This window comes from Toxotes jaculatrix, chromosome 3, assembly GCF_017976425.1.
Source record: "Toxotes jaculatrix isolate fToxJac2 chromosome 3, fToxJac2.pri, whole genome shotgun sequence".
NCBI lineage: Eukaryota > Metazoa > Chordata > Actinopteri > Toxotidae > Toxotes > Toxotes jaculatrix.
Window position 1 is genome coordinate 9,235,546 of NC_054396.1, and position 121,896 is coordinate 9,357,441.

The 121,896-nt window shown below is 36.9% G+C and overlaps 7 protein-coding genes across 7 annotated transcripts; 2 read left to right on the forward strand and 5 right to left on the reverse strand.

Annotated features, from left to right (window-relative positions):
* Nucleotides 1-11,905: 11,905 nt before the first annotated feature.
* slc2a9l1 (solute carrier family 2 member 9, like 1) lies at nt 11,906-66,266 on the reverse strand. The gene is made up of 12 exons (XM_041034568.1): nt 66,216-66,266; nt 65,358-65,453; nt 64,979-65,139; nt 64,770-64,894; nt 64,540-64,669; nt 63,534-63,682; nt 63,109-63,296; nt 62,861-62,971; nt 13,465-13,566; nt 12,520-12,595; nt 12,235-12,362; nt 11,906-12,091 (listed from the first exon to the last, which is right to left on the reverse strand). The coding sequence occupies exons 1-12, from the start codon at nt 66,237-66,239 to the stop codon at nt 11,906-11,908; spliced, it is 1,476 nt and encodes a 491-aa protein (XP_040890502.1). The 5' UTR covers nt 66,240-66,266.
* Nucleotides 66,267-67,040: 774 nt separating this feature from the next.
* Nucleotides 67,041-69,704, forward strand: psmd6 (proteasome 26S subunit, non-ATPase 6). Its single transcript, XM_041033732.1, has 8 exons — nt 67,041-67,313; nt 67,782-67,987; nt 68,214-68,359; nt 68,448-68,667; nt 68,757-68,865; nt 68,979-69,147; nt 69,310-69,387; nt 69,481-69,704. The coding sequence occupies exons 1-8, from the start codon at nt 67,169-67,171 to the stop codon at nt 69,575-69,577; spliced, it is 1,170 nt and encodes a 389-aa protein (XP_040889666.1). The 5' UTR covers nt 67,041-67,168; the 3' UTR covers nt 69,578-69,704.
* Nucleotides 69,705-70,962: 1,258 nt separating this feature from the next.
* On the reverse strand, nt 70,963-95,306 carry LOC121179102 (ataxin-7). The gene is made up of 13 exons (XM_041033730.1): nt 95,164-95,306; nt 92,824-92,922; nt 88,767-88,979; nt 88,503-88,571; nt 82,818-82,922; nt 78,459-78,756; nt 76,832-77,160; nt 76,536-76,618; nt 75,561-75,841; nt 75,175-75,364; nt 74,928-75,049; nt 73,565-74,723; nt 70,963-73,031 (listed from the first exon to the last, which is right to left on the reverse strand). The coding sequence occupies exons 3-13, from the start codon at nt 88,969-88,971 to the stop codon at nt 73,014-73,016; spliced, it is 2,859 nt and encodes a 952-aa protein (XP_040889664.1). The 5' UTR covers nt 88,972-88,979; nt 92,824-92,922; nt 95,164-95,306; the 3' UTR covers nt 70,963-73,013.
* Nucleotides 95,307-96,056: 750 nt separating this feature from the next.
* thoc7 (THO complex 7) lies at nt 96,057-98,081 on the forward strand. Its single transcript, XM_041033798.1, has 8 exons — nt 96,057-96,106; nt 96,389-96,509; nt 96,630-96,757; nt 96,991-97,077; nt 97,328-97,385; nt 97,512-97,578; nt 97,683-97,752; nt 97,911-98,081. The coding sequence occupies exons 1-8, from the start codon at nt 96,088-96,090 to the stop codon at nt 97,970-97,972; spliced, it is 612 nt and encodes a 203-aa protein (XP_040889732.1). The 5' UTR covers nt 96,057-96,087; the 3' UTR covers nt 97,973-98,081.
* Nucleotides 98,082-98,637: 556 nt separating this feature from the next.
* LOC121179144 (interferon-induced GTP-binding protein Mx) lies at nt 98,638-102,881 on the reverse strand. Its single transcript, XM_041033796.1, has 12 exons — nt 102,683-102,881; nt 102,378-102,515; nt 102,089-102,243; nt 101,592-101,730; nt 101,223-101,421; nt 101,044-101,122; nt 100,820-100,942; nt 100,534-100,675; nt 100,301-100,459; nt 100,097-100,173; nt 99,740-99,991; nt 98,638-99,633 (listed from the first exon to the last, which is right to left on the reverse strand). Exons 1-12 carry the CDS (start codon nt 102,867-102,869, stop codon nt 99,409-99,411), a joined length of 1,875 nt encoding a protein of 624 aa, XP_040889730.1. The 5' UTR covers nt 102,870-102,881; the 3' UTR covers nt 98,638-99,408.
* A 4,800-nt stretch (nt 102,882-107,681) lies between these two features.
* On the reverse strand, nt 107,682-109,304 carry LOC121178939 (synaptoporin-like). The gene is made up of 5 exons (XM_041033446.1): nt 109,295-109,304; nt 109,043-109,208; nt 108,553-108,751; nt 108,171-108,362; nt 107,682-107,933 (listed from the first exon to the last, which is right to left on the reverse strand). Exons 1-5 carry the CDS (start codon nt 109,302-109,304, stop codon nt 107,682-107,684), a joined length of 819 nt encoding a protein of 272 aa, XP_040889380.1.
* A 2,554-nt stretch (nt 109,305-111,858) lies between these two features.
* Nucleotides 111,859-116,728, reverse strand: LOC121179143 (interferon-induced GTP-binding protein Mx-like). The gene is made up of 15 exons (XM_041033795.1): nt 116,557-116,728; nt 116,268-116,374; nt 115,850-116,025; nt 115,467-115,667; nt 115,116-115,253; nt 114,838-114,992; nt 114,341-114,479; nt 113,994-114,192; nt 113,815-113,893; nt 113,592-113,714; nt 113,316-113,457; nt 113,083-113,241; nt 112,895-112,971; nt 112,556-112,789; nt 111,859-112,431 (listed from the first exon to the last, which is right to left on the reverse strand). The coding sequence occupies exons 4-15, from the start codon at nt 115,651-115,653 to the stop codon at nt 112,207-112,209; spliced, it is 1,857 nt and encodes a 618-aa protein (XP_040889729.1). The 5' UTR covers nt 115,654-115,667; nt 115,850-116,025; nt 116,268-116,374; nt 116,557-116,728; the 3' UTR covers nt 111,859-112,206.
* Nucleotides 116,729-121,896: the final 5,168 nt, after the last annotated feature.

Consider the following 121,896-nt stretch of genomic DNA (forward strand, 5'->3'; position numbering starts at 1 on the left):
TAAATTCTGCTTAAATTATTGTGTAGCTTCTGTAGTTTGATTATGAGTGAACTGAGGCTTTATTCTGTGGCTGAACTTCCAGTGATGGTGTTACTCTCTTTATCCATGCTGTTTACTTTTATATGGTTTTATGCACACGTTTCTCCCAAATTGTCAGTTTTCTGTCTTTTAGCACCTTTTTCATATATGTTTTGGTTTTTTTGTTTTCATATTTATCGTTTTTCTTAAATTTCTTTGTCTTTATGAATTTATTTAACTTTGTCACTTGGATGAAGAAAACCTTGTACTCTGTAGTGCTTGATCTTTTTTTTTTTTTTTTTTTAATTTCTTACTTTACATTTGGACTTTTCTGTCTCTGAGCCCAAGACATGGAGCTGTCAGCCTGTTGATGTTAGTGTATTCTCAGACTTTCTCCATGTATGTCAGGACATTGGACTTTGCAATTACTTTTGAGCCTCTGTGGAAGGGTTTGCAAAGATCACAAGACCACGGCAGAACATGCTGAGGAGGAGTACCACAGGCAGTACAGAACTGGAATGTGATGAAGTTTCAAGTTAATGGACTGATGGATAGATGTCTTCGGAGACACCCAGCAGACTTTCCACCCCACAGGGATGGATGCACTGGGCTGTTCCACCACAGTCTGTGAAAGCGGCGGACACCAGAGTCAGGAGATGTGAGAGAGCAGCAACCAAAGGTAAGATCTGACGTCATGTTGAAGGTTTGCTTTAGTCTGTTTGCATTTTACTTATTACTAATGATCGTTTTTTTTTTCTCTGAGTCATATGTCCAACCTTAAGGAAGGCTGGAAGGGGAATGTTGTGTCCTGACCTGATCCACCAAGCCCTGGACACCGCCAAGATCTCTGGACCTCACCTCTGAAGGACTGTTGCAGCCCACATCGCACAAGTGTGCAAGCTGCTCTTCAAACTACAGGACACAACCAGGAAGTGTCTGCTGCATCTAGGAGGTGGATGGACTGATTTTCTGCATAGTGAAGCTCAAGTGCTGATTAAGCACAGACTGTGACCATTTACTAACTCTGTTTTTGGAACCAAAGTTTTACCAGCTCTTCACTCATGAAGTCTCTGGAAAGTGCAAAAAAAACACAGCTGGATCTGTGATACTAGCTTTCTGAAGTGGTTATTCAGCCCATGGATGATGTTTTATGAATGCATTTAAAATCTGTATTGGCATCTGAGATACATTTGTGATCACACTTTTTTGATATTGAGTAAAGTCATTGTTAGGTCAGTAAACTGATAAGTTTTCCATCATTAAATGGTGGAGATATACAGGCACTTCTGATGTAGATCTATTGGTCAGCCTGTGTCCCGAGCATATTTGCATTGCTGTCCATCATCACCAGCCAGATTTTCATGGAAACTTTATTGTACTGGGAGGGTGAGTTGGACTTTGAGGTCAAACACTGGCTCGTCACGCTCTGCCAAGTTCGTTCCAAGGGGAGACTGGAGTAGGACTTGTCTGGGTTGACGTAGGTGTGGTCAGGGAAAGTTTTGCAGTTCGTTTTTTTTGGCGTCGACACATAGGGAGGCCTCCCGACAGGGGAATTTTTCCCACCCCTGCAAAGCGCTACGCATGGTAAATCGCGGACAAGATTCACTGCAATATTAAGCGGCGTGGTTATTTGGGTCAGGTTTAAGTTTATGTGGGTTTGTATTTTTTTTTTCTCTTTTTTTTAATTGCATGGTGGACAGGGTAAGGGAAGGAAGCCTGGCAGAGAGACGACTCAGATAGCTCAGACGACTGTAAAGAAGCACCCAGTTTGGGTATATTTGCTTCCTTTTCCATCTAGTGGTGATGATGAACACAGTGACCACTGTGAAAACCTAATAGATGTGTCATGTTTACCAGGTTAAACAGTAATGATATTTTGCTCCTACTGAGCTACGTGTTATTGATATATGTGAAATGAGACATTCTCATTGTCTGAATTGAAGAGAAAGTCTAAAGGATAATAGGCTTTGTCTTGAAGTAGATTTGCTAATCTTTATGAACAAATGTGAACAGAGTGACAGCCATTTCAGAAGTCAAACCTGAAAAGATGTTTACAGATGGTAGAGAAACCTTTCACTGTTTTAGAAACCATGTCAAAAACACTAGAGGGGAAGACACAGTTAAGGCTTTGTTCCAGTGCTTGAAGAAACAGAGTGAGGAAGACATGTTGAAATTTGTCACTTGGATGAAGAAAACCTTGTACTCTGTAGTGCTTGATCATTTGTTTTTTTTTTTTGTTTTTTTTTTTGTTTGTTTTTTTTTTTTGTTTCTTACTTTACATTTGGACTTTTCTGTCTCTGAGCCCAAGACATGGAGCTGTCAAACTATTGTTATGATTAGTCTGGAAAAGGTGTAAAGTGCAGTACGAGACAATATCATCTTCTCAGACTGTCTCCATGTACGTCAAGACATTGGACTTTGTAATTACTTTTGAGCCTCTGTGGAAGGGTTTGCAAAGATCACAAGACCACAGCAGAACATGCTGAGGAGGAGTTCCACAGGCAATACAGAACTGGAATGTGATGAAGTTTCGAGTTAATGCACTGATGGATAGATGTCTTCGGAGACACCCAGCAGACTTTCCACCCTGCAGGGATGGATGCACTAGGCTGTTCCACCACAGTCTGTGAAAGCAGTGGACACCAGAGTCAGGAGAAGTGAGAAAGCGGCAACCAAAGGTAAGATCTGAGGTCATGTTGAAGGTTTGCTTTAGTCTGTTTGCATTTTAATTATTGCTAATGATTGGGTTTTTTTTTTTTCTCAGTTCATGTCATATGTCCAACCTTAAGGAAGGCTGGAAGGGGACTATTGTGTCCTGACCTGATCCACCAAGCCCTGGACACTGCCAAGATCTCTGGACCTCACCTCTGAAGGACTGTTGCAGCCCACATCGTTTAAGTGTGCAAGCTGCTCTTCAAACTACAGGACACGACCAGGAAGTGAGCCTGCTGCATCTAGGAGGTGGATGGACTGATTTTCTGCATAGTGAAGCTCAAGTGCTGATTAAGCACAGACTGTGACCATTTACTAACTCTGTTTTTGGAACCAAAGTTTTACCAGCTCTTCACTTGTGATGCCTCAAGAGGAGACAGTATTGAATAAAATCATTGTTAGGTCAGTAAGCTGGTAAATTTTCCATCATTAAATGGTGGAGATAGGGCAGGTCTGATGTAGATCGATTGGCCAGCCTCTGTCCTGAGCATAGTTGCACTGCTGTCCATCATCACCAGCCAAATTTTCAAGGAAACTTTATTGTACAGGGAGGGTGAGTTGACTTTGAGGTCACACATTGGCTCGTCTCGCTCTGCCAAGTTTCGTTCCAAGGGGAGACTGGAGTAGGACCTGTCTGGGTTGACATAGGTGTGGTGAGGAAAAGTTTTGCAATTGTTCGTTTTTTTTTGGCGTCGACACAAAGGGAGGCCTCCCGACAGGGGAATTTTTCCCACCCCTGTAAAGCTCTACGCACGGTAAATCGCGGACAACATTCACTGCAATATTAAGCGGCGTGGGTATTTGGGTCAGGTTTAAGTGTAGGTGATTTTGTATTTTTTTTTTCTCTTTTTTTTAATTGCATGGTGGACAGGGTAAGGGAAGGAAGCCTGGCAGAGAGACGACTCAGATAGCTCAGATGACTGTAAAGAAGCACCCAGTTTGGGTATATTTGCTTCCTTTTCCATCTAGTGGTGATGATGAACACAGTGACCACTGTGAAAACCTAATAGATGTGTCATGTTTACCAGGTTAAACAGTAATGATATTTTGCTCCTACTGAGCTACGCGTTATTGATATGTGTGAAATGAGACATTTTCATTGCCTGAATTTAAGAGAAAGTCTAAAGGATAACAGGCTTTGTCTTGAAGTAGATTTGCTAATCTTTATGAACAAATGTGAACAGAGTGACAGCCATTTCAGAAGTCAAACCTGAAAAGATGTTTACAGATGGTAGAGAAACCTTTCACTGTTTTAGAAACCATGTCAAAAACACTAGAGGGGAAGACACAGTTAAGGCTTTGTTCCAGTGCTTGAAGAAACAGAGTGAGGAAGACATGTTGAAATTTGTCACTTGGATGAAGAAAACCTTGTACTCTGTCGTGCTTGATCATTTGTTTTTTTTGGGGTTTTTTTTTGTTTCTTACTTTACATTTGGACTTTTCTGTCTCTGAGCCCAAGACATGGAGCTGTCAAACTATTGTTATGATTAGTCTGGAAAAGGTGTAAAGTGCAGTACGAGACAATATCATCTTCTCAGACTGTCTCCATGTACGTCAAGACATTGGATTTTGTAATTACTTTTGAGCCTCTGTGGAAGGGTTTGCAAAGATCACAAGACCACAGCAGAACATGCTGAGGAGGAGTTCCACAGGCAATACAGAACTGGAATGTGATGAAGTTTCGAGTTAATGCACTGATGGATAGATGTCTTCGGAGACACCCAGCAGACTTTCCACCCTGCAGGGATGGATGCACTAGGCTGTTCCACCACAGTCTGTGAAAGCAGTGGACACCAGAGTCAGGAGAAGTGAGAGAGCGGCAACCAAAGGTAAGATCTGAGGTCATGTTGAAGGTTTGCTTTAGTCTGTTTGCATTTTACTTATTGCTAATGATTGGTTTTTTTTCTCAGTTAATGTTATATGTCCAACCTTAAGGAAGGCTGGAAGGGGACTGTTGTGTCCTGACCTGATCCACCAAGCCCTGGACACCGCCGAGATCTCTGGACCTCACCTCTGAAGGACTGTTGCAGCCCACATCGCTTAAGTGTGCAAGCTGCTCTTCAAACTACAGGACACGACCAGGAAGTGAGTCTGCTGCATCTAGGAGGTGGATGGACTGATTTTCTGCATAGTGAAGCTCAAGTGCTGATTAAGCACAGACTGTGACCATTTACTAACTCTGTTTTTGGAACCAAAGTTTTACCAGGTCTTCACTTGTGATGCCTCAAGAGGAGACAGTATTGAGTAAAATCATTGTTTGGTCAGTAAGCTGGTAAATTTTCTATCGTTAAATGGTGGAGATAGGGCAGGTCTGATGTAGATCGATTGGCCAGCCTCTGTCCTGAGCATAGTTGCACTGCTGTCCATCATCACCAGCCAAATTTTCATGGAAACTTTATTGTACAGGGAGGGTGAGTTGACTTTGAGGTCACACATTGGCTCGTCTCGCTCTGCCAAGTTTCGTTCCAAGGGGAGACTGGAGTAGGACCAGTCTGGGTTGACGTAGGTGTGGTGAGGAAAAGTTTTACAATTGTTCGGTTTTTTTTGGCGTCGACACAAAGGGAGGCCTCCCGACAGGGGCATTTTTCCCACCCCTGTAAAGCTCTACGCACGGTAAATCGCGGACAAGATTCACTGCAATATTAAGCGGCGTGGTTATTTGGGTCAGGTTTAAGTTTATGTGGGTTTGTTTTTTTTTTTTTCTCTTTTTTTTAATTGCATGGTGGGCAGGGTAAGGGAAGGAAGCCTGGCAGAGAGACGACTCAGATAGCTCAGACGACTGTAAAGAAGCACCCAGTTTGGGTATATTTGCTTCCTTTTCCATCTAGTGGTGATGATGAACACAGTGACCACTGTGAAAACCTAATAGATGTGTCATGTTTACCAGGTTAAACAGTAATGATATTTTGCTCCTACTGAGCTACGTGTTATTGATATATGTGAAATGAGACATTTGCATTGTCTGAATTGAAGAGAAAGTCTAAAGGATAACCGGCTTTGTCTAGAAGTAGATTTGCTAATCTTTATGAACAAATGTGAACAGAGTGACAGCCATTTCAGAAATCAAACCTGAAAAGATGTTTACAGATGGTAGAGAAACCTTTCACTGTTTTAGAAACCATGTCAAAAACACTAGAGGGGAAGACACAGTTAAGGCTTTGTTCCAGTGCTGGAAGAAACAGAGTGAGGAAGACATGTTGAAATTTGTCACTTGGATGAAGAAAACCTTGTACTCTGTAGTGCTTGATCATTTGTCTTATTTTTTTTATTTCTTACTTTACATTTGGACTTTTCTGTCTCTGAGCCCAAGACATGGAGCTGTCAAACTATTGTTATGATTAGTCTGGAAAAGGTGTAAAGTGCAGTACGAGACAATATCATCTTCTCAGACTGTCTCCATGTACGTCAAGGCATTGGACTTTGTAATTACTTTTGAGCCTCTGTGGAAGGGTTTGCAAAGATCACAAGACCACGGCAGAACATGCTGAGGAGGAGTTCCACAGGCAATACAGAACTGGAATGTGATGAAGTTTTGAGTTAATGCACTGATGGATAGATGTCTTCGGAGACACCCAGCAGACTTTCCACCCATCAGGGATGGATGCACTGGGCTGTTCCACCACAGTCTGTGAAAGCAGTGGACACCAGAGTCAGGAGAAGTGAGAAAGCGGCAACCAAAGGTAAGATCTGAGGTCATGTTGAAGGTTTGCTTTAGTCTGTTTGCATTTTAATTATTGCTAATGATTGTTTTTTTTTTCTCAGTTCATGTCATATGTCCAACCTTAAGGAAGGCTGGAAGGGGACTGTTGTGTCCTGACCTGATCCACCAAGCCCTGGACACCGCCAAGATCTCTGGACCTCACCTCTGAAGGACTGTTGCAGCCCACATCGCTTAAGTGTGCAAGCTGCTCTTCAAACTACAGGACACGACCAGGAAGTGAGCCTGCTGCATCTAGGAGGTGGATGGACTGATTTTCTGCGTAGTGAAGCTCAAGTGCTGATTAAGCACAGACTGTGACCATTTACTAACTCTGTTTTGGAACCAAAGTTTTACCAGCTCTTCACTTGTGATGCCTCAAGAGGAGACAGTATTGAATAAAATCATTGTTAGGTCAGTAAGCTGGTAAATTTTCCATCATTAATTGGTGGAGATAGGGCAGGTCTGATGTAGATCGATTGGCCAGCCTCTGTCCTGAGCATAGTTGCACTGCTGTCCATCATCACCAGCCAAATTTTCATGGAAACTTTATTGTACAGGGAGGGTGAGTTGACTTTGAGGTCACACATTGGCTCGTCTCGCTCTGCCAAGTTTCGTTCCAAGGGGAGACTGGAGTAGGACCTGTCTGGGTTGACGTAGGTGTGGTGAGGAAAAGTTTTGCAATTGTTCGTTTTTTTTTGGCGTCGACACAAAGGGAGGCCTCCCGACAGGGGAATTTTTCCCACCCCTGTAAAGCTCTACGCACGGTAAATCGCGGACAACATTCACTGCAATATTAAGCGGCGTGGTTATTTGGGTCAGGTTTAAGTGTAGGTGGGTTTGTGGGTTTTTTCTTTTTTTTCTCTTTTTTTAATTGCATGGTGGACAGGGTAAGGGAAGGAAGCCTGGCAGAGAGACGACTCAGATAGCTCAGATGACTGTAAAGATGCACCCAGTTTGGGTATATTTGCTTCATTTTCCATCTAGTGGTGATGATGAACACAGTGATCACTGTGAAAATCTAACAGATATGTCAAGTCTACCAGATTGAACAATAATGATTAATTTGCCCCTACTGAGCTACGTGCTATTGACATACTTGAAGTTCAGCACCTGAACCCAAACCCTGGAGAAAGTGTCTAAACACATGCAGGTATCTGTGTTTTTTTAAGGGAAATGGTATCTCTAAAAAAAAAAAAAAAAAGAGGTTGAAGTCAAATGATTTTTTTTGCCCCTCTTCTCATATGTTTCTCATTCTCATTGTATTTTATATAATGCTCACATTTGGCACTAAGTGGTGTCATTAACAGGATTCAATTAGCCAGAACTTCTCCATTATATAGTGAATAAGGTCAAACTGAGGTGATTCATATGACAGAAGATGTGATACTAATATGACATAGTATTGTTGTTGTAAGTAGTTATTGTTCATTTTGACTGTTGCTGCATTTTTACCAAGTGAGTGATTTTATGAATGAATTTCAAATCTGTATTGGCATCTGAGTTATGTGTAAGTTTAAGAAACCAGAGCAAGTTATTGTTCTAACTTTAGGTTCCTATGATATGGGATATTCTGCTGTTTCCAAGGTTACCATTCTCAGTTTGTGCTGTGAGGTCAGTATTAGCTGTTATTGTGCTGTCTCCTGATTGTTAGCTGATGCTCTGTGTCATTTCCAGTCTCTGGTCAGTCTGTGTTGAACTGCGATAAGTATGTTCATGATATAACTGAATGTGATGTAATTAGAGACCCAAAGTAATTTGTTCATATTTTATTGAATTTTATTTAAATATTTTGAGTTGGTCTGAGAACTTGACTGTGAGAGACCTCTTGTTGTGAAGCCAGAAACAGCGTTTTGTTCTCTTTGGACTCAAACCAGGAATAAATCTGAGTTCAACACCACGTGTCAGCTTCCAGAGTCTGACTGTAAACCAGAAGATAGCGTGGTGTCGTCGGTACTGTGCATCAAACTGCAATAAAATGAGAGAATGACAGACTAGTGATGTGCGTGATGATGTGGAAAAAAATTGTTGACACCACCGCCTGTCGAAACCACAAATGAAAATTTGTGGTTTCAAATGGCTGCCATTTTCTGTCAATGATTGTAGCCGAGTTCATTTTTCACCCCAAACATCTTCACTGCCACCTGTACAACAGAACATGAATTTACAGGTGGTAATAAGCAGGACTTCAGAGATGTAACCTTAAACGTGCAGTATCACCTTCCACTGTAAAAATATGTAGAAGTTAACTGCAGTACTCAGCTGTCCCACTGGGTGGAGCACAGCAGTGTCTATAAAGTTCAGTTAAACTGAGTAAAAACCTCCTCTGGTTCCTCTGTGAGTCTCTGCTGGATGAAGCTCTCCTCTTCACTCTACCTCCCAGTAACATGGACCAGTTAGAGCTTCTCTACACACAAGCTGCTGCTGCTTCAACCTCTGAATCATCAGGATACAGCTCATTCTCTCCTAACACACACACACTCTTCACTTTCCTTTACAAAGATCACAGCCTCCATCTGTAGAGAGAAGGAGACAGAGAACAGAGGAGATAAATCAGTGTTTCCAGAGACTCAGTTCATCAACACATCAGGTATAAAGAGCAGCAGGGACTTCAGTCCTGTTCAGAGCAGAAGTGGAGCAGCTGTGTAGTGTAGCCAGCTTCCTCTCAGCCCTCATGTTAACGTATTGGAGTGAACACACTAAGCTGGAAGCTCACACACCTGCAGAGACTTTTAGCATCAAGTCTGTTTACTCTGCACATTTGACTCAAGTCCACAGTGGAAATTAAGAGCTGAGAGTCATGAAACTTCATTACTGCACAGAGAGTTTAGTGATGGATTTATTGCTGTTCCATTTAAAGACAGAGTCTCTGTGTCTTGATGAACATCTGATCTGCTTCTCAAATATCACCTGACAAACATACAGGCTGCCACTGACAGTCTCTGACAGATGGACAGACTGGACTGCACAGCTCCTGGTCTCTATAAAGACCACATGGTTCCAGATGGACTGATGCATCTCTGAAATCAGAGGCAGTGATTTGCTGGCTTTAGTCAGACTGATCTCAGAGCTGTGACAAAAATCAGGCTCATCAGTTTTTTAGTGTTGAAATGAGAGGACAAACAGTCTCAGAACAGATGTAATGGTAGGACAGTTGGACAAATGGACACTGTCTCTACACATCCTGTGAGGCTGTCAGCTGTGATTCAGCCTTATTTCCTGTTTACATGGACACAACAACAACAACAACAACAGTCGTCTTCACGTCAACTCAAACAGTCAATATTGTGCGGTGCTATTGACACAAAGACACACAGACACATTTAGATACACACACTCACACAGACACACAATAGTGTCAATACAGTACAGTATTGACACAGACTCACACAGACACACAATAGTGACAGAGATACACACACACACACACACACAATCACACAGACTCACACAGATTCACAATAATGTCAATACTGTGTCACACACAGACACACTCACACAGACTCATACAGACATACAATAGTGTCAGTATGACTAGCACACCGCACCACTCTTGCAATTTCCCGCAGGGGAATTGTCTAGTTTTTTACTTTTCTGTTTGGCATCTTTTTTGGTTTTGTTTTTTGCGTTTTGGCAACTGTAAAAAACAAATTGGATAAAGGAATTAGCCAGGTCTGCAAAAATAAACTCTTCATGATGGTTCCTGCACTTAATCCTCCAGTTAATCCTCCTCTAGTGTTAACAAGGCACAGCAGGACATCGGTAGAGGATGATCAGCCCAGCCAAGATACTGCCAATCACAGCCTGGCATCCCCAGAGCGCTGAACTGTGGGCCGAGTGGGTTTAGCGGCTAATGAAGACCTTGTGGCTGCTAGCAGCTGCCAGCTAGTGATAAGGAAAAGGAGACCTTCAAAGATTTAACTGTGTATCATTATAGGCAGTGAGCTACTCAAAGAGCCAACTGGAGGGTGTGGAGGACTCACAGGCCAGGACTTTGAGTTATTTGCAGAATTCACACTAATGAGGATGGGAAGACTGCAGGATAACACAAGAAGAAGACAAAAGTTAAGTGGTAAAAAAATATCCTGAGGTTAATAATGTACAGTAGGCAATTCTAATTTTAATGTTTTTGTTCTAAGAGTAGAGAAAATGCTGACATAATGTGGTACATTAACATAACATATTCTGCATACTGTAAGCAAGCAAGACTATGCATGGAACAAAAGACCTGATATCCAGAAAATTGGGGAAAAAAGTAACAACATGTAAAAAAAAAAAAAAAAAAAAAAAAAAAAAGCACTTGGATTTATAAGTCTATTTAACAGGCAACTCCAGACTAGCCTAGATCCTTCTTGAAAGAATAATGCTTCCTGTTACACATTACTCAATTCATTGGTTTTGCTGCTATCACTCTGTATGACCATGAGCTTTAGCGTGAGTGTGATGGTGCTCCAAAGTCACCAACATGTCTCCAAACACCCCTCCAAAAAATAAAATAAAATAATATAGCCACCACCCTGTGAACTCGATCAACAGGCCTTGAGAAGGAGAGAAAAGACAGAAAAAAGAATGGTGTTTTCACAAAGCTGTTGGACTTTGTGGGACAGTTTCCATTAATTTCACTCGCTGCAGGGGTCAAAGAAGGACCCAAAGGGGGCAGTGGATGATTTATTGCTGGAAAGATGCAGGAAGGAAACTATTGACCACTTGGTGACAAACACATTGCAGCTGCCGGTGCAGTTAAAAATGTATGCCAGGCATGGGCAACATGCATGACAGCACAGCAGCACTGATCTGGAACTGGTTGCTCTCATTTTGCATGTTGAAATAAGAATTATAAGAATACCATCAACACTGAGTAAAATTATTTGGCTTTAAACTCTCTGATCTTTAAAAGTTAAGTGTATGCGTTCGTCTGTTTTTGATAGTGCCTATTAGATATATGGAGAACAGATTTTGAAAGAGTGAAGACTAGACATCTGTGCAGCTTGTTTACCAGAAAGTGTTTTAAAAAGCTTCTTGTTTTTTAATACAAATTTTTTGTCATGTCATGAATTCAAAACCTTAAATATAATAAGCCATTGAAATATAAACAAACTCTTTGAAATATTCTTATATGATTTAATGTTATGATTTAATGTTTTTTTTAAAATATCAATTCTTCCTTGGCGTGTTAAGTTATAGCAATTGATAAACATTTCTTGAAAAAAAAAAAATCCACGACAATTTGACAATGTCACAGAGTAAAGCAGTACAGTTCATTATCATTTACAAGTTTGCCTCAATCATTTGGCTCCAGTTGGTGCTATTGCACCATTTTGCCCACATAAAGATAGGGTCTTTGTTGATTAATGGCTTTGAAATTAAACATTTAAAATACTCTCACAAAGTCTAAATACTGCCCCTTTGGACACAGAGTCATCCCATATCCCTCAGTTGGTTTCAGACCAAGTCTGTAGCGACTGTGTCTGGGCTGCCTCATAACTTGGTTTCCAAACTCTTTTTCTCTGAGAAGGATTTCCCGCAGAGAGTGATGGCTTTAAACTCCTCAGAGATCTCCAGCAGGGTCTTCCCTTTTGTCTCAGGCAGGAGGAAGAAGGTGTAAAGACAACCCAGCAGGCACATACATGCGAACAGCACAAAGCAGTATGAGCTGAGGGCATTCTGGGACAGAGGAAACAGAGAGTAAAGCATCAGCACGAGCTTCATCTTTTCAACAGCACAGCATGACTCTGTGATACTGTTAATGAAAATTTTGTTCATCCTCAAAAGCATCATTTGCAATTTTTCTTCATGGTCATACTCACAATCAGGAATGGAAAGACTAGGCCCAGCACAGAAAACAGTAACCAGCGCTGGATTCCCATGAGGACCAGAGCTGCCAGTCGATCGGACTGGATAAATATCTCACTGTTGAGAGTAGCTGTGGCTCCCGCTGGGCGAACCACAGAGAGGACACAGGTGATTTAATTAATTATCTACAGTACGCTTACAAACATCTTTTTTCCAATCATTTCATTTTATGAGGCACTGAATTTCCTTTTTGTTTCAACAGTCAGCTACTGCACATTAATAAACTGTAAAGCACATACCAGGTCCTCCACAAAAGCAGATGATGTAGAGGATGATAAGACCACAGGTAAGGTAAGGAACCCAATAGCTGGAATCCTGCATGAATGACAGTTTTGTATATATGAATATTAACACATGTATTGATAACTTTAAGGGCAATCAAGGCTGGTACCCATTTTGCCTATATGGAAATGAGTTGGTTTCAGTCCTGTTGGCAGTATATTTTCATTTTCACTTTAAGAGCATTACAATATTTTCTCACTTCTTTACCCTTAGTGGTATCAAGCCATGCAGATACACAAGAAAAAAAACCTTTGCAATCATAACAAATGCAGATACTCCCATACAGGGAACAAGGACTTTTAAGGAGTATGAAAATTAGCTATATGTTTCACGGCCTTGTTATAAAGGAGCACAGGAGGCAGCATGTATAGTGGTATATCTGCATGTGCCAAGTGAACACTTTCAAAACTTTCAAAAGGCTTAAAAGCCTCAGTGCTTCAGCAAGGCTTCATCAGTCCATCAATAATGGCTGTCATGGTCTCCAGATGTCAACCTAACTGAAAACCTATAGGAGATTTTGGGCTGACACACTGAGCAGCACTCACAGCACTTCCCTCCAGTATAGTTCAGAGACTTGGAGAGTCTATGACAAGAAAGCAATGAATCTTCTTTGGAGGCTCATGTTGGAATACTAACTTAATAAGACACTTTATGTTGTTTTTTCCATTAATTTGTTACCCATCTGTAGTTTCAGTTTCATCTGCTGAGCTTTTGAAATGTGTTTTCTAAGGTTTCTGCCTTCACCCCAATACATTGTAGGTCAATGGGATTTCATTTATGGTGTTTACTGCTCTTACTTCGGAAGTGAAAACTGGGGGAACTGACTCTTTAAAATGCATTGAGCATCTTCTATCCCCACACATGGCCACATCTGTATCAGTATTCAAAGGTGACAGGTTTACCTTCAGGTTCAGAGTGACTGTGACCAACACCCAGCTGGCAGACATGACCCCATAGCCCACCCAGAACAACGGCCTCCTCCCTGTGTGCTCAATCAGCAGACCCTGAGAGGAAAAAAGGTAGAACACACTAATAGAATTTTAACAGATTTTCTATAATGAGCAACACATCTCTCGTTTATAGAGATAAAGCTGCAAGCAGCGATGGGCGGGCCCTCGGACCCCTTGCGAGCCGCGGGAGTCGCAGCCAGTGCAGCCATGCACAAGAGTCCTCCTATGTCCTCTCCTCTCTCCTGCTCTTCTCCCCAGAGAAGCACAGCAGTATACAGCAACAGAAAAGACATGGACCCCTCCAAGCAGGGGGCGCTGTGAGTGTATCATCATATGGGCATATAAATGAGTTGTGTGAAGGTCATCCTGATTATCTGAGCAAACATGTAATTTGGTTTAATGGCGCTATTTGTGTATCATGATATCAGTATGTCAATCTCTTCTGCATCACATGATCAACATGACTGTAAAGTTTGATCCACATTGGATGAAGTATGTGGGAGATAAAGGCACAAATACATCCATTTCCTGTGTGTTGGGGAAGGGTCAATTTCGTGGCAGCGCCACAGCCAGACTGTGTAACCCAGACCAAAGCTTTTGACAACTTTTAGTCATCAAGTCCGTGGGTCTTACTTGGAAAATTTTCACTCTCTAGGGTGCACTACATAGCTGTTTGGCCGTTCTTGGTTGCACGGAAAGTGTCAAACAAGAACTTTCGTTCAAATTAGCCGACAAAGCGGCGGGAGAAAAATAAAAAGAGGAGGAGTGTAATAATAATCCCTTCAGTTACAATAGGGCGTAACACAAATGTCGTACTTGGGCCCTAATAAAAAAGGTCAGAGTATAGTAAAGCTTAAAAATAGGCCAAAAAAAGTATTTTTTTAGAACGGCCTCAAAATGTCATAAAAATGGTCATAGTATAGTAAGGCGTCAAAATCGGCCAAAAAAAGTCACTTTTTTTGTGGCCTCAAAATGTCATAAAAATGGTCATAGTATAGTAAGGCGTCAAAATCGGCCAAAAAAAATTCAAAATATTTTTTGGCCTCAAAATGTCATAAAAATGATCATTGTATAGTAAGGCGTCAAAATCGGCCAAAAAAAGTCAAATTTATTTTTGGCCTCAAAATGTCACAAAAATTGTCATAGTATATAGTAAGGCGTCAAAATCGGCCAAAAAAAGTCATTTTTCAGAACGGCCTCAAAATGCCATAAAAATGGTCATAGTATAGTAAGGCGTCAAAATCGGCCAAAAAAAGACAAATTTTTTTATTAGGTCAAAATGTCACAAAAAACGTCATAATATAGTAAGGTGTCAAAATCGGCCAAAAAAAGTCAATTTTTGGGGGGGATAAAAATGTCATAAAAAACGTCATAGTATAATAAGGCGTCAAAATCAGCCAAAAAATGTCAAAATTTTTTTTTGGGCAAAAATTTCATAAAAATGGTCATAGTATATTAAGGCGTCAAAATGGGCCAAAAAAAGTCCAAAATTTTTTTTGACCTCAAAATGTCATAAAAAACGTCATAGTATAGTAAGGCGTCAAAATCGGCCAAAAAAAGTCAATTTTTTGGGGGGATAAAAATGTCATAAAAAACGTCATAGTATAGTAAGGCGTCAAAATCGGCCAAAAAAAGTCATTTTTCAGAACGGCCTCAAAATGTCATAAAAAACGTCATAGTATAGTAAGGCGTTTTTTTCGGCCAAAAAAAGTCAAAGTTTTTTTTGTCCTCAAAATGTCATAAAAAAACGTCATAGTATAATAAGGCGTCAAAATCGGCCAAAAAAAGTCAAAAATTTTTTTGACCTCAAAATGTCATAAAAAACGTCATAGTATAGTAAGGCGTCAAAATCAGCCAAAAAAAGTCAAAATTTTTTTTGACCTCAAAATGTCATAAAAAACGTCCTAGTATAGTAAGGCGTCAAAATCGGCCAAAAAAAGTCCAAATTTTTTTTGACCTCAAAATGTCATAAAAAATATCATAGTATAGTAAGGCGTTTTTTTCGGCCAAAAAAAGTCAAAAAATTTTTTGACCTCAAAATGTCATAAAAAACGTCATAGTATAGTAAGGCGTCAAAATCGGCCAAATAAAGTCAAATTTTTTTATTAGGTCAAAATGTCATAAAAAACGTCATAGTATAGTAAGGCGTTTTTTTCGGCCAAAAAAAGTCAAAAAATTTTATGACCTCAAAATGTCATAAAAAACGTCATAGTATAGTAAGGCGTTTTTTTCGGCCAAAAAAAGTCAAAAAATTTTATGACCTCAAAATGTCATAAAAAACGTCATAGTATAGTAAGGCGTCAAAATCGGCCAAAAAAAGTCAATTTTTTGGGGGGATAAAAATGTCATAAAAAACGTCATAGTATAGTAAGGCGTCAAAATCGGCCAAAAAAAGTCAAAATTAATTTTGACCTCAAAATGTCATAAAAAACGTCAATGTATAATAAGGCGTCAAAATCAGCAAAAAAATGTCAAAATTTTTTTTTGGGCAAAAATGTCATAAAAAACGTCATAGTATAGTAAGGCGTTTTTTTCGGCCAAAAAAAGTCAAAAATTTTTTTGACCTCAAAATGTCATAAAAAACGTCATAGTATAGTAAGGCGTTTTTTTCGGCCAAAAAAAGTCAAAAAATTTTATGACCTCAAAATGTCATAAAAAACGTCATAGTATAGTAAGGCGTCAAAATCGGCCAAATAAAGTCCAAATTTTTTTTTACCTCAAAATGTCATAAAAAACGTCATAGTATAGTAAGGCGTCAAAATCGGCCAAAAAAAGTCAATTTTTTGGGGGGGTAAAAATGTCATAAAAAACGTCATAGTATAGTAAGGCGACAAAATCGGCCAAAAAAAGTCATTTTTCAGAACGGCCTAAAAATGACATAAAAATGGTCATAGTATAGTAAGGCGTTTTTTTCGGCCAAAAAAAGTCAAAAAAGTTTTTGACCTCAAAATGTCATAAAAAACGTCATAGTATAATAAGCCGTCAAAATCGGCCAAAAAAAGTCAAAAAATTTTTTGACCTCAAAATGTCATAAAAAACGTCATAGTATAGTAAGGCGTTTTTTTCGGCCAGAAAAAGTAAAAAAATTTTTTGACCTCAAAATGTCATAAAAAAACGTCATAGTATAGTAAGGCGTTTTTTTCGGCCAAAAAAAGTCAAACTTTTTTTTGACCTCAAAATGTCATAAAAAACGTCATAGTATAGTAAGGCGTTTTTTTCGGCCAAAAAAAGTCAAATTTTTTTTTGACCTCAAAATGTCATAAAAAACGTCATAGTATAGTAAGGCGTTTTTTTCGGCCAAAAAAAGTCAAAATTTTTTTTGACCTCAAAATGTCATAAAAAATGTCATAGTATAGTAAGGCGTTTTTTTTCGGCCAAAAAATGTCAAAATTTTTTTTGACCTCAAAATGTCATAAAAAACGTCATAGTATAGTAAGGCGTCAAAATCGGCCAAAAAAAGTCAAAATTTTTTTTGACCTCAAAATGTCATAAAAAATGTCATAGTATAGTAAGGCGTTTTTTTTCGGACGAAAAAAGTCAAAAAATTTTTTGACCTCAAAATGTCATAAAAAACGTCATAGTATAGTAAGGCGTTTTTTTCGGCCAAAAAAAGTCAAAAAATTTTATGACCTCAAAATGTCATAAAAAACGTCATAGTATAGTAAGGCGTCAAAATCGGCCAAAAAAAGTCCAAATTTTTTTTTACCTCAAAATGTCATAAAAAACGTCATAGTATAGTAAGGCGTCAAAATCGGCCAAAAAAAGTCAAAATTTTTTTTGACCTCAAAATGTCATAAAAAATGTCATAGTATAGTAAGGCGTTTTTTTTCGGACAAAAAAAGTCAAAAAATTTTTTGACCTTAAAATGTCATAAAAAACTTCATAGTATAGTAAGGCGTCAAAATCGGCCAAAAAAAGTCAAAATTTTTTTTTGGGCAAAAATGTCATAAAAATGGTCAGAGTATAGTAAGGCGTCAAAATCGGCCAAAAAAAGTCATTTTTCAGAACGGCCTCAAAATGACATAAAAATGGTCATAGTATAGTAAGGCGTTTTTTTCGGCCAAAAAAAGTCAAAAAATTTTTTGACCTCAAAATGTCATAAAAAAGGTCATAGTATAGTAAGGCGTTTTTTTCAGCCAAAAAAAGTTCAAATTTTTTTTTACCTCAAAATGTCATAAAAAACGTCATAGTATAGTAAGGCGTCAAAATCGGCCAAAAAAAGTCAAAAAATTTTTTGACCTCAAAATGTCATAAAAAACGTCATAGTATAGTAAGGCGTTTTTTTCGGCGAAAAAAAGTCAAAAAATATTTTGACCTCAAAATGTCATAAAAAACGTCATAGTATAGTAAGGCGTCAAAATCGGCCAAAAAAAGTCAAAAAATTTTTTGACCTCAAAATGTCATAAAAAACGTCATAGTATAGTAAGGCGTTTTTTTCGGCCAAAAAAAGTCCAAAAATTTTTTGACCTCAAAATGTCATAAAAAACGTCATAGTATAGTAAGGCGTTTTTTTCGGCCAAAAAAAGTCAAAAAATTTTATGACCTCAAAATGTCATAAAAAACGTCATAGTATAGTAAGGCGTCAAAATCGGCCAAAAAAAGTCCAAATTTTTTTTTACCTCAAAATGTCATAAAAAACGTCATAGTATAGTAAGGCGTCAAAATCGGCCAAAAAAAGTCAATTTTTTGGGGGGATAAGAATGTCATAAAAAACCTCATAGTATAGTAAGGCGTTTTTTTCGGCCAAAAAAAGTCAAAATTAATTTTGACCTCAAAATGTCATAAAAAACGTCAATGAATAATAAGGCGTCAAAATCAGCCAAAAAATGTCAAAATTTTTTTTTGGGCAAAAATGTCATAAAAATGGTCATAGTATAGTAAGGCGTCAAAATCGGCCAAAAAAAGTCAAAAAATTTTTTGACCTCAAATTGTCATAAAAAACGTCATAGTATAGTAAGGCGTTTTTTTTGGCCAAAAAAAGTCCAAAATTTTTTTTGACCTCAAAATGTCATAAAAAACGTCATAGTATAGTAAGGCGTCAAAATCGGCCAAAAAAAGTCAATTTTTTGGGGGGGTAAAAATGTCATAAAAAACGTCATAGTATAGTAAGGCGTCAAAATCGGCCAAAAAAAGTCAATTTTTTGGGGGGGTAAAAATGTCATAAAAAACTTCATAGTATAGTAAGGCGTTTTTTTCGGCCAAAAAAAGTCAAAATTAATTTTGACCTCAAAATGTCATAAAAAACGTCAATGAATAATAAGGCGTCAAAATCAGCCAAAAAATGTCAAAATTTTTTTTGGGCAAAAATGTCATAAAAATGGTCATAGTATAGTAAGGCGTCAAAATCGGCCAAAAAAAGTCAAAATTTTTTTTGACCTCAAATTGTCATAAAAAACGTCATAGTATAGTAAGGCGTTTTTTTTGGCCAAAAAAAAGTCCAAAATTTTTTTTGACCTCAAAATGTCATAAAAAACGTCATAGTATAGTAAGGCGTCAAAATCGGCCAAAAAAAGTCAATTTTTTGGGGGGGTAAAAATGTCATAAAAAACGTCATAGTATAGTAAGGCGTCAAAATCGGCCAAAAAAAGTCAATTTTTTGGGGGGGTAAAAATGTCATAAAAAACGTCATAGTATAGTAAGGCGTCAAAATCGGCCAAAAAAAGTCCAAATTTTTTTTGACCTCAAAATGTCATAAAAAAACGTCATAGTATAGTAAGGCGTCAAAATCGGCCAAAAAAAGTCAAAATTAATTTTGACCTCAAAATGTCATAAAAAACGTCCTAGTATAGTAAGGCGCCAAAATCGGCCAAAAAAAGTCCAAATTTTTTTTGACCTCAAAATGTCATAAAAAACGTCATAGTATAGTGAGGCGTTTTTTTTCGGCCAAAAAAAGTCAAAAAATTTTTTGACCTCAAAATGTCATAAAAAACGTCATAGTATAGTAAGAAGTCAAAATTGGCCAAAAAAAGTCAAAACCTTTTTTGACCTCAAAATGTCATAAAAAACGTCATAGTATAGTAAGGCGTTTTTTTCGGCCAAAAAAAGTCAAAAAATTTTTTGACCTCAAAATGTCATAAAAAACATCATAGTATAGTAAGAAGTCAAAATTGGCCAAAAAAAGTCAAAACCTTTTTTGACCTCAAAATGTCATAAAAAACGTCATAGTATAGTAAGGCGTTTTTTTCGGCCAAAAAAAGTCCAAACTTTTTTTGACCTCAAAATGTCATAAAAAACGTCATAGTATAGTAAGGCGTTTTTTTCGGCCAAAAAAAGTCAAAAAAATTTTTTACCTCAAAATATCATAAAAAACGTCATAGTATAGTAAGGCGTTTTTTTCGGCCAAAAAAAGTCCAAATTTTTTTTGACCTCAAAATTTCGTAAAAAACGTCATAGTATAGTAAGGCGTCAAAATCGGCCAAAAAAAGTCAAAATTTTTTTTGACCTCAAAATGTCGTAAAAAACGTCATAGTATAGTAAGGCGTTTTTTTCGGCCAAAAAAAGTCAAAAAATTTTTTGACCTCAAAATGTCGTAAAAAACGTCATAGTATAGTAAGGCGTTTTTTTGGGCCAAAAAAAGTCAAAATTTTTTTTGACCTCAAAATGTCATAAAAAACGTCATAGTATAGTAAGGCGTTTTTTTCGGCCAAAAAAAGTCCACATTTTTTTTGACCTCAAAATGTCGTAAAAAACGTCATAGTATAGTAAGGCGTTTTTTTCGGCCAAAAAAAGTCCAAATTTTTTTTGACCTCAAAATGTCATAAAAAACGTCATAGTATAGTATGGCGTCAAAATCGGGCAAAATAAGTCAAAAAATTTTTTTGACCTCAAAATGTCATAAAATACGTCATAGTATAGTAAGGCTTCAAAATCGGCCAAAAAAAGTCACATTTTTTTTTGACCTCAAAATGTCATAAAAAACGTCATAGTATAGTAAGGCATCAAAATCGGCCAAAAAAAGTCACATTTTTTTTTTACCTCAAAATGTCATAAAAAACGTCATAGTATAGTAAGGCGTTTTTTTCGGCCAAAAAAAGTCAAAAATTTTTTTGACCTCAAAATGTCATAAAAAAAACGTCATAGTATGGTAAGGCGTTTTTTCGGCCAAAAAAAGTCCAAATTTTTTTTGACCTCAAAATGTCATAAAAAACGTCATAGTATAGTAAGGCGTCAAAATCGGCCAAAAAAAGTCAAAATTAATTTTGACCTCAAAATGTCATAAAAAACGTCAATGAATAATAAGGCGTCAAAATCAGCCAAAAAATGTCAAAATTTTTTTTTGGGCAAAAATGTCATAAAAATGGTCATAGTATAGTAAGGCGTTTTTTTCGGCCAAAAAAAGTCCAAATTTTTTTTGACCTCAAAATGTCTTAAAAAACGTCATAGTATAGTAAGGCGTTTTTTTCGGCCAAAAAAAGTCAAAATTTTTTTTGACCTCAAAATGTCGTAAAAAACGTCATAGTATAGTAAGGCGTTTTTTTCGGCCAAAAAAAGTCAAAAATTTTTTTTACCTCAAAATGTCATAAAAAACGTCATAGTATAGTAAGGCATCAAAATCGGCCAAAAAAAGTCACATTTTTTTTTGACCTCAAAATATCATAAAAAACGTCATAGTATAGTAAGGCGTTTTTTTCGGCCAAAAAAAGTCCAAATTTTTTTTGACCTCAAAATTTCGTAAAAAACGTCATAGTATAGTAAGGCGTCAAAATCGGCCAAAAAAAGTCAAAATTTTTTTTGACCTCAAAATGTCATAAAAAACGTCAATGAATAATAAGGCGTCAAAATCAGCCAAAAAATGTCAAAATTTTTTTTTGGGCAAAAATGTCATAAAAATGGTCATAGTATAGTAAGGCGTTTTTTTCGGCCAAAAAAAGTCCAAATTTTTTTTGACCTCAAAATGTCTTAAAAAACGTCATAGTATAGTAAGGCGTTTTTTTCGGCCAAAAAAAGTCAAAATTTTTTTTGACCTCAAAATGTCGTAAAAAACGTCATAGTATAGTAAGGCGTTTTTTTCGGCCAAAAAAAGTCAAAAATTTTTTTTACCTCAAAATGTCATAAAAAACGTCATAGTATAGTAAGGCATCAAAATCGGCCAAAAAAAGTCACATTTTTTTTTGACCTCAAAATGTCATAAAAAACGTCATAGTATAGTAAGGCGTTTTTTTGGGCCAAAAAAAGTCCAAATTTTTTTTGACCTCAAAATGTCATAAAAAACGTCATAGTATAGTAAGGCGTTTTTTTCGGCCAAAAAACGTCAAAAAATTTTTTGACCTCAAAATGTCATAAAAAACGTCATAGTATAGTAAGAAGTCAAAATTGGCCAAAAAAAGTCAAAACCTTTTTTGACCTCAAAATGTCATAAAAAACGTCATAGTATAGTAAGGCGTTTTTTTCGGCCAAAAAAAGTCAAAATTTTTTTTGACCTCAAAATGTCGTAAAAAACGTCATAGTATAGTAAGGCGTTTTTTTCGGCCAAAAAAAGTCAAAAATTTTTTTGACCTCAAAATGTCGTAAAAAACGTCATAGTATAGTAAGGCGTTTTTTTCGGCCAAAAAAAGTCAAAAATTTTTTTGACCTCAAAATGTCATAAAAAACGTCATAGTATAGTAAGGCATCAAAATCGGCCAAAAAAAGTCACATTTTTTTTTACCTCAAAATGTCATAAAAAACGTCATAGTATAGTAAGGCGTTTTTTTGGGCCAAAAAAAGTCAAAAATTTTTTTGACCTCAAAATGTCATAAAAAACGTCATAGTATAGTAAGGCGTTTTTTTCGGCCAAAAAAAGTCCACATTTTTTTTGACCTCAAAATGTCGTAAAAAACGTCATAGTATAGTAAGGCGTTTTTTTCGGCCAAAAAAAGTCAAAAATTTTTTTGACCTCAAAATGTCGTAAAAAACGTCATAGTATAGTAAGGCGTTTTTTTCGGCCAAAAAAAGTCAAAAATTTTTTTGACCTCAAAATGTCGTAAAAAACGTCATAGTATAGTAAGGCGTTTTTTTCGGCCAAAAAAAGTCAAAAATTTTTTTGACCTCAAAATGTCTTAAAAAACGTCATAGTATAGTAAGGCGTTTTTTTCGGCCAAAAAAAGTCCAAATTTTTTTTGACCTCAAAATGTCATAAAAAACGTCATAGTATAGTGAGGCGTTTTTTTCGGCCAAAAAAAGTCCACATTTTTTTTGACCTCAAAATGTCGTAAAAAACGTCATAGTATAGTGAGGCGTTTTTTTCGGCCAAAAAAAGTCAAAATTTTTTTTGACCTCAAAATGTCGTAAAAAACGTCATAGTATAGTAAGGCGTTTTTTTCGGCCAAAAAAAGTCAAAAATTTTTTTGACCTCAAAATGTCGTAAAAAACGTCATAGTATAGTAAGGCGTTTTTTTCGGCCAAAAAAAGTCAAAAATTTTTTTGACCTCAAAATGTCGTAAAAAACGTCATAGTATAGTAAGGCGTTTTTTTCGGCCAAAAAAAGTCAAAAATTTTTTTGACCTCAAAATGTCGTAAAAAACGTCATAGTATAGTAAGGCGTTTTTTTGGGCCAAAAAAAGTCAAAAATTTTTTTGACCTCAAAATGTCATAAAAAACGTCATAGTATAGTAAGGCATCAAAATCGGCCAAAAAAAGTCACATTTTTTTTTACCTCAAAATGTCATAAAAAACGTCATAGTATAGTAAGGCGTTTTTTTGGGCCAAAAAAAGTCAAAAATTTTTTTGACCTCAAAATGTCGTAAAAAACGTCATAGTATAGTAAGGCGTTTTTTTGGGCCAAAAAAAGTCAAAAATTTTTTTGATCTCAAAATGTCGTAAAAAACGTCATAGTATAGTAAGGCGTTTTTTTCGGCCAAAAAAAGTCCAAATTTTTTTTGACCTCAAAATGTCATAAAAAACGTCATAGTATAGTAAGGCGTCAAAATCGGCCAAAAAAGGTCAAAATTTTTTTTGACCTCAAAATGTCATAAAAAACGTCATAGTATAGTAAGGCGTTTTTTTCGGCCAAAAAAAGTCAAAATTTTTTTTGACCTCAAAATGTCATAAAAAACGTCATAGTATAGTAAGGCGTTTTTTTCGGCCAAAAAAAGTCAAAATTTTTTTTGACCTCAAAATGTCGTAAAAAACGTCATAGTATAGTAAGGCGTTTTTTTCGGCCAAAAAAAGTCAAAAAATTTTTTGACCTCAAAATGTCGTAAAAAACGTCATAGTATAGTAAGGCGTTTTTTTCGGCCAAAAAAAGTCAAAAATTTTTTTGACCTCAAAATGTCATAAAAAACGTCATAGTATAGTAAGGCATCAAAATCGGCCAAAAAAAGTCACATTTTTTTTTGACCTCAAAATGTCATAAAAAACGTCATAGTATAGTAAGGCGTTTTTTTCGGCCAAAAAAAGTCCAAATTTTTTTTGACCTCAAAATGTCATAAAAAACGTCATAGTATAGTAAGGCGTTTTTTTCGGCCAAAAAAAGTCCACATTTTTTTTGACCTCAAAATGTCGTAAAAAACGTCATAGTATAGTAAGGCGTTTTTTTCGGCCAAAAAAAGTCAAAAATTTTTTTGACCTCAAAATGTCGTAAAAAACGTCATAGTATAGTAAGGCGTTTTTTTGGGCCAAAAAAAGTCAAAAATTTTTTTGACCTCAAAATGTCATAAAAAACGTCATAGTATAGTAAGGCATCAAAATCGGCCAAAAAAAGTCACATTTTTTTTTGACCTCAAAATGTCATAAAAAACGTCATAGTATAGTAAGGCGTTTTTTTGGGCCAAAAAAAGTCCAAATTTTTTTTGACCTCAAAATGTCATAAAAAACGTCATAGTATAGTAAGGTGTTTTTTTCGGCCAAAAAACGTCAAAAAATTTTTTGACCTCAAAATGTCATAAAAAACGTCATAGTATAGTAAGAAGTCAAAATTGGCCAAAAAAAGTCAAAACCTTTTTTGACCTCAAAATGTCATAAAAAACGTCATAGTATAGTAAGGCGTTTTTTTCGGCCAAAAAAAGTCAAAATTTTTTTTGACCTCAAAATGTCATAAAAAACGTCATAGTATAGTAAGGCGTTTTTTTCGGCCAAAAAAAGTCCACATTTTTTTTGACCTCAAAATGTCGTAAAAAACGTCATAGTATAGTAAGGCGTTTTTTTCGGCCAAAAAAAGTCCAAATTTTTTTTGACCTCAAAATGTCGTAAAAAACGTCATAGTATAGTAAGGCGTTTTTTTCGGCCAAAAAAAGTCAAAAAATTTTTTGACCTCAAAATGTCGTAAAAAACGTCATAGTATAGTAAGGCGTTTTTTTGGGCCAAAAAAAGTCAAAAATTTTTTTGACCTCAAAATGTCATAAAAAACGTCATAGTATAGTAAGGCATCAAAATCGGCCAAAAAAAGTCACATTTTTTTTTACCTCAAAATGTCATAAAAAACGTCATAGTATAGTAAGGCGTTTTTTTGGGCCAAAAAAAGTCAAAAAATTTTTTGACCTCAAAATGTCGTAAAAAACGTCATAGTATAGTAAGGCGTTTTTTTCGGCCAAAAAAAGTCAAAAATTTTTTTGACCTCAAAATGTCATAAAAAACGTCATAGTATAGTAAGGCATCAAAATCGGCCAAAAAAAGTCACATTTTTTTTTGACCTCAAAATGTCATAAAAAACGTCATAGTATAGTAAGGCGTTTTTTTGGGCCAAAAAAAGTCCAAATTTTTTTTGACCTCAAAATGTCATAAAAAACGTCATAGTATAGTAAGGCGTTTTTTTCGGCCAAAAAAAGTCCACATTTTTTTTGACCTCAAAATGTCATAAAAAACGTCATAGTATAGTAAGGCATCAAAATCGGCCAAAAAAAGTCACATTTTTTTTTACCTCAAAATGTCATAAAAAACGTCATAGTATAGTAAGGCGTTTTTTTGGGCCAAAAAAAGTCAAAAATTTTTTTGACCTCAAAATGTCATAAAAAACGTCATAGTATAGTAAGGCGTTTTTTTGGGCCAAAAAAAGTCCACATTTTTTTTTACCTCAAAATGTCGTAAAAAACGTCATAGTATAGTAAGGCGTTTTTTTCGGCCAAAAAAAGTCAAAAATTTTTTTGACCTCAAAATGTCGTAAAAAACGTCATAGTATAGTAAGGCGTTTTTTTCGGCCAAAAAAAGTCAAAAATTTTTTTGACCTCAAAATGTCGTAAAAAACGTCATAGTATAGTAAGGCGTTTTTTTGGGCCAAAAAAAGTCAAAAATTTTTTTGACCTCAAAATGTCATAAAAAACGTCATAGTATAGTAAGGCATCAAAATCGGCCAAAAAAAGTCACATTTTTTTTTACCTCAAAATGTCATAAAAAACGTCATAGTATAGTAAGGCGTTTTTTTGGGCCAAAAAAAGTCAAAAATTTTTTTGACCTCAAAATGTCGTAAAAAACGTCATAGTATAGTAAGGCGTTTTTTTCGGCCAAAAAAAGTCAAAAATTTTTTTGACCTCAAAATGTCGTAAAAAACGTCATAGTATAGTAAGGCGTTTTTTTCGGCCAAAAAAAGTCCAAATTTTTTTTGACCTCAAAATGTCATAAAAAACGTCATAGTATAGTAAGGCGTCAAAATCGGCCAAAAAAGGTCAAAATTTTTTTTGACCTCAAAATGTCATAAAAAACGTCATAGTATAGTAAGGCGTTTTTTTCGGCCAAAAAAAGTCAAAATTTTTTTTGACCTCAAAATGTCATAAAAAACGTCATAGTATAGTAAGGCGTTTTTTTCGGCCAAAAAAAGTCAAAATTTTTTTTGACCTCAAAATGTCGTAAAAAACGTCATAGTATAGTAAGGTGTTTTTTTCGGCCAAAAAAAGTCAAAAAATTTTTTGACCTCAAAATGTCGTAAAAAACGTCATAGTATAGTAAGGCGTTTTTTTCGGCCAAAAAAAGTCAAAAATTTTTTTGACCTCAAAATGTCATAAAAAACGTCATAGTATAGTAAGGCATCAAAATCGGCCAAAAAAAGTCACATTTTTTTTTGACCTCAAAATGTCATAAAAAACGTCATAGTATAGTAAGGCGTTTTTTTCGGCCAAAAAAAGTCCAAATTTTTTTTGACCTCAAAATGTCATAAAAAACGTCATAGTATTAAGGCGTTTTTTTCGGCCAAAAAAAGTCCACATTTTTTTTGACCTCAAAATGTCGTAAAAAACGTCATAGTATAGTAAGGCGTTTTTTTCGGCCAAAAAAAGTCAAAAATTTTTTTGACCTCAAAATGTCATAAAAAACGTCATAGTATAGTACTTTTTTGACCTCAAAATGTCGTAAAAAACGTCATAGTATAGTAAGGCGTTTTTTTCGGCCAAAAAAAGTTTAAATTTTTTTTGACCTCAAAATGTCGTAAAAAACGTCATAGTATAGTAAGGCGTTTTTTTCGGCCAAAAAAAGTCAAAAATTTTTTTGACCTCAAAATGTCATAAAAAACGTCATAGTATAGTAAGGCATCAAAATCGGCCAAAAAAAGTCACATTTTTTTTTGACCTCAAAATGTCGTAAAAAACGTCATAGTATAGTAAGGCGTTTTTTTCGGCCAAAAAAAGTCCACATTTTTTTTGACCTCAAAATGTCGTAAAAAACGTCATAGTATAGTAAGGCGTTTTTTTCGGCCAAAAAAAGTCAAAAATTTTTTTGACCTCAAAATGTCATAAAAAACGTCATAGTATAGTAAGGCATCAAAATCAGCCAAAAAAAGTCACATTTTTTTTTGACCTCAAAATGTCATAAAAAACGTCATAGTATAGTAAGGCGTTTTTTTCGGCCAAAAAAAGTCCACATTTTTTTTGACCTCAAAATGTCATAAAAAACGTCATAGTATAGTAAGGCGTTTTTTTTGGGCCAAAAAAAGTCAAAATTTTTTTTGACCTCAAAATGTCATAAAAAACGTCATAGTATAGTAAGGCGTTTTTTTCGGCCAAAAAAAGTCCACATTTTTTTTGACCTCAAAATGTCGTAAAAAACGTCATAGTATAGTAAGGCGTTTTTTTTCGGCCAAAAAAGTCAAAATTTTTTTTGACCTCAAAATGTCTTAAAAAACGTCATAGTATAGTAAGAAGTCAAAATTGGCCAAAAAAAGTCAAAACCTTTTTTGACCTCAAAATGTCATAAAAAACGTCATAGTATAGTAAGGCGTTTTTTTCGGACAAAAAAAGTCAAAATTTTTTTTGACCTCAAAATGTCGTGAAAAACGTCATAGTATAGTAAGGCGTTTTTTTCGGCCAAAAAAAGTCAAAAAATTTTTTTACCTCAAAATGTCATAAAAAACATCATAGTATAGTAAGAAGTCAAAATTGGCCAAAAAAAGTCAAAACCTTTTTTGACCTCAAAATGTCATAAAAAACGTCATAGTATAGTAAGGCGTTTTTTTCGGCCAAAAAAAGTCCAAATTTTTTTTGACCTCAAAATGTCGTAAAAAACGTCATAGTATAGTAAGGCGTTTTTTTTCGGCCAAAAAAAGTCAAAAATTTTTTTGACCTCAAAATGTCGTAAAAAACGTCATAGTATAGTAAGGCGTTTTTTTCGGCCAAAAAAAGTCAAAATTTTTTTTGACCTCAAAATGTCTTAAAAAACGTCATAGTATAGTAAGGCGTTTTTTTCGGCCAAAAAAAGTCAAAATTTTTTTTGACCTCAAAATGTCATAAAAAACATCATAGTATAGTAAGGCGTTTTTTTCGGCCAAAAAAAGTCCACATTTTTTTTGACCTCAAAATGTCGTAAAAAACGTCATAGTATAGTAAGGTGTTTTTTTCGGCCAAAAAAAGTCCAAATTTTTTTTGACCTCAAAATGTCATAAAAAACGTCATAGTATAGTAAGGCATCAAAATCGGCCAAAAAAAGTCCAAATTTTTTTTGACCTCAAAATGTCATAAAAAACGTCATAGTATAGTAAGGCGTTTTTTTCGGCCAAAAAAAGTCAAAAAATTTTTTGACCTCAAAATGTCATAAAAAACGTCATAGTATAGTAAGGCGTTTTTTTCGGCCAAAAAAAGTCAAACATTTTTTTTGACCTCAAAATGTCATAAAAAACGTCATAGTATAGTAAGGCGTTTTTTTCGGCCAAAAAAAGTCAAAAATTTTTTTGACCTCAAAATGTCGTAAAAAACGTCATAGTATAGTAAGGCATCAAAATCGGCCAAAAAAAGTCCAAATTTTTTTTGACCTCAAAATGTCATAAAAAACGTCATAGTATAGTAAGGCGTTTTTTTCGGCCAAAAAAAGTCAAAAAATTTTTTGACCTCAAAATGTCATAAAAAACGTCATAGTATAGTAAGGCGTTTTTTTCGGCCAAAAAAAGTCAAACATTTTTTTGACCTCAAAATGTCATAAAAAACGTCATAGTATAGTACTTTTTTGACCTCAAAATGTCATAAAAAGCGTCATAGTATAGTAAGGCGTCAAAATCGGCCAAAAAAAGTCCAAATTTTTTTTGACCTCAAAATGTCATAAAAAACGTCATAGTATAGTAAGGCGTTTTTTTCGGCCAAAAAAAGTCAAAAAATTTTTTGACCTCGAAATGGCATAAAAAACAGTATAGTAGTATAGTAAGGTGTCACAATCGGCCAAAAAAAGTCAAATTTTTTCATTGGGTCAAAATGTCATAAAAATGGTCATAGTATAGTAAGGCGTCAAAATCGGCCAAAAAATGTAAAAAAAAATTTTTGACCTCAAAATGTCATAAAAAATGTCATAGTATAGTAAGGCGTCAAAATCGGCCAAAAAAAGTCAAATTTTTTTATTGGGTCAAAATGTCATAAAAAGGGTCATAGTATAGTAAGGCGTCAAAATCCGCCAAAAAATGTCAAAAAAATTTTTGACCTCAAAATGTCATAAAAAACTTCATAGTATAGTAAGGCGTCAAAATCAGCCAAAAAAAGTCAAAAATTTTTTTAGTCTCAAAATGTCATAAAAATGGTCATAGTATAGTAAGGCGTCAAAATCAGCCAAAAAAAGTCAAAATTTTTTTTGACCTCAAAATGTCATAAAAAACGTCATGGTATAGTAAGGCGTCAAAATCGGCCAAAAAAAGAGTCAAATTTTGTTATTGGGTCAAAATGTCATAAAAATGGTCATAGTATAGAGAGGCGTCAAAATCGGCCAAAAAAAGTCAAATTTTTTTTTTGGATAAAAATGTCATAAAAATGGTCATAGTATAGTAAGGCATCAAAATCGACCAAAAAAAGTCAATTTTTGTTTTGGCCTCAAAATGTCATAAAAATTGTCATAGTATAGTAAGGCGTCAAAATCGGCCCAAAAAAGTCATTTTTAAGAACGGCCTCAAAATATCATAAAAATGGTCATAGTATAGTGAGGCATCAAAATCGGCCAAAAAAAGTCAAACATTTTTTTGACCTCAAAATGTCATAAAAATGGTTATAGTATAGTAAGGCGTCAAAATCGGCCAAAAAAAGTCATATTTCAAAACGGCCTCAAAATGTCATAAAAATGATCATAGTATAGTAAGGCGTCAAAATAGGCCAAAAAAAGTCATTTTTCAGAACTGCCTCAAAATGTCATAAAAATGGTCATAGTGTAGTAAGGCGTCAAAATCGGCCAAAAAAAGTCAAAAATTTTTTTGGCTTTAAAATGTCATAAAAATGGTCATAGTATAGTAAGGCGTCAAAATCAGCCAAAAAAAGTCAAAATTTTTTTTGACCTCAAAATGTCATAAAAAACGTCATGGTATAGTAAGGCGTCAAAATCGGCCAAAAAAAGAGTCAAATTTTGTTATTGGGTCAAAATGTCATAAAAATGGTCATAGTATAGAGAGGCGTCAAAATCGGCCAAAAAAAGTCAAATTTTTTTTTTGGATAAAAATGTCATAAAAATGGTCATAGTATAGTAAGGCATCAAAATCGACCAAAAAAAGTCAATTTTTGTTTTGGCCTCAAAATGTCATAAAAATTGTCATAGTATAGTAAGGCGTCAAAATCGGCCCAAAAAAGTCATTTTTAAGAACGGCCTCAAAATATCATAAAAATGGTCATAGTATAGTGAGGCATCAAAATCGGCCAAAAAAAGTCAAACATTTTTTTGACCTCAAAATGTCATAAAAAACGTCATAGTATAGTAAGGCGTCAAAATCAGCCAAAAAAAGTCAAAAAATTTTTTGACCTCAAAATGTCATAAAAATGGTTATAGTATAGTAAGGCGTCAAAATCGGCCAAAAAAAGTCATATTTCAAAACGGCCTCAAAATGTCATAAAAATGATCATAGTATAGTAAGGCGTTTTTTTCGGCCAAAAAAAGTCAAAATTTTTTTTGACCTCAAAATGTCGTAAAAAACGTCATAGTATAGTAAGGCGTTTTTTTCGGCCAAAAAAAGTCAAAAATTTTTTTGACCTCAAAATGTCATAAAAAACGTCATAGTATAGTAAGGCGTTTTTTTCGGCCAAAAAAAGTCCACATTTTTTTTGACCTCAAAATGTCGTAAAAAACGTCATAGTATAGTAAGGCGTTTTTTTCGGCCAAAAAAAGTCAAAAAATTTTTTGACCTCAAAATGTCGTAAAAAACGTCATAGTATAGTAAGGCGTTTTTTTGGGCCAAAAAAAGTCAAAAATTTTTTTGACCTCAAAATGTCATAAAAAATGTCATAGTATAGTAAGGCGTCAAAATCGGCCAAAAAAAGTCACTTTTTTTTTACCTCAAAATGTCATAAAAAACGTCATAGTATAGTAAGGCATTTTTTTGGGCCAAAAAAAGTCAAAAATTTTTTTGACCTCAAAATGTCATAAAAAACGTCATAGTATAGTAAGGCCTTTTTTTCGGCCAAAAAAAGTCCACATTTTTTTTGACCTCAAAATGTCGTAAAAAACGTCATAGTATAGTAAGGCGTTTTTTTCGGCCAAAAAAAGTCAAAAATTTTTTTGACCTCAAAATGTCGTAAAAAACGTCATAGTATAGTAAGGCGTTTTTTTCGGCCAAAAAAAGTCAAAAATTTTTTTGACCTCAAAATGTCGTAAAAAACGTCATAGTATAGTAAGGCGTTTTTTTCGGCCAAAAAAAGTCAAAAATTTTTTTGACCTCAAAATGTCGTAAAAAACGTCATAGTATAGTAAGGCGTTTTTTTCGGCCAAAAAAAGTCCAAATTTTTTTTGACCTCAAAATGTCATAAAAAACGTCATAGTATAGTAAGGCGTTTTTTTCGGCCAAAAAAAGTCCAAATTTTTTTTGACCTCAAAATGTCATAAAAAACGTCATAGTATAGTAAGGCGTCAAAATCGGCCAAAAAAGGTCAAAATTTTTTTTGACCTCAAAATGTCATAAAAAACGTCATAGTATAGTAAGGCGTTTTTTTCGGCCAAAAAAAGTCAAAATTTTTTTTGACCTCAAAATGTCATAAAAAACGTCATAGTATAGTAAGGCGTTTTTTTCGGCCAAAAAAAGTCCACATTTTTTTTGACCTCAAAATGTCGTAAAAAACGTCATAGTATAGTAAGGCGTTTTTTTCGGCCAAAAAAAGTCACATTTTTTTTTTACCTCAAAATGTCATAAAAAACGTCATAGTATAGTAAGGCGTTTTTTTGGGCCAAAAAAAGTCAAAAATTTTTTTGACCTCAAAATGTCATAAAAAACGTCATAGTATAGTAAGGCGTTTTTTTCGGCCAAAAAAAGTCCACATTTTTTTTGACCTCAAAATGTCGTAAAAAACGTCATAGTATAGTAAGGCGTTTTTTTCGGCCAAAAAAAGTCAAAAAATTTTTTGACCTCAAAATGTCGTAAAAAACGTCATAGTATAGTAAGGCGTTTTTTTGGGCCAAAAAAAGTCAAAAATTTTTTTGACCTCAAAATGTCATAAAAAATGTCATAGTATAGTAAGGCATCAAAATCGGCCAAAAAAAGTCACTTTTTTTTTACCTCAAAATGTCATAAAAAACGTCATAGTATAGTAAGGCATTTTTTTGGGCCAAAAAAAGTCAAAAATTTTTTTGACCTCAAAATGTCATAAAAAACGTCATAGTATAGTAAGGCCTTTTTTTCGGCCAAAAAAAGTCCACATTTTTTTTGACCTCAAAATGTCGTAAAAAACGTCATAGTATAGTAAGGCGTTTTTTTCGGCCAAAAAAAGTCAAAAATTTTTTTGACCTCAAAATGTCGTAAAAAACGTCATAGTATAGTAAGGCGTTTTTTTCGGCCAAAAAAAGTCAAAAATTTTTTTGACCTCAAAATGTCGTAAAAAACGTCATAGTATAGTAAGGCGTTTTTTTCGGCCAAAAAAAGTCAAAAATTTTTTTGACCTCAAAATGTTGTAAAAAACGTCATAGTATAGTAAGGCGTTTTTTTCGGCCAAAAAAAGTCCAAATTTTTTTTGACCTCAAAATGTCATAAAAAACGTCATAGTATAGTAAGGCGTCAAAATCGGCCAAAAAAGGTCAAAATTTTTTTTGACCTCAAAATGTCATAAAAAACGTCATAGTATAGTAAGGCGTTTTTTTCGGCCAAAAAAAGTCTAATTTTTTTTTGACCTCAAAATGTCGTAAAAAACGTCATAGTATAGTAAGGCGTTTTTTTCGGCCAAAAAAAGTCAAAAATTTTTTTGACCTCAAAATGTCATAAAAAACGTCATAGTATAGTAAGGCGTTTTTTTCGGCCAAAAAAAGTCACATTTTTTTTTGACCTCAAAATGTCATAAAAAACGTCATAGTATAGTAAGGCGTTTTTTTTCGGCCAAAAAAAGTCCACATTTTTTTTGACCTCAAAATGTCATAAAAAACGTCATAGTATAGTAAGGCGTTTTTTGGGGCCAAAAAAAGTCCAAATTTTTTTTTGACCTCAAAATGTCATAAAAAACGTCATAGTATAGTAAGGCGTTTTTTTCGGCCAAAAAAAGTCCACATTTTTTTTGACCTCAAAATGTCGTAAAAAACGTCATAGTATAGTAAGGCGTTTTTTTTCGGCCAAAAAAAGTCAAAAATTTTTTTGACCTCAAAATGTCGTAAAAAACGTCATAGTATAGTAAGGCGTTTTTTTCGGCCAAAAAAAGTCAAAAATTTTTTTGACCTCAAAATGTCGTAAAAAACGTCATAGTATAGTAAGGCGTTTTTTTGGGCCAAAAAAAGTCAAAAATTTTTTTGACCTCAAAATGTCGTAAAAAACGTCATAGTATAGTAAGGCGTTTTTTTCGGCCAAAAAAAGTCCACATTTTTTTTTACCTCAAAATGTCATAAAAAACGTCATAGTATAGTAAGGCATCAAAATCGGCCAAAAAAAGTCACATTTTTTTTTTACCTCAAAATGTCATAAAAAACGTCATAGTATAGTAAGGCGTTTTTTTGGGCCAAAAAAAGTCCAAATTTTTTTTGACCTCAAAATGTCATAAAAAACGTCATAGTATAGTAAGAAGTCAAAATTGGCCAAAAAAAGTCACATTTTTTTTTGACCTCAAAATGTCATAAAAAACGTCATAGTATAGTAAGGCGTTTTTTTTCGGCCAAAAAAAGTCCAAATTTTTTTTTTTACCTCAAAATGTCATAAAAAACGTCATAGTATAGTAAGGCGTTTTTTTCGGCCAAAAAAAGTCCACATTTTTTTTGACCTCAAAATGTCGTAAAAAACGTCATAGTATAGTAAGGCGTTTTTTTCGGCCAAAAAAAGTCAAAATTTTTTTTGACCTCAAAATGTCGTAAAAAACGTCATAGTATAGTAAGGCGTTTTTTTCGGCCAAAAAAAGTCAAAAATTTTTTTGACCTCAAAATGTCGTAAAAAACGTCATAGTATAGTAAGGCGTTTTTTTCGGCCAAAAAAAGTCAAAAATTTTTTTGACCTCAAAATGTCATAAAAAACGTCATAGTATAGTAAGGCATCAAAATCGGCCAAAAAAAGTCACATTTTTTTTTGACCTCAAAATGTCATAAAAAACGTCATAGTATAGTAAGGCGTTTTTTTGGGCCAAAAAAAGTCCAAATTTTTTTTGACCTCAAAATGTCATAAAAAACGTCATAGTATAGTAAGGCGTTTTTTTCGGCCAAAAAAAGTCCACATTTTTTTTGACCTCAAAATGTCATAAAAAACGTCATAGTATAGTAAGGCATCAAAATCGGCCAAAAAAAGTCACATTTTTTTTTACCTCAAAATGTCATAAAAAACGTCATAGTATAGTAAGGCGTTTTTTTCGGCCAAAAAAAGTCCAAATTTTTTTTGACCTCAAAATGTCATAAAAAACGTCATAGTATAGTAAGGCGTTTTTTTCGGCCAAAAAAAGTCCACATTTTTTTTGACCTCAAAATGTCATAAAAAACGTCATAGTATAGTAAGGCATCAAAATCGGCCAAAAAAAGTCACATTTTTTTTTACCTCAAAATGTCATAAAAAACGTCATAGTATAGTAAGGCGTTTTTTTCGGCCAAAAAAAGTCCAAATTTTTTTTGACCTCAAAATGTCATAAAAAACGTCATAGTATAGTAAGGCGTCAAAATCGGCCAAAAAAGGTCAAAATTTTTTTTGACCTCAAAATGTCATAAAAAACGTCATAGTATAGTAAGGCGTTTTTTTTCGGCCAAAAAAAGTCAAAATTTTTTTTGACCTCAAAATGTCATAAAAAACGTCATAGTATAGTAAGGCGTTTTTTTCGGCCAAAAAAAGTCAAAATTTTTTTTGACCTCAAAATGTCGTAAAAAACGTCATAGTATAGTAAGGCGTTTTTTTCGGCCAAAAAAAGTCACATTTTTTTTTTACCTCAAAATGTCATAAAAAACGTCATAGTATAGTAAGGCGTTTTTTTGGGCCAAAAAAAGTCAAAAATTTTTTTGACCTCAAAATGTCATAAAAAACGTCATAGTATAGTAAGGCGTTTTTTTCGGCCAAAAAAAGTCCACATTTTTTTTGACCTCAAAATGTCGTAAAAAACGTCATAGTATAGTAAGGCGTTTTTTTCGGCCAAAAAAAGTCAAAAAATTTTTTGACCTCAAAATGTCGTAAAAAACGTCATAGTATAGTAAGGCGTTTTTTTGGGCCAAAAAAAGTCAAAAATTTTTTTGACCTCAAAATGTCATAAAAAATGTCATAGTATAGTAAGGCGTCAAAATCGGCCAAAAAAAGTCACTTTTTTTTTACCTCAAAATGTCATAAAAAACGTCATAGTATAGTAAGGCATTTTTTTGGGCCAAAAAAAGTCAAAAATTTTTTTGACCTCAAAATGTCATAAAAAACGTCATAGTATAGTAAGGCCTTTTTTTCGGCCAAAAAAAGTCCACATTTTTTTTGACCTCAAAATGTCGTAAAAAACGTCATAGTATAGTAAGGCGTTTTTTTTCGGCCAAAAAAAGTCAAAAATTTTTTTGACCTCAAAATGTCGTAAAAAACGTCATAGTATAGTAAGGCGTTTTTTTCGGCCAAAAAAAGTCAAAAATTTTTTTGACCTCAAAATGTCGTAAAAAACGTCATAGTATAGTAAGGCGTTTTTTTTCGGCCAAAAAAAGTCAAAAATTTTTTTGACCTCAAAATGTCGTAAAAAACGTCATAGTATAGTAAGGCGTTTTTTTCGGCCAAAAAAAAGTCCAAATTTTTTTTGACCTCAAAATGTCATAAAAAACGTCATAGTATAGTAAGGCGTCAAAATCGGCCAAAAAAGGTCAAAATTTTTTTTGACCTCAAAATGTCATAAAAAACGTCATAGTATAGTAAGGCGTTTTTTTCGGCCAAAAAAAGTCAAAATTTTTTTTGACCTCAAAATGTCATAAAAAACGTCATAGTATAGTAAGGCGTTTTTTTCGGCCAAAAAAAGTCTAATTTTTTTTTTACCTCAAAATGTCGTAAAAAACGTCATAGTATAGTAAGGCGTTTTTTTGGGCCAAAAAAAGTCAAAAATTTTTTTGACCTCAAAATGTCATAAAAAACGTCATAGTATAGTAAGGCATCAAAATCGGCCAAAAAAAGTCACATTTTTTTTTGACCTCAAAATGTCATAAAAAACGTCATAGTATAGTAAGGCGTTTTTTTTCGGCCAAAAAAAGTCAAAATTTTTTTTGACCTCAAAATGTCATAAAAAACGTCATAGTATAGTAAGGCGTTTTTTTCGGCCAAAAAAAGTCAAAATTTTTTTTGACCTCAAAATGTCGTAAAAAACGTCATAGTATAGTAAGGCGTTTTTTTCGGCCAAAAAAAGTCTAAATTTTTTTTTACCTCAAAATGTCGTAAAAAACGTCATAGTATAGTAAGGCGTTTTTTTCGGCCAAAAAAAGTCCACATTTTTTTTGACCTCAAAATGTCGTAAAAAACGTCATAGTATAGTAAGGCGTTTTTTTCGGCCAAAAAAAGTCAAAAATTTTTTTGACCTCAAAATGTCATAAAAAACGTCATAGTATAGTAAGGCATCAAAATCGGCCAAAAAAAGTCACATTTTTTTTTGACCTCAAAATGTCATAAAAAACGTCATAGTATAGTAAGGCGTTTTTTTCGGCCAAAAAAAGTCCACATTTTTTTTGACCTCAAAATGTCATAAAAAACGTCATAGTATAGTAAGGCGTTTTTTTGGGCCAAAAAAAGTCAAATTTTTTTTTGACCTCAAAATGTCATAAAAAACGTCATAGTATAGTAAGGCGTTTTTTTCGGCCAAAAAAAGTCCACATTTTTTTTGACCTCAAAATGTCGTAAAAAACGTCATAGTATAGTAAGGCGTTTTTTTCGGCCAAAAAAAGTCAAAAATTTTTTTGACCTCAAAATGTCGTAAAAAACGTCATAGTATAGTAAGGCGTTTTTTTCGGCCAAAAAAAGTCAAAAATTTTTTTGACCTCAAAATGTCGTAAAAAACGTCATAGTATAGTAAGGCGTTTTTTTCGGCCAAAAAAAGTCAAAAATTTTTTTGACCTCAAAATGTCGTAAAAAACGTCATAGTATAGTAAGGCGTTTTTTTCGGCCAAAAAAAGTCCAAATTTTTTTTGACCTCAAAATGTCATAAAAAACGTCATAGTATAGTAAGGCATCAAAATCGGCCAAAAAAAGTCACATTTTTTTTTGACCTCAAAATGTCATAAAAAACGTCATAGTATAGTAAGGCGTTTTTTTGGGCCAAAAAAAGTCCAAATTTTTTTTGACCTCAAAATGTCATAAAAAACATCATAGTATAGTAAGGCGTTTTTTTCGGCCAAAAAAAGTCCACATTTTTTTTTACCTCAAAATGTCGTAAAAAACGTCATAGTATAGTAAGGCGTTTTTTTCGGCCAAAAAAAGTCACATTTTTTTTTTACCTCAAAATGTCATAAAAAACGTCATAGTATAGTAAGGCGTTTTTTTGGGCCAAAAAAAGTCAAAAATTTTTTTGACCTCAAAATGTCATAAAAAACGTCATAGTATAGTAAGGCGTTTTTTTCGGCCAAAAAAAGTCCACATTTTTTTTGACCTCAAAATGTCGTAAAAAACGTCATAGTATAGTAAGGCGTTTTTTTCGGCCAAAAAAAGTCAAAAAATTTTTTGACCTCAAAATGTCGTAAAAAACGTCATAGTATAGTAAGGCGTTTTTTTGGGCCAAAAAAAGTCAAAAATTTTTTTGACCTCAAAATGTCATAAAAAATGTCATAGTATAGTAAGGCGTCAAAATCGGCCAAAAAAAGTCACTTTTTTTTAACCTCAAAATGTCATAAAAAACGTCATAGTATAGTAAGGCATTTTTTTGGGCCAAAAAAAGTCAAAAATTTTTTTCACCTCAAAATGTCATAAAAAACGTCATAGTATAGTAAGGCCTTTTTTTCGGCCAAAAAAAGTCCACATTTTTTTTGACCTCAAAATGTCGTAAAAAACGTCATAGTATAGTAAGGCGTTTTTTTCGGCCAAAAAAAGTCAAAAATTTTTTTGACCTCAAAATGTCGTAAAAAACGTCATAGTATAGTAAGGCGTTTTTTTCGGCCAAAAAAAGTCAAAAATTTTTTTGACCTCAAAATGTCGTAAAAAACGTCATAGTATAGTAAGGCGTTTTTTTCGGCCAAAAAAAGTCAAAAATTTTTTTGACCTCAAAATGTCGTAAAAAACGTCATAGTATAGTAAGGCGTTTTTTTCGGCCAAAAAAAGTCCAAATTTTTTTTGACCTCAAAATGTCATAAAAAACGTCATAGTATAGTAAGGCGTCAAAATCGGCCAAAAAAGGTCAAAATTTTTTTTGACCTCAAAATGTCATAAAAAACGTCATAGTATAGTAAGGCGTTTTTTTCGGCCAAAAAAAGTCAAAATTTTTTTTGACCTCAAAATGTCATAAAAAACGTCATAGTATAGTAAGGCGTTTTTTTTCGGCCAAAAAAAGTCTAATTTTTTTTTGACCTCAAAATGTCGTAAAAAACGTCATAGTATAGTAAGGCGTTTTTTTTCGGCCAAAAAAAGTCAAAAATTTTTTTGACCTCAAAATGTCATAAAAAACGTCATAGTATAGTAAGGCATCAAAATCGGCCAAAAAAAGTCACATTTTTTTTTGACCTCAAAATGTCATAAAAAACGTCATAGTATAGTAAGGCGTTTTTTTTGGGCCAAAAAAAGTCAAAAATTTTTTTGACCTCAAAATGTCATAAAAAATGTCATAGTATAGTAAGGCGTCAAAATCGGCCAAAAAAAGTCACTTTTTTTTTACCTCAAAATGTCATAAAAAACGTCATAGTATAGTAAGGCATTTTTTTGGGCCAAAAAAAGTCAAAAATTTTTTTGACCTCAAAATGTCATAAAAAACGTCATAGTATAGTAAGGCCTTTTTTTCGGCCAAAAAAAGTCCACATTTTTTTTGACCTCAAAATGTCGTAAAAAACGTCATAGTATAGTAAGGCGTTTTTTTCGGCCAAAAAAAGTCAAAAATTTTTTTGACCTCAAAATGTCGTAAAAAACGTCATAGTATAGTAAGGCGTTTTTTTCGGCCAAAAAAAGTCAAAATTTTTTTTGACCTCAAAATGTCATAAAAAACGTCATAGTATAGTAAGGCGTTTTTTTTCGGCCAAAAAAAGTCTAATTTTTTTTTGACCTCAAAATGTCGTAAAAAACGTCATAGTATAGTAAGGCGTTTTTTTCGGCCAAAAAAAGTCAAAAATTTTTTTGACCTCAAAATGTCATAAAAAACGTCATAGTATAGTAAGGCATCAAAATCGGCCAAAAAAAGTCACATTTTTTTTTGACCTCAAAATGTCATAAAAAACGTCATAGTATAGTAAGGCGTTTTTTTTGGGCCAAAAAAAGTCAAAAATTTTTTTGACCTCAAAATGTCATAAAAAATGTCATAGTATAGTAAGGCGTCAAAATCGGCCAAAAAAAGTCACTTTTTTTTTACCTCAAAATGTCATAAAAAACGTCATAGTATAGTAAGGCATTTTTTTGGGCCAAAAAAAGTCAAAAATTTTTTTGACCTCAAAATGTCATAAAAAACGTCATAGTATAGTAAGGCCTTTTTTTCGGCCAAAAAAAGTCCACATTTTTTTTGACCTCAAAATGTCGTAAAAAACGTCATAGTATAGTAAGGCGTTTTTTTCGGCCAAAAAAAGTCAAAAATTTTTTTGACCTCAAAATGTCGTAAAAAACGTCATAGTATAGTAAGGCGTTTTTTTCGGCCAAAAAAAGTCAAAAATTTTTTTGACCTCAAAATGTCGTAAAAAACGTCATAGTATAGTAAGGCGTTTTTTTCGGCCAAAAAAAGTCAAAAATTTTTTTGACCTCAAAATGTCGTAAAAAACGTCATAGTATAGTAAGGCGTTTTTTTCGGCCAAAAAAAGTCCAAATTTTTTTTGACCTCAAAATGTCATAAAAAACGTCATAGTATAGTAAGGCGTCAAAATCGGCCAAAAAAGGTCAAAATTTTTTTTGACCTCAAAATGTCATAAAAAACGTCATAGTATAGTAAGGCGTTTTTTTCGGCCAAAAAAAGTCAAAATTTTTTTTGACCTCAAAATGTCATAAAAAACGTCATAGTATAGTAAGGCGTTTTTTTCGGCCAAAAAAAGTCTAATTTTTTTTTTACCTCAAAATGTCGTAAAAAACGTCATAGTATAGTAAGGCGTTTTTTTGGGCCAAAAAAAGTCAAAAATTTTTTTGACCTCAAAATGTCATAAAAAACGTCATAGTATAGTAAGGCATCAAAATCGGCCAAAAAAAGTCACATTTTTTTTTGACCTCAAAATGTCATAAAAAACGTCATAGTATAGTAAGGCGTTTTTTTCGGCCAAAAAAAGTCAAAATTTTTTTTGACCTCAAAATGTCATAAAAAACGTCATAGTATAGTAAGGCGTTTTTTTCGGCCAAAAAAAGTCAAAATTTTTTTTGACCTCAAAATGTCGTAAAAAACGTCATAGTATAGTAAGGCGTTTTTTTCGGCCAAAAAAAGTCTAAATTTTTTTTTACCTCAAAATGTCGTAAAAAACGTCATAGTATAGTAAGGCGTTTTTTTCGGCCAAAAAAAGTCCACATTTTTTTTGACCTCAAAATGTCGTAAAAAACGTCATAGTATAGTAAGGCGTTTTTTTCGGCCAAAAAAAGTCAAAAATTTTTTTGACCTCAAAATGTCATAAAAAACGTCATAGTATAGTAAGGCATCAAAATCGGCCAAAAAAAGTCACATTTTTTTTTGACCTCAAAATGTCATAAAAAACGTCATAGTATAGTAAGGCGTTTTTTTCGGCCAAAAAAAGTCCACATTTTTTTTGACCTCAAAATGTCATAAAAAACGTCATAGTATAGTAAGGCGTTTTTTTTGGGCCAAAAAAAGTCAAATTTTTTTTTGACCTCAAAATGTCATAAAAAACGTCATAGTATAGTAAGGCGTTTTTTTCGGCCAAAAAAAGTCCACATTTTTTTTGACCTCAAAATGTCGTAAAAAACGTCATAGTATAGTAAGGCGTTTTTTTCGGCCAAAAAAAGTCAAAAATTTTTTTGACCTCAAAATGTCGTAAAAAACGTCATAGTATAGTAAGGCGTTTTTTTCGGCCAAAAAAAGTCAAAAATTTTTTTGACCTCAAAATGTCGTAAAAAACGTCATAGTATAGTAAGGCGTTTTTTTCGGCCAAAAAAAGTCAAAAATTTTTTTGACCTCAAAATGTCGTAAAAAACGTCATAGTATAGTAAGGCGTTTTTTTCGGCCAAAAAAAGTCCAAATTTTTTTTGACCTCAAAATGTCATAAAAAACGTCATAGTATAGTAAGGCATCAAAATCGGCCAAAAAAAGTCACATTTTTTTTTGACCTCAAAATGTCATAAAAAACGTCATAGTATAGTAAGGCGTTTTTTTTGGGCCAAAAAAAGTCCAAATTTTTTTTGACCTCAAAATGTCATAAAAAACATCATAGTATAGTAAGGCGTTTTTTTCGGCCAAAAAAAGTCCACATTTTTTTTTACCTCAAAATGTCGTAAAAAACGTCATAGTATAGTAAGGCGTTTTTTTCGGCCAAAAAAAGTCACATTTTTTTTTTACCTCAAAATGTCATAAAAAACGTCATAGTATAGTAAGGCGTTTTTTTGGGCCAAAAAAAGTCAAAAATTTTTTTGACCTCAAAATGTCATAAAAAACGTCATAGTATAGTAAGGCGTTTTTTTCGGCCAAAAAAAGTCCACATTTTTTTTGACCTCAAAATGTCGTAAAAAACGTCATAGTATAGTAAGGCGTTTTTTTTCGGCCAAAAAAAGTCAAAAAATTTTTTGACCTCAAAATGTCGTAAAAAACGTCATAGTATAGTAAGGCGTTTTTTTTGGGCCAAAAAAAGTCAAAAATTTTTTTGACCTCAAAATGTCATAAAAAATGTCATAGTATAGTAAGGCGTCAAAATCGGCCAAAAAAAGTCACTTTTTTTTAACCTCAAAATGTCATAAAAAACGTCATAGTATAGTAAGGCATTTTTTTGGGCCAAAAAAAGTCCACATTTTTTTTGACCTCAAAATGTCGTAAAAAACGTCATAGTATAGTAAGGCGTTTTTTTCGGCCAAAAAAAGTCAAAAATTTTTTTGACCTCAAAATGTCGTAAAAAACGTCATAGTATAGTAAGGCGTTTTTTTCGGCCAAAAAAAGTCAAAAATTTTTTTGACCTCAAAATGTCGTAAAAAACGTCATAGTATAGTAAGGCGTTTTTTTCGGCCAAAAAAAGTCAAAAATTTTTTTGACCTCAAAATGTCGTAAAAAACGTCATAGTATAGTAAGGCGTTTTTTTCGGCCAAAAAAAGTCCAAATTTTTTTTGACCTCAAAATGTCATAAAAAACGTCATAGTATAGTAAGGCGTCAAAATCGGCCAAAAAAGGTCAAAATTTTTTTTGACCTCAAAATGTCATAAAAAACGTCATAGTATAGTAAGGCGTTTTTTTCGGCCAAAAAAAGTCAAAATTTTTTTTGACCTCAAAATGTCATAAAAAACGTCATAGTATAGTAAGGCGTTTTTTTCGGCCAAAAAAAGTCTAATTTTTTTTTGACCTCAAAATGTCGTAAAAAACGTCATAGTATAGTAAGGCGTTTTTTTCGGCCAAAAAAAGTCAAAAATTTTTTTGACCTCAAAATGTCATAAAAAACGTCATAGTATAGTAAGGCGTTTTTTTCGGCCAAAAAAAGTCAAAATTTTTTTTGACCTCAAAATGTCATAAAAAACGTCATAGTATAGTAAGGCGTTTTTTTCGGCCAAAAAAAGTCAAAATTTTTTTTGACCTCAAAATGTCGTAAAAAACGTCATAGTATAGTAAGGCGTTTTTTTCGGCCAAAAAAAGTCTAAATTTTTTTTTACCTCAAAATGTCGTAAAAAACGTCATAGTATAGTAAGGCGTTTTTTTCGGCCAAAAAAAGTCAAAATTTTTTTTGACCTCAAAATGTCGTAAAAAACGTCATAGTATAGTAAGGCGTTTTTTTCGGCCAAAAAAAGTCAAAAATTTTTTTGACCTCAAAATGTCATAAAAAACGTCATAGTATAGTAAGGCATCAAAATCGGCCAAAAAAAGTCACATTTTTTTTTGACCTCAAAATGTCATAAAAAACGTCATAGTATAGTAAGGCGTTTTTTTCGGCCAAAAAAAGTCCACATTTTTTTTGACCTCAAAATGTCATAAAAAACGTCATAGTATAGTAAGGCGTTTTTTTGGGCCAAAAAAAGTCAAATTTTTTTTTGACCTCAAAATGTCATAAAAAACGTCATAGTATAGTAAGGCGTTTTTTTTGGGCCAAAAAAAGTCAAATTTTTTTTTGACCTCAAAATGTCATAAAAAACGTCATAGTATAGTAAGGCGTTTTTTTCGGCCAAAAAAAGTTTTTTTCGGCCAAAAAAAGTCCACATTTTTTTTGACCTCAAAATGTCGTAAAAAACGTCATAGTATAGTAAGGCGTTTTTTTCGGCCAAAAAAAGTCAAAAATTTTTTTGACCTCAAAATGTCGTAAAAAACGTCATAGTATAGTAAGGCGTTTTTTTCGGCCAAAAAAAGTCAAAAATTTTTTTGACCTCAAAATGTCGTAAAAAACGTCATAGTATAGTAAGGCGTTTTTTTCGGCCAAAAAAAGTCAAAAATTTTTTTGACCTCAAAATGTCGTAAAAAACGTCATAGTATAGTAAGGCGTTTTTTTCGGCCAAAAAAAGTCCAAATTTTTTTTGACCTCAAAATGTCATAAAAAACGTCATAGTATAGTAAGGCATCAAAATCGGCCAAAAAAAGTCACATTTTTTTTTGACCTCAAAATGTCATAAAAAACGTCATAGTATAGTAAGGCGTTTTTTTTGGGCCAAAAAAAGTCCAAATTTTTTTTGACCTCAAAATGTCATAAAAAACATCATAGTATAGTAAGGCGTTTTTTTCGGCCAAAAAAAGTCCACATTTTTTTTTACCTCAAAATGTCGTAAAAAACGTCATAGTATAGTAAGGCGTTTTTTTCGGCCAAAAAAAGTCCAAATTTTTTTTGACCTCAAAATGTCATAAAAAACGTCATAGTATAGTAAGGCATCAAAATCGGCCAAAAAAAGTCACATTTTTTTTTGACCTCAAAATGTCATAAAAAACGTCATAGTATAGTAAGGCGTTTTTTTCGGCCAAAAAAAGTCAAAATTTTTTTTGACCTCAAAATGTCGTAAAAAACGTCATAGTATAGTAAGGCGTTTTTTTCGGCCAAAAAAAGTCAAAAATTTTTTTGACCTCAAAATGTCGTAAAAAACGTCATAGTATAGTAAGGCGTTTTTTTCGGCCCAAAAAAGTCAAAAATTTTTTTGACCTCAAAATGTCGTAAAAAACGTCATAGTATAGTAAGGCATCAAAATCGGCCAAAAAAAGTCAAAATTTTTTTTGACCTCAAAATGTCATAAAAAACGTCATAGTATAGTAAGGCGTTTTTTTCGGCCAAAAAAAGTCAAAAATTTTTTTTACCTCAAAATGTCATAAAAAACATCATAGTATAGTAAGGCGTCAAAATCGGCCCAAAAAAGTCATTTTTAAGAACGGCCTCAAAATATCATAAAAATGGTCATAGTATAGTGAGGCATCAAAATCGGCCAAAAAAAGTCAAACATTTTTTTGACCTCAAAATGTCATAAAAAACGTCATAGTATAGTAAGGCGTCAAAATCGGCCAAAAAAGGTCAAAATTTTTTTTGACCTCAAAATGTCATAAAAAACGTCATAGTATAGTAAGGCGTTTTTTTCGGCCAAAAAAAGTCAAAATTTTTTTTGACCTCAAAATGTCATAAAAAACGTCATAGTATAGTAAGGCGTTTTTTTTCGGCCAAAAAAAGTCAAAATTTTTTTTGACCTCAAAATGTCGTAAAAAACGTCATAGTATAGTAAGGCGTTTTTTTCGGCCAAAAAAAGTCAAAAATTTTTTTGACCTCAAAATGTCGTAAAAAACGTCATAGTATAGTAAGGCGTTTTTTTCGGCCAAAAAAAGTCAAAAATTTTTTTGACCTCAAAATGTCATAAAAAACGTCATAGTATAGTAAGGCATCAAAATCGGCCAAAAAAAGTCAAAATTTTTTTTTGACCTCAAAATGTCATAAAAAACGTCATAGTATAGTAAGGCGTTTTTTTCGGCCAAAAAAAGTCAAAAATTTTTTTGACCTCAAAATGTCATAAAAAACGTCATAGTATAGTAAGGCGTTTTTTTCGGCCAAAAAAAGTCAAACATTTTTTTGACCTCAAAATGTCATAAAAAACGTCATAGTATAGTACTTTTTTGACCTCAAAATGTCATAAAAAGCGTCATAGTATAGTAAGGCGTCAAAATCGGCCAAAAAAAGTCCAAATTTTTTTTGACCTCAAAATGTCATAAAAAACGTCATAGTATAGTAAGGCGTTTTTTTCGGCCAAAAAAAGTCAAAAAATTTTTTGACCTCGAAATGGCATAAAAAACAGTATAGTAGTATAGTAAGGTGTCACAATCGGCCAAAAAAAGTCAAATTTTTTCATTGGGTCAAAATGTCATAAAAATGGTCATAGTATAGTAAGGCGTCAAAATCGGCCAAAAAATGTAAAAAAAAATTTTTGACCTCAAAATGTCATAAAAAATGTCATAGTATAGTAAGGCGTCAAAATCGGCCAAAAAAAGTCAAATTTTTTTATTGGGTCAAAATGTCATAAAAAGGGTCATAGTATAGTAAGGCGTCAAAATCCGCCAAAAAATGTCAAAAAAATTTTTGACCTCAAAATGTCATAAAAAACTTCATAGTATAGTAAGGCGTCAAAATCAGCCAAAAAAAGTCAAAAATTTTTTTAGTCTCAAAATGTCATAAAAATGGTCATAGTATAGTAAGGCGTCAAAATCAGCCAAAAAAAGTCAAAATTTTTTTTGACCTCAAAATGTCATAAAAAACGTCATGGTATAGTAAGGCGTCAAAATCGGCCAAAAAAAGAGTCAAATTTTGTTATTGGGTCAAAATGTCATAAAAATGGTCATAGTATAGAGAGGCGTCAAAATCGGCCAAAAAAAGTCAAATTTTTTTTTTGGATAAAAATGTCATAAAAATGGTCATAGTATAGTAAGGCATCAAAATCGACCAAAAAAAGTCAATTTTTGTTTTGGCCTCAAAATGTCATAAAAATTGTCATAGTATAGTAAGGCGTCAAAATCGGCCCAAAAAAGTCATTTTTAAGAACGGCCTCAAAATATCATAAAAATGGTCATAGTATAGTGAGGCATCAAAATCGGCCAAAAAAAGTCAAACATTTTTTTGACCTCAAAATGTCATAAAAAACGTCATAGTATAGTAAGGCGTCAAAATCAGCCAAAAAAAGTCAAAAAATTTTTTGACCTCAAAATGTCATAAAAATGGTTATAGTATAGTAAGGCGTCAAAATCGGCCAAAAAAAGTCATATTTCAAAACGGCCTCAAAATGTCATAAAAATGATCATAGTATAGTAAGGCGTCAAAATAGGCCAAAAAAAGTCATTTTTCAGAACTGCCTCAAAATGTCATAAAAATGGTCATAGTGTAGTAAGGCGTCAAAATCGGCCAAAAAAAGTCAAAAATTTTTTTGGCTTTAAAATGTCATAAAAATGGTCATAGTATAGTAAGGCGTCAAAATCAGCCAAAAAAAGTCAAAATTTTTTTTGACCTCAAAATGTCATAAAAAACGTCATGGTATAGTAAGGCGTCAAAATCGGCCAAAAAAAGAGTCAAATTTTGTTATTGGGTCAAAATGTCATAAAAATGGTCATAGTATAGAGAGGCGTCAAAATCGGCCAAAAAAAGTCAAATTTTTTTTTTGGATAAAAATGTCATAAAAATGGTCATAGTATAGTAAGGCATCAAAATCGACCAAAAAAAGTCAATTTTTGTTTTGGCCTCAAAATGTCATAAAAATTGTCATAGTATAGTAAGGCGTCAAAATCGGCCCAAAAAAGTCATTTTTAAGAACGGCCTCAAAATATCATAAAAATGGTCATAGTATAGTGAGGCATCAAAATCGGCCAAAAAAAGTCAAACATTTTTTTGACCTCAAAATGTCATAAAAAACGTCATAGTATAGTAAGGCGTTTTTTTCGGCCAAAAAAAGTCAAAATTTTTTTTGACCTCAAAATGTCATAAAAAACGTCATAGTATAGTAAGGCGTTTTTTTCGGCCAAAAAAAGTCAAAATTTTTTTTGACCTCAAAATGTCATAAAAAACATCATAGTATAGTAAGGCGTTTTTTTCGGCCAAAAAAAGTCCACATTTTTTTTGACCTCAAAATGTCGTAAAAAACGTCATAGTATAGTAAGGTGTTTTTTTCGGCCAAAAAAAGTCCAAATTTTTTTTGACCTCAAAATGTCATAAAAAACGTCATAGTATAGTAAGGCATCAAAATCGGCCAAAAAAAGTCCAAATTTTTTTTGACCTCAAAATGTCATAAAAAACGTCATAGTATAGTAAGGCGTTTTTTTCGGCCAAAAAAAGTCAAAAAATTTTTTGACCTCAAAATGTCATAAAAAACGTCATAGTATAGTAAGGCGTTTTTTTCGGCCAAAAAAAGTCAAACATTTTTTTTGACCTCAAAATGTCATAAAAAACGTCATAGTATAGTAAGGCGTTTTTTTCGGCCAAAAAAAGTCAAAAATTTTTTTGACCTCAAAATGTCGTAAAAAACGTCATAGTATAGTAAGGCATCAAAATCGGCCAAAAAAAGTCCAAATTTTTTTTGACCTCAAAATGTCATAAAAAACGTCATAGTATAGTAAGGCGTTTTTTTCGGCCAAAAAAAGTCAAAAAATTTTTTGACCTCAAAATGTCATAAAAAACGTCATAGTATAGTAAGGCGTTTTTTTTCGGCCAAAAAAAGTCAAACATTTTTTTGACCTCAAAATGTCATAAAAAACGTCATAGTATAGTACTTTTTTGACCTCAAAATGTCATAAAAAGCGTCATAGTATAGTAAGGCGTCAAAATCGGCCAAAAAAAGTCCAAATTTTTTTTGACCTCAAAATGTCATAAAAAACGTCATAGTATAGTAAGGCGTTTTTTTCGGCCAAAAAAAGTCAAAAAATTTTTTGACCTCGAAATGGCATAAAAAACAGTATAGTAGTATAGTAAGGTGTCACAATCGGCCAAAAAAAGTCAAATTTTTTCATTGGGTCAAAATGTCATAAAAATGGTCATAGTATAGTAAGGCGTCAAAATCGGCCAAAAAATGTAAAAAAAAATTTTTGACCTCAAAATGTCATAAAAAATGTCATAGTATAGTAAGGCGTCAAAATCGGCCAAAAAAAGTCAAATTTTTTTATTGGGTCAAAATGTCATAAAAAGGGTCATAGTATAGTAAGGCGTCAAAATCCGCCAAAAAATGTCAAAAAAATTTTTGACCTCAAAATGTCATAAAAAACTTCATAGTATAGTAAGGCGTCAAAATCAGCCAAAAAAAGTCAAAAATTTTTTTAGTCTCAAAATGTCATAAAAATGGTCATAGTATAGTAAGGCGTCAAAATCAGCCAAAAAAAGTCAAAATTTTTTTTGACCTCAAAATGTCATAAAAAACGTCATGGTATAGTAAGGCGTCAAAATCGGCCAAAAAAAGAGTCAAATTTTGTTATTGGGTCAAAATGTCATAAAAATGGTCATAGTATAGAGAGGCGTCAAAATCGGCCAAAAAAAGTCAAATTTTTTTTTTGGATAAAAATGTCATAAAAATGGTCATAGTATAGTAAGGCATCAAAATCGACCAAAAAAAGTCAATTTTTGTTTTGGCCTCAAAATGTCATAAAAATTGTCATAGTATAGTAAGGCGTCAAAATCGGCCCAAAAAAGTCATTTTTAAGAACGGCCTCAAAATATCATAAAAATGGTCATAGTATAGTGAGGCATCAAAATCGGCCAAAAAAAGTCAAACATTTTTTTGACCTCAAAATGTCATAAAAAACGTCATAGTATAGTAAGGCGTTTTTTTCGGCCAAAAAAAGTCAAAATTTTTTTTGACCTCAAAATGTCATAAAAAACATCATAGTATAGTAAGGCGTTTTTTTCGGCCAAAAAAAGTCCACATTTTTTTTGACCTCAAAATGTCGTAAAAAACGTCATAGTATAGTAAGGTGTTTTTTTTCGGCCAAAAAAAGTCCAAATTTTTTTTGACCTCAAAATGTCATAAAAAACGTCATAGTATAGTAAGGCATCAAAATCGGCCAAAAAAAGTCCAAATTTTTTTTGACCTCAAAATGTCATAAAAAACGTCATAGTATAGTAAGGCGTTTTTTTCGGCCAAAAAAAGTCAAAAAATTTTTTGACCTCAAAATGTCATAAAAAACGTCATAGTATAGTAAGGCGTTTTTTTCGGCCAAAAAAAGTCAAACATTTTTTTTGACCTCAAAATGTCATAAAAAACGTCATAGTATAGTAAGGCGTTTTTTTCGGCCAAAAAAAGTCAAAAATTTTTTTGACCTCAAAATGTCGTAAAAAACGTCATAGTATAGTAAGGCGTTTTTTTCGGCCAAAAAAAGTCCAAATTTTTTTTGACCTCAAAATGTCATAAAAAACGTCATAGTATAGTAAGGCGTTTTTTTCGGCCAAAAAAAGTCAAAAAATTTTTTGACCTCAAAATGTCATAAAAAACGTCATAGTATAGTAAGGCGTTTTTTTCGGCCAAAAAAAGTCAAACATTTTTTTGACCTCAAAATGTCATAAAAAACGTCATAGTATAGTACTTTTTTGACCTCAAAATGTCATAAAAAGCGTCATAGTATAGTAAGGCGTCAAAATCGGCCAAAAAAAGTCCAAATTTTTTTTGACCTCAAAATGTCATAAAAAACGTCATAGTATAGTAAGGCGTTTTTTTCGGCCAAAAAAAGTCAAAAAATTTTTTGACCTCGAAATGGCATAAAAAACAGTATAGTAGTATAGTAAGGTGTCACAATCGGCCAAAAAAAGTCAAATTTTTTCATTGGGTCAAAATGTCATAAAAATGGTCATAGTATAGTAAGGCGTCAAAATCGGCCAAAAAATGTAAAAAAAAATTTTTGACCTCAAAATGTCATAAAAAATGTCATAGTATAGTAAGGCGTCAAAATCGGCCAAAAAAAGTCAAATTTTTTTATTGGGTCAAAATGTCATAAAAAGGGTCATAGTATAGTAAGGCGTCAAAATCCGCCAAAAAATGTCAAAAAAATTTTTGACCTCAAAATGTCATAAAAAACTTCATAGTATAGTAAGGCGTCAAAATCAGCCAAAAAAAGTCAAAAATTTTTTTAGTCTCAAAATGTCATAAAAATGGTCATAGTATAGTAAGGCGTCAAAATCAGCCAAAAAAAGTCAAAATTTTTTTTGACCTCAAAATGTCATAAAAAACGTCATGGTATAGTAAGGCGTCAAAATCGGCCAAAAAAAGAGTCAAATTTTGTTATTGGGTCAAAATGTCATAAAAATGGTCATAGTATAGAGAGGCGTCAAAATCGGCCAAAAAAAGTCAAATTTTTTTTTTGGATAAAAATGTCATAAAAATGGTCATAGTATAGTAAGGCATCAAAATCGACCAAAAAAAGTCAATTTTTGTTTTGGCCTCAAAATGTCATAAAAATTGTCATAGTATAGTAAGGCGTCAAAATCGGCCCAAAAAAGTCATTTTTAAGAACGGCCTCAAAATATCATAAAAATGGTCATAGTATAGTGAGGCATCAAAATCGGCCAAAAAAAGTCAAACATTTTTTTGACCTCAAAATGTCATAAAAAACGTCATAGTATAGTAAGGCGTCAAAATCAGCCAAAAAAAGTCAAAAAATTTTTTGACCTCAAAATGTCATAAAAATGGTTATAGTATAGTAAGGCGTCAAAATCGGCCAAAAAAAGTCATATTTCAAAACGGCCTCAAAATGTCATAAAAATGATCATAGTATAGTAAGGCGTCAAAATAGGCCAAAAAAAGTCATTTTTCAGAACTGCCTCAAAATGTCATAAAAATGGTCATAGTGTAGTAAGGCGTCAAAATCGGCCAAAAAAAGTCAAAAATTTTTTTGGCTTTAAAATGTCATAAAAATGGTCATAGTATAGTAAGGCGTCAAAATCAGCCAAAAAAAGTCAAAATTTTTTTTGACCTCAAAATGTCATAAAAAACGTCATGGTATAGTAAGGCGTCAAAATCGGCCAAAAAAAGAGTCAAATTTTGTTATTGGGTCAAAATGTCATAAAAATGGTCATAGTATAGAGAGGCGTCAAAATCGGCCAAAAAAAGTCAAATTTTTTTTTTGGATAAAAATGTCATAAAAATGGTCATAGTATAGTAAGGCATCAAAATCGACCAAAAAAAGTCAATTTTTGTTTTGGCCTCAAAATGTCATAAAAATTGTCATAGTATAGTAAGGCGTCAAAATCGGCCCAAAAAAGTCATTTTTAAGAACGGCCTCAAAATATCATAAAAATGGTCATAGTATAGTGAGGCATCAAAATCGGCCAAAAAAAGTCAAACATTTTTTTGACCTCAAAATGTCATAAAAAACGTCATAGTATAGTAAGGCGTCAAAATCAGCCAAAAAAAGTCAAAAAATTTTTTGACCTCAAAATGTCATAAAAATGGTTATAGTATAGTAAGGCGTCAAAATCGGCCAAAAAAAGTCATATTTCAAAACGGCCTCAAAATGTCATAAAAATGATCATAGTATAGTAAGGCGTTTTTTTCGGCCAAAAAAAGTCAAAATTTTTTTTGACCTCAAAATGTCGTAAAAAACGTCATAGTATAGTAAGGCGTTTTTTTTCGGCCAAAAAAAGTCAAAAATTTTTTTGACCTCAAAATGTCATAAAAAACGTCATAGTATAGTAAGGCGTTTTTTTCGGCCAAAAAAAGTCCACATTTTTTTTGACCTCAAAATGTCGTAAAAAACGTCATAGTATAGTAAGGCGTTTTTTTCGGCCAAAAAAAGTCAAAAAATTTTTTGACCTCAAAATGTCGTAAAAAACGTCATAGTATAGTAAGGCGTTTTTTTGGGCCAAAAAAAGTCAAAAATTTTTTTGACCTCAAAATGTCATAAAAAATGTCATAGTATAGTAAGGCGTCAAAATCGGCCAAAAAAAGTCACTTTTTTTTTACCTCAAAATGTCATAAAAAACGTCATAGTATAGTAAGGCATTTTTTTGGGCCAAAAAAAGTCAAAAATTTTTTTGACCTCAAAATGTCATAAAAAACGTCATAGTATAGTAAGGCCTTTTTTTCGGCCAAAAAAAGTCCACATTTTTTTTGACCTCAAAATGTCGTAAAAAACGTCATAGTATAGTAAGGCGTTTTTTTCGGCCAAAAAAAGTCAAAAATTTTTTTGACCTCAAAATGTCGTAAAAAACGTCATAGTATAGTAAGGCGTTTTTTTCGGCCAAAAAAAGTCAAAAATTTTTTTGACCTCAAAATGTCGTAAAAAACGTCATAGTATAGTAAGGCGTTTTTTTCGGCCAAAAAAAGTCAAAAATTTTTTTGACCTCAAAATGTCGTAAAAAACGTCATAGTATAGTAAGGCGTTTTTTTCGGCCAAAAAAAGTCCAAATTTTTTTTGACCTCAAAATGTCATAAAAAACGTCATAGTATAGTAAGGCGTCAAAATCGGCCAAAAAAGGTCAAAATTTTTTTTGACCTCAAAATGTCATAAAAAACGTCATAGTATAGTAAGGCGTTTTTTTCGGCCAAAAAAAGTCAAAATTTTTTTTGACCTCAAAATGTCATAAAAAACGTCATAGTATAGTAAGGCGTTTTTTTCGGCCAAAAAAAGTCTAATTTTTTTTTGACCTCAAAATGTCGTAAAAAACGTCATAGTATAGTAAGGCGTTTTTTTCGGCCAAAAAAAGTCAAAAATTTTTTTGACCTCAAAATGTCATAAAAAACGTCATAGTATAGTAAGGCATCAAAATCGGCCAAAAAAAGTCACATTTTTTTTTGACCTCAAAATGTCATAAAAAACGTCATAGTATAGTAAGGCGTTTTTTTCGGCCAAAAAAAGTCAAAATTTTTTTTGACCTCAAAATGTCATAAAAAACGTCATAGTATAGTAAGGCGTTTTTTTCGGCCAAAAAAAGTCAAAATTTTTTTTGACCTCAAAATGTCGTAAAAAACGTCATAGTATAGTAAGGCGTTTTTTTCGGCCAAAAAAAGTCTAAATTTTTTTTTACCTCAAAATGTCGTAAAAAACGTCATAGTATAGTAAGGCGTTTTTTTCGGCCAAAAAAAGTCAAAATTTTTTTTGACCTCAAAATGTCGTAAAAAACGTCATAGTATAGTAAGGCATCAAAATCGGCCAAAAAAAGTCACATTTTTTTTTGACCTCAAAATGTCATAAAAAACGTCATAGTATAGTAAGGCGTTTTTTTCGGCCAAAAAAAGTCCACATTTTTTTTGACCTCAAAATGTCATAAAAAACGTCATAGTATAGTAAGGCGTTTTTTTGGGCCAAAAAAAGTCAAATTTTTTTTTGACCTCAAAATGTCATAAAAAACGTCATAGTATAGTAAGGCGTTTTTTTCGGCCAAAAAAAGTCCACATTTTTTTTGACCTCAAAATGTCGTAAAAAACGTCATAGTATAGTAAGGCGTTTTTTTCGGCCAAAAAAAGTCAAAAATTTTTTTGACCTCAAAATGTCGTAAAAAACGTCATAGTATAGTAAGGCGTTTTTTTCGGCCAAAAAAAGTCAAAAATTTTTTTGACCTCAAAATGTCGTAAAAAACGTCATAGTATAGTAAGGCGTTTTTTTCGGCCAAAAAAAGTCAAAAATTTTTTTGACCTCAAAATGTCGTAAAAAACGTCATAGTATAGTAAGGCGTTTTTTTCGGCCAAAAAAAGTCCAAATTTTTTTTGACCTCAAAATGTCGTAAAAAACGTCATAGTATAGTAAGGCATCAAAATCGGCCAAAAAAAGTCACATTTTTTTTTGACCTCAAAATGTCATAAAAAACGTCATAGTATAGTAAGGCGTTTTTTTGGGCCAAAAAAAGTCCACATTTTTTTTGACCTCAAAATGTCATAAAAAACATCATAGTATAGTAAGGCGTTTTTTTCGGCCAAAAAAAGTCCACATTTTTTTTTACCTCAAAATGTCGTAAAAAACGTCATAGTATAGTAAGGCGTTTTTTTCGGCCAAAAAAAGTCCAAATTTTTTTTGACCTCAAAATGTCATAAAAAACGTCATAGTATAGTAAGGCATCAAAATCGGCCAAAAAAAGTCACATTTTTTTTTGACCTCAAAATGTCATAAAAAACGTCATAGTATAGTAAGGCGTTTTTTTCGGCCAAAAAAAGTCAAAATTTTTTTTGACCTCAAAATGTCGTAAAAAACGTCATAGTATAGTAAGGCGTTTTTTTCGGCCAAAAAAAGTCAAAAATTTTTTTGACCTCAAAATGTCGTAAAAAACGTCATAGTATAGTAAGGCGTTTTTTTCGGCCCAAAAAAGTCAAAAATTTTTTTGACCTCAAAATGTCGTAAAAAACGTCATAGTATAGTAAGGCATCAAAATCGGCCAAAAAAAGTCAAAATTTTTTTTGACCTCAAAATGTCATAAAAAACGTCATAGTATAGTAAGGCGTTTTTTTCGGCCAAAAAAAGTCAAAAATTTTTTTTACCTCAAAATGTCATAAAAAACATCATAGTATAGTAAGGCGTCAAAATCGGCCCAAAAAAGTCATTTTTAAGAACGGCCTCAAAATATCATAAAAATGGTCATAGTATAGTGAGGCATCAAAATCGGCCAAAAAAAGTCAAACATTTTTTTGACCTCAAAATGTCATAAAAAACGTCATAGTATAGTAAGGCGTTTTTTTCGGCCAAAAAAAGTCAAAATTTTTTTTGACCTCAAAATGTCATAAAAAACGTCATAGTATAGTAAGGCGTTTTTTTCGGCCAAAAAAAGTCCAAATTTTTTTTGACCTCAAAATGTCGTAAAAAACGTCATAGTATAGTAAGGCGTTTTTTTCGGCCAAAAAAAGTCCACATTTTTTTTGACCTCAAAATGTCATAAAAAACGTCATAGTATAGTAAGGCGTTTTTTTCGGCCAAAAAAAGTCAAAATTTTTTTTGACCTCAAAATGTCATAAAAAACGTCATAGTATAGTAAGGCGTTTTTTTCGGCCAAAAAAAGTCAAAATTTTTTTTGACCTCAAAATGTCGTAAAAAACGTCATAGTATAGTAAGGCGTTTTTTTCGGCCAAAAAAAGTCAAAAATTTTTTTGACCTCAAAATGTCGTAAAAAACGTCATAGTATAGTAAGGCGTTTTTTTCGGCCAAAAAAAGTCAAAAATTTTTTTGACCTCAAAATGTCATAAAAAACGTCATAGTATAGTAAGGCATCAAAATCGGCCAAAAAAAGTCAAAATTTTTTTTTGACCTCAAAATGTCATAAAAAACGTCATAGTATAGTAAGGCGTTTTTTTCGGCCAAAAAAAGTCAAAAATTTTTTTGACCTCAAAATGTCATAAAAAACGTCATAGTATAGTAAGGCGTTTTTTTCGGCCAAAAAAAGTCAAACATTTTTTTGACCTCAAAATGTCATAAAAAACGTCATAGTATAGTACTTTTTTGACCTCAAAATGTCATAAAAAGCGTCATAGTATAGTAAGGCGTCAAAATCGGCCAAAAAAAGTCCAAATTTTTTTTGACCTCAAAATGTCATAAAAAACGTCATAGTATAGTAAGGCGTTTTTTTCGGCCAAAAAAAGTCAAAAAATTTTTTGACCTCGAAATGGCATAAAAAACAGTATAGTAGTATAGTAAGGTGTCACAATCGGCCAAAAAAAGTCAAATTTTTTCATTGGGTCAAAATGTCATAAAAATGGTCATAGTATAGTAAGGCGTCAAAATCGGCCAAAAAATGTAAAAAAAAATTTTTGACCTCAAAATGTCATAAAAAATGTCATAGTATAGTAAGGCGTCAAAATCGGCCAAAAAAAGTCAAATTTTTTTATTGGGTCAAAATGTCATAAAAAGGGTCATAGTATAGTAAGGCGTCAAAATCCGCCAAAAAATGTCAAAAAAATTTTTGACCTCAAAATGTCATAAAAAACTTCATAGTATAGTAAGGCGTCAAAATCAGCCAAAAAAAGTCAAAAATTTTTTTAGTCTCAAAATGTCATAAAAATGGTCATAGTATAGTAAGGCGTCAAAATCAGCCAAAAAAAGTCAAAATTTTTTTTGACCTCAAAATGTCATAAAAAACGTCATGGTATAGTAAGGCGTCAAAATCGGCCAAAAAAAGAGTCAAATTTTGTTATTGGGTCAAAATGTCATAAAAATGGTCATAGTATAGAGAGGCGTCAAAATCGGCCAAAAAAAGTCAAATTTTTTTTTTGGATAAAAATGTCATAAAAATGGTCATAGTATAGTAAGGCATCAAAATCGACCAAAAAAAGTCAATTTTTGTTTTGGCCTCAAAATGTCATAAAAATTGTCATAGTATAGTAAGGCGTCAAAATCGGCCCAAAAAAGTCATTTTTAAGAACGGCCTCAAAATATCATAAAAATGGTCATAGTATAGTGAGGCATCAAAATCGGCCAAAAAAAGTCAAACATTTTTTTGACCTCAAAATGTCATAAAAAACGTCATAGTATAGTAAGGCGTCAAAATCAGCCAAAAAAAGTCAAAAAATTTTTTGACCTCAAAATGTCATAAAAATGGTTATAGTATAGTAAGGCGTCAAAATCGGCCAAAAAAAGTCATGTTTCAAAACGGCCTCAAAATGTCATAAAAATGATCATAGTATAGTAAGGCGTCAAAATAGGCCAAAAAAAGTCATTTTTCAGAACTGCCTCAAAATGTCATAAAAATGGTCATAGTGTAGTAAGGCGTCAAAATCGGCCAAAAAAAGTCAAAAATTTTTTTGGCTTTAAAATGTCATAAAAATGGTCATAGTATAGTAAGGCGTCAAAATCAGCCAAAAAAAGTCAAAATTTTTTTTGACCTCAAAATGTCATAAAAAACGTCATGGTATAGTAAGGCGTCAAAATCGGCCAAAAAAAGAGTCAAATTTTGTTATTGGGTCAAAATGTCATAAAAATGGTCATAGTATAGAGAGGCGTCAAAATCGGCCAAAAAAAGTCAAATTTTTTTTTTGGATAAAAATGTCATAAAAATGGTCATAGTATAGTAAGGCATCAAAATCGACCAAAAAAAGTCAATTTTTGTTTTGGCCTCAAAATGTCATAAAAATTGTCATAGTATAGTAAGGCGTCAAAATCGGCCCAAAAAAGTCATTTTTAAGAACGGCCTCAAAATATCATAAAAATGGTCATAGTATAGTGAGGCATCAAAATCGGCCAAAAAAAGTCAAACATTTTTTTGACCTCAAAATGTCATAAAAAACGTCATAGTATAGTAAGGCGTTTTTTTCGGCCAAAAAAAGTCAAAATTTTTTTTGACCTCAAAATGTCATAAAAAACGTCATAGTATAGTAAGGCGTTTTTTTCGGCCAAAAAAAGTCCAAATTTTTTTTGACCTCAAAATGTCATAAAAAACATCATAGTATAGTAAGGCGTTTTTTTCGGCCAAAAAAAGTCCACATTTTTTTTGACCTCAAAATGTCGTAAAAAACGTCATAGTATAGTAAGGTGTTTTTTTCGGCCAAAAAAAGTCCAAATTTTTTTTGACCTCAAAATGTCATAAAAAACGTCATAGTATAGTAAGGCATCAAAATCGGCCAAAAAAAGTCCAAATTTTTTTTGACCTCAAAATGTCATAAAAAACGTCATAGTATAGTAAGGCGTTTTTTTCGGCCAAAAAAAGTCAAAAAATTTTTTGACCTCAAAATGTCATAAAAAACGTCATAGTATAGTAAGGCGTTTTTTTCGGCCAAAAAAAGTCAAACATTTTTTTTGACCTCAAAATGTCATAAAAAACGTCATAGTATAGTAAGGCGTTTTTTTCGGCCAAAAAAAGTCAAAAATTTTTTTGACCTCAAAATGTCGTAAAAAACGTCATAGTATAGTAAGGCATCAAAATCGGCCAAAAAAAGTCCAAATTTTTTTTGACCTCAAAATGTCATAAAAAACGTCATAGTATAGTAAGGCGTTTTTTTCGGCCAAAAAAAGTCAAAAAATTTTTTGACCTCAAAATGTCATAAAAAACGTCATAGTATAGTAAGGCGTTTTTTTTCGGCCAAAAAAAGTCAAACATTTTTTTGACCTCAAAATGTCATAAAAAACGTCATAGTATAGTACTTTTTTGACCTCAAAATGTCATAAAAAGCGTCATAGTATAGTAAGGCGTCAAAATCGGCCAAAAAAAGTCCAAATTTTTTTTGACCTCAAAATGTCATAAAAAACGTCATAGTATAGTAAGGCGTTTTTTTCGGCCAAAAAAAGTCAAAAAATTTTTTGACCTCGAAATGGCATAAAAAACAGTATAGTAGTATAGTAAGGTGTCACAATCGGCCAAAAAAAGTCAAATTTTTTCATTGGGTCAAAATGTCATAAAAATGGTCATAGTATAGTAAGGCGTCAAAATCGGCCAAAAAATGTAAAAAAAAATTTTTGACCTCAAAATGTCATAAAAAATGTCATAGTATAGTAAGGCGTCAAAATCGGCCAAAAAAAGTCAAATTTTTTTATTGGGTCAAAATGTCATAAAAAGGGTCATAGTATAGTAAGGCGTCAAAATCCGCCAAAAAATGTCAAAAAAATTTTTGACCTCAAAATGTCATAAAAAACTTCATAGTATAGTAAGGCGTCAAAATCAGCCAAAAAAAGTCAAAAATTTTTTTAGTCTCAAAATGTCATAAAAATGGTCATAGTATAGTAAGGCGTCAAAATCAGCCAAAAAAAGTCAAAATTTTTTTTGACCTCAAAATGTCATAAAAAACGTCATGGTATAGTAAGGCGTCAAAATCGGCCAAAAAAAGAGTCAAATTTTGTTATTGGGTCAAAATGTCATAAAAATGGTCATAGTATAGAGAGGCGTCAAAATCGGCCAAAAAAAGTCAAATTTTTTTTTTGGATAAAAATGTCATAAAAATGGTCATAGTATAGTAAGGCATCAAAATCGACCAAAAAAAGTCAATTTTTGTTTTGGCCTCAAAATGTCATAAAAATTGTCATAGTATAGTAAGGCGTCAAAATCGGCCCAAAAAAGTCATTTTTAAGAACGGCCTCAAAATATCATAAAAATGGTCATAGTATAGTGAGGCATCAAAATCGGCCAAAAAAAGTCAAACATTTTTTTGACCTCAAAATGTCATAAAAAACGTCATAGTATAGTAAGGCGTCAAAATCAGCCAAAAAAAGTCAAAAAATTTTTTGACCTCAAAATGTCATAAAAATGGTTATAGTATAGTAAGGCGTCAAAATCGGCCAAAAAAAGTCATATTTCAAAACGGCCTCAAAATGTCATAAAAATGATCATAGTATAGTAAGGCGTCAAAATAGGCCAAAAAAAGTCATTTTTCAGAACTGCCTCAAAATGTCATAAAAATGGTCATAGTGTAGTAAGGCGTCAAAATCGGCCAAAAAAAGTCAAAAATTTTTTTGGCTTTAAAATGTCATAAAAATGGTCATAGTATAGTAAGGCGTCAAAATCAGCCAAAAAAAGTCAAAATTTTTTTTGACCTCAAAATGTCATAAAAAACGTCATGGTATAGTAAGGCGTCAAAATCGGCCAAAAAAAGAGTCAAATTTTGTTATTGGGTCAAAATGTCATAAAAATGGTCATAGTATAGAGAGGCGTCAAAATCGGCCAAAAAAAGTCAAATTTTTTTTTTGGATAAAAATGTCATAAAAATGGTCATAGTATAGTAAGGCATCAAAATCGACCAAAAAAAGTCAATTTTTGTTTTGGCCTCAAAATGTCATAAAAATTGTCATAGTATAGTAAGGCGTCAAAATCGGCCCAAAAAAGTCATTTTTAAGAACGGCCTCAAAATATCATAAAAATGGTCATAGTATAGTGAGGCATCAAAATCGGCCAAAAAAAGTCAAACATTTTTTTGACCTCAAAATGTCATAAAAAACGTCATAGTATAGTAAGGCGTCAAAATCAGCCAAAAAAAGTCAAAAAATTTTTTGACCTCAAAATGTCATAAAAATGGTTATAGTATAGTAAGGCGTCAAAATCGGCCAAAAAAAGTCATATTTCAAAACGGCCTCAAAATGTCATAAAAATGATCATAGTATAGTAAGGCGTCAAAATAGGCCAAAAAAAGTCATTTTTCAGAACTGCCTCAAAATGTCATAAAAATGGTCATAGTGTAGTAAGGCGTCAAAATCGGCCAAAAAAAGTCAAAAATTTTTTTGGCTTTAAAATGTCATCAAAATGGTCATAGTATAGTAAGACGTCAAAATTGGCCAAAAAAAGTCATTTTTCAGAACGGCCTCAAAATGTCATAAAAATGGTCTTAGTATAGTAAGGCTTCAAAATTGGTCGAGAAAATTCATCCTTTAATGCAGCCTCAAAATATACCAAAAAATGTAATAGTAAAGAAAGGCTTCAAAATCGTCCAAAAACAGTCTTACTTTAGAACGGCCTTAAAAATATGCCAAAAAACGTCATAGTATAGTAAGGTTTCAAAATCGGCCAACAAAGTCAAACTTTAGTATGGCCTCAAAATGTCATAAAAAACATCGTAGCATAGTAAGGCTTCAAAATCGGCCAAAAAAAGTCATACTTTTGTATGTCCTCAAAATACGCCAACAAACGTCATCGTATAGTAAGGCTTCAAAATAGGTCAAAACAAGTCATACTTTAGAATGGCATCAAAATGTTAAGTACTTAAGTAGATTAAGTATGTGGGAGAAACACCCGCTAATACGTCCATTTCTTGTGTTTTGGCGAAGGGTCAACTTTGTGGTGACGCCCCGCCCACACCATGTAATTTTGATGAAAAATTTTGATAACTTTTACTCATCAGTGTCTTCTGAACCATGACAAAACATTTCAAATGTATCAGATTATGTCCTCTCCTCTCTCCTGCTCTTCTCCCCAGAGAGGCACAGCAATATACAGCAACAGTAAAGACATGGGCCCCTCCCAGCAGTGGACGCTATGAGTGTATCATCAAATGAGCATATAAATCAGCTAAGAGTTATCCTCAAGGTTATCCTGACTGTAAAGTTATTTCAACATTGGACGACGTATGTGTGAGATACAGGCACAAATCCATCCATTTCCTGTGTGTTGGCAAAGGGTCAATTTAGTGGCAGCGCCCCGGCCACACCTTGTAACTTTGATAACTTTTACTCATTGATGTCTTCTGAACCATGAGACATTTCAAATGTATCAGATCATGCCCTTAAGAGGACTTCATTAAAATACAATGTGTGGAATGTGGAAAATAGGGCTAAAAATAATGCATACAGCCAGTAGGTGGCGATATGACTTTATCATCATATTAGCATATAAATCTGTTCAGGATCACATGGTCATCATGCCTGATTTTTTTCATCCACATTGGCTGAAGTATGTGGGAGATACATCCACAATTATAGGTTATATCCATTTCCTGTGTGTAGGCAAAGGGTCAAGTTTGTGTCGGCGCCATGGGTAGACCGTGTGCACCAAATTTCATGTCTGTTGGCCTCACAGGGGCTGAGTTCACATTCCAGGGGGCGTTGCTGGGCTGAGTGACCACGCCCAATTGTACTAAAACGGTGCCCTGTGGCAAGACTTGTAAGGGATTATAGGTTTCAAGGAGGAATATTAGAATCAGAATGGATGATAAATGGGAAAAACCCAAAATCCTCATTTTCATAAATCGGAGGGTGAGTTTGCGGTGGTGCTCTGCCCACATCGTGTACCGTAGAGAAAAGGTTTTGATCACTTTTGGGCAAATGTTTCTTAAGAGCAACATGACAAGATTTCAGCTCCATCCGATGATTTCCCTAGGAAGAGTTAATTAAAGAAAAAAATGAACCACTGCCATTAGGTGGCCCTGTGATGATATCATCATATGAGCATTTCAATCTGTTCATAATCACATGCTCATCATGCCTGATTTTTTTTCATCCACATTGGACGAAGTATGTGTGAGATACAGCCACAAATACATCCATTTCCTTTGTGTTGGCGAAGGGTCATTTTTGTGGCGGCTCACAACCCACATCAAAACATTTGATAACTTTTTGTCACTAATGCCTTCTGAGCAATCTGACCAAAATTCTGTGCAATCGGACAATTCCCCTACAGGGAGTATGTCAAAGTACGGCGAGTGCGAAAGGCAAAATGTTGCAGTCTTTCCAAAATAGCCAACTTCCTGTACATCGTGGAATTTTTCTCCAAGAGGCTTTTTTTCTTGTCTCGATGTGATGCATCCGATTTTCAAGGGGGCGCTGCAGAGCCGTTTGGCCCTGCCCGGTCGCACAGACAGTGTCAAACAAGAAATTTCGTCGGGGGACAATTTTGGGCAAAGTTTGGTGCATTTTCGCGCACATTCAGGGGGTCAAATTAGCTGACAAAGCGGCGGAAGAAAAATAAAAGAGGAGAATAATAATAATCCCTTCAGTTACAATAGGGCTTCGCACGAGTTTCGTGCTCGGGCCCTAATGAGAAACCATTCTTGAGCAGAGACAGGACCTACAATCAACACGCTCAGACAAATACTGAAGGAGTCACTCACACAGGAGATTGAGGTGATGATTTCAGATACTCCGAGACCAAGAGTGATGTAGCGGATCTTGTCTCTGGGTATGCCTGCCTTCAGGAAGATGTCAAAAGAGAATGTATTGATCTGTGAAGGAGAGAAACACTGTTTAAATTTTGAGAGGCTAAAATCTTTATGGCTTGGATACTAAATCTAGCATGAAACAAGGCATTTTCTAGCATCTGCTGTAATTAGTCATTGCCCAAAATAAGTTCTGTCCTCACCGCAGACATGCCTGACAGCTGGTTGCAGCAGTAGATGAGAGACATGGTGATGAGCTGCCACCTGACAGTCCTGTCCCTCAGCAGCTGCAGAGGGCTTTTCGCTGGGGCTGCTTCAATGGCTGCCTGCTCAGCCAACATCTCGTCCATCTCCTGTTTGTAGTCACCTTGGCCCCACAGGCTCTGGAGAGCTGGAAGTAGAAAGAACAGACACACAGACAGAAAATCTGCTTTGTCATATCTTGGATACCTTTGCTTCCAATACTGCTAAACTTGCTGGTATGCTAATTTAGTAATGATTGGCATTTTTGAGGACAATCCTTTAAATATTGTTAATACATTGGCGGTGCAGTTTTTCCTGAATCATCATAGTGTTTGATTGTCATTCTGTGGTCAGGTAATGTATGACTATGGGAGAATATACCAACCTTTTTTGCATCCCTGATCATCACCTTTCTCTATGAATAAGTATCTGGGAGCTTCAGGAAGAAAAGGCAAGACTATAATGTGAACCACTGAGAAAAATGTAGGGACACAAAGAACGATGTTCCACAGCTCCTCACGACCGAGGATCTCACTGAAAAAACAAAAATGGAGTGTTGTGTTACAGATTAGTTCAAATGTTTTTCACTGTGGGAAACTTTTGTTTACAATCTTTGATCTTGAGTTGAAGTACCTGGGTGGCTTCAGAAAGTACTCAGATCCCTTCACTTTTTGCAGTTTTTACTGTGCTGGACATAGTTTGGAAAGGCTCATACATTTGTATGTAAGGGCCCACAATTTATAAATTTGCCCAATACAAGAAAAGAAAGAAGAAAAACCAAGCCACTTCCAGAGAATCCTCTGCAGAGATGGGATAACCATCTCAGCCACACTCCATCGATCAGGCCTTTATGATAGAGCAGGTAGATGTCACCTGACTAATACCATCCACCTATGGTGAAGCATGGTGGTGGCAGTATCGTGCTATGAGGGTGCTTTTTAGTGGCAGACACAGGACAGGATAAATTAAAATACAGAAAGGTTCTTCTAGAAAAAAACCTGCTCCAGGGTATGTGTGACCTGAGACTAGGGGCGATGTTTCACCTTTCGGCACGACAATGACCTGAAGTATACAGCCAAGAAAATGCTGGAGTGGCTTTGGAACAAGTCTCTGACTGTTCTTCAGAGCCCCAGTCAAAGGCCAGACTTAAACCCCATGCAACACCTGTGGAAAGACCTAAAGACGGCAATTCACGGACTTCTCATCCAATCTAAGCCTGATACCTTTTGAAGCTGCTGTATGTCTCAAAGTTTATTCTTCTTTAACTCATCTTCATAGGTCAAGAAGAAAACATATCACTAATATTTTGTACATTCAGTGTAGGTTGGGCTTCTTTTTTTTTTTTGCTCACGCCTGTTGTTTTCTCATACATATTAACAATGAGTGCGTACCTTAATCCAAAAAACTGTCCAGAGAGTTTGCCCAATGACATAAAAGTCGCTGAAGTCAGAGTCACTATGCCTCTTATCTTTCTGGGTGAAATCTCTCCAAGGTACATCATATGGATACTTATTCCCAAACCTGCAAGACATGAAAGACATTTTTGATAAGTCAGGTAAAAACCTGATGTATTTATGGACAGTTTGTTATGCATGTCACAGAATATGTCCTGTTGGCTTACCTGCTGAGTAGCCATACAGGGTCCTTGCCAAAATTATCATTTCGTACGAATTGGCCCCTTTACTTGTCAGCATGATCCCTGCAGCAACAATGCCAATAAAACCGTTGCAGATCAGCACCTTTTTTCTGGTGAAGGAAGATACATCCCTTCAAGTCTCATAAGGACAGTCAAACTCTGGGATTACATGCTGCATTAAGTCTCTTACTCACCTTCCCAACATGCCTGAGATAAATTTGACACTGATGGCACCAAAGAGTCCCCCGACAGGATACATGGAAACGATGAGAGACCAGATCATTGTGACCGTCTGTGCAGGTGGAGGCTCTTCATACCTGTCATACCAGCTGCTGTTGATGAAGCGCTGTATAAACTGCAGAGAAAGATTTTAAGGAAGCAACAGTTTGCAGGCTGAACTCAGTGAGAGATGAAACCTGATGCTCCTGTCGTAATTACACTGACAGTGTACTGTACGCTCACTCAGCCTTTATCAGCAACTGGTGGTGACTTTTTTGGAGGTTAGAAGAGAGAGAGTTGAAGTAGTAAACAAACAACAGGATGAAAAGAAATGTTGAAAGGGATGTATCTCACCGGTGAGGGAGAACTTAAACCAGTGGTATGGTAGCCACCTTGAAAGCTTCCTCCAATTCCTAAAATAATGATGAGGAACAGAGCTTTGCCACGGGTCTACAGAGCAGAGTGAGAGACAGAAATCAGTCTATTATTGTTATTATTGTATACTATATTATTTTTTATTGTACAAAATGTGCAATGTTTAGCATCACCATAAGTAGAACTAACACTTTTTTAGGGTATTTTAAGGCCCCTTCATACTTTGAGCCTGTGTTTTAATATTGGGGAAAAGTCCATGAATTAAAGTCCTTATCTATTTAGAGAAACACTAACCTTATTTTCTGCAAACATAGTAGAACAAAATACTGTATGTTGTTAGTATCACATCATCCGGAAAAACTCTGGGATTTTTATGAGGCAAATATATTTGTGCAAAATGACACAAATATGTTTATATATCACAATAAATCTTACACTGTATAAGATTGCCCAGTTCTAAACATGTTGAGTGCTGTGCCATTTTTTGTATTAAATGGCGACTTTACAGGATAACTCAGAAACTGACAAGGCGCAATGACTCAGCTAAAACTGTGGGCTAGATGAGTCACGAAGACAAACTCAAAAACTGCCGCTGCCTGCTTGACTAAAACATGTAAGATTTTTCTTTCATTTTACCTGTTAGTAAAGGTATGTCAGAGCTAAAGCACGATGTTAGGTTTATACAGGAAAAATAGTAATGTTTACTGTGTAAAAGATTTTGACACAAAGATATTGTTCTTATTGTTAATCTGTTCAGTGAACATTTATATATATATATATGTGTGTAACAGTTATACTTGTATTGAGCAAATTTTGAAGAATATAATAAAAGCCTACCAGCTGTTGCAGCAAAGTTTCCATTTTGTCCTTACTGGTATGGACCTGACAGTACACATGTCCAGACTACATGGACTCGGTTAAGTATTTCAGGCTGGTTATCATTAACTTTTCAGACTTTCTGACCAGAAATAAAGTAACTAGCAAAGCCTGACAGTGACTCCCCCTGTGTGAGTCACTCTTCTGTCCTGTGAACTGATGTTACTGTGCAGGACAATCTGAGCCAGCTTGATCTGATTATTGACTAAGTACAAACCAGTACGAGTACAAACCATGTACACTTTGCTGAAAAGAAGTAAATCTTCATTCTAAATCATAATCATTTGATGTAGCAGAGGGATTTTATAGATTTTACCATCTACATGAGTGGGTTTGTATAAAAACCCCAAACAAAATGTCAAAGGATCATACCAGGGATGTGGCCTATATGTCTTTGAACTGTGGATTTGCTTGTTCTTACCCACAATATAATGCACTAAGGAAACGGAGGCACTTCTTACAGCTGCAAAACAGCAGAATAAACTGTTAATGGTGGTGAGACAGTACAACAAAGATGGCATGCCATATTTTACCATATTGTATCATAAAAATATGTTGCTTTCTTTTAACTGCAGAAACAATAACAATCAGCATATTTCTAGTACAGACTGTATAATCCATACCTTTGGTAGTATGGAACTGGGACACAGCTGTGCCTCTGGCAAACCACATTTGGAACGGAGGTGTTGTTCACACTCGTATCCAGCAGAGTGCAGTAAATGATAAGTTGGTTATTGAAAGTGAAGCTGTCCTCCTCTCTTGTCTCCCCTCGCTGACAGACGCTCCGGCGGAAGCAACACAGTGCAGTGTTTTCCGTAGTCATCGTTGACTAGCTCGTACCAGAGACTAGGAGAATCCGTTTACACAAAGAAAGCTTCCAGTTTGTGTGTTTGCTTGTATATTTCTGACTAAAAATGCCGCTAGAGAATTTGGAGGAGGAGGGTCTCCCCAAGAACCCCGACCTGAGGATAGCACAGCTGAAGTTTCTGCTGACGATGGACGGTCACCGACAGGATGCTAAAGTGAAGACTGAGCTCATGGACGCTATCAAAGCTAACAGTGAGTTAGCATTTCACTGCACTCTCTGACTTACAGCGGTAGCTTTAATGGCCTGGTCATTGTATGCGTGTTACTGACGTTAATTTACGCACATAAGTTTTTTTTTTTACCCCGTGCATAATTTTCTCAATAATGCAGTTAAAATAAAAATAAAAATGTCCACAAGAAAATTTAGCATTGCTAGCTAACGTTGCTAGCAAACGTCAGCTAGCCAACAAGCCGTCTGAAGAGAAGAAGTTTGTCAAACCTCGCGTAACAGTAGCAAGTTAATTTCTTTATATTTTCAAGGTCCACTTCATTTTTATTGCTTTTGACTTGGTTTTACTGGGGAAAAAAGAAAAGAAAGCGCATTATTTTTATAATAAAACTCATTAACTTCAGTAGAAAAACAACTCAATCTCCCCTGGGCCATAGGGGCTAATCATTCACCCGTCAACAAAACCAATAAACGTCGTTTTCTCTCCCCAGATATGGCGCCCTATTATGAGGGTCTGTGTAAGGAACTGAAGTGGCAGCTGGACGGTGACCTGCTGAGTAAGATGAAGAAGGCTAACGAAGAGGAGCTGAAACGTCTGGACGATGTGTTGGAGGATGCGGAGAAGAACCTGGGAGAGAGTGAGATACGAGACGCCATGATGGCTAAAGCTGAATATCTGATCCGAATTGGGGATAAGGTATGAGCTCTCCTCATTCAACAGCTATGAGTATATGTGTATATATATTTGTAGGATAATAGGGTGTGAGCAGATATTATAGCAAAGTGACCTTTCCGTCTGAAATAGTGTAGTTGTATTTGTCTAAAAGCTTATTTATATCTTTGACCACCTACATTGCATGTACACAAGTTTGAGCTGGTACAGATTCAATGACATTGTCCATCTTTGTCTTATCCATCCACAGGAGGGTGCACTCACCGCTTTCAGGAAGACCTATGACAAGACAGTAGCTCTGGGTCACAGACTAGACATCGTCTTCTACCTGCTGAGGATCGGCCTCTTCTACATGGACAGCGACCTCATCACACGCAACTCTGAGAAAGCCAAGAGGTGAAGGCTCTAATATGTTTGTTCCGAAACACCTCCACCAACAGTCTGTTTAGTACTCATCTCTCAAAGCACATTTTTTTCTCTGCAGTCTTATTGAGGAGGGCGGAGACTGGGACAGGAGGAATCGTCTGAAGGTCTACCAGGGCCTGTACTGTGTGGCCATCAGGGACTTCAAGCAAGCTGCCGAACTCTTCCTCGACACAGTCTCCACCTTCACCTCCTACGAGCTCATGGACTATAAGACCTTTGTTACCTACACCGTCTACGTCTGCATGATCGCCCTCAAAAGGCCTGACCTCCGTGAAAAGGTAGAAGAGGACACTGAACATTACACATTTTTAGAAACTCGTATAAATTGTCGGCTGCTGTTAAATGTGTTAAATATGTTTCTGTGTAGGTAATAAAGGGAGCAGAGATCTTGGAGGTGCTGCACAGTCTGCCTGCTGTCCGCCAGTATCTTTTCTCGCTTTACGAGTGCCGCTACTCTGTCTTCTTCCAGTCTCTGGGTGAGGAAGTATTTTATTCAACATACTCCAAAACATACCACAGGTGCTATATATTTCTGCTACATCTTGAAACTTGAAAAATGAATGTGAAACGTTATTCTATTTGTACACAGCTATGGTGGAGCAGGAGATGAAGAAGGACTGGCTCTTTGCACCACACTACCGCTACTATGTGAGAGAGATGAGGATCCAGGCCTACAGCCAGCTGCTAGAGTCCTACCGCTCCCTCACCCTGGGCTACATGGCTGAGGCCTTTGGTGTCAGCACAGAGTTCATTGACCAGTGAGTACCAGCACCACCAACTTTATGTGCCACGTTTTCTGCAGACATTTTGCAAAATTTGTCTCATATTAAACTTCAACCTCTGTCACTACAGAAATTCTAGCTATAGTCTTCTCTAGTGTTCTCAGTACTTGCTAACTGAAAAAAATCGCCTTTTCACAGGGAACTGTCCCGATTCATAGCTGCTGGCCGTCTCCACTGTAAAATTGACAAAGTGAACGAGATTGTGGAAACCAATAGGTAATGTTGGCATTCTTCAAACCTCAGTACATATAAAACATAGCTCAGTAACCAGGTGCAGAATGCTAATTTTTTTCCTGTTGTTCTTTCCAGACCTGATAGCAAAAACTGGCAGTACCAGGAAACCATCAAGAAGGGCGACCTGCTGCTCAACAGAGTCCAGAAGTTGTCTCGAGTTATCAACATGTAACCACAGAGGCCAGATTTTGTCATTACCGCAAGTGGGGGATTATTCTTCTTGTTATACCCAAACCTGTAGTTTGTCTGACAGCTGATCTCTTATATTGTGTATATAATAAAATTTGTTTAACTGCTGACACTGCATTTCTCCCTGCAATTTATTTTTTAATTTAGGAAAGAGACAGAGACATAATTTCATATAAATAGCAGTATAAATTATTTTATTTACAGAAACCTGTTACAAAACAAATATACTATACAATCTTTTTTTTCTTTAAATATTAATTCTAACCTATGTTTTGTTCATGAATTACATAGCAGCCAATACATAAGTCCAGCTGAAAAATGATTCTGATAATGTATACAAAAAAAATCTATACACGCTTTTACATAGTATGAATGGTGGATTTATTTTTTCCTCCCAGATACGAGCTGTATTCTCTCTCACTTTCACATTCCGAGTCAATGGTGCTGATTTTTAAAAAATCCTTGCAAATGTTTCCATGTACAGGAAACAATGGTCAAGATGTCAGTGGAGTCTGAGGGTAAACAAAACACTTGATTGAAGGTTCTTGCGTACAAATCCCAGTAAACCAGAGGGTGTCTAAGCCACACACTGAGACTAACGGCAAATCTCAGCGTCTTATCTGGAAAACTTGGATAAACCAAAAAAAAAAAAAAAAAAAGCACAACACTAAAGTGTTTCATACTGGGCAGCTGACAAGCTCAGGTTTTACCACATTTAGGGTTCATAGGCAGATTTAAAAGCAAACTCCTAAACACTTTGAACATTCAAGTAAGGTAAAACAACCCAAAGAATACTGTCCTCAAACAGTCATGGTGAAACAAATTCAGGCACTTTCTTAATTTGATATTTGTTTTAAAAGCTGCAAACTATTTCTTTAAAAGCTGTGATTCAAATTACTTTGTTTGGCAACAATAATGCAAGCAGTTGGACTGTCAGAAGTGTTCCTCTTCCTTGCAATGATGGCTGAAGTCCCTTCAGCCTGTATAAAACAACATTTAAGTGTTTCAATCACGAGATTCGTTTAAAGGTCTACAAAGTGTCTGGAGAGTACAGGGGAACGAGTTGGACAACGGGCACAGCTTCAAGCCTGCAGGACATTTCAGAATCACAGGCTAACTGGGTCACATAGTAAATTTGTTTTCTTTTGTGTTGATTCATAGGCAACGTAAAATGTCTTGTAAAAGCACATGTGATTGAGACCTTGAAAAGTGAATAAAGGTTATCCTCTGTCATACAGACACATGCTACTGTGGCAACACTTCACCGTTGTTCCTTAAAGGATCTCAGTACACGATTCATGAGATGCTTCAGCTTCTACATGTAGGCGTATTGCATTATATAGACTTGGCAGTGAACCACTTCGAATAGTCAAGTTCTCTGACTTTTAATCTTTTTTTTTTTTTTTTAACTAAATAAATAATTTTTTTTTGTTGAAATTGTACCAAAAAATCAGCGTGTACGAAAAATGCCTGTGCAAAAATACATATTTCACTATGTACAATTTGTTAACAAAATATGTATTCTCAAATAGGGATACTTCAATACTTGTTTTGATACATAGGCTACAAGAGAAAAAAAAAAAAAGCTAAATTAAGATTCTTTTTTTTAAAAAATTGTCTCTACTTTTCCACACTATCTGACATCAGTGGATGTTCCATTAATCAACAGGTGTTGCCAAAAGTTTAAATAAGTCCAGTGAAGCCATCTCCATGAATCTCGCACCAGAAAAACCCACTCGAGACCACGTAAAATTAGCAAACATCCCAACGATATGGGCGAGTATTGCCTGATTTAAGACTCCATTTTGATAAAAGGAATAGAGTATAATGTCTGGCTATCGGTTCTACTGGGACAAATCTCTTCTAAACTCACACCAACATAGTGTTTACGGTGAGGCATTGAAACTTTAACATCCAGAGCTTGGGTAGTGGTTACGCAAAGGAGGGATGATCATACCCACAGAAGACAGGTGATGTGCATGAAGTTTGCTCCAGTTAAGACGTACCATACCTGATTCCCTATGCAGGAAAAATAAAACATTACAATTCACATCTGCCCACAAGCAGCAGTGGATTTTACACAGCTGTGTGGGCAAAAAGTAGGTAAGTTGTGGCAATAGCAATATGGTTTGCACAGATTTTCTTCATATCCACACAGGCAATGCACCATCACCGCTTCATGAGCAAGACAGCCCACCTTCTAGTTAAAAAAAAAAAAAAAAAAAAAGTAGTTGGCAAAGCTGATAGCAGCTTTTGGCTTGCTTTGTGGACAACTAAGCAGTGCCTGTGGAGAAAGCAGTTATTTAGTGCTGTTCACAGTTGGGGGTAGGTCTGCTGTGGCTATCATTCTGCACAATGAAAAGATTCAGAAAATTAACAGGTGTCCTCAAAACCAAGCTATCTCTCTGACAAAAGATTCAATCGAATGGGCACATCAGGTGTCCTTTTCACATTTGAAAGCACAACTGTCTTCATCACGTCTACAAAGACTTCGTAGTTCAGTGTAAAAAGCTCATAAGAAATCATAAAAAGGTAACACTTGCATAATTATTCTTGGTAATTAGAGAATTGACCAGATCGTCCTTACGGGCTCGTCTCGGGCTGCTGAGTGTAACCCGACCCTTATTCAGCGTGTTGCCATGGAGTCAGACTAACGTAAAAGTGAAACAACAAGGTGATTGTGTGTTGTTTAAGGTGTTGCAAGTAACAGGTTGCTGCTCCTCCTGCTCTCCTTCCAAGGCTTCTGAAATCAGGCGCTGGGGGTGTAATTAAGTTGGAAATTCCAGTAGTCCAGCAGAATCTGACATGAGAAAAATACTCATACACATACACACGCACGCACACATTCACACGCTCGTTCTTTAACAAACGTGGAAGAGATCGGTTTGTCGTCTCCCCAGTTCCTCAGCGTCACGACGGCTTGTTGCGGCAGCCCTTAACCTGAACCCAATGAGCTCTGAACCCCTGCTCAAGAGACCCATGGCTGCTGCTATTGTTTCTCCTACTTCCAAGCAGACAGGAAGACCTCTCAGAATACTGGGACAACACTTGCATGTGGGGGATGGGGGGGTGGGTCCCCTTGGCTCACTCATTAGACCCCTGGTTCTCCATTCTTCTATTCCCATACAGTGACACCAAGCCCCCCCCCCACCCCCCCCACCCCCACCCCCCCCCCCCACACACACACACACAAACACACACCCACACACACATGCATACATGGCTTTGGGAGAATTAGTAAGGACCACATTGACTTCACTGGGCAGTCCAGATCATCTCCACCCTGAGGATTGTGGGAAGCTGAGAGTAATGTGGGTTTGATTTTAAAAGGCCTCGTGCAGTCCAGAGCAGTATGCGGACTGCTCCGGACTATTCCCCGTCCGCCTGCTGGTTCCATACACTGAAGCCGGACACCGCTGTCAGGGACGAGCCTTTGGCTGTGAAAGAGGAAGAAGAAGAAGAAGAAGAAGAAGAAGAAGAAGAAGAAGAAGAAGAAAAGAAAAAAAGACTTGGTTACAAATGCTTTCAATTACTAAAAGTAATGAATTCTAGACAAGCACAAAGGGTGGCAATAGTGCCATTCACCACTTGGTAATTCAGTGTATGACGAGTTATTCTGGAGGAAAAAAAAACACAACCTAAGCACAAAATGTATTTTGGTGAACATGTGAAACTTCAGGTCCATCAGTGTCTTGTGTCAATGAATTTAACTGACAAGTTCAATCCATGTAAAGGCTGTGTTTCCTTATCAGTTTCACCTCTCACAGCCACTTTTAATCATGATGTGGTGATGCAAAAGCGAGCTACACTGGGCCGCCAAAATAACACTTCGTGAAAAGTGTTATGGCTGCGAAGATGTTTCTTAAGTTTACAAGCCAATTAGCAATTTTTGTCAACTCCCAACGTGCCAACAATGCAAACTGGTCAATTAAAACAAAATGCCACTGTTCTCACCTTACTCAAAACTCACCTGATGTAAATGGGAATTGTTGGGCAGCCCTTGCGTCCCTGGAATGCTCCGCCCATGCTTCCCATGGATGTTGTTAATGGCAGGTGACTTGGCCACTTTGGGTCTACCTGGCCCAGGTCCTCCGCCTCCTCCTCCTCCGAGCCCTCCTCCCCCACCTCCACTGTTAATGCTGCTGGAGACAGGAGAGCTTTTGCGCTTCTTGCCCTCCAGGCGCCCGTCTGAGGAGTGGTGGCTGAAGCTGGTGTGGTGGTCAGATGAGGATGAGGACTGGTGATGGACAAAGGGCCCCAGGGACAGGGTGGAGTCACTGCTGTTCATCACCACACTCATACGCTTGATGGACTCTGCGGGGCTGCCCGAGGGAGGACCTCGTGCAGGGGGCCCTGAGGAGCCACCCGCTGAACCCCCAGAAGGCTCGGCCTTGAGGCTAAGTGAGTTGGTCCGCACAGTGGGGCCGCAGTTAAGCCCCACGCTGTGCACTCCGCTGTGGGAGGAGGATAATGACGATGAGGATGAAGAACCTAATGAGCTGTGGTGGTAGGTGCTCCCTGAGCTGCTTACATTTGCACAGTTCTTCTTGAAAGAGGAGGAGGAAGAGTAGTTGGCATTAGAAGAGGAGGATTCAGAGGAGCCATGGGAGGAAGAGAGGAGAGAGCTGTTCTTCCTCTTCTTCCCCGAGCTGAAGCTAGTGCTGCTACTGTTACTGTTGGCTCCGCTGCTGCCCCCACCAGTGGAGTTGGGAATGACAAGTGTGGAGGAGCCAGAGGAGATCTCCTTGGGCCTGAAGGACGATGACGACTTGGTAGTGCTGCTGCCGGAGGAGCGGGACTTAAGCGCCCGGCCTGAGGCTAGGGAAGGAGCTGAAGAAGAGGATGAGGACGAGTGGGCTGAAGGCATCTGCGGCAACGAAGACACTTGTCGGGCCTGCGTGGTGCCGTAGGCCGGGTGCTCAGCCCCACCCTGTGGGGAGCTGCGGGCATTTAAGGTGGTCCCATAGGAGAGCACTGATTTGCCCTCGTAGGATTGGCTATAAGGAGTCTGGGGCATGGTGGCAGGGGGGCCCAGGAAGCCTGAGGAGGGAGTGCTACCGTGGGAATTTGTGCTTGTCCTATGGGTAGGTGCAACGGAGGAGGAGTTCTCCAAGGCCAAGGGGATTTTCCTGCAACAAGGAAAAATATTGTTCATTAGCTATGGCCGTTGACGAGTCAAGAATTCTGACCATAAGAGGCAAGACAGTTAATTATCATCTCCCTTCGAGTAAACATCATGTGACTATATTTCAATTGGTATTTTAAAAAAGGACTTCCTTTATGCATCCACTTGCTGCAGTATGAATGAGAAGAGCTGAGCTGGACAGACTTACTTCCACATCTGAGAGTTGACATGCTTGTCCATCATTGTGGTTAGGGCACATCGCACTCTGTCCCATCGCCGGTCAAAGGAGTAACAGCCTCTCCCAAACAGTCGACTTCCAAAGGTACAGTACTAAGAACAAAAAGGGAGACAAAGAAAATGGACAAATGAGAAAACAATCATCAAACCTTGACAGTTTAACTACTGTAACAAAAAGAAAAAAGCTGTCCATGTCTATTATCGCAGAGAGCACTTACAGCTGCCGGTCGAGGGTGATAACCTGAATAGTGACAGTCCAGTTTGTCAGCGCTATCCTCCCGCTCCTCGTTCTCTCCTTCGTCACTAGAGGGTCGGGAAAGCCCGTCAGGGGTAGTTTGGGGATGGTGTGGTGACTCGTGGACTACTGCAGGGTCTCCGGGGGTTCCACCTCCGTGACTGCTGTTTAGTCTGATGGACAGTGTGGCTGATTATTTTCACCTTTATCACAAAAACTCTTTGAGAGAACCACTGGCCCTCAACTGTCAGTCAACTGCTAAAATGTAGGAAATGCTAAGTCGTAACTGCGTTCGTCTGGTGTCACTACGCACAAAATGAGAGTACACAACAACATGAAACACAAGAATGTGTGTAGCGCAGCACTTACCGTGGAAGACCAGGGCTGTGAAATTTGGGCTTGCCAAATGGCAAAGGCTTAGTGGCGTCTGGGGCGGGGCCGTTGCCATGAGCCACCTGGTGGGAGTCATGGGTTGCGGCGAGGTGGGAGGAGGGGTGTGGGTCCCTGAGAGGGGGGTTTGGCTGGGTATAGGGTTGTGGGAGTTCTCTTTCCCTCTCCCGCTCCCTTGCTCTGTTCTTGTGCTCCGCCAGCAATGTGTCAAAGCGCTTTCTCCGCCCTGGCACCGCCCTCCGCTGGCTTAAGGAATGTGTCTGGTGAGACATCGGAAAGGTCAAAGATCAGAATTGTTGTCTGGGTAAAGGATCTTGCTTAGGTTAAAATGAATAATAGCTTCTGTTTTTTTCTACTCAGATTTGAACATGACAGATACATCTCTCAAAAGTTTAAAAAAACTTCAAGAATAAGCTTTGTAATATCCATCCTGTTCATTATAAAGCCCTATATAACTTATTCCTCTGTGCCATAGAGCTCTAGTGTTGTCCTAAAGCCTAGTAAAAACACATCAACAAGCGACCCCACAGAACTGCATGACATTTTCCTTCATTACATTTGCAAGCTATATAGGGCTATATCTTGATCCAGTCAGTACCACACCACAGAAGTTGACAGCACGTGTCCTAGAAACACTGGCCCTAACTTGTCAGTCAGTCACTGCTGTTAGAAACAGCCACCCAGAGGCTTGGTGCCCCTTGCTTCAAAAACCCTTGTATCCTCGTTTGAAAAATGGAAAAATTTTTGCAACAGCTGCTGTATCACTATAATTCTACTGTTCCTTACACAAACAGTGACAAAATTCAGATTTAAGCTCAGCTTTAAGGATTTGGCCTTTTAATAGGATTTATTGACAGTAAGAAAACTGTAGAAGTTTCCCGGCTTTAGGTTTAAAAGATAAATGGTTACTTGAAACTAACAGTACACTACACAGAAACTAGAGAGACTGGTTACCTTGCATGTTAGAGATCTTGTGCATGGTTTCCGAGATGTCATATCCACAACGCCACAGTGGATATCTGGATTGAACTCACGTTCTGAGGGCACAGTAGAAGAGTGAGGGAGAATTGTTACTTACACATATTGTGTAAAATCAATGGTTATGTAAGCTGTTGCATGTTATACTTAGTCTTTCTAACAAATATATGCCATACTCGAAACAGACTTTATAAATGAGATTTGACAGTACAACATGTTATGTAGTGTATGTATGTACTGTATGCCATTGTTTTTATTTTCATCCAGCTCACCTGTCACTTTCTTGCTGAGGTGGCGTCTGCTACTGGCACTGCTGCTGCTGTCCTGCTTCTTGTCTGAGAGGACCGAGAGGTGGCCCTTGCCGTTGGGAATCTGACCCGGGGCCAGTAATGGAGGCTTTGGTATGGAGGGACAGTTAAGGCCTGGTTTAAGGGCTGATGATGAGGAGGTGGTGATGGTGGTAGTGTTGGAGCTCACAGTGGTGCTAGAGGAGGAAGTGGAGGAGGATGAGGTGGTGGTGGGGGCAGATGGGGCCTGCACCAGCCTAGCTGACGAGTCTACCCTCAGGTGCATCTTCTCCACCTTGACAGCCGGGGTGAGGCTGGAAGAGAAGGTTACAGAGATGAAGAGGGCAGCAAGGAGGAAGCTGAGAGTTAGAAACACTGAGCCAGTGAGGAACGCATGATAAGAGACAGATGTACACGTATGAGTGAAGCTGGGAGGACAAAACACGAAACTAATGATCCATCATTTATTAAAAAAAAAATCAAAAAAAAAAACCAGGTGTTTAAATGTATTACTTCTTGAAGACAGATCCTGTTTGAAATCGGACACTTATAAATTGGAAAATAATAAATTACTACATAGGCGTTTTCCAGAGGAGCCATTTTGACTTGACATAGCAGGAAAAGCAAAAGAAAAGTGGAGTTAATATCATTAACAATGGCTCAATTCCACTAACTGGGGATTTATGATTATTAAGAAGAGAATTTAAATCTAGATACAACTGTACGAGGTGATGTGAACACATCTTTCAGAGTTGGGAGAGTGCTGATGCATTTGTATAAATAGATGTTTGAATGATAATCGTACTGTAAATCAGAATTATAACATTGTCATGATTGAACCATTTGGTTCACTACACCATTGATTAATAATTGAGCAACACAATATAATAAATCTGATAACAGATGATAAAGGCTCATCTATTCACAGAATATATAATTTTACACCAGGATATTTACATGTATTCTAAAGGAGTAAATTATAAGTAAACTGCTCTAGTATGCTATGGGAAGCCCGGGCACTTTAGCCACATTTATTGAGATACAGGAGTGGTATCATTGACATTACTGACATTATTCTTGACATCTAAACACACTGTCATATTTGGGGTCTTCAGTCTGATTTTATAACACTGTCAGACGTGAACTGCCAACAGTTTGTATTTATTACAATAACTGGCCAATGTCTTGATATTAGACTGATGACCTTAATAATACTGTTGACAACTCTGCACATTAGCTGCTTTAAAGGCACTAATCATAAAACAATATGTGCTTAGAAGTTTAACAGAGAAAATGCAACAACTGAGTGTGAGCTGAGCCAAGCTGAGCTACCTATGTGAAATGCAAGCAAGGGCCGGCAGCAGTTGTCATTATTGCCGGTGAAATCAACAGTCACCAGCTTAAACTCTCACTTGTTGCAGTTTGTTAAGACACTGTTAATTATGTAAAAAAAAAACTGCAGCGTCTGTAATTAAAAAAAAAAAAACTGCACAATTGCACACTGCAATTTTCACATAAAATAAAATTGATAGTTCAGCCCCTGTCTTGGTATTGCCATTTTGTGCAACCTTAGCACCACACAATACTGAAAACATTAAACAGTGAAACTTACTGTGTCTTGTCAGGCTGGAGCGGCCTGAAGGGTGCAAAGGGGGGTCTTCGCTGAATGCCTGGCAGCTTCTCTTTGGCTGGTTTGAGGAGTTTGGGATTGGAGGACGAGGAGGACGTTGAAGAGGAGGATAAGCTGGATCCAGCGGTGGAAGGTCGGCCAAGCATGCCTCCAGTTGCCATTCCAGCTACAGACCCCGAGCCCACCCCAGGCCCGAGCCCACTGCTGCTGCTCCGGTTCCTGCCCGACACGGGGAAGGGCGAGGTGGAGGCTGGCTTGCTGGCTGAACTGTGTCTTCTCTCTGGAGTGACAGTATAAACCAGACTGGCATTAAAACATAACAGTTTACAAAATTAGATGATCAGGATTAGGTGTCACAAAGCTTTGAGCAAACACTGTAACGGACTAGTCCATGTGGGTAAATGTGGCAGCAACTGGGCCATGAGTCAGGAGAAAAGGGGAAAAAAGGGAATCCACACGGGAACATAGAAATGTACCTCTGACAGTAGTGAGCAGTTTACCTCAAAAACAAATAAGCAGCATTTGTGATTCATGCCAACTCGGCCTGAAATAGAACCCGCCAACAGGTCAAGAGCTTCATTTCCTGCCTGAGCTTCTTAGAACAGTTGTTGCACAAACTGATAAAAGGCAGCATGACAGCAGAAAAGGTTAGGATGATACTGAGAGTTGGATGAAAAGACAAAAATAGAAAAATGGAAAAAAATATATAAATATATTGCTAAGTGCTTGCCTCCAAAACTAAATATCTCCTCCTTTAGGAGAAAAAAAAAACATGTAAGTACGTCATGGTTTCCAAAATGAGCAAACATGGGTCTCTTGTGTGCAAATCCACAATAATCACAGAAGCTTTGGGTTTTTCATGGGAAGCTCTCATCACTTGCTATTTTCAGTAACAGCAATGAAAAAGCAAACTCAAAATAAGTTTTGACATTTCTACTACTGTTCCACAACAAAGACTTATTTTACCACAACAGCCTCATTTCACAGAATCTAGACTTCATTAGCTACCAAAGCAGAAACTACCAAAGAAAAAAAAGTAGGACAGCAACCTCAAGCAAGACTTTTTTTTTTTAATTCAGAGGTTACTGCAACTTGCACAACTTGTCTTGAATTTTGGCCATGCAGCAGCTCCTTAACAGATATATTGGGCCTCTGGGGTCACAGAGGGGTCACGCAGACAGACACTCCTGCTGCTCTGACCATAAGTGGAGAGAGAGAGAGAGACACAGAGACAGAGAGAGAAAGGTGTTCGCTGATGAGCTGAGGAGAAATAGGCGACTGAAGGTTAGCTTGACCATCTTGTTGTCAACACCACGGTGCAAAAAAAAAAACGACATACAATGATTTGAGAATGTAAGAGGAAACAGCTTCAGGAGCACTGAGACAGTTTTGATAGAAAGTGTCTGTGCTGGTAGCTAGTTACCATGGCGAGGTGTGGGCCTAGTTAGCTAAGCTTGTACTGAGCTAACTCCGTGGTGGAGCTGGGAAGTGGGCTGTTGGCCAAACCTCAGTCTCAGCAGGTGAGCTGCAAACAAGTTGTTGCTGCAGAAACAGTAGAGGGGATACTAACACACATGCATGCACAGAGCTGCCACTCCCTGATCTCCCTCAGCCACACACACACACAATAACACACCTTCAAAGTGTTTAGTCTTCCCTCCAGTTTCCCTTTTCAGGAAGGAAAAAAAAAGCTTTTTCCCTCTTCTCACCTAAGGGCCTCTCTACACACCCATTCATGACACACTCCACATATCTTCTCTCCCTCTTCTTAGCAGCTGAATAACCCAAATGCCTGTCTTTCGCTCACTCGCTCCTTCCGTCCCTTCTTCTCCTGCTGTCTTGTCCTGTCCCCGGTCACAGTCAACAGCACACCCCGCACACAAACTCCCACCAGGAGACCCCAGCGTGACACTCAGTGCTCTGTTGACAAAGCACTAGCAGTGAGAAAGGTGTGCAAACACCAGCGGCAGTGGAGGAGGAATGAACATAGAATCAAGAAAAACATGCGTGTGTGTGCGTGTATGTGAATTGGGGGGGTGGGGTGGGGTAAAAAACAACAGACAGAAGGACTAGGAGGAGCCTTAATATCCTCTTTCACACTGTCAAACCGTTGGCACCGTGCTAAGGGGAGTCCCTGGCTGTGGGAGTGAGAGAAAAACATTATCGTACAAGTGTGGCGGCCTTACTATCGTCGACACAGGCACCATATTCAAGCCACAGCACAGCCCAGCTTCTGTAAACTATTTATATAACAATAACCTTGTTCTTACTGCAAAAATAATAAATACACTACAGTTAGTTTTCTTGCCATCTAAGCTTAAGGTGCATGATTCAAACGTGTGTTTGTTTAGCCAAGGCAAGGCGTGTGAGCAAAGCTGCGAGGAGACAAGTCTTTGTTCGACAAGTTCATAAATGAATGCATAAAACGGCAGCCGAGCTTGCAGCTTCCCGTTCTGCGGTGAGTGTCACCCCTGCTGGGATCAGCCTCAGTCGAGAAGCACAAACACCTAACGGGAGACAGATGGGCTCAAAGAAGCACGCTAAAATCATATTGAGACCATCTCAATGGTGCTGAGATCAGTGCCTTTGCCCCGTGTTAACACCACATGGGGTCTTCCCATAATGACATCAGAGAGAGGAAGATGGGAGGAAAATCACAGCAAGAGCACTGCTAATCTGTACGGCCACGCAGAGTGACGGAGCCACAGAATTTCACTTAGATTTAGACTGTTCTGCTGTGGAGCTGAAACAATTGCTCAATCAACAGAAAATCAACCTGGAACTATTCTGACAATCGATTTAGCTGTTCAAAATATTTATCAAGCAAAACATGAAGAGCTAAAACCTAAATACCTTGAGCTTAGGAACAGAAATTAGTATTGGGTGCGAAAAAACTGATTTGGTGCATCCCTAATAATTATTAACACATTAGAGAAACAGGAGAAACAAATGGCTATAAACAGTTGAAATCACTGTCAAATCACTATTCATCTCGGGTTCTTGTACTGCATGGATCAGATTGTGCAGAGTCTGCATCAACACCACCACCCTGTTCGAGATGTACACAGCCACCTGCTGTGATGTTGTTTTGGTATAGTTTTACTTTACAGGCACTGTAATGCCTTCCAGGGACCGTATACTTCATTTAAAATCCCCAGGCAGGTATGAAAACTCACCCGGATACTGTAGTACATAATTAACGGGCTGGTCCAAGCAGGCTCATATCAGTCTATACTATTAAACAGTGCAATGAAGTCCTTTCTGTGACTGTTGTTGACACAGTAGAAAGGACAGTTCCTCTAAGAGCCATGTGCTGTTATACCTCCCTCTTGTGGCTGACCTTGACAACTGTAATTGCTCAATTTATTGAGCATATGCACCAACTTAAAGGAATTCAGTGACTAAAACATAATACACATTTAGGACAAAAAAATGACCCAAGTTATGAGAAGAAAATACGACCACAGATTTCTGATTCAGGTGCTGAAAGCGTAGGGGCAAAACTTATACTAATAAGGGTAGAAGTGATCAGATTTCGGTCATAACAAGGTCACATGAACAGACTAACAAGTCATGTTCTCTTGAACTGACCTGACTTACAAAGACTAATACAAATTCTTACGTTAAGCAAACAACCCCACATAACAGGGCATAGGAAGTGTCACTCTAACATGCAGCCTTACAATTTCAAGGACTGCTTATTTCTTGCAGTGACTATGGGCGTTTCGGATCCACAGTCATGCAAATGTTACATTCACAGATCTATAATTCATCCTTTTACAATAGCACTCTAGTCGAAGATCCAGCTTAACTATCTAAGTAGTGCAAATCCATGCACTGAAATGCACACACGCATATCCCTAAACTATTAACAGAACCAGAAATCGGATCTTTGCTGTACGTGTTAAAACAGTACATTACTGGGAAGACTGAGAGAGCCACATCAAATATTAACAGGGGAATTGTAAACACACACAAGCGAGTCAGTAAGCCAAATAAATAAATAAATCAAAGTCTGTGGTGTCCCCACTCAGGTTACTGTGTGGAGAAGGAAAAGCGGTGGGGGAATACTAAAACAGAGGGAGACATAATACCACAAAGTGTGTTAATGCGTGAAAAATCACCACCAGCCTTGTAGTGGTATATTGTCTGGTTACAGGGTTCCTACACACGAGAAGTTCTTTGTTACTTCCTTTTCGACTCTGTCCACATGCACTCCCCTCCTTGTAATGAGTAATAATAAAATTCAAAAACTGTTAAACCTTAGTCTGCATGGGGTTTGCATGAAAAATGACTGAATATAAACATGCATGAATGTGTGTGCATGTGCATGATGCTTACCGTAGTGTGCTTGGAAGGCTTGTGGCTTGACTACTTGACCACAGTGGCTGCACATCACCAGGTAGAAGTCGTCCTGTGCGGGACACTGGCCAAATATGGGCATGTCTGTACACATGGGAAGAATGAACCAGACAGGGCACAAGTCAAGGAGAGGCAAATAAAGCAGAGCTGTGTTCACCTGGTGCCCCAGTTGGCAGTTGTATCTACACCGAAACATCTATCATTTGTCATCATAATGCTGTAACAGCTCAAGAGAGGGTAATTCCATGTGTGTGATGGCATCTTTTTCTTTTTTTTTGCATTACCCCAAAAAGGAAAATCATCATATTCTGGGTACAATTCAGAAATGCAAATATAGTACTAGTCCCCATTCACCATGGAGAACATGTTCTAGTGATAAGAACCAGGAAAAGAGCCGAGCCAGCAATCCAAAGGTTACCTGCTGTCAAAGAATGAATGTCGCTCCCAGATAAAAACAAATGCACAACCAAAATGTAAATATAATAGATTGTAGACAATTTGACAGATTAGGAGATATCACTGAGGAATAAAGTTCAATGAATAAGATGTTTTCCCCTTCATGTTTTCTGTATAATTCTTCTACTGGGTGACTCCTCCCATCTTGTGTGCTTTTCCCTCTTTTGTGCGAAAGTAAACTGGATGTATTGGGGTTTTGGACTGTTGGTGAGACAAAACAATATGAAAACATCATTTTTGACTTTAGGAAATTGTGATGGGCATTTTTCACTTTTTTCATATTTTATAGAACCAACTATTAATTATTTGATCGTAAGAGTAATCAGATTTATCCACAGTGAAAATCTTTAGTCATAGTCCTACAATCAAAAAAAGAGCTGTTGATGTTCATTGCAGTTTATCAAGTTATGAAAGTTGTGTGTCACACTGAGGTGTATAAACATGCTTTAAATCCATAACAGTAAAATATTTCTATTCCAGTAATGCCGGTCACGTTCTTATTAGTCAGAATTCACCTGAAATCTCCTCCCTTAAAGCCAGCTCATACTCTGCACAAGAAGTCATTTTGGGGTACAGATTAAAATGTGAACACACACACACGCAGGGTCATCGAGCGCATTAAAAGTCCTGACAAGTCATTGCAGTGCAGTGCCAAGTGAAGAAAAGATTGATTTCAAGGTTTACATTTTCTTCCAGGGGAATGTAAAGACCCTACAGTGCCACCGAGGTAGTGCAATTTTTAGGCACATGATCATGAAAAGCATAGGGAGCATGAATGCCAAGCCACACAAATGGCACGCGCGTAGCTCCAGCATCTCTACCCCACCCAATAATATGAACCGAGGCTCACGCTTCTCCAGCCACTCTATGGCAAATCAGAGGGAAGTGCCGCTCCTCACCAGAATGTGATCAAAATTTACCCTGGCGCACAGAACCAGAAACCACCTAATTAAGGAGGCTAATTAAGAGATTGCCTGGAGCGTTATGATGAGATGAGCAGAGGAGAGGATACAAGAGGAGCGAAGTGGAGCCCCTCTCCAGTACGTACTCCGCCAGGGCCGTCAAGGGTTCTCCAAACATCACTAGCCGAATCTGGAAGGGATGAGGGCCATTAAGCAAAGACCATATAAAAGGGTCTACCTGGCGGCTTCGCTCTCAGGGAGGTCAGTGGCAGTCTTGTGTGAAAGAGTTGACAAGCCTGATGCTACTCAATGCGCATCAATTGTCTGAAGCCACTCTGCTGAGTGTCTCCTTCAACAGCACTGGAGTGAAAAGACCTATTTTCACAGCGGCTGGGATCTGCCACGGAGAAAAAGCAAATGCCTTCACTTAATGGACAAAAGCATGTAAATTATATAGAACTTGAGTAGGAAAGAACACTGCTGATGTGCATGAGCACTGCTTTGACTGTTCTGCAAAGAAAACAAGTGCTGAGATGTGGCGTGAAGTGCAGTATTCGCTGGTTGCCAGTTGCAGAAGCATAAGACATTAAAGCAATGGCTGGAAACCGGCCTGAAAGTTCTGGGCAACTTCTTTTATGTTGTACATGTCTGTTTTCCTCTCATTCTCTCTGTAAGCCATCCTTATGCACCACTGCCAAATGGAGTGATAATGAAAGAGCAAACATATTTGCTAAAATCAATAATTAACCATGCATTCTCCATTAAAACTCCACTTTCTTGTAGAATCTTACAGAAAGGGACAGAGAACTGCAAAGTCCAGTAGGCCAACTACGTTTCCTCACTGGATCAGTAGCAAAGTCAAATGACACTCATTCCCAAACTGCTGCTGTTGTTCACTTGGACCGTTCTCCAAACGGGTTGCTTAACTATAAGAGCAGCCTGGCTAGATCTCCCTGCCACTCTGCATTCAACGCATTGGCACCGACTGAACTGTACCACTAAAATGGCCTGCTTTGAAAAGTGGTCTAACGCTACTGTGTCTGCCCGATTCTTAATCTCCATTTTCTTCTTGTGCGAGGAGGAGATAAAAAGGATAGAGAGAGAAAGGAAGTCACCGTGGAGGAGAAAGAAGAGACAGAACAACAGAGCAGAGCCAAGAAACAAGCGCGACAGAGGAAGAAAAAACGGAGCAGAGAAGCAGGCCGAGGCCTTAGCGAGACAAAGAGGGAGTGAGCAGAGGACCTGCGCTTGAGGAGGAGGCAAAAGAGAGCCTGTAAGCATGAGACAGAGGAAGCAAACGAGAGTCCAGTTAATTTCAGCATCCTCATCCATGGCAGTGATGAATGATCTAGGGGGAGTAGTAGCAGCTCTGGCTGCCTCTGAGCAGCACATACGCTGGCTGAATCTGACCTGTGACACTGACACTGTCACGACATTTCCCAGCTTCCCTGACTGTAACAGTGCAACTGCAAAATTTATAAAATTCAAGACAGATGACGAGAAAATTCATCAGTCATTAATTGCCAATCTTTTTTCAGTGTGTGTGTGTTGGCTAGAATGGCGGTTACACCACAGGAGGAATCTGGTGGTGAGTCATTGTGGAGAGGTGTAGTCATCCACTTGTAATACCCCCACTAGACACACACACACAGAATTACACTCTATGAACACACGCCTCTGCCACGGGCAGCATGTGTTGATCAGCCCCATGACACAAACAACAGTCACTGATAGACGTTGCTACATGATAGAGACATGTTTCAAGTCAGCTGCAAGCGGCACAAGTGGCTTTGAATTTTAAATGATCACCGTTTTTCTGCTTTCCTTTAAAACTGCTTCTCTTGATCCTGAGATACATCAGTTTTAGTCACTTTCAAAGATAATTTACTGACAACATTTCTGAGGTCAGCCAAACACTAAAAATGTATGCAGTCCACTGTGTATCGCATTATGTTAAATACTATGTTCTGTGCCACCCCTTAAGGGACACAAGTACAATATGTAATAGGACATTTGCTGCTGAAATTGTGCAATGGTCTTAGAGCGTGCAGACAGGCCACATTGTTGACTAGTGCAAATGAAACATAAGATAACTCCTCTGACAAGCCGCCTGCAGTTAACCTTTTCCTTTAGAGCAACACATGGAGACAGAGAGAGAGAAAAGAAAAAGGATAAAGCTGGACACACACTGATGACATCATAAATGAGGGCCAAAAATCATGTGACCACTTTGAAATGTGCCATCTTTCCCGATGGTCATTCCTCACTGCGGTAACTTCAGACACACAGCCTGTTCTGCAAACACACAGGCAGCAGGTATGAGAACCAGAAACAGTCATTCCCCACACACGTGCTCCTTCAAATGATAGTCCATAGGTGTTCTACATTAGGAGTCACCTAACTCAGAAACCTGTTAAATTCTGTGACAATTATGCACACCACAGTGATCACTTTGTTGTCGGCTGCAGAATTAATTATGGTGTTGAGTGTCTGAAGAAGATCCTCATGGTTTTTGCTTAATTAGTGCCATTTTTCTCTGCCAAATTATACACGCAAATAGAATTTCAGAACAGGGAACAACAGAGAATAAGAGCATTTTCACTGCATGCTCAGCTGAGAAACAGAGCTCAAAGAAAAGGATGCATCTTAATCTTAGTGTCCTAGTCGCTACGATGACTGTCCCCTAACAGCAGGGTCACATTCAACACTCCCTGCTCATTTGTCCTTGAGCGAGAGATAAAAATCCTCACAGCAAAGTGATTAAAAGTAGCTGTGGATGTGTTGCTGACATGGATCAAATGCAAATATCAGCATACCATCTTCTTGGGTACACATTTTAAAGAGTGCTGCCCAGTTAACTATCTACAACTGCACACAACATTAGCAAAGCATGACACCTTTCATTACATGACCTGGACTTCAAAATACAATTACTCTATCACTGTAGTAAGAAAGTTGATTCATCACTCATTCATTTGATCCTGAGTTAAATGAAGAGGTCAGTCTTCAACTCATTCCATCAGCTGGCTCATTCTGATATCAGTCTTAGTGCTCGGTGAGCCTGGAAAATGATTACATGATTGCTGATTTGTAATTAAACAAGATGCAATTTTATTGTGATAACAGATGAACCTTTGTGGTGAAGCTCTTTCTAAATCCAGACCTGCCAGCAGGACAAATCAGCAAACGCTAATCGAGGCATTTCCAAAAATAAAATTGCAGCACCAAGTGCTCTCAAACATCATTGTGCGGCTGAGAAGCCAGGTGATGCGTGTTTCTGACATTGTGGGTTTTACCACCTTCGTCAGACGAGGCCCTTCCTCTTTATAAGGTCATGACTGAACCTTTCCCTGTTACTGCCCATTATAGTATGAATAAACATAGACGTAGAATATGTTTCATCTTTAGAGAGAAACACTGTAATGACCTGAGATTATAGATACTAGCAAGAACATAATCATCCTACTTCTTTCTTATCAGAGTAGTGTGGCTGATTTTTTTTTTAATCCCCAGTGATGGTTGACTTTCAGAGTTTACATACGTCTGGCCTGAATAAATTAGATACTTATATGCCATGTTTGTTGGTTCATAAGACATCATAAAGTCATTTTAACTAGAGCATATTTTTTTTTCAATTTGATCTAAATATGTGGTAACAAAAATATTACAGCTGTTCTTATTCTGTGTTGAAGCAGCATGTGAAATAGGAGCAGGCCATAATGTAGCCTAATATTATTTCAACAGAACTATGACTAAGAAGGGGCTTTTACAAGAAAGTCCCCATCACTGTTTTAACAGTCAAATTTCTATTTGGGCGATCTCATTTTCATAAATCGCATAGGTTTGTACCTTGCTGCCTTACAATTCTTCAGGCAACAAACCTCGGTGTTGTCTTAAGGTATAAGGGGAGACACATGAAATCTGGTGAAAGGTTTCACGTGTAAAATGGCATAAATGTGGATGCTGAACAATAAAGTCCATTAGATGCATTCTCTAAGCAGAATATGACATTTGTTATTACTGTGTTTGGGCCTATACTCACCTACAGCGAGTCTAAGTAGTTAACCGTTAAGTTATTTTGGGGACAGATGTAAATGTCACCTACCACACGAATAACAGACAAATGTTTCACTGATTATATCCGGGTGGCCAGTCAATTCACGATGCGCATGATTTACAGTAGGTTTACATTTTGGCCGAACGTCGCGTGTAAAGTGTTTGAATCCATATGTGTGTGTGTATATGTGTGAGCAAAGCCCCAGAACCAAAATACACCTTTGGCCCTAGAGGGAAAAAAAACACTCACCTTCTCTGCACAAACGCATGGCTTCTCGATTTTTCCCGAAGTCTTTGAAACTTTCCTCTGATTCAGCACCTGAAAATGAGGCGATCCGACACACAGACAAATAAATAGTTGCACTTGCTTGCCTGCCCGTGCTGTTGCTACCAGTAGCGTTTCTTCATATTCCACCAAAAACTGCATGCAATCGGCCAAAAAACAGGTCGGGACTGGCAACTGTCGCGCTCTACCTCGCTTCCTCGCGCACATTCGGGACGCTGGGGAACTCACCGTCGTTGCCGTGGAGTTTGGCGGCGTCGACCCAGTTGCTCCAAGGCTGTCCCAGCATTATTTCTGGACTAGGCAAGGATCTCCGCTCCGCAACAGTCGCCATTGCTGTGGAGCCTTCTCCCCGCTGGATCTGCTGCTGCTTCAGCTGCTGCCTGGCCGCTCGGCGCTGCTCCCCCCTGACGTCATCCTCGGCCCTTTCCGACATTCTTTCCGCTACAATGTAACAACACAAGAGTCAGCGTTGGTCGCGCTCGGGATAGGAGGACTTTTTCACTGATTGACACGGGCAAGCGCGTGTTGTTTCGCCGCACCCGCCCCTCAAAAGCAAAGAAAAACAGTGTGTGGCCACTTGACAAGCAACAAGTACAACGCTTACACAACATATCACATACACCGAATGAATTGGTAGACGGACAGCTTACCCGAAGGTCTCCGGGTCCCTGGCTAGTTAGCGCCAACTTTAATCTCTTACATTGCATGCAATGCTTTACTACAGTGCTGGGCTTGGTTGTTCATGTTAACCCTTGCTTATTAAATATGACATACACATACATAAGCTCTGGTTCATTCACTCTTCACACAGCAATGTGTAATATTATATAGTTTAAATCAGCTGTCCTTACAAATTGCCTCAAAGCTGCATGGATTTTGGGAGCCCTACAACTGAGTGGTAAAAATTCACTGTCTTTGTTTCTACATTCTATCAACTACTTACTGCCTTTTGAGGCAAAATTGTGATTTAGGGCTACATAAATAAATAAAAATAACAGTATATCTTGGTCAAATAAGGACTTCATTTTGAGATTTTCCTCAATATACACAATGTCAGCTTTCTAAACATCTATGTTGGTGTGATACTAGTGGATACCCGATTACAGTCTGCACTTTGCTTATGCAAATTCTGAAGAACAGATCTTGCGATGGTGCAAAATATTCAATTTCTCACTTACTTTCCATGCTAAGAAAAAGTAAGCATTTAAAATCTAAAACACACGGCTGCAACACGGCTGTGAGAAGTCACAACAGCGGGCACATCACAACTCAAACTTTACATTTTTGAACGAGAAAAAAAACAGTTGTCTCTCACAACTCAAGTTGTAGAAGGTGTAGGTATAAACCAACTTAATGTAGGATGACTATGCATAATATCATGTTTCAGTGATTTACTCATCAACACATACAATACATAGTGTCAGACTACAATTGATATAGCAGTATTATATTTTTGTCAATGCATCTTTAAGCTGTTTACACTGATGTAAGCCCTCACACACACAAATATAAGTGAAACACGTTTAAAGATAAATTCACTTGAACTTCATGGATTATGGATCAGCAACTTATTTTGCAATTCAGATAAAGGCAGACTCAAGTTCATGTTACTGTTAAAAAGAATGTCTATGAAAGAATAATGTAACAATTAATGAGACTTATTACTCATTTGAACAGATTCCCTTGTTGTTCCTAAACCTTTCGTGTGGTGTGAAGGTGTGAAGACAGTTCCATTTTCAGCCACGTTTTCTTTACTTTCACTTTCGAAATGAAATGTTTGTTATCTACATGAATGGTGCACATATTCAACAAAACTGACATGCAAGAAAAAAAGGAATGAAGAGGAACCAGATAACATTTAGTATAGAGACTGCTGATTTGCCGTAGAAATATAGTAATACAGGAGCCTGACTTACAAACAGCATAAACATTTTTAGTCTTCAGTTAGTACTGTCCTTCCTTTTTTATATGAATGATGTAATGATCAATGATCAATGACTGTGATCTCAGTTCATTTAAAATTCTCAAGACATGATCATCTAACCATTTGACAGAATGACAAAGGCAGTTTAAGCAGCCCACTACACTGTTTTTCTGCTATTAAAAGGGAGGGGGTGTTTGGGAAAAAAAAGTCTCAATAAATGTCAGAAAAGTTGAATGTATTCCCATTTGGCCTGAACTCTGAAGAGCCCTGAGCAAAAAAGACCTTGGCCCTCTGTTTCAAGTGTACAGTTCAGAAACTTGGCTTTGTCTTTAGACCAACACTAAATTTAGAAATACAAATTAAGAAGCTTATCCTGAAGATTTTGCCAGTGACTCATGGTCCAAAAAAATTATGTTTTATTTTCTCTGGTCTTTATTTACTGCATATGCATACACCTTAGTCCCAAATTGTACCAAACTGTACAATAAGGTGTGAACTCTCCCAAATCCATGGTTAACTTTGAAAGTCTGGCTGTAGAGGTCCATACTATGAGGATGCTAACTTTCAGAATGCAGCCTTCATAATGAAGACTGGCTACTGTAGAAACTGTTAAAAAGTGTGAACCACAGTTCGCAGAAAAACATGACTTAGTGCCTCGGACATCACTCATACGTTTCTCTAGGGATAGCTTGAGGCTTGTCTTTGGATCATTTAACGAAGCCTACAAATTTAAAACAGGCACCCAGGGTAGAACAGAATACTATACTACTTTAATATTTATATGTATACCTATATATAACAGACATGACGCTAGATGCTCTGGCTGTAGTTTGAGGGTGAAAAACACAAGAAAAGTTATAAAGATTAAAAATTTTAGTACCTTGTTTTCTTTTGAAAACCACCATACAAATAAAGATACACTGGGTAAAGACTTAATAATCTATATGGATTTGAAATGGATCTTCTGTATTAAATCAGTGTTATACACAACAGTGCAACTTATTAAATTATCAGTTTTCTGAACCAACAAAAGTATTTCCCATAATGATACAAAACATTAACTGTAATTCTTTACCAAGGTGTATGCACATCAAGTGTTTTTCACTGAAATATGTAACTTACCCATTTACCCACCACCACAGATCATAAATCACAAACCTGTGGGTAACTTTTCTCCCAGTCTTTTCTTCTATTACAGGTCTATCACCTTCACTAGCAAAGCCTTTAATTTCGGACATACTAATGCCTTGATATTAGTCAATCTACAATGATTGGGAGTCCTTTTGGTCTGGGATGGGACCACAGGTATTGTTATTTTTCTAACAAAGCCCCCAAATTCTTAATCTTTAAAATGTGGGTGTCATAGAATTTCCTCAATAGCCCCTTTTACACATACACCCATAATATTTCTGCAAAAGCTGCACTTATCAGCTGTGATTAACAGCTGTGACACTGCCAATAAAGGAAAACACAAGTTTGTTGATCTCTGTCGACAAATTTTCATTTTTATGTCTTGTGTTAAAGCCAATCGCTAGAAACTGAACATCACAGACTTATCACATACATATCACATACATTTAATAACCAGAAAAATAAAGATCCTTGTAAAATATTAGGCAGTCTGAAACAAAAGTCTTGTAAATTTCTGCTTTTCTGAAACTTGAGTTGGTGGTGCTGTATTGGATTACATTTCACTGAAAGGTGTTTGTAATATAGTTTAACAAAATCTAATATAAAACAAACACCTCACCTTCAATATATTCATCCTAAAACAGCACCAGTCTAAACTATATCCTCAACAGGCCACACAATGGTGCTGCAGCCTCAATAAACAACACCTCGCTGACACAGTCTCAACACTAAATGAATATTTTACCAAATAGTGGATTTAGTATTCACAGCAGGACTGTTGTACTGGACTGTACTGCATTTACAGGGGTTTTTATTTTTGCAGAAAGGGAACGCATAATAGAGTAACATAAAGTGGATTTTTCCTTTCACTAGATACTAGATATCATTCACTCCATGAGTATGTTACCAGTAGCTGGGACAGTATACATGAGCGACAAGTCGTGTTTTTTTTATCCCTTATTTTTTATCCACAAAGGAGCATAAAGAAGTGTTGTTAAAGTGCTAAAAATAACTTGAAAAAAATACAAAATAGGTTGACTGAAAACATCCCAGCTAAACCCAGGAACCAAAATAGGAGTCCAAAATAAGTAACCCCGATATGTTTCTAAGTAAGTGACAATTGTAACCATCTGTAAGCGCTACACAACCACTTATAAATATTGTATTATATTGTATTCAAAAATACTTTTTGTAAATAGGGGGTTATAATGAGGAGCTGTGGGATCTTACCTTGGCAAAATAAGAAAAAAGGAACTTATTTTTAACTCAGTCAGCCGATCCTCATCAGTTTGGGTGATCGCTGGCTGCCACACACACTGGAGAGGAAGTCTGGAGACACACACAAGCCCAAACACACACACACAGACAAGCATTGAGGGAAGACGAGTCAATATCAGGTTCTTAGTTTTTCTGTTTCTTGATAGCCTTAAAAGGTGAACAGGGGATAATAAAACTGTCTGGAAGGTAACATTGGCCCCCATAAGCCTTGTCATGGAGTTGTTCACCACTATGCAGTAATCCAATCCATTAAGCACCATCCCTAACCACCCCTCTCCAGCTCCCCAGTAATCCGTTTTAAAGACTGAGACCGTACCCTTTTATCATTATTTTGCTTGTCTTAACTGATGCAAAACATACTGTAATATATTCACAGATGTAGCCAGTGGCTTGATTAAGCAAAACAGAAAGCCATACAGTGATAACTGTCGTGTATGAATTACAACAACTTATATAGTTTTGTATAAATTTGTATAATACTTCAAAAGTTGTTTGACAAAGGCTTTTGCTATGGCCAATGACAGCCAAGGACCAAATTAACTTCAAACTCAGCTACATCTCTTAAGTCTATATTAGGAAATATTTTTTATTTATGAACAAAACTTGCCATAGCATGAACTAATTGTGAATAATTTGGAAACATGCAACTCATGGAGATTCACCTGGATTCCTGAGTATTACCAGCATGGTATGCTAGTTGGTAATGTTGGTACTACAACTGCTATAAAATAAACATTTAAGGGAAGATCATCAAGAGAATATGAGAAGGAAGCAGAGCTGTTAGTTTCACCATTGGGTTAGAATTATATTTATACAATACTACAGCTGATAGAAAGAACGTAAAACTTAGAGCTCAAAGTTCCAGACTCAAAGAATGCAAAGGGGCATTCAAATCTAAACATTTTAAATGTAAGCTCTCTCTGGGCAATGTAAATGCTAAAAGCTATGATGGGCATGGTTGGCAAATAGCTATCATCACATGATGTTATATTCTGCTATATCAAGAACAAAATTCTCCATGCCTGCAAGCTCAGGTGTAATTGATAAAACTAATGAAGTCTCTGTTCCATGTAGGTGTGCCAGTAAGCCGTGCCAGTGAACCAGCATGGACAACATCAGGGCCCTGGGGCCAGCAAGCCTAAGCTGAATACAACCATTATTAATGTTAGTAGCTACACAGTTCTGTGCTTCTGAATGTGTTTTTTTTTCCTATTTTCTTTTTTTTTCCTATTTTCTTTTTGTATGTAACATTTACTGCAAAACAAAAATTGCAGCTACAATTCCCAAACCTTCCACATAAACTCACACATTTTTTTTTTTTGCACTGCTATACTTGACAATGGCTGGGAGTTCTACATATACTTTTCAAAGAATGGGTAATATGGTTGAAATAAATGTCAATATAAACTAATATGAATATTTTTCGAATATCAATATACATCATTATATTGCAAATGTAGGATTAAATTACATACAATAATCCACAGACATTCAATGCAATCAGCTGCTCACTGGTCAAATTAAAACTCTTTAGAGCTTAAGGCAAGTCTATGGGTTAGTTCTAATGAGAAATTACTAGAAAAGTAATTTGGACAACTGAATTTTTAAAACCATAACATGATGTGAACATATTATCACAACACTATTCCAATGAAAGTCAATAAAATATACTGAATTTTCACCCTGCCTTCACACATGGCATCGGAGAGAATATTCTTTTCATACTGCTCATAATCTGATACTTTGCAAGCTAAATAAGTCAGTAGTCGTAATTTTACCTGAATTCGGTTGTAATCTGGACTCTACAAAGACAGTAAGGTAGTAGCCATGATTGGTAAAAGATGACATCTTAAATTTCTTTAAAAACGAAGCATTTGTTATTTACAAGTGGGCGCACACCTTGACAGGACAACTCAATTAGCTAGCTAACAGTTACTAGCAGGGACCAACAGAAGCCAGCAGTTTTATTGGCTATCGTTGCCCCCACCTCTGCTGCACATTGACCATACTAACGTACACTAACACCTTTTTTTAATAGAAAAGATAAAGTCTTCATATCGTCAATGCGATGTGTAAAAAAGCAATTATGTCTATCAGGACCTGTGTCATGAAGGCAGTGCGGGTCTGTGACTGGTACAAACGTTAGAAGAGAGCAGTGGCGGCTACATTAGCCTGCTAGCTTCAGCCTGTAGCCAGCCATGACTAGCATTAGCGAGGAAGCTGGCCAGAAGCTTGACAGCACAGCAGAAGTCATTAGCAGTCGTCACGGACGGACAACAACTTCGCTCTTACCAAGGCTGTTGATGCTGTAGACGTAAATGTGACACCAGACAGATATATATCAGCTGGATGCACAAGGCGAAGGAGACAGAAGACGGTGGGAAAGAGCGAGTGCAGTGCTCAGCCTCTGTGGAGGTCTTCACCTGGTGCTTCCATGTCTGTTTACCAGACTGCATTCTGGGACAGCGACGTCCCCGCGTCAGGACGCACGCGCAGACACGCACACGCTTCTCCGTAATCAAAGTATTTCTGGTTTGTTATCTCCAGTGAAATATAGTGGCATAAAGCTTGGACTATTTGGATAAGCACTGTATGGCAGGTGTCATTTAAGATACTACATAGAATTTATTCTGTGAATACATATTGAGAGATTTATACTGAAATGAAGTGCAGATGTGATTTTTTGTGTATTTGCGAAGAAAAAGCTTGCCTTCTTAGTTTTCTTTTCAGTGTTCAGTGAACACAACACAATTTGATTGGTAATTCTATTGTTAATTGTTATGGCTTCAACTTATACTTTCTATGGTGTAATCATTATACAAACAAATAAACAAAAACATTACAAGCACAATTTCATGACGTCAGATTTATTCTTAAATTGCTCTCACCATGTCATCAGTGGTTCCAATAACTAATAATGATCATAAGTAAAATAAACTTTGAATTGTATTTTGCTTCATTTTTTTATTTCTTCGTTTTTCAGATGCTTTTCTGATGAGTAACCTATTTTAAATATTATTTCATCCATACCTTGTGTGACATATATTGCATAATCGCCGTATATGTCTCTTGTCCCTTTATTTTCTTATTTTCTTATCTCTATGAAGTCATTCATTTACTTGTTGGCTTAAAAAAGAAAGTCGGGCCAATCACCGTCGTCCGGCTGCTTTGTTCACTTCCTGTTGTTCAATAAAGTTTATCTGGCTGGGTACAGACATGGGAGCTGTTACAGATGGTAAGTTATGGTCTAACTGATTAATTACAACTCTGGTAAAAGCCACGAGTGGAAATGTGTGCCAGTGTTTTAAAGCACCCATCTGTACATAGTCATACTGGCTAACACAAACTCATTTTATACACAGGAATAGTAGCATGCTTTCAAAACAGCTAACAGAATAATAACAGCAGCCATGTTAGCTAGCTAACAGCTAAGCGTTAGCAGGTTAGCAGGGTAGCTTTTTAGTTTACCTGCTGTGTCTGAACGGCTGTTTGATTCCCTCTTTCGGCCGTATCCTAGATGAAGTTATACGGAAACGTCTTCTTATTGACGGGGACGGAGCTGGCGATGACCGCCGCATCAATGTGCTGCTAAAGAGTTTCACCAAATGGTGCCATTCGCCTGGGACACTGGATGAATGGTAAGTGAGGTTTACAGACCTCAGGAACTCAGCCTTGGGGTTTGTCGCCAAGTATTTCTATAAATATGTGTTGAGAATTGCTTTGCTTTGAGTCACAAACCCTAATGTCACCCCGTCTAGCTTTACGCAGTATCAGCGGATGTTGGGCACACTGGCCCAGTGCGAGTCCTCCATGGGGAAGACGTTGATGGTTTATGACATGAATCTTCGGGAAATGGAGAATTATGAGAAAATCTACTCTACCATAGGTATGAAATTGGGATTTCCTGACACTGACCAGGATTATTTACAACTCCGACCCCGTTTTATTTAAGTTTGTATACAAGCTGTTTCTGTTAATTTATTTTATGTAACATAAATACTAACGTCCTTGCATTTCATACTTTTAATGCCATATCTAGAAGTGCTGAATCACCACAAAACAATGTGTTTCAGTTTCAAAGGCCTCATCTCAATATCAGCTTTTTGTCCCACATTGCAGAACAAAACATCATGTCAGCGCATGACAAGATAGCAGAATGCAAAAAGGAAATTCAGAGGGCAAAGAGAATACGGAAGAATCGCCAAGGTAAGAATATATTCAGGGCTCTAGATCAGTTTACATAATTATTGTATTTACAGGAGATTTACTGCTGTAAATAAAAGAAATAGAATTGGTTTTGCCATTTTTACCTGTTGGTAATTATGGCAAAAACCAATTCTATTTCTTTTTTTTTCACAAAGGTATCAGTCATTTTAGACGACTCATTGGCAATACAGGTTGTCAAAAATGCACATTATCATGGTTTCACATCCTCTCTGTCTTTCTTTCTTTTTAGAGTATGACGCTTTAGCCAAGGTTATCCAGCAACACCCAGACCGGCACGAAACACTAAAGTAAGTAACCCTGTGTCTTCAGTTTCATTCAAATATTGATGGAGTTGTTTTGCTTAGTGTGTCATGACAGTTTTGCCTTTCACCATAATCACTTTATGTGCTTAATTTTTCTTTGATCACTTACAGACAGTTGGAGGCCCTTGACAAAGAACTCCAGCAACTGTCTCACATCAAGGAGAATGTGGATGCAAAGGTAAAACCAAATACACATATTCTCTCTTCTGTTCCAGCTCAGGGTCTTCAGTCAGTTGTAGTATTTTATTTCAATTATTTTAATCTCCCTGTTGTTCCACTTAGTTGGAGTTAAGGAAGAAGCAGTTTCATGTACTACTCAGTACCATACAGGAACTCCAGCAGACCCTTGAGAGTGAGTAAACAAAAAAATTAATTAATTAATTAAAATTTGAATTATTTGTGCGTTTTAATGTCACTGTGTCGTGTTCTTTATTCTGAATAGTTTTTGCTCTGTCAAACATACCATTGCAGAGGACCCCATGCGTTCCTAATAATTTATTTCTCTCGTAGATGATGAAAAATCAGACAATGACGACAACAGTCAGGAGAGTCCTGCAGAGAATGGTGAATGAACACATAGAGGGCCTGACTAGAATAAGAAGTTAACTGCTCTTAAATGATTTTGTTGTTGTTTAAGAATGATTTTTGTATGTATTATTGAATAAAGTTGACTTGTCTTTGTCTGTCTTGGTCAGTTTATTTATCCAAATGTTGAATATTTAGATGTATCTCTGTACATATAACTCAAAGTTTCCCCACACCTTTTTATTTGGAATAATTAACCAAGGTTTCCAGGCTTACTTATTTCATGATGGAAATGCATTAGGTATGTAAGAACGATAAAGTACATCAAGCTGATATAAATACCATGGTTATTGATTTTTTCATAATTTCCTCTGTGAAACCACAAGGGGGCGCTAAAGTACATAGTTTTACTGTTTGGGCTATTTGGGTGTAATCATGAGTAAGTTTGATGTCCTTAAACTAAAAAGTGTGGTTCAATGGATTTTAGTTAGATTTGAAGGAAAGAATTGATATGTTCTATGTGTACAAACAGGTATCAGCCTGACACGAAGCAGGGCGTTTTAACATGAGTAAATCTGTTCAAGTTGTATCAGCTATAAGTGATATTTTTATCATAACAATGTAGGAAAAGACAACATAAAAACAAAATGAAATGGGTCACTCATAGAGATGAACTTACAGAATTACCTCCTGAGTCTGAAGCTCCCCTCAGCTTTATGGAGCTGTATGATGAGTCTCAGCTAATTGTTTCTGTTGTCCCACCCGCAGCTTTACTCGTGTTTTGCTTCACTCTCACAGAGCTCTTGGCAGCAGCAGTTCTTTTCAGTGAAAACAGACAGATGACCTGAAACACAAGTCCAAGTAAAAGACAATGCTGTTGTGTTACTGCTAGTTGTCTAAATAGGGCGTTTGCAAACAAGTTCCCAATTTTATTGTGTCATATTTTGGTCACAACTTGTTTCCGCTGCCCCAAAATGTCAAAATATCTATTAATTCAAATTTAAAGTCAACAATTGTTCGTGTTGAGAACACATATCTCCTTGAGAAAAAATGTCAATATGTATGATTTATTATTCGTAACATTGACTATTTAGATATACAAATATAAACTTGGTGTATTTGGATATGTTTTAAATATACATTAAGGAACATTTTAATACATTTTTAGTTATGCAATGAAAGCCTTAGCCTTTTTTGTGACTGACAATAGGGGTGCAAATTACAGTACGTTAAAAAATGACCCATTTAAAAACTGTCTTTATAACAGAAAGGAGTACAAACAAACTGAGTCGCATTGATGGCCTTGAAAACGACCCTACAGGTGTTAAAAATCAGTCAATCAGAACAGCACAAGATTCTTGGTTGAGAGATGAAATGTCTTCAAGTATAGTAGTATATGTCTGTTCCACACTGGACAAAATAAAAATTGTAGAATGTGGTAAAAGTGGTACAGTAGACCCATGCTTTTAGGCCTTGACCTCCTCTAGAACCCAACCAAGTATGAACGGGCCTTCATGAGGCGTTTTAGGCGACTCTGCAAAGCAGCCCTCTTGCTGCCAATGTCAAAGTCCTCCTTCAGCATGAACTCCAAATTCTCCTTATCATGGATCATCTGGAGCATCTCCCTCTGCAGCTGGACGGTAGACTCCTGCAACATCAGGTAGCGAATCACCAGTGGGATCTGGTCAGCCAGACGCTGGCTGGCAATCTGAAGGAGGGAATAGGAAGGAAAGAAAGTGCTTTTATAGTAAACCCCCCCCCCCCCCCAATAAAGGTGTCTTCTACATGAATTTTCACTCTAAATTAAAACTTACTTTGTAATATGACTTAAGGTGAAACATCAACTCCCGGAGTGTTGCATGACTGTCCATGCAGTACATCATACTCCTTTCTCTATTAAATTTTGGGATTTTTCGTTCCTCCTCATCTTCCTCTCTTTTTAAATCAGTCAGGCTGTTGCTGTAGGTTCTGTCCTGGCAGTAAACAATCATTTCCATCTTGAACTGTGTTCTTAGCATGGACTCTGCAATGGCCTCTTTTTCTTGCTTTATGGCTTCAATCTTTGCCTGGAAAATAAGATTTTGATAAGTGTCAGCATTGTCAAAAATTATGCAATTAAATCAGATTTTGGCAGAAAAAAGGTGAATGTTAGCATCAAACTTATAGAGGACCTTGGCTGTTTTCATGAGGTTAGGAAATCCAGGGAAGCTACAGTGGGCCAGCTGTAAGAACTCTTTCCTGACAGCATCTGGTGGAAAAGGACATGGGAATGCAAATGAAATGGAAATGCAGGCATCCTGATTTTCTCTATGTCCTTCAGAATTTTGACCAATACAGAAAAACACAGTAAATCTGTTATATATTTAATCATGTACCTGCAACATCCTTGAGTTTCCTGATAGCTGGTTCTTCCAGCTGTTTGATCTGCTGCTTGACCATGACCTCAAAGGTCTTGTAGTTGATGAAGCCCGGCAGTTCTCTCCCACGATACGTCTCCTCATAAAATTCCACCTCCTTCTCAATTTTTTTATTAACTGCGACACACAAACATACATTTCAGAGTCCTGCTGATGGACAGGTGTACACCAGACCAAAATGAAACACTCACAGTTTTCTCCTGAGTGGTGCAGGTGTGCGTTCCACTTCCCAAACTCTCTTCTGAGCAAAGAAAAGACATTGAGTTTGTCTCCACACTTTAGTTCTTCTCCTGTAGCCAGATTGATGGCATCCTGCGTGAATGCGGTCACTTTCTGGAGCACAAACGTGACAGCAGAAACAGTCGTTTGGTGCTTTATTGTTCATTTAACGAATATTTAAAGACAAACAAATTCATATTGGTAGGGAGCATTAGTCTTTGTTGCCATGTAAATTTTATGTAGCATGAGTGAGCTCACATCAATGAGGTAGACGAGTCTTTCAGCTGCATCAGATGGGGGTCCAGTGCCGTATCTTTCCAGTTCTGCCTGAGTCTGTGCTAGTTTCTCCTCTATCTGCTCTTCCAGTCGAGGCAGAGTTTTCTGAAAAATCACACAGCAGGGGTGAAACCTATATATACCTAAGGTGACTAATCAGAATTTATACAGTAAATTGTTGAGGTGAAGAAACAATAAGAGCTCACCTCAATGTGATGCACCAGCTCAAGTGTGAGTTTCTCAGCCAGTTTAGGAACAGTGGCATGGCCGTCGTCAAAGAGAGTGCTATGGCAAGAATAAAAAGCTACTGAATACATGTTACACAACCGATCAAACACTTCGCCATATACATATTTCGTATAATTACACAAAAGAATGAACTTACTGGAAATGTGCATGATCTGTAAAGAAGGCTCTCTCTCTTTCTATTGCTTCAGTAAGAGACACCTTCTCTGCGATCTCCTTCTGACCCCTGCACTTGACGATCATGTAGCCCTTCTTCAGGTGGATGACCTCATTATGGACAATGTCAATCACCGTCTCTTCTGTGCCTTTGTCCACCAGATCAGGCTTGGTTAAGATACCTGAGAGAGAGAGAGAGAGAGAGAGAGAGAGACAGAGAGAGAGAGAGAGAGAGAGAGAGAGAGAGAGAGAGAGAGAGAGAGAGAGAGAGAGTTTGTAGAGAGAATTATGTAAGAGTTGAGTAAATGACCCAAGAGCTGGTTGGACCGTTTCTAAAATCAAATCTGTTTACCCAAAGTCCTCTCTCCATCCGGATCCACCTCCTGTGCCATCTTCAAAGCCTCTGTGGTTGCTATGTCCACGCTGCATGGAACAACCACCAGGCTGATGGTTTCTTGTTTTGTGATGAACTTCTGGATCAGTCTCTTTATCTGAAAGTATCAGTTCATGTCGTGTGTCAAGTTGTGAGTTGTTCAACTATCAAATGATCTTACTTAAGTCTGTTCTTATCACATCATGAATAAATATTACAGGATGAGTCTATAGCCTTGCTAGCAGCCCCATCAGGCTTTAAATGCATGGAAGTGCTCAGAGATTTTTCATGGCAGTCTTATTGGCTTTTTATGTGAAGTCATTTATGAGATGTTGTTCAGGGCTGGGAAACACAAGGCTCACGGTTTTGTAGATTTCTAACTTGATGTGGATAATCCAGAGACTTCATGGGCAACACAGAAATTGTGCCTATGAAAAATGTAGACAGCATGTTTTGGGGACACCAAACTAGTGCACCTGATCACCAATGTTCTCTGGTTGTCCCTTTACAGCCACCCTGGTAATGCCAGGCAGGTCAATGAGCGTCAGGTCTGGGACATTAGGAGAGGCGATCTCCAGACTGATTAGGTTATCGCTGATCCCCACACCGTCCCCGGCCATTTCATCCTGGGCTGGATGGAAAGGATATACTTTATGTTAATAAACAAATGACAGACATGCCGATCACTGAAATTTAAAAGAAATCCAGTATCTCCTTCAATGCTTGGCTTTTATTAGTGACATTTAAGAATGCGGTACAGGGTACCTTCTCGAATCTTTTCCTCCACATTGGCAGGATTCTCTATCTCTTCCTCGTGGCTCTGGTAGGTTATCTTTCCATACCACCCCTCTCCTTCTCTCCTTCTCTTCATCTTTAGTTCAAGAGGACATCTTGTCACAATGCCTGAATTAATGATGAGTGAATGAAGTCAGAGGAGAAGAATTCAAAGTGAAATCCACTGTGCTTGGTGAAGTTATGAAAAGTAGTATCAGGCTATCTCAGATTACACAGACTTAACTCTGTGGCACAAAAGCAAATAAATGCGTTGTAGTTCGGTGAGTAAAACTTACCACTTCCTCTCGGCAGAGACACTCCTGACAGCGCCTCCAACACGGAGCTCTTCCCCGAGCTTTGGTCTCCTATAACGGCGATAGCAGGCAGCGCCAAGTCCTTCTCCACCCCCAGAGAGCGGAGAGAGTCTATGAGGTCAATGCAGGGACGCACCTTCTCCTCATACTGTTCGTTCAGACTGTTCATGGTGAAGACTTCTTCTTAAAACAGAAATAAACACTCGCTTAGATAAGAGTTTGTTGAGAGGAGTTGAGACTTGACTTCAACAGCAGCTGATCGAGTGTGAGTGTGGCGGATAATAACCGGAGGTTACTGAAAGTTAGGTTTCGTTTCCTTGGCTTTTAGGTATGTGGGTGTTAAGGGGAAAGAGAAAAACGGATCGGATGTCGGTGCAAGTATGTGCTTCAGGAAACGTTCATTTAATCTGCATTAAAAACGACACAAGGATAATAAGGCATTTCAACAAGGTAGAGATGAATAAGTCCTGCATCTGCAGACGTTTGTAATTGACAACTTTTGTTACTACATTGCAGGAATAATAATATGAATAGTAGAAAATCAAAGCCACTTTTATCAGTTGCAGCATTCAAGTGAGGTCGCCTGCACGTTCACTCATCAATTTATACTCATAATCAAATAATATAATATACATTATTCTGGATTTTGCCATTCTGCACGATGTGAACTTAAACTTTTGACAAGTAAAAATCACTGCATACCAGCAGGTATATGCATACAAAGGAGCGTCATGGACATGGAAAGTCATGGACCTTCTCTTCATATTTTTGCTTCAGGGTGTTGGGTTTTGTGTCAGAGTTAACTAAAAATTCAAAATTAAAACTCCAATAGTACTGTATAAAGGCAGCTTTTAATATGCTCAGTGTGAATGCTGGCAGTAGAGGGCACCACACGAATGAAACCTAAGAAACGAGGCGATAGAAATCGAAACTTAAAATGTGTCGTTTCCCTGACTTCCTTTTCTCTGTTACCAAGTCTGCAGCTGTAAATAGTAGTAGGTCATCAGTGATTAGGGTTACAGGTTTCTCACTCACTCAATAATCCAAGAACAAGTTGCGCGTCACCTGTAATTGTGAATGTTAATACGTAAATAATACATGTTTATATAACATCGAAACTAATTATTTAAATGACAATAAATGATTGTGAATTGAATTTTGGATCCAGATGCTCTGAAGCACTTTCCCAGAACTGAAGAACTAAAGCAAGTGCCCTGCTGGAGGAGGACGCACAGCTGGGGCAAATTGTTGTGTTGTTGTTGGGACACCCAGGGTAATCCCTACTGTACATGACCCTCACACCAAACAAGGCCAAAGAAAAGAACAAATTCCCACTTGTGCAGTGAAGGAAGAGAAGGTGTTGGAACAGATGAGGACTGGAATGATCTCACTATGTCCCATTGTCCACACAGGTGAGAAGCCGTATCAGAGTAAGAAATGTGGCACTAAATAGAAATCTAAATATTTAAATTACAACAGTTCATATGAACTTTGGTGGAATTTGGTGTTTAGATGCTACAGGTCCAACAGTTTGGTAATTTCCTGACCTTGAAATTTGCTTTCCCCTTCCGTGAGAGAGTACATTGCATAACTGGGAAGAGAACTGTCAGCAGTTCAGAAGTTCTGCTGTAACTTAACTTTCACCAGAAACTCTGGAAAAACTGTGAAAAAGAAACTGAGAAACTGTGAAAATAATGTGAAAGTGCAGCTAATAATAGTCTGCATCACTGTCAAGTCTATGTACAATCAATAGCCTCATAAACAAATATAGGGTGCAGCAATTTTTCTCTCCCACAATCAATAAAATAAAGTACACAAAAACAGTATTTATGGACTCATTTCATTTTCCAATTAAAATAATAGACTAAGACTGCAAAAGTCAATCAACAGAAAATTATTATGTAACCATTTTGATAATCAGGTCATTGCAAACATTCGGTGGTTCCAGCTCCTAAACTGCTTTTCCTTGTTTTACTGACTAAATGATTGATTGGTTAATAAAGAAAATACTCAGCAGATAAACAAATAATGAAAATTAATTATCAATAATATGATGAAGCCCTGTAAAATTATAACTCAGTTATGATCTTACACTAATATTTATGGGATCAAATGTCTATACCAGAGTTGTCCAAACTGTTCCACAAAGGGCCAGGTGGCTGCAGGTTTTTGTTCCAACCAATCAAGAGCACACAGTATGACCAATCAACTGTCTGAAGATTGAGATCAGTTGATTAATTGAGTCAAGTCTGGTGTGCTGCTGCTTGGTTGGAACAAAAACCTGCAGCCACATGGCCCTTTGTGGAACAGTTTGGACACCTCTGGTCTATACTATATTACAGTAAAACCACACCAGCAGAGGGCTCAGTGTGACACTAACCAGTAACAGTAACATGAGTGCAGGTTCACAGCACCACACCAGCATAGCCACCATCCAGGACCCGTGAGTCTGGGAGTAAATACATGAAATAAATTTACTACTGAAGAAAAGAAACTGCCGCTAAACTTTAAACTTAACACACAATCTACCCCCTGGTTGGCAGCAAGGTGTGTAACTGCACATCGTGGACACAGTTCACTCATCTCTGTGAGTGAACAGCAAGTGGGTTTTACAGTTTCTGTCCTTCTCCTCCAGGTTGGAACTTCCGACCTCGCTCAGCTGTTGGTGCAGAGATGCCAGAGTGGCATCGATTTGCTTCATCACCCCCCTCCAAACTACAGACACAGGCAGTCTTCAGTTATCCAACAAAATTGTGCCAACAAGCTACCAGATTGTGTCCTGTAGCAGGGATAAAGATCCCTACAAATGTAAAAGGAATCTCCTTTTTTTCCACTCTCAGTTATTGCTATTGCTTATTATTTACAATACAACACAGCATAATACTACAGACTGTAGTAAATGATCGTGGGACTGATGCACTGCAGCCACAAGATGGCATCGTTACTACAGTCATTTTGTTTCTGTTTTCTCTGGGCAGTTATTTTGTACAGTATGCCACTATTATTGTAACTACTACTACTAATAAAAATAATGAAAACTTTCATCTGTTTTGATCTTTGTACTAGTTATAAACTATAATTGAATTCTTTAAAAGGGAAACACTGCAGATCTTTGGGGTCTGTGTCTCTGTTCTGTTTGTCTGTGAACAGTTTAGTATAATTTATTTGTGCAGGAATGAAGTTTTAACACAAGTGGTGTCACTGCTGCTAGCGCTGGTGTGCTTCTTTGCCACAACAAACAAAAAATTATTTTCCCGTGAGAGCATCCCTCTTGAATCTCAAGGCACATTTGACCCCCCCTTTATACTGACAAACTAATCTGACAAAACTGCGACAACTACACTTTTCATTGGATATTCAACAACAACCTTGTCCGCTTCAACAAAATTTGTTGAAGCGGACAAGGTTGTGTACTCAAAGGCTTGTCTTGTCTGGAAAATACTGCACATTACTGTTCATGCTGACCAACAGAAAGGGCGAACAATTCAACCTTTCACTCTGTGCTTCACATTGTACCTCACAGACAAAGAAACATCCCTGTTTCTGTGGAAACCAAGGCAACAGGTCAAAGGTCAGAGGTAAACTAGAGAATGAGATAAGAGCAAATACACAAAACCCTGGGATTGTGTCGTTTATGGAGAAATTTGTGCATCTTTATTAGCACGAATTTCTGTAAAATATGACCCACACTCAGTATATAGACCCGTACACATTTATCATGGACGTCAGATTATTATACATACCTGGATGATCAATCTGCTTTATTACACTGATGCAAGCCACATGCTTAGGAGGTCAAAAAACAGGGTTGCACAAGTCATATTAATGTAAACAAACAGCAACCAAGTATTATCCTTTGATTATTACTTTACATGAACTGCACATATTTTTTTTTTTTTTTAGAGTTGTACAAACCTGAATTGTGATTTTGAAGTAAACAAAAGCTCAGTATTAGCTATGTACACGAGCCCACTATTCACTATTCTTCTATTGTCACTGTGATACTGATGTGATTTTTTGCTGGGCTTTAAAAGTGTAAATGGATACTGTGGACATGCTTTAGAGAGGTATAACTTATGTTTATAATTTTCCGTAGTGTGAGTTTAGCATAGAAAACAGTCACAGTAATTTGTAGCAAGAGCGGCCACTTGTAAACAACGAAGGAGACGACCTCCCTCTTTACATTATTCAAATAAAATGACAATGTGATGAAACAACATGCTGCAATGGTTGCATACTGTACTTTTTTCTTGCACAAACCCTGTATAGTGTATTTTTCAGTATGCAGTTATTGCTTTAGGTTTTTTAGTCAGACATGTGCTGGAATGTATTTGTAACAGACTCTCCCTAAATTATGTTCTGAATCTATATCTAAATTAGAAATACCCATTATCAAAATATAGTTCCTAAAAAAAAAAAAGAATAACAACGCTGATCAAAATAAACTTTCAGTAATGAGTCAGGGCAGTGTGAATTTGTAAACTTTCAGAGATAAAATGCATGGTTTTTTTTGACTGTCACAGAGAGCATATTAGCACACATACAACATCATGCACTTGAAAACTTGAAGAATTATACAAACATAGAGCACTTTTTCCTTCCACCACAGTGCAAACCAGTTTGAAAAAGACAGCCAGTCTAAACAGTGAATGTCAATTACCAAGCACAGAGAAAGAAACTGTCACTAACGAGTTTCGAACTACAAGAAATACAACATTCAGCAAACAACACCTGTGAAAGAGAAGAAATAAAAGACTATATCTAATAATTTTGTACAATACGCAACAATACTATCTACAATGTGTGTCCTATGACACCTTTGACTCCTTTTTTATGACCATCTTTTTTGTTTGTTTTTTTTTTTGATTGATAACAAACTGAGCAGAGGATGAAAGTTAACTCTACTTTCTTCCTCTCCTTTCACAACTGATTGCCCTGGTTTAAAATGCAGAAGTGCCACTCATGAGGCAAAAAGGCATAGCTACATTTGATTGGAGTATGAGGTGGGCCCTCCCACCTGGCCGTACTCAGACAGCTGGCCGAGGTTTCCCTGGGTGTTGTAGCTCCCCGACTGGTCAAAGCTTCCCTGGTTGTAGGGCTGCTGGTTAAAGGTGCCAGCCTGTTTCTCAGACGCCCCACCTGCCAACCTTGAAGCACCCTTGTGCCAACCGGTCTCCTTAAAGACAAACCAGATGTTTCCAGCCCACAGAACAAAGTTGAGAAACCCAAAAACCTGAAGAGGAAGAGAACAAGAAACTCTTAGTGGTTACACTTCAACCAAAGCCGCAGCTGACATCTTTTTTTTAGTTTCTATACTTGAACTGGCGCTTAATTGTTTAAGGCTTTCCACTTACTTGATTAATATTTTAAATAATTCAACTTCAAAATTCTAAGCACACTTCAGAAAATTGGATATTTGTCTACTTTATTTATTCATTCACCGTCTGGGGCACACATCATGTAAACCTACCACTGAGGTGTTGAGTCCGGACCAGCGTGATCCGTGCACAGAGCCACACTTGTTGGTCTGGACTTTGCAGGCAGAGATGAGGAGCTGCACCTCATCTGGATCAGTGGCCACTTTCACATCAGACAGAGCCTTTGCCCAAGCAGAGGAACTCACGAGCCACATGAAGGAAAACACCACAGTCACTACAAAGTCCTGATGGGCAGGAACGAGAGAGGCGACAGGAAAGGTTCAGACATGAAAGGTGCTTGTTTTGTACAGATATTTGATATTTGTGGCTTTATAATTCCTTTGACAGAGTCAGCGCAAGATGTCAAACGGAGTAATAAAATATTTCAAAGGTAATATTAGAAAAAGGTTCCAGTTCAGAGGCCACTAGACTCACAATGAGTGGTCCTCGATTGTTTTCGTGGTACTTGTTCTGTAAGAAGATGTAGACGGTGGTGGCCATCAGGGAATAGAGGAACGCAAACACAGCAATGGTGACGAAGAACTCGGCAGAGGATGAATAGTCTCCAATGAGGAACACGCGCTCCCTCCTCGTACCTTCACACACGGGCGCTTCGAAGGACACCTGGTATAACCTGGCAAACACAGAGAAAGGTACAGTGGTTTAATCCTACTGTTTTACCTAAATAGGTCTTTCTACTGGAAAGTAAAAATACCTTATGTGGTTCAGCAAACTCTGAAGATTCTCTGATAACTGCAATCCCGTTTTAACACCTAACATCAGTAAGTTCAGTGTTATTCTAAGTTTGGGAGCATTCATAAGAGCCAGTGTGACTGGAATCATCATGTACTGTGTTAGCATCGGAGTAAACACAGGTTCACACTCCTGCCATCAAACCCTGAGACTACGAACGAAGCCCACTCACCTGAATGGATAAGCAAAGTCGATGCCGATGCTGAGGTTGCTGCTGGCCTTCTCCATGCAGTCCACGCTGACCCTCAGCTGCCCAGAGTAGCCCCCACATGTCGCGAAAGCAAAAATGGCAAAAAGCTGCACAATGAAATAAAGAAGACAAAAATCAGATGCCTGCTCTGAAAATGTCTCTGAAGCACAACTGATTTGCAGTGAGGCAACAGATAACTTGCAAAGCACAGTTCTATTGCCACTTCATGCAGACCAAGCGCCATATTTGCATGTACACACAGTCACACACACCCACTTGCGACAAGGTGATGCTGTCACAATGTCATCAGACCCACAGCTTTCTGTCTCAGCCCCTCTGTATCTGTCTCAACGTGCTGTTACAAGGAGGACAACTGTGAGAACAGCAGCATCAGCTCTAATGAATTACATTATCAGAGGCCTGAGAACAGTGCCGGCTCTTGGCTCGGAGCTTTGCTGCCTCTCCAGTAGGGCAGATATTGAGCTGGCTCCTCAGCAAGGAGGAGGAAATAGGGTCTACAAACTACTGGGAATGAGATTTTTTTTTTCATGCGATTACCACCCAGACCATGAGCCAGGAGACAGTGCTTTACTTTTATAGTAGACTGATGTGTGGGCAGAGTATTAATCCCACTGGTTTTTACTAGAGACACATTAACATTGGATTGGGGTCAGTTTCAGTTCTTTTAGACACAGCATTTTTAGTTAAAGATAAAATCACTTTCTTGACACTGTAGTACCAAATCAGACACAGCTGTTGCTTTTGTTGTTGTTGTTTTTTATACTGTTTAGAGACTTAAAGCTGAAATTTGTTAATTGATGATGTCTGGACTCCAGTAGAGACGGTGGCCTTTTTGTGGAAGCCTGTTGTTTATGTGAATCAACCACATAAACTACAGGCTGTTTTGTGTGATAACACAGTGCTAATGCTGGTGTGTGACCATACATATAATGCAGTGCAGTTAGTGCAGTGCAGTGCAACTCCCTAAGGAAAATACCTTGTTATTAGGTTTCTAAACATTTCACCATGTTCACCAACTAGTTGACGACTTTGCCTGTCTGCTGTTTTGGACAGGTAATGCTTGCTGACAACATCAGTCTGCTGCTGCTGTGAGCAGAACTGATGTTAACTGTGGGGGTTAATCAAAACAATGAAGTTGGTGGCCCAAAAAAATCAAAACAAGTATTTGAAAGAGGCTAAAACGCTTTGTCTATCTGAGATCAATTATAGAGTTGAGTGATAATTCTCTATTAGCTTGTCACTACCAGCAATACTTCTCACTTCGCACATTATAATTTGATCTATCATTAATAGAAAAATATTGGTAAGTGCAGCATTAATATTTTTAACAGATTCTACTGGAGTATGACTTTAAGAGTTTGTTGCATGAAGAGTTTTACACCTCAAAATGGAGTCACAGGAAACACAGAAACCATAACTGGAGTAAATTTCCTCTACCAGGCTCCAGTAACAAATGGTGAGGATCTGCAGTCCTCACTTTAAACACTTTGCTTACGGACGTCTCAACAATTTCTCTGCTGTTAAGCCAATTTAACACCAACTGATAGCATTTTTTGGCCACATCAGCACATGAACTGCAATAGCTGCAGCGAGTGTGTGGGCTGAGCTGAATTAGGACAGAGTCTCAGAGTCTGGAGGAAGAGAGCCCCGTTTGTGCTCCATCCACTGTGATAATAACTTCACCACCACACTTACTGAAAAACACATCCATTCAGTGCATGTAAACATCACCACAAGAGCAAAAACAACCTAAAAGAATCTAAGAACAGGAATTATAAGAATTAATCTGGCCAATAAAACTACATTAGAAGTGTAGCAGAGAAGGACAATAAGTGGTTGAAGTGAAACAAAGACAAAATTCAGTCTTAAACCTAATCAATATAGATTTAACAGTTTATCCTATGATCACCATAATCATACCTGACGCCTCGTTAGCGCGAGCCTCCCCGTTCCCATATTACAGGCAGCTGGACGTGCAGCTTGCCAACGGCTGGGGAGGAAATGTCACTTTAGACTGAGAGCCCCTCAGCCTCTGGAGGGCGCAAACAGATTGTTCAGCTACCCACTCTCATCCTGGGAATATGTGTGAGCATGTATCTCCTGAGTCTGAAGCTCCCCTCAGCTTTATGGAGCTGTATGATGAGTCTCAGCTAATTGTTTATGTTGTCCGACCCACAGCTTTAATGTTTTGCTTCACTCTCATAGTTCTTGACAGAGTTCTTGGCAGCAGCAGTTCTTTTCAGTGAAAAAAGACAAACAGATTACCTGAAACACAAGTCCAAGTAAAAGACAATGCTGTTGTGTTACTGCTAGTTGTGTAAATAGGGCATTTGCAAACAAGTTCACAATTTTATATATATTGTGTCATATTGTGGTCACAACTTGTTTCCGCTGCCCCAAAATATCTGTTATTTCAAATTTAAAATCAACAATTGTTCGTGTTGAGAACACGTATCTCCTAGAGAAAAAAATGTCAATATGTATTATTTATTATTCGTGACATTGATTATTTAGATTGATCAGTTGAGTGGTACTACCCATAAAAGGAATCCAACCAATTCAAGTCAAATCTTTTCTTTGTTTAAACAAATACAGTATATTTTAACAAATATAAACTTGGTGTATTTGGATACATTTTAAGTATACACACAAGGAACATCTTAAGATATTTTTAGTTATGCAATGAAAGCCTTAGCCTTTTTTTTTTGACTGACAATAGGTGTGTAAATTGCAGTACGTTACAAAAATGACCCATTTAAAAACTGTCTTTACAACAGAAAGGAGTACAAACAAACTGAGTCGCATTGATGGCCTTGAAAACGACCCTACAGGTGTTAAAAATCAGTCAATCAGAACAGTACAAGATTCTTGGTTGAGAGGTGAAATGTCTTCAAGTATCTACAACCAAGTCCAGTTGCCCTTGATTCAACTCTCGTTGGGTAACCATGACATGAACGACTGAGATCCTTAACAGACATTCCCTCTGAAAACAACAATAACCTGTTCTGACTTGGCTGTTACATCTAAAGCAAATATGTCTGTTCCACACTGGACAAAATAAAAATTAATTGTAGAACGTGGTAAAAGTGGTATAGTAGACCCATGCTGTTAGGCCTTGACCTCCTCTAGAACCTGACCAAGTATGAACGGGCCTTCATGAGGCGACTGAAGCGTTTCCGCAAAGCAGTCCTCTTGCTGCCAATGTCAAAGTCCTCCTCCAGCATGAACTCCAAATTCTCCTTATCATGGATTATCTGGAGCATCTCCCTCTGAAGCTGGATGGCAAACTCCTGCAACATCAGGTAGCGAATCACCAGTGGGATCTGGTCAGCAAGACGCTGGCTGGCAATCTGAAGGAGGGAATAGAAAGAAAAGAAAGAGCTTTTATAGTTTAAAAAAAAAACAACAAAAAAACAAAAGAAATGAAAAACAGACTGTCTTCTACATGAATCTTTGTTCTAAATTAAAACTTACATTGTAATATGACTTAAGGTGAAGCATCAACTGTTTGAGTGTTGCACGACTATCCGTGCAGTAAAATTTTGTGCTTTTTCGTTTGTCTTCCTTCTCATCTTTCTCTCGCGCAACAGTCAAGCTGTTGCTGTAGGTTCTGTCCTGGGAGTAAACAATCATTTCCATCTTGAACTGTGTTCTTAGCATGGACTCTGCAATGGCCTCTTTTTCTTGCTTTATGGCTTCAATCTTTGCCTGGAAAATAAGATTTTGATAAGTGTCAACATTGTCAAAAATTATGCAATTAAATCAAATTTTGGCAGAAAAAAGGTGAATGTTGGCATCAAACTTATAGAGGACCTTGGCTGTTTTCATAAGGTTAGGAAATCCACAGAAACTACAGTGGGCCAGCTGTAAGAACTCTTTCCTAACAGCATCTGGTGGAAAAGGACATGGGAATGCAAATGAAATGGAAATGCAGGCATCCTGATTTCCTCTTGACCAATACAGAAAAACACAATAAATCTGTTATATATTTAATCATGTACCTGCAACATCCTTGAGTTTCCTGATAGCTGGTTCTTCCAGCTGTTTGATCTGCTGCTTGACCATGACCTCAAAGGTCTTGTAGTTGATGAAGCCCGGCAGTTCTCTCCCACGATACGTCTCCTCATAAAATTCCACCTCCTTCTCAATTTCTCCATTAACTGCAACACACAAACATACATTTCAGAGTCCTGCTGATGGACAGGTGTACACCAGACAAAAATGAAACACTCACAGTTTTCTCCTGAGTGGTGCAGGTGTGTGTACCACTTCTCAAACTCTCTTCTGAGCACAGAAAAGACATTGAGTTTGTCTCCACAATTTAGTAGTTCTCCTGTAGCCAGATTGATGGCATCCTGCGTGAATGCGGTCACTTTCTGGAGCATAAACATGACAGCAGAAACAGCCATTTCCAAGTGCTTTATTGTTCATTTAACGAATATTTAAAGACAAACAAATTCATATTGGTCTTTGTTGCCATGTAAATTTTATGTAGCACGAGTGAGCTCACATCAATGAGGTAGACGAGTCTTTCAGCTGCATCAGATGGGGGTCCAGTGCCGTATCTTTCCAGTTCTGCCTGAGTCTGTGCTAGTTTCTTCTCTATCTGCTCTTCCAGTCGAGGCAGAGATTTCTGAAAAATCACACAGCAGGGGTGAAACCTATGATACCTAAGGTGACTAATCAGAATTTATACAGTAAATTGTTGAGGTGAAGAAACAATAAGAGCTCACCTCAATGTGATGCACCAGCTCAAGTGTGAGTTTCTCAGCCAGTTTAGGAACAGTGGCATGGCCGTCGTCAAAGAGAGTGCTATGGCAAGAATAAAAAGCTACTGAGTACACGTTACACAACCGATCAAACACTTCGCCATATACATATTTCGTATAATTACACAAAAGAATGAACTTACTGGAAATGTGCATGATCTGTAAAGAAGGCTCTCTCTCTTTCTATTGCTTCAGTAAGAGACACCTTCTCTGCGATCTCCTTCTGACCCCTGCACTTGACGATCATGTAGCCCTTCTTCAGGTGGATGACCTCATTATGGACAATGTCAATCACCGTCTCTTCTGTGCCTTTGTCCACCAGATCAGGCTTGGTCAAGATACCTGAGAGAGAGAGAGAGAGAGAGAGAGAGAGAGAGAGAGAGAGAGAGAGAGAGAGAGAGACAGAGAGAGTTTGTAGAGAGAATTATGTAAGAGTTGAGTAAATGACCCAAGAGCTGGTTGGACCGTTTCTAAAATCAAATCTGTTTACCCAAAGTCCTCTCTCCATCCGGATCCACCTCCTGTGCCATCTTCAAAGCCTCTGTGGTTGCTATGTCCACGCTGCATGGAACAACCACCAGGCTGATGGTTTCTTGTTTTGTGATGAACTTCTGGATCAGTCTCTTTATCTGAAAGTATCAGTTCATGTTGTGTGTCAAGTTGTGAGTTGTACAACTATCAAATGATCTTACTTAAGTCTGTTCTTATCACATCATGAATAAATATTACAGGATGAGTCTATAGCCTTGCTAGCAGCCCCATCAGGCTTTAAATGCATGAAAGTGCTCAGAGATTTTTCATGGCAGTCTTATTGGCTTTTTATGTGAAGTCATTTATGAGATGTTGTTCAGGGCTGGGAAACACAAGGCTCAGGGTTTTGTAGATTTCTAGCTTGATCTGGATAATCCAGAGACTTCATGGGCAACACAGAAACTGTGCCTATGAAAAATGTAGACAGCATGTTTTGGAGACAGCAAACTAGTGCACCTGATCACCAATGTTCTCTGGTTGTCCATTTACAGCCACCCTGGTAATGCCAGGCAGGTCAATGAGCGTCAGGTCTGGGACATTAGGAGAGGCGATCTCCAGACTGATCAGGTTATCGCTGATCCCCACACCGTCCCCGGCCATTTCATCCTGGGCTGGATAGAAAGGATATGTTTTATGTTAATAAACAATTGATGAACATGCTGATCACTGAAATCCAGTATCTCCTTCAATGCTTGGCCTTTATTAGAGACATTTAAGAATGCTGTACAGGGTACCTTCCAGAATCTTTTCCTCCACATTGGCAGGATCTTCTATCTCTTCCTCGTGGTTCTGGTAGGTTATCTTTCCATACCACTCCTCTCCTTCTCTCCTTCTCTTCATCTTTAGTTCAAGAGGACATCTTGTCACAATGCCTGAATTAATGATGAGGGAATGAAGTCAGAGGAGAAGAATTCAAAGTGAAATCCACTGTGCTTGGTGAAGTTATGAAAAGTAGTATCAGGCTATCTCAGATTACACAGACATTGTCTTGATAAAAATGAGTTCTTTAATTTACCAAACCGACAGTCATGCCAAATTTACTTTTAACTTCTGGGTCAGTCAGTTTTAAAGACAGTAAAACTTACCACTTCCTCTCGGCAGAGACACTCCTGACAGCGCCTCCAACACGGAGCTCTTCCCCGAGCTTTGGTCTCCTATCACGGCGATAGCAGGCAGCGCCAAGTCCTTCTCCACCCCCAGAGAGCGGAGAGAGTCTATGAGGTCAATGCAGGGACGCACCTTCTCCTCATACTGTTCGTTCAGACTGTTCATGGTGAAGACTTCTTCTTAAAACAGAAATAAACACTCGCTTAGATAAAAGTTTGTTGAGAGGAGTTGAGACTTGACTTCAACAGCAGCTGATCGAGTGTGAGTGTGGCGGATAATAACCGGAGGTTACTGAAAGTTAGATTTCGTTTCCTTGGCTTTTAGGTATGTGGGTGTGAATGGGTAGGTTATCTTTCCATACCAGTCTATGAGGTCAATGCAGTAGCTCCCCGACTGGTCAAAGCTTCCCTGGTTGTAGGGCTGCTGGTTAAAGGTGCCGCCCCACCTGCCAACCTTGAAGCACCCTTGTGCCAACCGGTCAAACCGGACAAACCAGATGTTTCCAGCCCACAGAACAAAGTTGAGAAACCCGAAAACCTGAAGAGGAAGAGAACAAGAAACTATACTCCAACTGCTTTGAGTGGTTACACTTCAACCAAAGCTGCAGCTGACATCTTCCTTTAAGTTTCAACACTTGAACTGGCGCTTAATTCTTTGAGGCTTTCCACTTACTTGATTAGTATTTCAAATAATTCAACTTCAAAATCTAAGCATACTTCAGAAAATCGGATACTTTATTTATTCATTCATTGTCTGGGGCACACATCATGTAAACCTACCACTGAGGTGTTGAGACCGGACCAGCGTGATCCGTGCACAGAGCCACACTTGTTGGTCTGGAGCTCACGAGCCACATGAAGGAAAACACCACAGTCACTACAAAGTCCTGATGGGCAGGAACGAGAGAGCCGACAGGAAAGGTTCAGACATGAAAGGTGCTTGTTTTGTACAGATATTTGTGGCTTTATAATTCCTTTGACAGAGTCAGCGCAAATGTCAAATAGAATAATAAAATATTTCAATGGTAATATTATAAAAAGGGTCCAGCTCAGAGGCTATTAGACTCACAATGAGTGGTCCTCGGTTGTTTTCCGTGGTACTTGTTCTGGAAGAAGATGTAGACGGTGGTGGCCATCAGGGAATAGAGGAACGCAAACACAGCAAAGGAAAGAACTCGGCAGAGTTGTGTTGCACAGCTAAGTGCAACACCACAAATGAACCTTCAAGGAGACAAAGTCTGAAATAAAGCACCACAGTGAACTCTGTAAAGCTATATTGTCACCTTGTAGCATTCTTGTTACAGGGAAAATGTTGTTGAACATGTTCTACATGTTGGCATGCTGCCTTCATCTACACCTGCACCTACGCAGGTTTTGGGATTGATTTCCTTCCTTCTTAGCTGATAATGAACACAGACTTACAGTCTAGAAGAAGTTTACATATCCCCCCCCCCCCACACACACGCACACATGTTCATTTAATCTGCATTAAAAACGACACAACAAGGATAATAAGGTATTTCAACAAAGTAGAGATGAATGAGTCCAGCATCTGCAGACGTTTGTAATTGATAACTTTTCTTTCAGGAATAATAATATGAATATTAGAAAATCAAAGCCACTTTTATCAGTTGCAGCATTCAAGTGAAGTCGCCTGCACGTTCACATTATTCTGGATTTTGCCATTCTGCACGACGTGTACATTAACTTTTGACAAGTAAAAATCACTGCATATCAGCAGGTGTATGCATACAAAGGAGCGTCACAGAGGTGAGAGGAGCTCTGTCATGGACCTTCTCCTCATGCTGTTGCTTCAGAGTGTTGGGTGTTGTGTCAGACTTAACTAAAAATTCAAAATTAAAACTCCAATAGTACTGTATAAAGGCAGCTTTTAATATACTCAGTGTGAATGCTGGCAGTAGAGGACACCACCATAGAAATCGAAAACCTGACTTCCTTTTCTCTGTTAACCCTTAGATGCATAAGTGGGGTCAAAAATGACCCCAAGGGTTGTTATTCTTCAAAATCTTTTAAATTAAAAGTATTTATATTTTCATATTCCAGGTATTCCTCATAAAACATGTTTGTGACATGAGGCCATTGCAATTTTAAATTTTTTTTTCACACTTTTCAAGAAATTGCAGTTTTTCTATGACTACCCCACTTTTCCATGAGCGGGGTCAAAAATGACCCCATACATTTCCTATGAAATCTGAAGTTAGCCCAGGAACCTTTGATCCTTATCAACTGTGATTGTCAGTATACACTTACTGTTGCACTTACACATCTGATGCTAGCAGTTTCACCACCAAGGAGGTCATTTCTACACAGCAACATACATGTAAGTATTATCTTCATTTATCTACTTTTTTTTTTCTGAGTATTAGTATTATTGTCAGCAAATTAGCCTATTTTGTTGTTAGCTAGTTAGCTTACTACCAACTACAAAGCTAGTTGACTTTTCTGTGATAGGGTATTAGTATTATTGTCATCAAATTAGCCTATTTTGTTGTTAGCTAGTTAGCTTACTACCAACTACAAAGCTAGTTGACTTTTCTGTGATAGGGTATTAGTATTATTGTCATCAAATTAGCCACAGGAGAGAAGCACACAGGGCCAACAGAAGAGAAAGAGATGCCAGATGTGTCCAAGAAACAAAGATCGCAAAGCCACCAAATGCTGCTGGAAATGCAGTATTCCTGTGTGCAACGATCACAGCCAGCAGCAAGTCATTTGTAACAGCTGCACACAGTGAGAAGAGAGAAGACATTTGTGTCTCTACATGTGCGTGGACAGTGTTATGGTCCCTGGACTTACTTTATGTTCATTCTCTGTTCATCCTTCATTGTAGTAACAGACAGACATACACACAATTGATTTTGACATTTTTTGATACATGATTGATTGATTGTTTCTTTTGTGATAAAATGTGAATAAAATATGATAAATGAACATGTCAAAAATGAAATCACTCATTTGTTAATCAAAATATAATAAAAAATCATTATCTTTAACCAAAATTAAAGAAATTTCTTAAGTTTATTGCAAAAGCGCATTTATTCTAATTGGGGTCATTTTTGACCCCACTCATGGAAGAGTGTAGGTATTGGTAGGTCATGCATCCAAGGGTTAACAAGTCTGCAGCTGTAAATAGTACTAAATCATCAGTGATGAGGGTTACAGGTTTCTCACTCACTCAATAATCCAAGAACAAGTTGCGCGTCACCTGTAATTGTGAATGTTAATACGTAAATAATACATGTTTATTTAACAAACATCGAAACTCATTATTTAAATGATAAAAAAATTATTGAGAATTGAATTTTGGATTTCTCAGAACTGAAGAACTAAAGATAAAGCAAGTGCCCTGCTGGAGGAGGACAAACAGCTGGGGCAAATAGTTGTTGGGACACCCAGGGTAATCCCTACTGTACATGTCGCTCACACCAACAGAAACAAGGCCAAAGAAAAGAACAAATTCCCTCTTGTGCAGTGAAGGAAGAGAAGGTGTTGGAACAGATGAGGACTGGAATGATCTCACTTTGTCCCATTGTCCACACAGGTGAGAAGTAAGTAGAAGTAAGTAGAAGTAAGAAATGTGGCACTAAATAGAAATCTAAATATTTAAATTACAACAACAATGAACTTTGGTGGAATTTGGTGTTTAGATGCTACAGGTCCAACAGTTTGGTAATTTCCTGACCTTGAAGTTTGCTTTCCCCTTCTGTGTGAGCGTACATTGCATAACTGGGATGAGAACTGTCAGCAGTTCAGATGTTCTGCTGTAACTTCACTTTCACCAGAAACTCTGGAAAAACTGTGAAAAAGAAACTGAGAAACTGTGAAAATAATGTGAAAGTGCAGCTAATAATAGTCTGCATCACTGTCAAGTCTATGTACAATCAATAGCCTCATAAACAAATATAGGGTGCAGCAATTTTTCTCTCCCACAATCAATAAAATAAAGTACACAAAAACAGTATTTATGGACTCATTTCATTTTCCAATTAAAATAATAGACTAAGACTGCAAAAGTCAATCAACAGAAAATTATTATGTAACTATTTTGATAATCAGGTCATTGCAAACATTTGGTGGTTCCAGCTCCTAAAATGCTTTTCCTTGTTTTATTGACTAAATGATTGATTGGTTAATAAAGAAAACACTCAGCAGATAAACCAATAATGAAAATTAATTATCAATAATATGATGCAGCCCTGTAACAGTAGTGTAACAGTAAAACCACACCAGCAGAGGGCTCAGTGTGACACTAACCAGTAACAGTAACATGAGTGCAGATTCACAGCACCACACCAGCACAGCCACCATCCAGGACCCGTGAGTCTGGGTGTAAATACATGAAATAAATTTACTACTGAAGATGAGAAACTGCCGATAAACTTTATACTTAACACACAATCTACCCCCTGGTTGGCAGCAAGGTGTGTAACTGCACATCGTGGACACAGTTCACTCGTCACTGTGAGTGAACAGCAAGTGGGTTTTACAGTTTCTGTCCTTCTCCAGTCTCGCGCATGACTCCTCCAGGTGGGAAAAGGGAGCTTCCAACCTTGCTCAGCTGTTGGTGCAGAGATGCCAGAGTGGCATCGATTTGCTTCATCAGCCCCCTCCAAACTACAGACACAGGCAGTCTTCATGTAATCCAACAAAATTGTGCCAACAAGCTACCAGATTGTGTCCTGTAGCAGGGATAAAGATCCCTACAAATGTAAAAGGAATCTCCTTTTTTTCCACTCTCAGTTATTGCTATTGCTTATTATTTACAATACAACACAGCATAATACTACAGACTGTAGGAAATGATCATGGTATTGATCCACTGCAGCCACAAGATGGCCTCGTTACTACAGTCATTTTGTTTCTGTTTTCTCTGGGCAGTTATTTTGTACAGTATGCCACTATTATTATAACTACTACTACTAATAAAAATAATGAAAACTTTCATCTGTTTTGATCTTTGTGCTAGTTATAAACTATAATTGAATTCTTTATAAGGGAAACACTGTAGATCTTTGGGGTCTGTGTCTCTGTACTTAGTGTGTTTATCTGAGAACAGTTTAGTATAATTTATTTATGCAGAAGTGAAGTTTTAGTGGTGTCACTGCTGCTAGCGCTGTTGTGCTTCTTTCTCACAAGAAACAAAAAATTATTTTCCCATGAGAGCATCCCTCTTGAATCTCAAGGCACATTTGACCCCCCCTTATACTGACAAACTAATCTGACAAAACTGTGACAACTACACTTTTCATTGGATATTCAACAACAAGGCTTCTTAACTACGTGAATTTGTTGAAGCTGACGAGGTTGTGTACACGAAGGCTTGTCTTGTCTGGAAAATACTGCACATTACTGTTCCTGCTGACCAACAGAAAGGGCGTACAATTCAACCTTTCACTCTGTGCTTCACATTGTACCTCACAGACAAAGAAACATCCCTGTTTCTGTGGAAACCAAGGCAACAGGTCAAAGGTCAGAGGTAAACCAGAGAATGAGATAAGAGCAAATACACAAGGCCCTGGGATTGTGTCGTTTATGGAGAAATTTGTGCATCTTTATTAGCACGAATTTCTGTAAAATATGACCCACACTCAGTATATAGACCCGTACACATTTATCATGGACGTCAGATTATTATACATACCTGGATGATCGATCTGCTTTATTACACTGATGCAAGCCACATGCTTAGGAGGTCAAAAAACAGGGTTGCACAAGTCATATTAATGTAAACAAACAGCAACCAAGTATTATCCTTTGATTATTACTTTACATGAACTGCACATATTTTTTTTTTTAGAGTTGAACAAACCTGAATTGTGATTTTGAAGTAAACAAAAGCTCAGTATTAGCTATGTACACGAGCCCACTATTCACTATTCTTCTATTGTCACTGTGATACTGATGTGATTTTTTGCTGGGCTTTAAAAGTGTAAATGGATACTGTGGACATGCTTTAGAGAGGTATAACTTATGTTTATAATTTTCCAGTAGTCTGAGTATAGCATAGAAAACAGTCACAGTAATTTGTAGCAAGAGCGGCCACTTGTAAACAACGAAGGAGACGACCTCCCTCTTTACATTATTCAAATAAAATGACAATGTGATGAAACAACATGCTGCAATGGTTGCATACTGTACTTTTTTCTTGCACAAACCCTGTATAGTGTATTTTTCAGTATGCAGTTATTGCTTTAGGTTTTTTAGTCAGACGTGCTGGAATGTATTTGTAACAGATACTCGCTAAATTATGTTCTGAATCTATATCTGAATTAGAAATACCCATTATCAAAATATAGTTCCTGTTAGATTTTTTTAAAAAAAGAAAAAGAAAAAAAAAGAATAACGCTGATCAAAATAAACTTTCAGTAATGAGTCAGGGCAGTGTGAA

What these genes read in the sequence shown, in the direction of transcription:
- LOC121179102 (XM_041033730.1), bottom strand. Translation starts at nt 88,971, where the DNA reads ATGTCGGAAAGGGCCGAGGATGACGTCAGGGGGGAGCAGCGCCGAGCG. An exon ending in CATGCGTTTGTGCAGAGAAG is followed by an intron (nt 82,923 to 88,502) that starts GTGAGTGTTTTT and finishes CCATGTGTACAG; the next exon opens with ACATGCCCATATTTGGCCAG. An exon ending in ATCACCCTCGACCGGCAGCT is followed by an intron (nt 75,050 to 75,174) that starts GTAAGTGCTCTC and finishes TTTTGTTCTTAG; the next exon opens with TACTGTACCTTTGGAAGTCG.
- slc2a9l1 (XM_041034568.1), bottom strand. Translation starts at nt 66,239, where the DNA reads ATGGAAACTTTGCTGCAACAGCTG. An exon ending in GTTTAAGTTCTCCCTCACCG is followed by an intron (nt 65,140 to 65,357) that starts GTGAGATACATC and finishes CTTTCTCTGCAG; the next exon opens with TTTATACAGCGCTTCATCAA. An exon ending in TGATCAGGGATGCAAAAAAG is followed by an intron (nt 63,297 to 63,533) that starts GTTGGTATATTC and finishes TTCTACTTCCAG; the next exon opens with CTCTCCAGAGCCTGTGGGGC.
- LOC121178939 (XM_041033446.1), bottom strand. An exon ending in GACTTTGCTTATCCATTCAG is followed by an intron (nt 108,752 to 109,042) that starts GTGAGTGGGCTT and finishes TGTGTTTGCCAG; the next exon opens with GTTATACCAGGTGTCCTTCG. An exon ending in CCGGACTCAACACCTCAGTG is followed by an intron (nt 107,934 to 108,170) that starts GTAGGTTTACAT and finishes CTTCCTCTTCAG; the next exon opens with GTTTTTGGGTTTCTCAACTT.
- psmd6 (XM_041033732.1), top strand. Translation starts at nt 67,169, where the DNA reads ATGCCGCTAGAGAATTTGGAGGAGGAGGGTCTCCCCAAGAACCCCGAC. An exon ending in TGATCCGAATTGGGGATAAG is followed by an intron (nt 67,988 to 68,213) that starts GTATGAGCTCTC and finishes ATCCATCCACAG; the next exon opens with GAGGGTGCACTCACCGCTTT. An exon ending in GGCCTGACCTCCGTGAAAAG is followed by an intron (nt 68,668 to 68,756) that starts GTAGAAGAGGAC and finishes GTTTCTGTGTAG; the next exon opens with GTAATAAAGGGAGCAGAGAT.
- LOC121179143 (XM_041033795.1), bottom strand. Translation starts at nt 115,653, where the DNA reads ATGAACAGTCTGAACGAACAGTATGAGGAGAAGGTGCGTCCCTGCATT. An exon ending in GAAACTCAAGGATGTTGCAG is followed by an intron (nt 112,972 to 113,082) that starts GTACATGATTAA and finishes CTTTTCCACCAG; the next exon opens with ATGCTGTTAGGAAAGAGTTC. An exon ending in ACCTTATGAAAACAGCCAAG is followed by an intron (nt 112,790 to 112,894) that starts GTCCTCTATAAG and finishes CTTATTTTCCAG; the next exon opens with GCAAAGATTGAAGCCATAAA.
- thoc7 (XM_041033798.1), top strand. An exon ending in AATACGGAAGAATCGCCAAG is followed by an intron (nt 97,078 to 97,327) that starts GTAAGAATATAT and finishes CTTTCTTTTTAG; the next exon opens with AGTATGACGCTTTAGCCAAG. An exon ending in ACTCCAGCAGACCCTTGAGA is followed by an intron (nt 97,753 to 97,910) that starts GTGAGTAAACAA and finishes TTTCTCTCGTAG; the next exon opens with ATGATGAAAAATCAGACAAT.
- LOC121179144 (XM_041033796.1), bottom strand. Translation starts at nt 102,869, where the DNA reads ATGAACAGTCTGAACGAACAGTATGAGGAGAAGGTGCGTCCCTGCATT. An exon ending in GTCTCTGCCGAGAGGAAGTG is followed by an intron (nt 102,516 to 102,682) that starts GTAAGTTTTACT and finishes TCATTAATTCAG; the next exon opens with GCATTGTGACAAGATGTCCT. An exon ending in ACCTTAAGTCATATTACAAA is followed by an intron (nt 99,634 to 99,739) that starts GTAAGTTTTAAT and finishes TCCCTCCTTCAG; the next exon opens with ATTGCCAGCCAGCGTCTGGC.